Source organism: Primulina eburnea, chromosome 17 (assembly GCF_022965805.1).
Source record: "Primulina eburnea isolate SZY01 chromosome 17, ASM2296580v1, whole genome shotgun sequence".
Taxonomy (NCBI): Eukaryota; Viridiplantae; Streptophyta; class Magnoliopsida; order Lamiales; family Gesneriaceae; genus Primulina; species Primulina eburnea.
The window spans coordinates 12,930,749-13,074,927 of NC_133117.1; the positions used below are offsets into that span (position 1 = coordinate 12,930,749).

The window sequence follows — 144,179 nt, forward strand, 5'->3', positions numbered from 1 at the left end:
GTCCGTATCAAACATGTTATTTCAGATTTGTATTGAAGGTTTCGAAGATGAGATTGATTTCATCCAACCAAACATCGAGAAAAGATAGGTATAAACAAATGTTGAACCGGGAATAAGAACTCGAATTAGATCCGATTTGAGTTTCCCAAAACCACATGCTAGATTCTTTATGCTTTGATATGTTTATACATTACCTATTGAGTTATAGAAATGCACTTGAGATAGATGAATCCTTGGCAGAGGTGCCAAGTTACTGGATGTTCGGTGGTATCGATGTATGTAGGAGAAGATCGACTCCTATTGTAGATATTCGATACAGAGAGGACCGAAGTCTGGGAATAAAACATACCGCCACCCGATTGGGAGAGTAGGAAGATTTGTTACGTCTTATTCACACCAGGATCCCTAGACTTAGATGTGAATCTTGTCAAAGAGTTGTATCTGTATTCACTAATGTGTCATAAATTATGAGTCATGTTCTTTGATACATGGTATATGCTTTTATATATGATTTTATGCATTGCATGTATACATGTTTTATACTGGGATTTATTCTCACCGGATTTTCTGGTTGTTGTCGTGTTTGTATTTGTGCATGACAACAGATGGGACAAGATCAGTACCGAGAAGATCTTGAACGAGTGATGATTAGCGTGGTGATCCGGGCTTAGATATGGAACTAATGGTTTATTCCTAGACTTATAGTGATAGAAAACAAACACTAGTTATGTGATTTGTAATTGGAATAAATTTGTACGTTGATCATGTGTTGTAGATTGTACATTTGATCTTGTATAATAAAGAAGCTTATCTTTTTGTATGCTTGTATACATTTTTGGTTACTAATGCTTTGATATTATAAATTTTTTTTTATCAAAGTAGTATTACTTAATTGATCCAATTAGTCCCAATGATTGAAGAAGCTGAGTTAGCACCCGGGTCCCCACAAAAGGGTATCAAGGCTGTAGGTTCCTTAGCCTGAAATAGAAGTGAGTGAGGGGGGTAGATAGAGTCTTTTTCCTTGCTTTCTTATTGATACTAGCATGGGAATATTGTATGTCATTATACTTATGTTCTATGCTATCATGGAAGCATGTTTTATTGTTTGGAAAGTACATGTTTGTTTGATTTATTTAGTTGATTGAAATGTGTACTGGTAAAGAATGAATAAGAACCGATTCTAGGATCAGAGATAAGATGATCAGAGAAGGATTGAGACAGATTTTATGTATTGGAAAACTAATCCTTTTGATAATCAGATGCTTCCTTGAAGAGTAGCAGTAAGGGCGCCAAAACAGGGCAGTACATCCAATGATCCTATGGATGTGACAGCTATACCGATGGAAATATTGCTGAAACGGTTTCAATCATTCAGACCACCGACACTGAAAGGCACCGAGAATTCTGTTGACTGTGAGAGCTGGTTAGATGATATTGAGATGTTGTTTGATTCCCTCGACTACACAGATGAACGAAAAGTGAAAATGATTGGGCATCAATTACAAGAAGTTGCAAAGAATTGGTGGATTACAACCAAGAGAGCGTTGGAACAGAGAGGTACAGAAATTACTTGGAAAGTTTTTAAAACTGAGTTTTATCAACATTTCTTTCCAGTGTCACCCCGGAAGGACAAGGGGGCAGAATTTGCAAACATGAGGCAAGGGCAGTTGAACATTAAAGAGTATGTTGCCAAATTCTCTACATTGCTACGTTTTGCTCTACACGTGGCAGAGAATGACGAAGCTGTTGCTGATCAGTTTATCAACGGCTTAAATCTTGACATTTTTACATTGGTGAATATGGGACGACCAAACAACTTTTCCGATGCTTTGAACAGGGCGAAAGGTACTGAAGATGGCTTGAATAAGCAGCGACGAGCATCGTATATTTCTCAGACCCTGAGACCTCCACAGCCTACCGCACAGTTTTCACAACCTCCTCCTAGTTTCGAGAGTAGTGGTAGCAGCAGTGGTAAGAAAGATTTGTTGAAAGCCAGAGGGAAACAGTTCAAGATATATTGCAGCAGTTCATCCAACTCCAGTGGCTCGAGACAGAGTGGTCCTAGCCAGAGTTACACAGGTGTGTATTGCACTACTTGCGGTGGAAGTCATCCCACAGAGCAGTGCCAAGAAGTGGCTGGTAGCTGCAACGTCTGAAGACAACAGGGACATTTCGCTAGAGTCTGCCCATAGAGAGGTGCACAACGATCTCAGAGTGTGGGATCGACTGGTTCAGTAGCTCAGGCGGAGAGACAGGAATCGTCTGTACACTCCTTTTCATCCAGCACCTGCACAGTCCCAGTCGAGGCCAAGAGGAAGCAATACGGTGAGCCTACCTCCGAGACAGCAGGCCCGTGTGTTTGCATTGACTGAAGAACAGGCCTAGGACGCACCTAATGTTGTTATTGCCGGTAACTTTTTACTCTATGGTTACCCTGCTTATGTATTGATAGATACTGGTGCATCACATACATTTATATCTGAGCGATTTGAATTGATTCATGCCTTGCATTTCGAGTCATTATCTGCTGTAATATCTGTCTCTTCAACTTTTGGGAGTGGTTTGATATCAGTGAAATCTGTTAAAAATTGTATGCTACAGTTTGAGGATAACGAGATTGAGTTAGATTGCATTGTGCTTGGGTTATCTGATTTTGATTGCATTATGGGTATTGATATGCTGAACAAGTACAGAGCTACAGTTGATTGTTTCCACAAGATTGTACGATTCAGACCTGACATGGCTGATGAATGGAAATTCTATGGTAAGGGTTCCAGAGCTCGGATTCCTTTAATATCTTTATTATCTATGACTCGATTATTGTAGAAAGGAGCATAAGGATTCCTTATATATTCAGTAGATGTACTGAAATCGAGCCCTTCATTAGCAGATTTGCCAGTGGTGTGTGAGTTTGCTGACGTTTTCCCGGATGAGATTCCAGAATTACCTCCAGTCCAAGAGATAGATTTCAGCATTGATCTCGTAGAGGTACTGATCCTATATCCAGAGCTCCGTACAGAATGACACCCATTGAACTGAAAGAATTGAAAAATCAGCTAGAAGACTTACTAGCTAAGGGGTACATCAGACCGAGTGTTTCTCCTTGGGGTGCTCCAATGTTATTTGTTAGAAAGAAAGACGGTTCTATGAGACTCTGTATAGACTACCGGCTACGGTAAAGAATAAATATCCTTTGCCTCGTATCGATGATTTATTTGATCAGGTGCAGGGGTCTTCTCTTTATTCCAAGATCGATCTGAGATCTGGATATCATCAGTTGAGAGTCAGAGATTCTGACATATTGAATACAGAGTTTAGAACCAGGTATAGACATTATGAGTTTATTGTCATGCCATTCGATTTGAAAATTGCTCCAGCTGTATTTATGGGTCTGATGAACCATGTGTTTAAGAGGTATCTCGATAATTTCGTGATTATTTTTATTGATGATATTTTGATATATTCAAAGAGTATGATTGATCATGCTGAGCATTTGAGAATTGTGTTGCGAATTTTGAGGGCCGATAAATTGTATGCAAAACTGTCGAAATGTGAATTCTGGTTGAGACATGTTGTATTTCTGGGTCATATCATATCCGGAGATGATATATCAGTTGATCCCAGCAAGTTTGAGGCCGTAATTTTTTGGCCGAGACCGACATCAGTGCCAGAGATTCGCAGTTTTATGGGTTTGGCAGGATATTATCGACGATTTATCAAAGATTTCTCCAGTATTGCCAAACCGATTACACAGCTGGCTCAGAAGAATGCTCCGTTTGTTTGGTATGAAGAATGTGAGTCTAGTTTCCTTGAATTGAAGAAGAGATTGACCAGTGCTCCGGTGTTGACTATCGCGTCAGGTACTGGTGATTTTTTTGTTTATTGCGATGCTTCTCACAGAGGATTGGGTTGTGTTTTGATGTAGCGGGACATGTGATTGCCTATACTTCGAGACAATTGAAGCCATATGAGACTCGTTACCCAATTCATGATCTTGAATTGGCGGCCATTGTTTTTGCATTGAAGATATGGCGACACTATTTATACGGTGAGAAGTTCGAGATTTATTCTGATCACAAAAGTTTGAAATATTTGTTTTCACAGTCAAAATTGAATATGAGGCAGCGTAGATGGCTTGATTTATTGAAAGACTTCGATTGTGAAATCAAGTACTATCCAGGAAAGTCGAATGCAGCAGCTTCTTTATTGTATGCTTGTATACATTATCCTTATCGACGATTGGTGTTTCGAATTTGTACGTTGATCATATGTTGTAGATTGTACATTTGATCTTGTATAATAAAGAAGCTTATCTTGTTGTATGCTTGTATACATTTTTGGTTAGTAATTTTTTGATATTATAATTTTTTTTTATCAAAGTAGTATACTTACTTGATACAATTAGTCCCAATGATTGAAGAAGATGAGTTAGCACCCGGGTCCCCACATATGCATTACAAATCATACTTTTATTTCAAATAAGCTAGCATAAATTTATAAGTATAGTTTAATCATAAATCGTCAAATCTTAAAGCTTTCCGTCATTTATTGTTTTGAGTGAAGTTTGATCCTTTAAAGTGACTAGATGTAACCTCTGGTCGACTAATCAGTCTTAGCTCACCATTGTGCATGGGGACGGATAGTAGGAACTGACGTAAATGGAAATATGATCGTTCGGCTCCCTCTGGGCCTTCTCTCGTAAACGGGCTCCCTCTGAGGACTTCTCCCTCGCGATATTCCTAAAAATCATATATCATATCTTTTTTTTTGTTATAGTCAATTCACATCCTTTGAAATATTTTTTTTATCATAAAATATCGCGCCCTTTCCAAATTCGTAAAATAACATTTTAATAGTAAAAATTGCACAGCTTTATCATAAATCATAAAATCACATATTTTCACTATAAACATTTTAAACGATCATTTAGCATGTATTATGATTCTCCGAAACACTGCCAGACCTTTCGAACTACCCGGGACACAAAATGACCATTTTACCCTTGGACTCAAAAATTCTTGATTTTGTTTTTTCTTACTTATTGACTCGAGCATGTCCCAAATCATCTTATAAGCTTAAATTTTTCCTCTACTATTTTTCTTAGACGTAAACCCGAGCTTTTGATTTAATAACTTAATGATTAACCAAAAAGCGTTTTTAACCTGAATAAATTCAAAACTTAATATTTTCTTCCCAAATTTTAAACAAAAACTTGTCATCCCTAACATAACATGACACCTTAAAATACACCCATAAAAATTTCTTAGACGTAAAATTAAGCTCTCAACTAATTTCGCAATTCGTTTTAAAACTTAACAATACGCCCCGATTTTAACTCGAATCGACTCAAAACTTAACCCAACTTTACCAAACTTGAACCATAGATTATTAACACCTAACCATTCCTATGCAACCCAAATCAAACAATTTAATACCCTCGGAATAGCTTAGAATGTCTACTGAATTTTCTACACATTGATCAAACCCTAGCCAAGACAATTTTCAATCCATCGAGCCAAGCCCTTGACCATCATATCCAGACACTAACTACCCATCCTAGGACCTAGAGTGAACCATTAGAACTCTAATAGACCAGCATCTATAGCCCTAGCACTTGCAACCTTAAACCCACGACCATACAATCCTTAAGCGACCCATTGCGTCCTTTATCCTCCCTTTAAAGCCCTTGCACGGCCAATCTAGGACCATGACTAGACCCTATTAGGACCCCATGAACATGTGCTTACAGCAACTAACAGCCCGCTTCTTCCTAGGACCAAAAACGCAAACCCTAGTTCTTAAAACAAAATTTTCGTTCAGCTCTTGCATCCATATTGTCCAGCCCTTAAACATGCATCTATGGACCCTTAAACATGTTGAAAATCGTCCCTTCCCATAGCCCTATCATGGCAGCCCCTTTGTGCATCATAAGCATGTGTTTCAATGCATGAAAAACAATGTTTTAAGATTTAAAAGCCATAAATAAGAAAATAAAAGGATGGTTCATATTTTTCATGCAAACATGATTAAACAAACATAATATGATTTGAATGGTGCAAAATGAAGGTTTAGAAACGTGCTTTTGCGTTTAAAACGTTCAAAATAAGAATACTGAAGCGGTGGAAGTTGGTGACGACTAGGAGGACGATTTTTATTTTGTCTATCCTTTTTTTCTTGTCAAAACCCCACAAAAAACCCACATTTGGATGCAAGAGAGTTGAATGATCATTGTTGGAAGGAAGAACGAAGAAGAAAATCGAAGAACGATGGAGAAAAAAATTGAAATCTTCCCCCTTGACAATCCTCATAGTTTCGGCCGTTTGTTTTTCACTTTGAGTTTATGTGAATTTGTGTGTATGTGTTTCAGTGTGTGTGTAGGTGTTTAGGGGTGCGTGTGTAGGACTAGGACTCTTATTTTTTTGTTATCTTCTTTTTAATAAATAATAAAAGGCTTCTTTAGGAACTTAATTAATTGGCTTAATAAATCCTAATTTTTAGTTATTAAATTAGGCTCATTAAGATTTATAAAATCATTATCTTTAAATTAAAAAGGTTTAAAAATACATATTACAAAAAAATCATCTTTTAAAAAACATTAAATTCCTTGATCCCTCTAATTAATTTAAATTTTACCTTAAAATGCCATAATTCTTAAAATATTTAAAATAAATATTTTTTCGACTAAAAATAAAAATTTAGCTTTTAAATATTTAACAACTTAATCGTCTTCGGTCCTCTGTTCCGACCTACCACCGAATTTCGTCTGAAAATAGTAAAATCATGAAATCAAACAAAATTACACAATTAATCATTTATTCATTCAAAATATTTCATGCATCCAAAATCATTAATTAAAATATTTTAGCAACTTATAATTTTTATGCATGCAGTCTTAATTTTCAGGCGTTACAAATTTTCCCCCCTTAAATAAAATTTTGGCATCGAAATTTGTATAGTCTTGATTATTGAAAAGCTTATGCTCCCTCATTTACTTGATACTTAATCTGATTTGCTTAAATTTTGCATTCTATCATGCTTTCATTGCGTACTCTGATTTGACATCTTCTTTTTTTTGTACCTTATACCAAATTTCTTGATCTCAATTAGGAAATCAAAGATTGACTAACTTTAAATCCTCTATCAATTATAAGTCCTAAGTTACCTTAAGTTATTTTATATTCCCAAGTATTAATTAATTGATTGACTTTACCTTAAGTAATTATGATTGTATAATTTAATTTCCCCAAAATATATTCCTATTGTCAAACACAGTTTCAATTCATAGTCATCATATAATATTTATGATTATAAAACACCTTAATGACTGATACTTACTAAATCCTTATTCATGTATATGACAAGCATATTGTCTTTAACATTATCATAAACTTTCTTAAATCCAAAGCACTAAAGGTACTTTAATGATTCAATTCTAACGGGTAACCATTTCGCATTATGATATCGTTCTTACTCCCGCTATAAATCAAACAATTATATGAACCTCAGAATTCAAAATAATGTCCTATGACCTTACACTTACAAAAATAGTAATACCCTATGGAAGAAAACATGTACTCACCTTCCAATATAATTTACTCTTAGTATCGAATAAATGCAAACTTATTATGCTACTCCTTCTTTGATGCCCATCTATGTTTTGCAAATTATTTTACGTAAGATAGTTATCTAATTGTTAACCTAGAAAAATAGAGTAATTTCATTATCTTGGAAATGTCATTCTTTAATTTATTGTAGTCAATGTAATTCAAGGTCCTACGTATCTCAATTTAAGTTTTTAGCATTCTTAAAATCCAAACTTAATATTCAGAAGGTTAATCATTGACCCAAAAATAATTTTTATATTGGAACTCGACAATTGATTCATGAAGCTTCATTCCATCTATTCCCATAAATCTCATACTCGACAGAACCTAACATCCATAAGAACATAAATTATTTACCTAATAAAACTTACTACATAGTCCCAACACATATTTCCAATTGGTCCTAAAATCAATGTCTCATAGTAACAACTATGCTCTTAATCATCAATTAGAACTTAGATTCCCAATTTCATAATCTCTAAAGAAATTACTATTTCACGACACTACAAGTTTTTTCTTAATAACTTTAAACATTTCCCCCAAATGAATTCATCCTTACAAGGTTTAGCGACAAAGTTCAAAATAGAGGTTTCCGGGCCTTTGAAATCATAGCAATTGTAGTGTCAACCAAAAATGAAATTCTTTCTTTAATTTAATTACTTCTCATATTTCGCAATTACCTCGTATAGTCCCCAAATAATATTTTTCTCAAATCTTATAAACTGATGCTTACAAAAATTATACAAACTTTGATATTCTTTTTTTATATTGCTCGACTCCTTCGTAACATTACTTTAATAGTTTTTCCTAATATCCCAATATACACGAATTCCTTTTGCTGATTTTGTCCCTTCGTCATTCCCCTCATAAATTTTGTAATATACAGTACAAAACTCCCAAACTTTCCGATACCATAGCAATCGTACCAAAGGTATTTTATATCTTACGATAAAACCAAAAATAATAATATCGTCGATTAAATCTTATTTCCAATATTTATATCATTTGTTTTTCACGTCATAAACTTATAACACATACAATACAATCGTTATTCTCTATAATCCATTATGTACCCAAAAACTATTAATTCGACGAATCTTACTTTCTCATCAAAATTGCTCATATCCATTTTCTCGTTCCTTCTAGGACATCCTCATACTTACATATCTGTCTAATTTCCTCAATCGAATCCTTATGTAGCCTTTAATTTGTAATTTACTTGCTGACTACATTCAAATAGAACCTTTTATTTTTCAATAAATTGCAACTTAAATCCCAAAGTTCTCGGATTATTCGATTAAGCCTAATTTATCACAATCTTAGCTCCTCAAACTATCGAATTTAATGCAAAATGGATCCCATAGATTTTGAAATTTCCTAAAATGACCCCATAATTCTCCTGAAATTTACAATCAAGACCCAAAAATTCTCAAATTCTCCAATTTAGCCCCAAAATTTTCGTATTTTAGCCCTCCAAGTTTTCGGAATCATGCACTGAAACCCTCTAGATTTTTGAATTATAGCATAATCTCCCTCATTATTTCCGAAAACTTGCAATAATTCCCTCAAATTATTCTAATTCAGTCCCTAAGTTCACGATTCCTACAAATACAACCCATAACTATCAAGTTCGAAATTCCCTTCCTACACAATATAAATTTTGAAACATGCAGTCCTAATCACCAAGTTCAATGCCTCAACTTAGTCTTAGGTATTGCAAAACTCGAGATACGCAAAACCAAATTCTTTTCACGTCTCGGAGGCATAACTGTACATACCGTCCAATCCATGCAACAAACATGCGTTTAGTTTTACCTAGTGAGTCTAATGACTCAGCAAGTTCCAAACATGAGTAGCAAATAATACATGTACAAGTACATGCATAAAAATCATACTCTTATTCAAAATAATCTAGCATAAATTTGTAAGCATAGTTTAATCATAAATCGTCGAATAATAAAGCTTTTCACCATTTATCATTTTGGGTGAAATTTGATCTTTGAAAGTGACTAGCTGTGTCATATGGTCGACTGATCAGTCTTAGCTCACTATTGCGCATGGGGACGGGCACTGGGCACCGACGTAAATAGAAATACGATCGTTCGGCGCTTTCTAGGCCTTCTCCCGTAAACGGGCTCCCCTTGAGGCCTTCTCCCTCACGATATTCTCAATAACCATATATCATATCCTTTTTTTGTCAGAGATAATTCACATCTTTCAAATTTTTTTTCTTTTTAATCATAAAATATCGCACCTCTTCCAAATTCGTAAAATAACATTTTAAAGTAAAAAATGCACATCTTTATCATAAATCATAAAATCATATATTTTCATCATAAACATTTTAAAGTATCATTTAGCATGTATTATGATTCTGCGAAATACTGCCAGACCTTTCGTACTGCTCGGGACACAAAATGACCATTTTAACCTTGGACTCAAAAATTCTCGATTTTGGTTTTTTTTTTTAAATTTTATTGACTTAAGCCTATCCCAAATCATCGTATAAGCTTAAATTTTTCCTCTAATATTTTTATTAGACGTAAACCCGAGCCTTTCAATTTAATAACTTAATGACTAAACCATGAAGCGTTTTTAACCCGGATAAATTCAAAACTTAATACTTTCTTCCCAAATTTTAAACACTGTACGCGCCGGTTTTAAACTGAATCGACTCAAAACTTAACCAAACTTGTACCATAGCTTATTATCACCTAACCATACCTTATAAAACCCAAATCAAACCATTTAAGACCTTTGGAATAGCTTAGAATGCCTACTGAATTTTCTGCACAATTGGTCAAACCCTAGCCCAAGTCAACTTTAAATCCATCGAGCATAGCGCTTAACCATTATAGCTAGACCCTATGTACCCATCCTAGGACCTAGAGTGAACCTGAAACGTCTCCTACTCGTTTTCTTAAAACTTGCTAGAAAATTTTTTTCTCCTTAATCTCCATAATTAAAAATATACATATATATAAATACTTTAAAATATCTTGTCACCATTTTAAAAATAAACGTCCAACTACCATTTAAAAATCCAAAAGAAAAAATTTTAAAGCATAAATTCGTCAAATGTATTACTAACCTAAAAACATTATTTGAAAAGTATAACTCATACTATAACCTCTCAAAAATTTCTCATAAACATAAATAAAAAGTCGTAAAAATATCTTTAACATAACTTAAATCATAAATCATAATGAGTGCGGAAAACTAGCGTCGGTCCTCGGGTATGTGTACTTTCTGAAACGTCTACCCTTTTTATTGTTTTAAAAGTACTAGAAATTTTTTATTTTTTTTAAAACCTATCACTAGGCCGAACCATCAACATCCATGAAAATATTTTTATAAAATATTTTGCACCACTAAAAAAAATAAACGTCAACCAACTAGAATTTGAAATACCAAAGGGGAACGTCAATACATGAAATCGTCGATTGTTTTACCAACCTAAAAAAGTAATAAATTTGAAAAGTATAGCTCATACTAAACCTTTCAAAAATATCTCAAAAGCATAAATAAATAGTCTTAAAATCTTTAATGTAAATCATTAATCATAAATGCGGAAAAGTAGAAGCGCTAGTCCTCGGGTTGTGTGCACCTTCAGTCCTGTCAGATCATCTATCAAGACCTCTCTCAAACTCACCTGCATCCATCACACCTAGAGAGTCTAAAGACTCAACACACTATAATCTTTATAACAAATAATACGTATAAAACCACATGCAACAGTGAAAATACTTTTACTTAAAAAATAACATTTCATGACATGCATACATAAACTTTAAATTTTCCCTTTTTCATCAATATGACATAATATAAAACCTTTTAACATGATCATAAACATTTTCCTTTTTTTTATTGAATTCAGATCGTTAATTGTAATTTTCCTCAAACCTCAAAAAATCGATGGATCCATCTACATGAAAGCGCAGTACTGGGCGGGGGGGGGAGGGGGGGGGACACCAACAAAACTCTCACCGGCCAACTGGGCCCTGGCCTATCCTCTTTCGAATAGAATACGATCGTCGGGGCTCCCTCTAGGGCATTTTCCCATAAGTAGGCTCCCTCTGGGGCCTTTTCCCCTCACGATATTCCCATTCTTACCTCAAACCTCATACCTCAATAGTCACAATTACTTCACTTCCTTCAATGATTACATTCTCATTACTTTATAAAAATCATGCATGACATTTTGTTTTTGAAACCAAGCGTGCAACGTGTCTTTTAAATGTCTTCCTTAAATCATAAAAATCAAATAGACATTTAAAAAAATCATAATTTCATCATGTAAAATTTCATAAACATTTACAAATATTCATAATATCATAAAAACAACATTTTGAGCACTGCCATGAGTTTACTAATTTTTAGGTGTAAAAAGACTGTTTTACCCCTAGACGTAAAATTCCTCGATTTTGAATTTTCTTGAATTCATTGACTCTAACATGTCCCAAGTAATTATTTAATCCTAAATTAATTTTCTCATAATTTCATTTAGCTTAAATATTAAACTTTTTCATTTATCTTAAAGTGATTGTTTTGACGGTGTTTTAATCCCGAAAAATCCCAAACTTTAATATAAAATTCATAAATTCAAAATTTAGTCTTTTATATTATTTTATCCCCCATGAACCACGACTCGACCCCCGTGAGTCATTTTTCAATTTATTTTAGTCTAGAAACCCTATTATGACACATAAACTTCGACCCCGAGCCATCTTTCGATTTTCTCGAATCACCCCCAAACCATGTTGATCCAAACCCTAACCAACACACTATAGTACCCTACTGGACCTTAGATCCCTTAGAAACTTTCCCAAACCCAGAAACCGAAGCCCCCACTCTCCACCTATGCTGGCCGAGAGTTGCAAATTGCATGGACTCTAGTTTCATGCTCCTAGGGACCTAGCCGACGCCCCAGCACCCGAACCAACCTCTAGCGCACCTTATTAGGACCCTAATGAGACACCCTAGCCTAGCCCACGAGCCTTGTACGGAGCCCACGATCCTGCACCAGCAGCGCAAGTCTGTGCGCTACCCTCTTCTCTTGGGTAGGAGTCCTAGTTGAGTAGGACTCCTCCCAACCCTCACGACTCGAGCCCCAACCTGTTTAAGGCTCACCCCTCAACTGAACCATGTCCTTGTCTAGCCCTGACCAAAAGCCAAGACCAAGCCAGCCCCTTGTACACAAAACCCGAACCCCATGACCTTATGGCAGCAAACACGATTCTCGCATGTGTTGTGCATCATGTTTGTGAGTTTAGGACCCTTTTAAAATCATATATAAACATCTATTGATCATATCCTAACATCATGGCAGCCCATTACATGCATAAAACAGTTTATTGGATCCAATGTCATGAGTTTAACACCTATAAGTGCAATAATCCGAAAATATAGAAAAATAACTTCATGTTCTCTATGCACACAAAATTTAAAACGATATTATGACATGATGGATGAGAAAAGGAGATGTATGGTGTGCCTTTTGCGTTTTAAACGCATGACTAAACGTTGACGACGAAGAACGGAGCAAAACCTTGGCTTGATTCTACCTTGAACCCTTCGAAAATTCCTTGAATATGCTAAGTGTGTTGTCGTGTGTGCTATGAGATATGGGGAGAGAGTTTCTGAATTTTTTAATGAGTGGGAGGCGTGAACAATGGTAGGGTTTTGGGGTGTTTTATATATTATATACTAAACAATTCTCTAATAAAGGCTTTAGGCCCATTAGGTAGGTAAATAGGTCCATTAGTGCTTAATTAAACTTTAATTTAAATATAAAAACAGTTTTGTTTAAATAACTTTGCGAATTTATTAGCCGGGTTGCCAAAAAATTCGTATTTTTGTGGAAAAACCAACATTGATAAAATTTACGTCCCGGCGTATAAAATCACCTCAAAACCTCTGTTTTTAAAAAAAATTGAAAAACCAACCACCATCTTTTAAATAATCAAAAACATTTGTTTAATAAAAACATTTTACGTTTTTCCAGCCCTCTGTCCCCGTTCTCTGATCGCAACTTGAATAATCCTTAAAAATACAGTTTTATGCATAATGACAATAAAATCCTATTTAACATATAAGCATTCATGTCCCATAATCAATTAGCAATTAAAATAAATTAATTAGTCATTTTTCATATTTCCTAGATTCACATGCAGTTGAATTACGTCTTCTTAATTTTGAACCTTACACCTTCAGTCCAGCAAAGTCAACCATCAAGACCTCCATAACAATTTTATCATAATCACCTGCATCAATCACACTTATTGAGTCTAAAGACTCAACACACCATAGTCTTGATAACAAGTAATACATATACAGATCACATGCAACAGTGAAAAATACACGTACTTAAAATATCGTTTTCATAAAGATGCATAAACTTTATACCATAACATTTTCGTAAACATTTTCAGGATGCATGAACTTTAAACAAAGACATTTTCATAATGATGCATCAACTTTAAACATAGACATTTTCATGAACTTTTCATAAACATTTTCATAAGCTTTTCATATTATCTTTAACTTATTCATATGAACATGCATAACATAAACCTCAACATTTTTCCTTTTCCTCATTTCATAACATATAACATTTCATCATGATCATAAACATTTTTCCTTTTAATTTAATTCAGATCGTTAATTGTAACTTTCCTCAAACCTCTAAAAGTTGATGGATCCATCTACATGAAACCGCAGTACTGAGCGGCGGGGGACACCATCAACACCCTCACTGGTCAACTGGGCCCTGGCCTATCCTCATCGAATGAAAATACGATCGTCGGGGTTCTCTCGGGGGACTTCTCCCATAGACGGGCTCCCTCTGGGGCCTTTTCCCACGCATGGGTTCCCTCTGGGGTCTTCTCTCGAAAATGGACTCACTCTGGGGCTTTTTCCCCTCATGACATCCTCATTCTTACCTCAAACCTCATAACCTCAATAGTCACAATTACTTCACTTCCTTCAATGTTTTACATTCTCATCACTTTATAAAAATCATGCATTTAATATCATTTTCGTTTTAAAAACAAGCATGCAAGATATCTTTTAACGTTATCATTTTATCATAAAAATCCATAATCATTTAAAATAAGAATTTGAACATGTTAGAAATTCATAAACATTTAAAATGACATTTTAACCTCAAAAAATTTAAAAATAACATTTTGACATATTAAATCATAAACATATGAAATTCCCTAAACATTTAAAATATTATTTTTACATATAAAATCCCATAAACATCCATAACTATAGAAAATAATCATATTAGCACATAAAACAACATTTAGAGCAATGCCATGACGTTTACTAATTTTTAGGTGTAAAAACGTCGTTTTACCCCTGGACGTAAATTCTCTCGTTTTTGACTTTTTCTTAATTCCATTGACTCTAACATATCCCAAATATTTATTTAAGCTTACATGAATTTTCTCATATACTTTTTTGCTTAAATCGAGTACTTTCAATTTAATCTTTAAATATAACATATTAACACGTTTTAATCACATATAAACCAAACCTTAATATAAAATTCCCAAATTCAAACTTAGACTTTTAATAATTTATAAGCTTAAATATAATTTTTCATAATTTTATAAAGCTTAAAACTAGGTGTTTCAATTAATCCTTTAATTAACGTTTCATGCGGCGATTAAATCCCGAATAAATCCAAAACTCTTATTTTGATCACAAACATTAAACATAACATTTTTAGTATTTATTATACCCTTCAAGTCATGAGCCACACTCATGGACCCTTGGATTCAATTTTAGCCTTATAATTTTCGTTTTTGACACACAATGAACAAACCGAGCCATCTCCCGATTTACTCGAGCCACGCCTGAGCCACCTCGAGACAAACCCGAGCTAACCCATCTAGGCACCCTAATGACCAAGCCCAGCTTGTAAAACCAGCCCTGGCCCGCTCAATTTCCTACAAAAACTTAGACCCATATCTGCACACTCCTCAAACTCACGCTAGAAGATTCCTAGCCAATTAGGACACCTCCAGCCCTTAGCCACTTGACCCCTTATGACCCTAACCATCCCTGGAACATGCCCAGACCCAGCCCAGACCAACCCAGCCACTAGAACCCCAAGCACGAAGCTTTGAACCAAGCACCACCACCCTGCACGCTACTCGCCCTCTCATGGTTCCCTATTTTTCCTCACGCCAGCACCGACCAAGCCGCACCAACCCCTAGCCCAGACCTTACCCATCTACCTTAGACTCTATAGGACGCACATGTCTCGCACCCAGGCCAGCCGCGAGCCCCTTATATCAGCTCCTCCGGAAACCTGCTCGCGCAAGGAGTCCCTGCTGCATGGGACTCCTCCACAGCTGCGCGCCAGGGGTCCTAGTCACGCTAGGACCCTTCCTGACCCTGACCCTGACCCTGAACCTGAACCTGACCCTGACCCACTTCTAGAACGAGCTCTCCTCAATACCTAGTCGTACCCCTACGCCCCATGCATAAGAACGAGTCCCTTGAACCCAACAAGCATACAAACCTCGAAGAAAAACTCACGACTCTCTCTACACACATCCTACGGTTTACAATTTGTTTGTTTTCATGTTGCAATGTTTTTTGTGAATGTGTAGGACCATAATCTTGTGTAAAAACATGCTTGATCATATCCTAACTCATGGCAGTTCCTTTTTTGCATCATACAAACATGATTTTGAAACAATACCCAAGCTTTAAAAATCCATGATCATGTAAAAACAAAAATAAATAAAAAGTCACTTGTTTTTCATGCAAAATTCAATTAAATAAAATACTATGATGTGATGGATTATTAAAGGAAAGAATATGGTGTGCCTTTGCAGTTTTAAACGCACGATTATACGTTGACTGCGAGGAGACGACGGCTAGAAAACCTTAGCAAAACTTGAAGCTATTCCCCTTGGATATTTGGTGTGTGTGCCATATAAAACTTGGGAAGAAAAGTGTTTGATGTTTTTAGGAAAAGTGGGGCGTGTGATATTGTTAATTGGGTGGGTAAATTTCATATTATATAGTAAATTACACCTTAAAAAGCTTAGACCCATTAGGTAGTTAATTAGGCATATTAGCGTTTAATTAAAATATTAAAAATAATTTTGTTTAAATAAGTTTGTGAATTTATTAGACGAGTTGCCAAAACATTCGTACTTTTGTTGAAAATCCAACACCGATAAAAATTACGCCCCAGCATATAAAATCACCTCAATACCCCATATTTTCAAAAATAAGAAAAAGAACCCCCTTAATTTAAATAATTAAAAACAATTAACCAATAAAAAAAATTCTATTTTTTTTCAGCCATCGTTCTCCGTTCTCGATTGCAACTCGAATAACCTTTAAAAATACATTTTAATGCAATCATGTAGAATAGTATTTTTTAAACATGTCAATATGCACAACATAATTAATGCATGCAAATAAAACAATTAATTGAAATACACAAGGAATTTAATAACTCGTATGCATGTTGTTCGCGTGGATCTCTAAATTTTTGGGGAGTTACAGAACCCTTAGAACTCTACTCCTACAAGGCTTAAGCGACCCAAAGCGATGAGAAACCTTTATCCTCCCTTTAAAAGCCTTTCACAACCCATCTAGGACCATGACTAGTCCCTATTAGGACCCATGAACATGTCTCTACAGCAGCGAAAAATCTGCTACTTCCTAGGACTAAAAACGCAAACCCTTGTTCCTAAAAACCATATTTCCGTTCAGCTCTTGCATCCATTGTTAAAGTAGATACCCGTCGAGCCAAGTGTTGGCCGAGGGTTAATGTTCAAACTCTATGTACGAACGATCTTTATTTTAATAATATTTGAAATTATTGTTTTGGCACATCTTTATCTGTATACTTATGCTAGTTGCATAGATAAAGTTCTTGAATATACAAATAGTACAAAGAATATGGGATGCTCATATGATGAGTATCATGAAACTCATAATTTGAATACTGTATATTCTAAACAGTTCTTAGTCGATTCAGCCGCCGCTAAAAAGTATAAAGGCCGCTTGAGTTTGAGACTAGTATCTGCGATGTGAGCACCATGTTTCATTGGTAGGGGACATTGTGATGTCCGAGCATGCAGATAGGTTCTCCTTGTAGAGTGTACTGAACAACCATCCATAAAGGACTTTTCAAGTGGTTCTCATTTATCGAGTGGAAATGTCCTAGTTTATAGTTGTACACCATTAGTCCTTATGACCCGGGACAACATTGAGACTCTATATGCTAGCATTGCACTTTGACTTGTTTACCGACTCATATGCGGTCATTAGGTGGCAAGGTTGGGTGTTTTGTCGAAACATATAGGAGTCGACGCATTGTAGTCGGGGATTCACCGCTTACCTTTGGGTATGGATATCCTATGTGTATGTAGTTTGAAATCTCTTATCAAGGTGTTGGTGGTAATTATGAAAGGAGTTTCATAGATTACACCATCGATGCAACTACGACATGACACATAGTATCGATTCTTTGACAGCTCTCGATATACTAATAATTGTCGAATCGGTCGGGATATATGAGATGAAGGGACCGTACTTTGCTCTAACCATATTTGAATGGTTCTTGCAGGAACTATCATTTGATACCTATGGAATCATGTAAGCGATGCTGCTAGGTGCTTAACATGATTGGTTGGGTACTATCAGATTTGAGTTCTGACATTCTTATTATAAAAGAGTTGATAATTAAGAATGGAGCAATTGGGGTATGCTCATTTAAGGACATGTTTAGTCACGAATCACATTAATATGTGAACCCACGGCTAGCTGTATCAATGAACCATTGAGGACGACACAAGTGATAAATTTTTAGATCCCGTTGAGAAGTAAATTTGTTCAATGTGTTGAACGGCTTATAAAAGAGTTTATAAGCACTAACAACAATAGAAGTATGACTTCTATAAGAGGATTATGGGAAATGTACCTTTAATTTGTGGAAGCGTTCCTAAATTAAAAGTTGGCAAAATAAATAATGTATTTGAAAAGTTGTGATTTTCATAAACATTATTATGGACTAAATTAAATTAATTCAAGTGTTGAATTAATTAAACACTAGTAGACCTAGTACAGTCCAAATAATTAAATTAATTCAAGTGTTGAATTAATTAAACAATATTAGACCTTGTAGAGCCCAATTAGAAATAATTATTCTACTAGTGGGCTTGAGTAAAATCAAGTAAAGTTTAAATGGTCTCAAATGTGTATGAGATATTTAAATAAAAGTTCATGGGCCTTATAATTGTTACAAGCCCAAACAAAATTGCATGCTTGGAAGGTGAAGGGTTGGAGGTAACTTTTGAGTTAATGGCATGTCATGCACATGAAACTTTACACTTTAAATTTTTTTACAACCAAGAAAAAATCCTCCTCTTCTCTCCTCAAGCACCATGGCCAAAATTTTGAAGCATTTCGTTTCCCATTTTTTTTAATTGTTGAGGATAGCACAACCTTCTCTAAAAAAAAATCATCTAATTTTTCTAGTGCAAAATTAGTGAGGATCTTCCTAGTTGGTGGTGGGCTTAATTTTGAGCGAGTAGTGCTCAAAGGAGCCTTGTAGATTTGTCTTCCTTTCAAGAGCCAAAGTTGTTTACAACTTGGTTGGAGTCATCATCAATCATTTGTGATTGATAGATAAATATTTCTAAAAACACTATGAATGTCATTTTTGTGTTTTATGTTATTTGCTACACATCATAGTGAGGTGCTCGATGTTTGCTTGTAAAATTTGATTTTTGAAACTTCCAATGCGCATCCGAGCACCTTAAGTGATCCCCTTTCAAGTGGTATCATGAGCTATGGTTACTATTTTGTGTAGCAAATACTTGATATTATATTGAGGTCAATTTATAACTGCATGAGATAATTTTTTGCAACAAACCGAGGCCAAATTTTTGGGGCATTTGCTGCCCTCAGACTGCCCATTTCGGGCAGCAAGGGCAACCCACCTTTCAAATAAAAAAAAAAATTGTTGGCCGGAATTCGGCGACGGAGCTCCGGCAACGGCTATGACGTCTTGGGTTTCCAAAAATGTTTTGGAATATTAAAATGTCATGAGACTTGAGTTGTTATGCCATTAGATTGCTAACATAATTTGTGAAATTTAAATGTACCAAAATATTTTTTGGTGAAAAATGTCTTATTGAGCCCTTTAGTTTAATTCTACAAAATTTGTACATATTTTCTCAAAAATAAATATTTTAAGTTGGACTTTAATTATTTATAGTAAATGGTGATTTACAAGAAATTCGGTTATAAACTAATTAATTAAAAAGTAGACAAATGAGTTTGTTTACTTTGTTGATTTAGTTTCTAATCGTGGCAGTTAGTGATTAGATCAAGATATATAGTATTGCATCAATTGATTATTGTGATAATTAATTGATGGTGTATGATATGTGATATTGTGCATGAAAGATGATCGAAAGCTCAAACCCAATTTGCTAGTAGGATATTTTGTGTTGAATGATTGTAATGATTATAAATTTATAAGTGGGCTTGATTTATGGCTCGTTCCCACCCCATGAGATGTATCCCTTTTTGCCATGGATATTTATTTGTAAATATTAGTATAGTGGAAGATCAAGATTGGAAGATGGTGGCCTTGATGATTATGAAGATCAAAGACATGTAAATATTGGAGGCTTATGTAAAAGTTGTATTTGCATCTCATGCATTTCCCTAGGATTGGACCTAGGTCCGTGCTTAGCTCACACGGGCCATTAGTATTGGGGAAATTGATCATCCTTGTTTAGTTTACTGTTTATAATATATGCATGATATATTATAAATAATGATTATGTGCGTTATTATTATTATAATAACAAAGTTGCATGAATCCGACAAACATACGATCAAACATGACGAGCTTTTAAACAAAATTAATGATGAGAACTTTCAAAATTAAAAACCCACATTTTGAATTAGATTCAAAATTAATATCAAGCCCGAAAAAGGGAATTATAAAGGTGTTTATAATTTCCATGTCTTCCATCGACAATGGGTGCATGATGAATGCTACTCGTGCTCAGGGCTCGGCTCATATTATTGGGGGAGCCCTGGACACCGGAAAGCTGCGACACCATTGACATGGTGATGTGAACTACGTATAAATCCCATGATTTCGGCTCATATTATTGTGGGAAGTCATGGCAGTCGTCCATTAAGGTTCAACATCGATGGGTAAGGCTTGACACGTAAAGATGAACGACGTCATATTATTGGGTCCTAATCAAATATGAGACAAAATTTTACGTAAATGGTGGCATGGAGATGCAATTGGAAACTATCTTTTAGGAATTATGATTGACTGATATTATTCGGGATCATAATTATCTAATTGGACCTTACGTACCTACTGAAGAAAAGAGTTTCCCGTTTTCACTAGAGGGTAGTGAAAGATTTCAAAAACTGTGGGAGCGAAAAAAATTTGAAGTAAAAGTCCATACTTTATATCTTACTAAATATTTTAAAATAGTCATCAACACTTATGTGTTTTACTTTTTAGTACAAATTTTGACAATGTCTTTGATTCGCAATCGTTATCTACAATACTCGACAAACACTTTTTAACAGGACCTAATTACCTCAATTGGCTAAGAAATCTGAAAATCGTCTTGAATTCGGAAAGGATAGTGTATACACTTATTGAATCACCCCCTGTTGAGGCTCCGACTAGCTGCACTCCTGAGGAATTGCAGAGTTACAAGGATTGGTGTGACCATGACTTGCGAGCTAAGTGTTATATGCAGGCTTCTATGAATGATGAAATGCATAGGAGTTTTGAGGATGCAAAGAGTGCTGCTGACATTAATTTGCAGCTCAAGGAGCTCTTTGGTGATCAGACTCGACCTCTTAGGCATGCTACTGTCAAGGAGCTGATCACTTTATGCATGCCAGATGGGGCCTCGGTACATGAGCATGGCCTAAAGATGATTGGGCTTGTGGACAAGCTCGTTGGCATGGATCTTAAGTTGCCTTCGGAGTTTACCACCGACGTGTTGCTCTTGTCACTGTATAGCTCATTTGATCCTTTGGGGGTGAATTTAAAGATGAACAAGCTAGATCCTACATTTGACAAGTTGGTGAATATGCTTGTTACATTTGAAGCCACCATCAAGAAAGAGAAGTCAGTTCTTTATGTGGGTTTTTCATCTGGTACGAAGACTGGTCCACATGGGAAGGAAAAGAAGCGTTCTTTCCAACGTCCCAAGAATAATGTGTCCTTGAAGAGGCAAGCTCTGACTCCCGTTGTGGCAGCCACACCAGTTAAGGCTGATAAAACTGCATATATCTTTAATCACTGCAAGAAGCCTGAACATTAAACGGTATGTTCTATATTGAAATAAACATTTCAATTAACTCTACTTCTTGAGTATTGGATACCGGCTGTGGCTCACAGCTCTGTAATGATTTGCAGGTGATGGGAAGAAGTAGGAGACTAAGGGAAGGTGAGACCTTCTTGAGGATGGGCAATGGGGCAAGAATTGCTGCCAAGGCTATTGGAGATGTTTACTTGATTTTGAACAATGATTTTAAGTTGATTTGAAGAGATGTTTTGTTCGTACCTGATTTGGTGAAAAACATTATTTCCATTTCTATGCTTTATAAATATGTATATTCTTGTTTATTTAGCAAATGTGTTTGCAACATTTACAAGAATAAATGTTTAATTGGTACTGGAGAACTTGAAAACAATCTCTATAACTTAAAATTGAAAGATATTCGACTAAACAATGTCCAAGCAATAACAACAACAAACAAGCGAAAACAAGATACTCTAAATTCGGCACAATTATGGCATGCTCGATTAAGACATATTTCCCTAAGAAGGATGAACAAGCTAGTGGGAGTGGGCATGCTTGATATGTCTGATAGTAATTCTCTCCCAACTTGTGAATCCTATCTAAAAGGAAAGATGACCAAAATTCCCTTTAAGGGCCATGTGGAGCGAGCCAAAGGGTTATTGGATTTGATCTATACCGATGTGTGCGATTCGCTTAGCATCACCATTAAGCATGGACATGCCTTCTTCATCACCTTTACTGATAATCTTTCGAGGTATGGTGTGTGTATTTGATGAAATACAAATATGAAGCCTTTGAAAGGTTCAAAGAATTAAGAAATGAAATAGAGAAATAATTCAGAAGAATCATCAAGTCACTTTGATCGGATCGAGGTGGTGAGTACTTGAATGCCGAGTTCCAAGAGTATCTTAGGGAGAATGGGATTCTCTCGCAGTGGACTTCGCCTGCTATACCACAGTTGAATGGTGTTTCGGAGCGTCGTAACCGGACTTTGATGGACATGGTTTGGTCTATGATGGGGTTCACGGAGTTGCTGCCATCCTTTTGGGGATATGCGCTTGAGACAGCGGCATTGTTGTTGAACAATGTCCCTTCAAAGGCAGTTGATAAGACACAATATGAGATATGGATAAGTAAGCCTCCCAAATATTCTTATCTTAGAATAAGGGGATGCCCTGCTTATGTGAAGGAGGTAGTGGGAGATAAATTGGATAGTCGATCCATTTTATGTTGTTTTGTGGGATATCTAAGAAATTCAGTTGGATATTATTTCTATCATCCTCAAGAAACAAAGGAGTTCGTTTCTAGCAATGCAACATTTTTGGAAAAAGAATTTCTATTGGATAGAAAATGGGAGATAATAGAAATCGAAGAGGTTTGAGAGACACCCACAATTGAAGAACCTACACCCGAAGAGCCAAGAGAGGAGATACAAACTCCTAGAAGATCCGAGAGAGTCTCGAGACCACCTATGTGGTATGGTCTACTTCTTGAAGAGGGCCATGATGAGCCTAACCATGGATGTGATCCATTAACCTTCAAGAAAGCGTTATCTGATGCCGATTCATCCAAGTGGCTTGAAGCAATGGAATCTGAGATGAATTCCATGCCTTCGAACCAAGTGTGGAATCTTGCGGATCCACCTGAGGGAACTGTTCCATAGGGTGTAAATGGATTTACAAAAAGAAACTTGGGGCGAATGGGAAGGTATTGACCTTCAAGGCGCTATTGGTAGCAAAAGAATATACTCAAACACAAGGAGTTGACGCTGAGTAAACCTTTTCTCCAGTTACAATGATCAAGTCTATAAGGATATTGCTAGCCATTGTTGCATAGTATGACTATGAGATATGACAAATGGATGTCAAGACAGTCTTTTTTAATGGGGATATTAAGGAAGAGATTTACATGTCTCAATCTGAAGTGTTTACATCTGTCGGAAGTGAGTATATGGTATGCAAACTTCATAGATCTATTTATGGTTTAAAGCAGGCATCTAGGAGTTGGAACCTCTGATTCGATAGTACAATCAAAGAGTTTGGTTTTACTAAGAATCCTGAGGAACCCTATGTGTATAAGAAGGTCAGTGGGAGTGCTGCGACATTCCTGGTGTATTATGTTGATGACATTATACTCATTAAAAATGATGTAGGGATGTTGCAATCAACTAAAATATGGTTAGCGAGTAAGTTCTCGATGCAGGACTTGGGTGAAGCATCTTTTGTATTAGGATTACAGATCTATGGAGATAGATCAAGAAGATTGATTGGTCTCACCCAGTACACATACATTAATACTATCATGAAGCGCTTCTCGATGGATGAGTCCAAGAGAGGACATCTACCAATGTGTCATGACGTGTCCCTATCCAAGTCTATGTTTCTCAAGACTGATGCAGAGATAGCGGCGATGAAAAGCATTTCGTAATCATATGAAATTGGTAGCATCAGGTATGAGATGATATCTACACGTCTTGACATGGCTTTTGCACTAATATAGTGAGTAGATATCAATCAAACCCTGGTCTTCTACAATGGAAAACTGTGAAAGACATTCTCAAGTATTTAAGAAGGACCAATAAACTGTTCTTGGTCTATGAGGGTGGAGAACTGAAATTGGAAGGCTATACCGACTCTAGCTTCCAAAGCGATATCGATGACTCGAAGTCAACCTCTTGGTTCTTCATATTCATGCTCAATGGTGCTGTTGTCTCTTGGAAGAGTTCCAAGCAAGACAGTACTGCGGGATGACTCGAAGTCAACCTCTGGGTTCATATTCATGCTCAATGGTGTTGTTGTCTCTTGGAAGAGTTCCAAGCAAGGCAGTACTGCGGATTCCACCACTGAAGCCGAATACATTGCTGCATCGGCTGCAGCAAATGAGACTGTTTGGATAATGAATTTCGTCCAAGAGTTGGGCGTAATTCCTAATGGAGTTGTTCCAGTCCCGGAGTTTTGTGACAACACGGGAGCCATTGTCAGGCGAAGAAGCCAATGTCTCATCAGAAATCCAGACATATATTGAGAACTCCGAGAGATTGTGGAAAGAAGAGAAGTTTTGATTGACAAAGTCGGCTCCGCAGATAATGCTGCTGATCCACTAACTAACCCTTTACCTCGACCATTATTTGAGAAACATCGTGAATCGATGGGTTTGAAGCATATGGGTAGTTGGCTCTAGTGCAAGTGGGAGATTGTTAGAGTAGGTGTCCGTCAAACCATGTGTTGGCCGAGGGTTCATGTTGAAACTCTATGTACAAACGATTTTTATTTTAATAATATTTGAAATTATTGTTTTGGCACATCTTTATCTGTAAACTCATGCTAGTTGCATAGATAAAGTCCTTTAATATATAAATAGTAGAAAGAATATGAGATGCTCATATGATGAGTATCATGAAACACATATTTGGATACTGTATATTCTAAATAGTTCCTAGTCGATTCAGCCGCCGCTAAGAAGGATAAAGGTCGCTCGAGTTTGAGACTAGTATATGCGATGTTAATACCATGTTTCATTAGTAGGGGACATTGTGATGTCCGAGCATGTAGATAGGTTCTCCTTGTAGAGTACACTGAACAACTCTCCATAAAGGACTTTACAAGTGGTTCTCATTTATCGAGTGGAAACGTCCTAGTTTATAGTTATACACCATTAATCCTTATGACCCGGGACAACATTGAGACTCTATATGCTAGCATTGCACTTTGACTTTTTTACCGACTCATATGGGGTCATCAGGTGGCAAGGTTGAGTGTTTTGTCGAAAAATATAGGAGTCGATTCATTGTAGTCTAGGATTCACCGCTTACCTTCGGGTATGGATAGCATATGTGTATATAGTTTGAAATCTCTTATCAGAGTGTTTGTGGTAATTATGAAAGGAATTTCATAGATTACACAATCGATGCAACTACGACATGACACATAGTATCTATTATTGACAACTCTCGATATACCAATAATTGTCGAAATGGTATGTGAGATGAAGGGACCGTACTGTACTCTAACCCCTATTGAATGGTTTTTACAGGCACTATTATTTGATACCTCGGGAATCATGTTAGCGATGCTGCTAGGCGTTTAATATGATTGGTTAGGTACTATCGGATTTGAGTTCTGACGTTCTTATTATTAAGGAGTTTATAATTAAGAATAGATCAATTGAGGTATGCTCATATAAGGACATGTTTAGTCCCGAATCACATTAATATGTGAACCCACGGCTAGTTGAATCAATAACTATTGAGTAAAATCAAGTAAAGTTTAAATGGTCTCAAATGTGTTTGAGATATTTAAATAAAAGTTCATGGACCTTGTAATTGTTACAAGCCCAAACTTCCATGCTTGGAAGGTAAAGGGTTGGAGGCAAATTTTGAGTTAATGGCATGTCATGCACATGAAACTTTACACTTTAGCCTTTCCACAACCAAGAAAGTTGCTCCCCTTCTCTCCTCAAGCACCATGGCCGAAATTTTGTGGCCGAAATTTTGAAGCATTTCCTTTTCCATTTTTTCTTCTTCAATTGTTGAGGATAACACAACCTTCTCAAAAGAAAAATCCTCTAATTTTTCTAGTGCAAAATTAGTGGGGATCTTCCTAGTTGGTGGTGAGCTTAATTTTGATCAAGTAGTGCTCAAAGGAGGCTTGTAATTTGTCTTCTTTTCAAAAGCCAAAGTTGTTTACAACTTGGTTGGAGCCATCATCAATCCTTTGTGATTGATAGGTAAATATTTCTAAACACACTATGAATATCATTTTTTGTGTTTTATGTTATTTGCTACACATCATAGTGATGTGCTCGATTTTTGCTTGTAAAATTTGATTTTTGAAACTTCCATTTTGCATCCGAACACCTTAACTGACCCCCTTTCATCCATATTGTCCCGCCCTTAAACATGGATCTATGGACCCTTAAAAATGTTGAAAATTGTCCTTCCCATAGCCCTATCATGTCAGCCCTTTCGTGCATCATAAGCATGTGTTTCAATGCATGAAAATCAAAGTTTTAAGATCTAAAAGCAATAAATACGAAAATAAAAGAAAGGTTTCATATTTTTCATGCAAACAAGATTAAACACACATAATATTATTTGAATGGTTCTGTAAGGGCCAAGATCTTGATTCTGTTAATCTGAGATTTAGATTATATTAATATAAGATTATTAATTATGATTTAATATAAGTATAGCCGGGCCATTCCGAGACCAGACTGGACAAAGTGTATGAATTGCACAGATTTTGGGCCGAGAGTTGGGCGCCCGGGCGGAAGTGTTTGACCGCCCGAGCGCCAATGTTAAAAGCCAGAAACCCGAGCACCTCGCGCCCGAGCGGAAGTTTATAACCGCCCGAGCACGATGGAATAAATTGCGAGGGCCGAGAATTCCGTGCCCGGGCGGAACTTTATTTCCGCCCGAGCGCGAGACGTGCTGCGGAAAGAATCATGCCACGTTTTTTGAAAGCATGCAATGTATATATATATATATATATATATATATATATATATATATATATATATATATATATATATATATATATACAAACGTAAATCTTAAGAGAAAAGAAAGGAAAAATCGAGTCAGAGGAAAGAATTGCTTCTTGATTTTAGAAATTGATTTACGATCAATCCGTCCGTTAGATTTTAATTCCGACTTCGGTACTATGTTCCTATCAACGCAGGCTACTACGGGACGTAAGTTTTACTACGTTTTGACATGTTTGGAAATTATGATGTTGTTAGAATTGAATACACATCATATATGATGTTCTTGACATGTTAGACAGCGTAGAATCGAAGTTAGATTAAGAAACAGACTGAATATGGAATTGTTCTGATTTTCAGAATGAGATTGACTAGAATTGATATCAGATTTGTACTGTGGTTGATTGTAAACGTTTGGAATTGATATAGACTGATATAGTATTATCGGTATCGCAAGATTGTAATGTTGTACTGTCAGAATTTGATAACACAGAGATATCGTGATTTGATTTGAATATTGATACAGAATATTGATATTGTCATTGCCAGATTGAACAGTGACAGACTTTGAATCAAGACTTCGATTGTATCAGAGCGACGACAAGAAAGGTATAAATAAATGTTGATTCGGGATTGCACAACACGAGTTAGGTTTGACTTGAGTTTCCCTAAATCACATACTTTATTTATTGCATTGATATTTGCAGATTATCAGATTGATATGTTAATGTATTGACTTAGAACAGAGTCAGAGTCCGAGTCTAGGGCAGATCAGCCTAGCTAGGGCAGAACCGCCGAATCTTTCTCAGAACCGATAAGACTCTAGACTTACGGTGTATCGAAGAGCCTTAGATGTAGATCGACGTCTATCTCAGACACTCGATACAGAATACCAAAGTCTAAATTAGATTGGGATCCCTAGATTTGAGATAAGATAAGATTAGATCACGAGTCATTGATTCATGTAGTCAGACTAGATACATGTTTTGATGTTTGTTTATGCTTTTACATATGGTTTATATGATTGCATTTAATACATTGTTTATACTGGGATATTTATATCTCACCGGAGTTATCGGGCTGTTGTCTTGTTTGTATGTGTGCATGACAACAGGTGGGACAGGTACAGGGTCACAGAGGTGAAGACAGATCGAGATTAGAGTGGTGATACCGGACTTGGACTAGAGCTAGGGTTTAACAACAAAATCATCAGTACCTGAGTATGTATGATTGTATATTTTATCAGATTGATACTTTTATACTGATATGTATAGGAGTTTGATTCCATTACCTTCCGCATTTAAAAAAAAAATTAGACCCTGTTTATTTTAATTAATTAGTCCCAATGATGATTAAGAACATGATTAGCGTCCGGGTCCCCACAACAGGTGGTATCAGAGCCATAGATCCTTTAGATTGAGATAGAAGTGGCTAGTGAGCGGGGTAGACTGAGGTTTTCTTTCCTGCTTTTGAATGCTAGCATGTCTTACTGCTTTATTACATGTTACTTGTTTATCTTATTTGATATAGTAATAAGTTTTATTGAGATTGGATCAGTACTGATTCTAGATCAGCAGTAAGATGATCAGAGGAGGATTGAAACAGAATTGTGGTATCTGTTACTAATCTATTTGATTATTAGATATGCCTCCGAGACGAGTACCAGAACAGGGAAGTACATCCAATCCTACAATGAATGTCACACCGACTCCAATGAAACGTTACTGAAACGATTTCAGTCATTTCATCTGCCGACCCTGAAAGGCACAGAGAACGCTGTGGAATGCGAGAGTTGGCTTGATGATATAGAGATGTTGTTCGAATCCTTGGAGTATACAGATGAGAAGAGAGTGAAATTGATTGGACATCAGCTGCACGATGTTGCAAAAGACTGGTGGATTACTAGGAAAAGAGCCATGGAGCATAGAGGTACGATTATTACCTGGAATATATTTAGAACTGAATTTTATCAACGATTCTTTCCAGTGTCGTACCGGAAGGATAAGGGGGCGGAGTTTGCCAATCTAAAGCAAGGACAGATGAACATAGAAGAGTACGTGTCAAAGTTCTCCTCCTTGCTGAGATTCGCTCCACATGTAGCTGACAGCGAAGAAGCTACAGCTGACCAGTTCATCAATGGCATGAACCCCGATATTTTCACATTGGTGAACACAGTGCGACCGAATAATTTTACTGACGCCCTGAACAGAGCTAAGGGAGCAGAAGCCGGTCTGATGAGACAAAAAGGGGCTTCATTTGTACCTCCAGCACCGAGACCACAACAACCACCTCCCAGATTTGAGGGTGGAAGCAGTAGTGGAGGAAAGAGAGAATTTTTGAAAGCCCGGGGAAAGCAGTCAAGAAATCTGGCAGTAGTTCTTCCAGCTCCGGTGGTTCCAGACAGAGCCAGAGTTACACTGGAGTTTATTGCAAGACTTGCGGAGGAAGACATGCAACCGAGCAATGCCAGGTAGTCACTGGTAGTTGCAATTTCTGTAAACAGCCGGGACACTTTGCTAAAGTGTGTCCACAAAGAGGTTCGCCGAGAACTCAGGGGGCCGAGTCATCAGGATCAGCAGCACAGACTGAGAGACGATCAGCTGCTGTTCACACATTCCAGCCAGTGCCAGCTCAGTCACAGCAGAGGCCAGGAGGAAGCCAGACAGTTGGTCAGCCTCCTAGACAGCAGGCCAGAGTCTTCGCTTTGATAGAGGAGCAGGCCCAGGAAGCACCAGATGACGTGGTGGCAGGTAACTGTTCTTTATGTGGTTACTCTGCTTACGTACTGATTGATACCGGTGCTTCACACACATTTATTTCTGAACGATTTGCATTGAGTCATGCATTGCCTGTAGAGTCTTTAGCTACTGTAAGTGTCTGTATCTTCGTCTTTGGGGATATGTTTGATATCTATAAATTCTGTTAAGCGTTGTGTGCTACAGTATGACGGGCATGAGCTTGAGTTAGATTGCATCGTACTTGGCTTGTCTGACTTTGACTGTATTATCGGTATTGATTTGCTGACCAAGTACAGAGCGACAGTTGATTGTTTCCACAAGATAGTGAGATTCAGACCAGATATGGCTGAAGAGTGGAAATTTTACGGTAAGGGTTCTAGATCGAGAATTCCTTTAGTATCTGTACTATCTATGACTCGATTGTTACAGAAAGGAGCAGAAGGGTTCCTTGTATATTCAGTAGATGTACTGAAGTCGAGTCCAGCATTGGCAGACCTGCCAGTGGTACGTGAGTTTGCTGACGTCTTCCCAGATGAGATCCCGGGATTACCTCCAGTTAGAGAGATAGACTTCAGCATTGAACTGATGCCAGGTACAGTACCGATTTCTAGAGCTCCGTACAGAATGGCACCAGTTGAACTGAAAGAATTGAAAGACCAACTTGAAGATTTACTGGCCAAGGGGTACATCAGACCGAGTGTTTCTCCTTGGGTTGCTCCAGTACTATTCGTAAGAAAGAAAGACGGTTCGATGAGACTCTGCATCGACTATAGGCAACGATAAAGAATAAATATCCTTTGCCTCGTATTGATGATTTATTCGATCAGTTGCAGGGTTCGTCAGTATATTCCAAGATCGATTTGAGATCAGGATATCATCAGCTGAGAGTCAGAGATTCTGATATCTCAAAGACGACATTCAGAACCAGGTATGGACACTATGAATTTATTGTCATGCCGTTTGGTTTGACGAATGCTCCAGCTGTATTTATGGGATTGATGAACCGTATCTTCCAGAAATATCTCGATGATTTTGTGATTATTTTCATCGATGATATTTCTATTTATTCAAAGAATACGATTGAGCATGATGAGCATTTAAGAACGGTGTTGCGAATTCTAAGGGCTGAGAAGTTATATGCTAAACTGTCGAAATGTGAGTTTTGGCTAAGACAGGTAGTATTTCTGGGTCATATTATATCTGGAGATGGTATATCAGTTGATCCCAGTAAAGTGGAAGCCGTGATTTCTTGGCCAAGACCGACGTCCGTGCCCGAAATTCGCAGTTTTATGGGTTTAGCGGGATATTACCGTCGTTTCATTAAAGATTTCTCAAGTATAGCTAAACCAATTACTCAGCTGACTCAGAATAATGCTCCATTTGTTTGGTCTGAAGAATGTGAGACCAGTTTTCTAGAGTTGAAGAAAAGACTGACCAGTGCCCCGGTGTTGACTATTCCCTCAGGTACTGGTGATTTTGTGGTTTATTGCGAAGCTTCTCACAGAGGATTGGGATGTGTGCTGATGCAACGAGGGCATGTTATCGCTTATGCCTCAAGACAACTTAAACCACATGAGACTCGTTATCCAATTCATGATCTAGAATTGGCAGCCATTGTCTTTGCATTAAAGATATGGCGACATTACCTTTACGGGAGAAGTTTGAGATATATTCTGATCATAAGAGTTTAAAATATCTGTTTTCACAATCTGAATTGAATATGAGACAGCGAAGATGGCTTGATTTGCTTAAAGACTTTGATTGTGAAATCAAATACTATCCAGGAAAGTCTAATGCAGCAGCAGATGCACTAAGTCGAAAGGTATGCTCTTTATCCTTATCGACGATTGGTGTTGCAAATTTGATAGAAGACTGCTGTTTGTCTGGATTAGCATTTCAAACAGATTATAGACCGTTGAGACTCTATACGGTGCAAGTAGAACAAGAGCTGATTATGACAATCAAAGTAGCTCAGAAAATTGATCAGAATGTACAGAAATCAGTATCGATGGTGAGAACAGGACATCGATCAAAATATCAAGTACGTGATAACGTATTGTATGTGAATAATCGTCTGGTTGTGCCGAATTTTTCAGATTTGAGACGACAGATATTGTCAGAAGCGCACAACAGTCGATTCAGTATTCATCCTGGTGGCAGAAAGATGTATAATGATTTGAAAAGACAGTTCTGGTGGAAACAAATGAAGACTGATATTGCCGAATTTGTTTCCAAATATCTCAATTGCCAGCAGGTGAAAGTCGAAAGAAAGAAAACAGGAGGATTATTACAGAGTTTGTCCATTCCTGAATGGAAATAGGATCACATTTCCATGGATTTTGTGACACAGTTGCCGCGTTCCTCCCGAGGTTGTGATGCGATTTGGGTCGTGATTGACAGATTGACCAAATCCACATGTTTTATACCGTACAAGATGACGTACAGATTTGACTAGATGGCATAGATCTATGTCAGAGAAGTGGTCAGATTGCATGGAGTGCCAAAATCGATTGTATCAGATCGAGATCCTCGATTTACTTCGCACTTCTGGCAGAGTTTGCAGCAGGCTCTCGGTACGAAGTTACATCTGAGTACCGCATATCATCCACAGACCGACGGACTGTCAGAGCGGACTCTCTAGACACTGGAGGATATGCTGAGAGCAGTAGTGCTAGATCTTAGCACTAATTGACAAGATGCATTGCCTATTTGTGAATTTTCGTACAACAGCTATCAAACGAGTATCGAGATGGCACCTTTTGAAGCGTTGTACGGAAAGAAGTGTCGATCCCCGTTATATTGGGATTATATCTCTGAAGTCCCTGAAATTGGACCAGATATGATCAGAGATATGACAGAAAAAGTGAAGCTAATTAGAAAGAAAATGAAGGCAGCACAAGACAGACATGCCAAATATGCCAATGTTCGACGTAGACCGTTGGTATTTGAAGTAGGAGACCGAGTATTCTTGAAGATTTCACCTTTCAGAGGAGTTGTCAGAGTTGGCAAGAAAGGGAAACTGTCTCCACGATACATTAGGCCTTATGAGATCCTCGAGAAGATAGGAGATCGTGCCTATCGACTTTGCTTTACCGCCTTCATTATCTGAGATACATGATGTCTTTCATGTATCATTATTAAGGAAGTACCTTCCTGATGCTTCACATACTATTCAACCAGACGAGGCCGAACTGGATGAGACGTTGAGCTATGTTGAAAAACCTATTCAGATTATGATCGTAAAGAAAAACAGCTCAGAACGAAGACTATTCCACTTGTAAAAGTTCAATAGACTCGTCATGGTACTGAAGAAGCAACCTGGGAAACTGAATCAGATATGAGACAAGAAGTCCCAGAGTTGTTTCGATAATGTAAATTTCTTATACAGTTTTGTATATATATACTCCTTATTGATACGAAGGAGATGCCTGAGATTTCGAGGACGAAATCGTATCTTAGGGGGGAGAAATGTAAGGGCCAAGATCTTGATTAATCTGAGATTTAGATTATATTAATATAAGATTATTAATTATGATTTAATATAAGTATAGCCGGGCCATTCCGAGACCAGACTGGACAAAGTGTATGAATTGCACAGATTTTGGGCCGAGAGTTTGGCGCCCGGGCGGAAGTGTTTGACCGCCCGAGCGCCAATGTTAAAAGCCAGAAACCCGAGCACCTCGCGCCCGGGCGGAAGTTTATAACCGCCCGAGCGCGATGGAATAAATTGCGAGGGCCGAGAATTCCGCGCCCGGGCGGAACTTTATGTCCGCCTGAGCGCGAGACGTGCTGCGAAAAGAATCATGCCACGTTTTGGAAATCATGCAATGTATATATATATATATATATATATATATATACAAACGTAAATCTTCAGAGAAAAGAAAGGAAAAATCGAGTCAGAGGAAAGAATTGCTTCTTGATTTTAGAAATTGATTTACGATCAATCCGTCCGTTAGATTTTAATTCCGACTTCGGTACTGTGTTTCTATCAACGCAGGCTACTACGGGACGTAAGTTTTACTACTTTTTGACATGTTTGGAAATTATGATGTTGTTAGAATTGAATACACATCATATATGCTGTTCTTGACATGTTAGACAGCGTAGAATCGAAGTCAGATTAAGAAACATACTGAATATGGAATTGTTATGATTTTCAGAATGAGATTGACTAGAATTGATATCAGATTTGTACTGTGGTTGATTGTAAACGTTTGGAATTGATATAGACTGATATAGTATTATCAGTATCGCAAGATTGTACTGTTGTACTGTCAGAATTTGATAACACAGAGATATCGTGATTTGATTTGAATATTGATACAGAATATTGATATTGTCATTGCCAGATTGAACAGTGACAGACTTTGAATCAAGACTTCGATTGTATCAGAGCGACAACAAGAAAGGTATAAATAAATGTTGATTCGGGATTGCACAACTCGAGTTATGTTTGACTTGAGTTTCCCTAAATCACATACTTTATTTATTGCATTGATATTTGCAGATTATAAGATTGATATATTAATGTATTGACTTAGAACAGAGTCAGAGTCCGAGTCTAGGGCAGATCAGCCTAGCTAGGGCAGAACCGCCGAGTCTTTCTCAGAACCGATAAGACTCTAGACTTACGGTGTATCGAAGAGCCTTAGATGTAGATCGACGTCTATCTCAGACACTCGATACAGAATACCAAAGTCTAAATTAGATTGGGATCCCTAGATTTGAGATAAGATAAGATTAGATCACGAGTCATTGATGCATGTAGTCAGACTAGATACATGTTTTGATGTTTGTTTATGCTTTTACATATGATTTATATGATTGCATTTAATACATTGTTTATACTGGGATATTTATATCTCACCGGAGTTATCCGGCTGTTGTCTTGTTTGTATGTGTGCATGACAACAGGTGGGACAGGTACAGGGTCACAGAGGTGAAGACAGATCGAGATTAGAGTGGTGATACCGGACTTGGACTAGAGCTAGGGTTTAAACACTTGATAGTAGTTGTTGAACCTGAGTATGTATGATTGTATATTTTATCAGATTGATACTTTTATACTGATATGTATAGGAGTTTGATTCCATTACCTTCCGCATTTAAAAAAAAAATTTAGACCCTGTTTATTTTAATTAATTAGTCCCAATGATGATTAAAAACATGATTAGCGTCCTGTGTCCCCACAGGTTCAAAAAGAGGGTTTATAAACGTGCCTTTGCGTTTAAAACGCTCAAAATACGAATACCAAAGCGGTGGAAGTCGGTGACGAATGGATGACGATTTCTATTTTTTCTATTCTTTTTTTTCTTGTCAAAACCCACCAAAAACCACATTGGGATGCAAGGGAGTCGAATGATCGTTTTTTGAAGGAAGAACGAAGAAGAAAATCGAAGAACGATGGAGAAAAAAAAAATCGAAATATTCTCCCTTGACAATCTCATAGTTTCGGCTATTTGTTTTTCACTTTGAGTTTATGTGAATTTGTGTTTGTGCGTTCGGTGTCTGTGTAGGTGTTTCGGGTTGTGTGTGTAGGACTAGGACTCTTATTTATTTATAATCTTATTTTTAAAAAATAAATAGGAAAAGACTTCTTTATTCACTTATTTAATGAGTTTAAACAACCATAATTTTTAATTAATAAATTATGCCCATTAAAATTAATAAAATTAGGAGGTTTAAATTAAAAAGGTTTAAAAATACATATTTCCAAAAATCATTTTATAAAATACATAAAATTCTTTGCTCTCTCTAATTAATTTAAATTCAATATTAAAAATGAAATAATTCTTAAAATATGTAAAATAAATATTTTCTCATCAAAAAAAATATTTAGCTTTTAAATCTTTAACATCTAAATCGTCTTCGGTCCTCCGTTCCGACCAACCACTGGATTTCGTTTGAAAATCTTTAATTCATGAAATCAAACAAAATTACACAATTAATCATTTATTCACTCAAAATATATCATTCATGCATCCAAAATCATTAAATTAAAATATTTTAGCAATTTAATAATTTTCATGCACGCAGTCTACGTGGACTGATTTTCAGGCGTTACAACAACAGTGAAAAATAATGTAATAAACATACATTTCATGATCTTAAAAATATCGACGTAAACATATCGTGTCAAAGCATAATGTGTCCAAACATGTCAATCATATCATCATATACGTGTTCATTTTCTTTATTTGAATTCAGATCATTAGTTATGACTTTCGTATCAGCTCTATTCGATGGATCCATCTACGTATAACCGTGGTACACGATGGCAGAGATATCAGGGACAATTTTACCCATCCACTGAGCCTTGACCTTACATGTTTGTATTCGTATTAGTCACTACCAACTCTCTTCCTTCAAAACATGTCAACATCACTACAAGAAAAATGATTCTCCGCAGCACGTCATCAACAACATGCATTAAAAGCATGCTGCAAATATTAATTTTAACGGCGTGCACCCATATGTGGGCTGTTAATATTGTTTCACTTGACAGAAATAACGTCGTGCATTAAAAGAACGCTGCGGATAGTAATATCCGTAGCATGCATTTATGTGTGCTGTTAATAAGTTATATAAACGACCATGTGCAGTTATGTGTGTGCTGTTAATAACCTATGCAATTTTCACATCGCACAATAAAGGCACGTCGTTAATAGTATTATCAACAGTGTGCATGTTTATATGTGCTGTTAATAATAAATCATTTTTTTTAAAAAAATTGTTTAGACATTAACGGCGTACATAAATCGCACGTTGTCAATATTTTTATTTACGGCATGCATATAAGCAACGCTGCGAAAAATGGGTGTCCAAAATTTTTAAATTAGCGACGGTTTTACTTAAACCGTCGCTAAGTTTAGATTTTTTTAAATCGTCGCTAATTTTAAATCAACGACAGTTTTTTTTAAAACTCATCGCTATTAGCAACGGTTTTAACTCAACCGTCGCTAATAGCCGAATTACCAATGTCGCTAATAGCGAAGCGACGGTTATACCAAAAACTGTCACAAAATGTCAATAAATATCCGTATTTTCGATCTAATTTCCTCCACACCACTTCACCACACTTAAATTTTTTCTCTCTTAGCATAGTGAGATTATAAGTTTTTTTATAAAAAATTATTAAATTATAAAAGATAATTTTTTTATTTTAACAAAAAAAATAGCGACGATTTTTGAACCATCGCTAATTTTTGATGTTGCGCTTATTATGAACGGCGTACATTGCACGCTGTGGATAATTGTATATGAACGCCGCGGATAATAGTATTAACAGCGTGCACATGTACGCCACAGATAATTTTGAACTTTCAACAGCTCAGTTGTGCAGCGTGCAATGTGTGCCGTTAGAAAGAGAATTTGCGCGCTGCGAAATGCTATTTTTGTTGTAGTGCATATTCATCACTTATAAAAAATCATGCATATACGTAAATTTCCTTAAAATCAAGCATGCACCGTATTTTTCATATTTCCATAAAAAATCATGTTCGTGATAACATATACATTTAAATCATGTAATTTTGTGATTAGGGCCCTACCAGTACTACTAACTCGACCCGGGTGCAAAATGATCATTTTGCCTCTGGAAACCCTATTTGACCATTATACCCTGGACCTCAAAATTTTTCGAGCCGAAACCAACTAAACTCCTTAAAACACCTCAAAACATAATTGTAATCGTTTCCTAGACGTACATCAAGCCAGTTTCATTACTTATATGATTCGTTTTAAAACTTGGACAGTTGTCTCAGTTTTAACCCGAAATTCAACAAAAATTTTCCCACTTAAACCATGAATCGAACCTACATGATCAGCACTTAAACAACTTATTTCAGACTATCTAGGACACTTGGAAAAGATCAAACAAGTGCTGGAATGTTTTCAGCACACAAGCACAGAAAACCCTAACGTGCTAAGCCTTCAAATTATCGATCCTAGACCTAACCAACCCGAACCAGCCTTGAACCAATGCTACCTAGGACCAAGATCAAGCCCAGGGCGCCCTACTGGACCAACCCTAGCCACGCATACTGTCCATGCAAACCGACCCACGCGATTCACCTGAAAACAAGCCAATCTCGACCCTACACGGTACAAGCGCATCGACCGAACCCTAAAACATGACCTGCCGCGCTTGAGTCCTCCCTAGACCATGTCTCAACCCCCTTAGGTACTGCACCATGGCTTGTTTCGACTTCCCAAAAGTCGGTCCTCTTCCCCAAGCCCGATATAGCCGCAAACCCACATAAATCCCTAGGTTCGATCGGCCTTCACCATGGTTAAACCGACCCTCGACTCCAGCACTTGGATACCATAACCTTTGCATGTTCAACGCCCTAGAATCACAAATCGGCAGCCCCTTACACAACAACAACAAAAATCGTGAGTTACATGTCAACAAATGCATATTTCGTGCCAAACAATGCATAAACTATTCAACATAAAAAATTTATGCATTCCTTATGCATCACACATCATCATATATTAGCGTGAAACGAGAAAAGAGAGATTTAGGGTGAGCTTTTGCATTATTACGCTCAAAAACCTTGAGATATACGCGTAGAACTTGCCCCAGAGAGGCGGGGAGGGATTTATTTGAAAAACTATAGAGAAACTTGAAGGGCTGCTTAATTTTTTTCGAGAAGGTGCTACAGCTGAATGGTAGAGGGGCGGCCAACAAGTATAAATTAGGTTTAGGGTATAATTATGGAGTTTAAGTTATAATATTAAACTTAAACTCCATATTTATATCTTTTAAGCAGTAAAATAATCTCATCAAGCCCAATAACACTCTTGAAAAGTATTTTGATTCGGTACGTTTTCGAAAATATTGCCCGAACTATGAAATGGTCCTCCAACTCACTAAAATTGGCGTACCGGTTTAAAATATGACCCGACGAGTAAAAATACTCCACCAAGGCCCATTTTCGAAATTCTCCCTTAATTACATCATAAATTAAATAATTAAAATAATTATTTTAATAAAAATATTTTTCCTGATTATCTCCGATCTCCGTTTCTCGTTCGAGCGCGAAAACTACTAAAAGCCCTTGTGCACGAAACTTTTGGACATTTCAAGTTTAATGAGAGCTAACCCCTATGTGTGAGGATACATTTGAAAAGCATATATTATAATGGACTAAATCATCACACATATAAATTGGACTAAATCCTCACACATACAATTACTAACACATAATTTGAAAAGTTTATGTTGTAACTTTAATTCTATCGCAACACAACCAATCATATGTTAATCATTCTCCACATGATATTATCCTTACTAATTCACGGGATTTCAACTGGAAAGTAGTATATCACTTATAAGGACACTAAGTTAAACGATATCACCACATGCTAAAAATACAGCAGAAATAATACTTCTGCGTATTTCTTCGAATAATTCAAACCCTTTCTTGAATTTCAGTCCACAATTCTCCCATACACATCTCCCACATAGTACCTAAGGCAAGTGTCGCTTATTCCATTGCCAGTATTATTTGCCGCTACGGGCAAATTATTGTTCCGATTAAGTTCAGTATTATAAGAATATGATCCTCCTCCTTGATTGCACATGGACTCATAATTTTGATAAAAACTACAGATTCTTGAGTTCTCCTTTCTTTTCTTCTTAAATTTCAGTACATTATTGTTGATGCTTTCCCATTTTTCTCTGCAGCATAGACCACTCTTGTCATATCCAGAAAAAGCCATTTTTGTGGTTATTTCGTCCCATAGAACCTCTTCAGAGATCCCACTTTGCTGAAACTTTGATTCCATCCCATTTCTTAGTTGAATCAATCTTGAAATTTCACATTCTGGCCAGAAATCGTTGCATTTCAGCGAATTGGTTATTGTTTCACTACCATTATCGTTATGGTAATTTTCCTTTAGGCTTCGAATATCCGTCAACATCACCTCCTCTTGCAGCGAAGCCCTCGGTTCTTTTCGAGCCATTTTGTGCAAAGTATCCATTAAAGAAACATCCCTAGCTTCAATCCAAGCTCTTTCGCTAACCCATAAATTGCGCTCTCTTTCCATTCTTTCTGCATCTTGTTTTCTCCATTCTTCCTCTCTTTGAATTCTTTCTTTCTCCTTATCTTCAATAGTTTTCATCATTTTCTCCATCCAGGCTTCTTGTTTATCCATCAGTTTCTTCATCTGCGTATCGATAAAATCTTTAATCTTAACTTTCCAACCCCTTTTCCCCCTTCTTTTTCTCATGTTTTGATTATTGTCATCTGTCCCAGGATCGTTTTCATTATCATCTGATGAAGTAGGATCAAAATCCCAAGAATTTGAGAGACTAAGGCTAGTATCAGAGAACTTAAAACCTGGATACGATTCTTGATTATTAGCTGATGAAGTACTTAATTTCGAAGCATTGGGATTAAAACTTCCACTATTGAAATGGGTTTCGGAAACGGCAGCTGAATTATTAGTTTCACCATAAAGAGCTTCGAGTTGTCTGAAAAACCTGTAATGCTTCCCATCTTGCCTTCCTGCTTTCCCTTCTTTCGTCTTTTTGTAATATTTGTACAAATTCTCGAATTTCTCTCGGCATTTCTTGCTACTTCTCTTATATGCATGTTCCTCAGACATTATCCTAAAATTAAACAAAAATAAACCTCAAAAGTTTATCCATAAGAAAAATTTCAATACCAGAAAAGGAACACGAGGGTTCTAGGAAATGTATAGCCTGAAATTTTCATATGATGAAGATTTTGCTGAGAATATGTAATCGAATATAATCATTCAATTTAGTATCAGACGAAATAAATTTGGAAAATTTATGACTATTCAAATTAAAAGTTGTAAAAATCCATGAAAACTTTTTATGTTTACTCCAAAGAATCCACAAGATTACAGATTGTCTTTTGTTGCACGCGAAAAGTAATGAAAAATAATGCCTAAAATTAACTGAAGAGGTTTCGCTGTTGACAGATGGGACTGTAAGGTGGACTCAGAGGAAAGAGGCTTATAATAAAAACCAACTGACGTTTGAACTGAAGTTGGAATTAATTGTTCTGTGTCATTTTCTGAAACGAGAAAAGAGATTGTTTAATCAAGAAATATACTGATAAAACGGGATTTTAAGTTGATTTAATATCCGATAACAGCGAGAATTTAAGCATAAAAAGATTCTTCCAAGTACTGTAGATTGTTGCACAGATGATTAAAGTTGAAGAATTCAAGAAAATTTGTGAAATAATTAGGCATGACTGGAAGCTGGGAACTTCATTTATGTTGTTGTAGGCTTTGTTTCTTGAGAAAAATGATTTTCCAAAAACCTAGAAATTAGGTTAACTGGAAAAAGAAAATTGTAGTATATAAATATGATCATCGCGAGTACATACAAACCTCGAGACCTCGTCCCATAAGGGACCCTTTTGATTGGCCTCCTTAAACCTGGAATCAAGCCTCGATCTGATCTCTAGAAGAGTAAGCGTCTCCTGCCTCGGCCACCTCCCCGCCACACGACCTCCACCACCATCTATCCGACTTAAACCGTCACCCGCAGCGGCGCCGCTGGCGGAAGCTGCAGTACCGCCTGCACAAGTCGTGTTATCACCTGTAGGAACAGAAGCAGTCGCAGTATTATCCGACCGAAACATGATCATCTCATACGGGTACTGTGGGGTCGAACCCCTGTGGCCCGAAAGCGAGTCTTGACGCGGCGGGATGGGCGGAAATAAAGCCCTCCCACTCATGTACTGCCCTAGATCCGCCATCCCGTATTGATCTTCCATGTAGAGGAAGGCAAAAAGAAGTTTAAACAACACACGCAGCGCTCGTTTCTTGAAATAGAGAGAGAGAGAGAGAAGAGGGTTTAAGGGATCAGAGAGAAAATATGGAATGGTAAGAAAAGAAAGTGGTGGGGGACAACGGTGGATGAAGCGGCAGACCCGGATCGTGTCCTTACTGAGAAAAGGTTTTGAATTCTTGTAGAGTACAATGGACCCATCTCTCTGTTTCATCTGCTTCACCCATCAATGTAATTCTAATATAAAGCTCCTTTTTCATCAGTGTATATATATATATATATATATATATTTATCTCCATATTTTTATATAGGGTTTGTATATATATATATATATACACACATATACACGACGTTCTTGATACATGCATGTACATCAACTAAAAGATAAAAAATATTAATAAATTACAGCTAAGAAGGTGATTATAGTGATTGTGGTACCTCCTTTTCACTGTTCTGTATTTTATTTTTTCCTTCTACAGTAGCCATTTTCACACACTACGACACGCAAAGAAGAAAAATCCAAAAAAGACTCCACTTTTTCGCCACTACCAATAACAAATAAATAGAAATTCAGTCGAAATATTTAGTTGTTCACAATTTGAGAGATTTAAACATGAAAAATGAAACTGGGTAACCCGAATCTTCTCTGTAAGAAGAATCTGGTAGTGATACGTGTATATACTGTCTGGCTTTTGCATCATCACCTGGAAATATTGATTTTCACTTAATTAACCAGGTATCATATGTGTTCGAAAGTTTTAAGATTGATCTGTTCAGAACAAATGGAATTTCGATCCGGCCTTGAGGATACGAATAACTAGAAATGGAATCAATTCTTTCTTTGTTTTCTTCTCTCTTTTTTTCCATTGTTATTCTTCACTGTTGGTTGTTGGAATGAAAGGGGTTTCGAATATTTGGAAATGGATAATGTAATTTATCATTTCCTTGGCGGATAATGTGGTGCCGTCAAGAAATTTATAGCTAAATCAAGGGTTTAGTTTATTTTTCGTGGCCGGGAATCAAGATTCCTTACAAATTCAATTTCTTGTAGGTGTGGATAGAGTTTTTTTCAACAGTCAGTCAAAAATTAGTATTAGCACGATAATTTGCTACTTATGGGCTTGTAATACTTTTTCCTGAATTAATGTTATTCATTGACATGCTGCCGAATATATATACCAACGCATCAGTTTTCTATTGAAAAAAATATACTAAAGGTGTAAAAGAACCTATTTATGGTACTAAGAATAAAATTTTACAAATTAAAAAACCAAAAGCCTATATAGAGCAACTTATAGAATGAAATTTGTTTTGTTTTTCTATTATAATGTAATTTTTGTATATTGTTAGGATCAAATATTTATCATAAGATCAAAAATTATATATGTTAGCTGGTATTTATGATTTTTGTATATTTCCATGTACTTGTGACAGCTTAAAGCCCTACACTAAACGACATGTGGACATTAGAGATTGTGCCTACTTAAGTTCCAATAAGCTGGGGTGCTAAACCCATGAATTTGGGGAGGGACATGCCTTATTGCTGGTGATGTATTGTATCAACTTATAGACCAATTTGAGTATTTACTTGTATCAAAAGTTGTCCCAGAAAATATCCTCATACCATTTAAGATCTAAAATCCTTTTGTATGGTATCCATCCAACCAGATCATATAACATAGCGTTAGCATTGTGATGTACGAGAGTTTTCCAAAAAGTCAATTATCTCAGTATTTCTCTCGCACATACATTCTTGCCCAAAATAAATTTTTTAAAATATTAATAAAAAAGCATTGAAAATGAAATCCATCTCTATTAACTCTCGCTAGATTCGCTCTAGAGTGGAAGGAATGTGAAGGGAAAGCACCGTAAGTACCAATACGAGAGATCATTAGCTGCCGACAAACAATTATCCTGCCCTAGATAGTTGGCCTTCAACTTTAAAGAAATATATAATATATAATTTAGAGTTCTTCTTTTCGCATGACTCCTTCATTAGTTTGACCCTTGTGTAGGTAAATTTTGGGAAATAAAATGAAATTTTGACAGTATTTGATTTTAGTTTTAAAATAATGGTCTTTATGATATCAAAGGTTATTTTTTCCTATATAATTGTAACAAAAAAAAAATCAAATCATAATAATACATATTTTTTGAAATATTTTATCAAGTGGGATATATTTTTGAAATATAATAATACTTATAAGGATATTAATTTTGGTATTTTAAATTTTTAAAGCAAGATCCTAAAAATCAGTTTGTGCGACCCATATTTTTAAAGAACGTTATCATACACTACAAGAAAAACGCCATACAACAACACACATACGACAACGGTTTTTGTGCAAAACCGTTGTCGTAGAGTTTTTAACAACGGTTTTAGCCAAAACCGTTGTCTTTTGGGGATCAAAGACAACGGTTTTTTAAAACCGTTGTCTTTGAGGGGTCAAAGACAACGGTTTTAAACAACTGTTGTCTTTGGGGGGTCAAAGACAACGGTTTTAGGGTCAATGACAACGGTTATGATTAAAACCGTCGCGAATGGATTTAGCGACGGTTTTATATACCGTCGCAAATGCTACCTACCACAACGGGTAAACACCGTTGTCGTTGAACGCACTTTCAACAACACCCTCAGTTACAACAGTTTTTAAAAGGTTACGACAACGGATAAAATCCGTTGTCGTAGCCCGTTTTTCTTGTAGTGATATTATAAGAACTTTTTTTAAAAAATTATCATACAAATTTTCAGAACTTTTATCCGCTGTTTTAAGAAACTTAGTCAATTAAAAAGAAACACGACATTAGTTGCAATAATTTTGTCCCAAAAAGTCAAAAATGAAAATAAAAACAAGAAGTGTTGTGAAAAAGTAAAAATTTATGGTAAAAAGTAAAAATCTCAAACTCTCAAAATTTACCAAACTACACACTTTATAATATTTTTCTCTCTACTCATTTGTGAATTTCTTCACAAATGGTGAGCCTATATATAGAATTTCTTTACAAATAATCCAAAAATAAAATACATCATTACCTACATCATCACACACTAATTTTCAATATTTACAACTCTTATTTTCAACATTCAAATATTCAATACATACATTTTAAATATTATTTTTCAACACTCCCCCTTCTGATGATGATCATAATGATTGTCTTCATTACATGTTTTTATACTGCCTCGTTAAAAACCTTACTAAGAAAAACCTATTGGGATAAAAACGATAGTAAGGGAAAAAGAGTGCAGTCACGTAAACTCCCCCTCATGTTGACACGAACAATTCTTCAAAAATTTCGTAGATTTCGCATCCCAATAATATATATGTGTTTTCTGAATATTGACGTAGGAAGTGCCTTTGTGAAGAGATCTGATGAGTTTTCACTTGATTGAATGTGACGAACATCAATACATTTATTCTTCTCTAGCTCCTTGGTGAATACGAAGAACTTAGGAGGAATATGCTTAGTTCTGTCACTTTTTATGTATCCCTCTTTTATTTAAGCAACACATGCAACATTATCTTCATATAGTATCACATGCTTCTCGTCGAATGATAATCCGCATGAGATTAGGATATGCTGGGTCATTGATTTTAACCACACACATTCACGGCTTGCTTCATGTAGTGCAATAATCTCGGCATGATTTGATGAAGTTGTTACGAGCGTTTGTTTCTGTGAACGCCAAGAAATTGCAGTGTCTGCACGAGTAAATACATATCCAGTTTGGGAACATGCCTTGTGTGGATCAGATAATTATCCAGCATCGGCATAACCAATTATACTTGGATTAGCATCTTTTGAATACAAAAGTCTCAAGTCTGTCGTTCCTCGTAGATAACGGAATATATGTTTAATTCCGTTCCAGTGTCTCTTTGTTGGATATGTGCTAAATCTTGCCAACAAATTTACGGCAAAAGATATATCAGGCCTTGTACAATTTGTAAGATACATAAGAGCACCGATAGCACTTAGATATGGTACTTCTGGACCAAGAATAGCTTCATGATCTTCACATGGACGGAATGGATCATTTTCTATGTTTAATGATCTAACAACCATTGGAGTACTTAAAAGATTTGATTTATCCATATTAAAATGTTTAAGGATCTTTTCTGTATAATTTGTCTGGTGAACAAACATTCCACATTCTTTTTGTTCAATTTGTAAACACAGACAATACTTGGTTTTTCCAAGATCCTTCATTTCAAATTATTCCTTCAAGTATGACAAAACTTCTTGAATTTCCTTATTCGTTCCAATGATTTTTAAATCATCAACATATACAGCAATAATTACGCATCCGAATGTTGTTTTCTTAATGAAAATACAAGGACATATTGAATTATTTACGTATCCCTTTTTCATCAAGTGATCACTTAGTCGATTGTACCACATTCGACCGGATTGCTTTAACCCATATAATGATCTTTGTAATTTCACAGAATAACATTCTCTGAGTTTTGAACTTTGTGCTTCAAGCATATTAAATCCTTCAGGGATTTTCATATATATATATTACTAACAAGTGGTCCATATAAGTAAGCTGTAACAACATCCATAAGACGCATTTCTAAATTTTCAGATACCGTCAAGCTAATCAAATACCGAAACGTAATTGCATCCATCACGGGAGAATACGTTTGTTCATAATCAATTCCAGGCCTTTGAGAAAAACCTTGTACAACAAGTCTAGCTTTATATCTTACTATTTCATTTTTCTCATTTCTCTTTCGAATAAAAACTCATTTGTATCCAACAGGTTTTACACCTTCAGGTGTAAGGACTATAGGTCCAAAAACATTACGTTTATTTAGCGAATCCAATTCAACCTGGATGGTTTCTTTTCATTTTATCCAATCCTGCCGATTTTTACATTCAGCAAAAGATTTTGGTTTATGATCTTCATTATCATTTATGATGTCGATTGCCACATTATAAGAAAATATATCATCAATTTCTTCTATATCTTTTCGGTTCCATATTTTCCAGTATTAATATAACTGATAGAGATTTCATGATTCTCTTCAATTTGTGGTTCTGACAGAACATTTTCATCATCATGTGTTTCTTCAGGAACATCATTCTCTATTTTGTGATCATCGTATTTCTCTTTGAATTTTCTTTTTCGAGGATTTTTATCATTGGAACCGACTGGCCTTCCACGCTTCAGGCGTTTAATGACATCATGAGTATTTTCAATTTGTTTCTTCGGAATTTCAATTCGAGCAGGGGCATTTGCAGCATGTATATATGATTTAGTTACCCTTTTTGTGTCTGCAAATGCATCTGGTATTTGATTTGCTATTCTTTGCAAGTGCACAATACCCCTATCATAACCGATATAGATTACAACCTTTCTTTGAGGTCCCATTTTCTTTAGTTGCGGTGGTGCAATAGGCACATACACCATACATCCAAAAATTCTCAGATGAGAAATGTCTGGTTCTTTACCAAATGCAAGCTGCAATGGGAAGTATTTATGATATGCACTTGGTCTGATGTGAATTAATGAAGCAGCATGTAAAATTGCATGTCCCCATATAGAAATAGGGAGCTTTGTTTTCATAATCACTGGTCTAGCAATCATTTGCAGACATTTAATCAATGATTCAGCCAATCCATTCTGTGTATGTATGTAACGAACCGTACTCTTTACTACTTAAAATTTGCGGAAGAATTTAAAATTTTCTTTTAAACTAAAAGGAATGCGGAAATGAAATCAAATACGGTCGTCACTACATCCTTCGTCAGTAAATATGTTTTAAATCGACATCACCAATAAAATTTGCTAAAAAGAAACACTTGCTCCAAAAGTCTTGAAATGAAACATAACATCAGAGTATTTTGAACTTGCATAAAAAATCGTAAAATAACATGGGCGGTCCTCGGGTTTAGCCTGCCGCTCAGTCCAAGCCTGCCCTTTGGTCACCACCTCCTGTCTCCTCAACATAGTCACCTGCATCGATCAAGTCTAGTGAGTCTAAAGACTCAACACGTATAAACTGGAATAACGAGTACTATATAATAAAATCACATGCAACTTTAAAATAGGACATACATAACTTGAAACTTGAACTTGCGTATTAAAACTGGAACATATGTACATACATACTTCGACGTGCCATAACTTAAACTTTTCTTAAACATGCTGCATACTTGAACATACATACTTCATCATTTTGCGTAGAGGATGTTTCAAAGCAGGTGACCCATACATAATAAACGCCTGATCAGACAAACCACAGTACTGGGCTGACAGGGACGTATCCATTGCCACATACATGAGATCCCCGTTCATAATTTAACGGGCTGGTTGGTCCCCGTTCATAATTTAACGCTTTCCAACCACGATCTAACCCGTTCATAATTTAACGGGGTGGAGAGATCCTCGGCCACGTTCACCGACTTCCAAACCCATTCAATTTGGTCACAAGACATTTAGCATACCTCAAAACTTAAAATATTTTCTTGCACGTCAACATACTTACTTGGGGTTGAAGGGTTCGTTGGACTTCGATCGGGGCCGTTGCTGCAACATACTAACATGAACTTGCATACTTAACTGGCATAACTTAGACGTAGAAATAGTACTTACTCCTAAGCTCAATCAATACTTAGGACGTTCTAAGTTTTCCCATGACTCGACCTTGAAAACATCATATTAAACCTTAGCATACAACCTCAAACCGAATCCTAAGTGATGAAAGAATGTATCCCAAAAAAAATAGGAGGACACGGACCCCGTGCCTAGGTCCGGGCTTGGGTCCGTGTAGATACTGCATGGTGTGTGTGTCGAAAAATAAAGGCACGGACCCCGTCTATAGGTCCGGGTCAGGGTCCGTGTAGATATTATGAAGGGAACACTCGGAAAGGAGAGGGGCACGGACCCCGTGCATGGGTCCGTCAAGGGGTCCGTGTAGACTTGGGTTTTGGACACTACTGAGGAACAAAGGCACGGACCCCGTGTGGGGGTCCGGGTAAGGGTCCGTGTACTCGCGGGACAAGAAAACTCACGAAAATTCTGTACATGTTTTGCTTAACATCCTAGACTCGATTACACGGACTATGAAACGACACCCCGAGACCCACCTTAGCATGCCATAACATCAACCAAATTCGTACAAACACCCAAAGCAATAAGTTCACCTTACAACACATACAATTCAAAGCATAGCAATTGACACCAATTCGTTTCCCACGACTCCTAACGCATTCGAGTGCCTATCGACACTATACGACGTATCAAATAACATCCCAACATCATACTAATGATACCTAGACGCAGCATTGATCACCCGTCGATCCCCAACGAAGCCTGCAACAAAAACTTCAAGAACACAATTTTCGTAATAGTCGCAGTTTGAGCAGTCCCACGAAAAATATCATAACTCACTCAATGTTCATCCAAAAATCTCGTATTTTATATCAAATCGAAGGTATCGAAAAGTTCTACAATTGTCTAGTTGAAATTTTTCTCAAAATCCCGACAGAAAAATCGCAGTTTTTATCAGAACAGTAAGTTACGAGATTTCAGATCTAAGAAGTATTTCAAACGCCTTCAAACTATTTTCCGCTCAAACGATGAACGTCACACATGGATTTTCACGCATAAAATAACACGACGCATACTATGACAAGATCGATGCAGAAAGAACAGATTATACGTGCCTTTTGATATTAAAAATACCGTGACGACGATACCGAAGCGGAGACGGTGTGAGGCTCGATCCGAGACGAAAGTGGCGCTAAAATCCTTGAAGAGAACACACGAAAATATGCTGGAATAATTCAGAGGAGGGGGCGGCCGTTTCTTTCAAAAGAACCCTAGGTTTTCTTTTTTTTTTAAAATCTGAAAATAAACTTGTAGATGTGTGTTGTGTGTTTTAGTGTGTGTAAAAACATGTTTAGTGTGTGTGAGTGTAGAAAACGTGTGTGTGATTTAATTAGGAGAAATTTAGTGCTAAATTAACTAATTAAATACTAATTAAAAGTTAACACTCACTAATTTAATCAAACTCTACAATTAAAATGATTACACACCAATTTTAAAAATTTTAAACTCTTAAATCACTAAATACATAATAATGCTTTAAATATTAAAACTTAATAACTTATTAAAAATGCCCCATCCTCAACTTAAAATAAAATACCATATTTTAAATCACCAACATCGTCACCGGTCTTTTCCTCGATCCCGCTTCGAATAGTCGCCTGAACATGAAACTCGAAAACATTTTAACGTGCATCACAATGAATATGATTAATTTAAAATAATGCATTTTTCATAAATTATGCATGGCAAAAACTCATTTAAAATTAATCAAATGATTTAATAATAAAATGAATGCACATGTTATACGTGTACTGGATTTGGGCACTACAGTTCCTCCCCCACTTATAAAAATTTCGTCCTCGAAATTAAATCTTACCGAACAACTCCGGGTAACGAAGTCTCATATCTGCCTCAGACTCTCATGTGGCCTCTTCCACTGATTGGTTGAGCCACCGGACTTTGACTAGCTTAGTCACTTTGTTCCGAAGCCTACGCTCTTGCCTGTCTAGGATTTGGACCGGTCTCTCCTCAAAGGACAGGTCTGGAGCCAACTGCAACGGCTCATAACTCAGGATATGCGAAGGATTGGCTAGGTACTTCCTTAGCATCGAGACGTGGAACACATTGTGTACCCCGGCCAGATTTGGCGGAAGGGCAACACGATAGGCTAGTGTCCCAACTCTGTCCAAAATTTCAAACGGCCCAATAAACCTCGGACTCAACTTGCCTCTCTTTCCAAATCTCATAACACCCTTCATGGGTGCTATTTTGACGAATACGTGGTCACCAACGGCAAATTCGAGATCTCTCCTCCTCTTATCAGCATAACTTTTCTGACGACTTTGGACAGTCTTCATTCTGTCACGAATCTTGGCCACTACGTCTGCAGTCTGCTGAACTATTTCTGGACCAAGTTCTGCCCTCTCACCAACTTCATCCCAATGAACTGGTGATCTGCACTTCCTTCCATACAACGCCTCATAGGGGGCCATACCAATTGATGATTGGAAGCTATTGTTGTATGTGAACTCCACTAGAGGTAGTCTAGACTCCCAAGCTCCTTGAAAATCAATCATACACGCTCGCAACAAGTCCTCTAAAATCTGAATCACTCGCTCGGACTGGCCATCTGTCTGCGGGTGAAAAGCTGTACTGAAAAGCAACTTCGTCCCCATGGCTGCGTATAAGCTCTTCCAGAAGGACGATGTGAATCTCGGGTCCCTGTCGGACACAATTGAAACTGGGAACCCATGCAAACGGACTATCTCCCGAATATATAGCTCCGCGTACTGCGTCATGGAGAAAGTCGTCTTCACTGGCAAAAAGTTTGCTGTCTTAGTGAGTCGGTCAACTATAACCCAAATAGAATTCGATCCTCGGACTGACCTCGGCAACCCAACCACAAAATCCATAGTAATGTTCTCCCACTTCCACTCAGGGATGGGGAGTGGCTTAACCAATCCTGCTGGCCTCTGATGTTCAGCTTTTACTTGCTGGCAAGTGAGACATTCGGACACGAACCTGCGGATGTCTCGCTTCATCCCTGGCCACCAATACAAAAGCTGGAGATCCTTATACATCTTGGTACCTCCTGGATGGATAGAATACGGAGATGCGTGTGCCTCTGTCAAAATATCTTGTCTAATCGAGTCACCCCTAGGCACCCACATTCTACCTCTGTACCTCACTATCCCATCTGACACTGTATAAAGAACACTGCCTTTGGCCTCATCTCTCAATCTCCATTTCTGTAGCTGCTTGTCTGAATATTGTCCTGCCCGGATACGGTCTAGCATATCAGATTTGACTGTCAGATTAGACAGCTTAGGATCTCTGCCCTCACGATAAATCTCTAGACCAAACTTCTGAATCTCAGATTGAAGAGGTTTCTGCACTGACAACTGAGCTACAACTGCCACTTTCCTGCTCAATGCATCCGCGACAACATTAGCCTTTCCCGGATGATAGCTAATTTCGCAGTCGTAATCCTTCACAAGTTCCAACCATCGTCTTTGTCTCATATTCAACTCCTTCTGCGTGAAGAAATATTTGAGACTCTTATGATCGGTGAAAATCTGATATTTCTCGCCGTATAGGTAGTGTCTCCAAATTTTCAGTCCGAAGACAACGGCGGCTAACTCTAGGTCGTGAGTCGGATAGTTCTTCTCGTGCACTTTCAGTTGCCTGGAAGCATAGGCTATGACCCGACCCCGCTGCATCAATACTGCGCCTAACCCGAGCTTAGATGCATCGGTATATAACACAAAGTCTCCTTGCCCGGATGGCATGGCTAGCACTGGCGCTGAAAGAAGAGCTTGCTTCAACGTATCGAAGCTCTTCTGGCATTCTTCGCTCCACACGAATTTGGCATGCTTCTTGGTGAGTGACGTGAGTGGCACTGCTATGGATGAAAATCCTCGAATGAACTTACGGTAGTAACCGGCTAGACCCAAAAAGCTGCGGATTTCAGATGCATTCTTTGGCTCAACCCATTCCTTGACAGCTGCTACTTTAGATGGATCCACTTCAATTCCACTGCTAGATACAATATGCCCCAAAAATGCTACCTTCTCCAACCAAAATTCACACTTACTGAATTTCGCAAATAACTTGCGACTCTGCAAAGTCTGTAATACTGTCCTCAAGTGCTGGTTGTGCTCCTCATGGCTCTTCGAGTATATTAGAATGTCGTCAATAAATACTATGACGAATTGGTCGAGGAACGGCTGAAATACCCGATTCATGAGGTCCATGAAAATTGCTGGAGCATTGGTCAATCCAAATGGCATCACCAAGAACTCGTAATGCCCATATCTGGTCTTGAAAGCTGTCTTGTGGACATCTGCATCCTTCACTTTCAGCTGATGGTACCCTGATCGAAGATCTATCTTAGAGAACACTGTAGCTCCCTGTAATTGATCAAACAAGTCTTCGATTCTAGGCAACGGGTACTTATTCTTGATCGTTACCTTGTTCAGTTCGCGGTAATCGATGCACAGTCTCATGCTTCCGTCTTTCTTTTTCACAAAAAGTACTGGTGCGCCCCACGGTGAGAAACTCGAGCGGATAAACTCCTTGTCTAAGAGCTCCTGAATCTGCTACTTGAGTTCTAACATTTCTGCTGGAGCTAATCTGTACGGTGCCTTAGAGATTGGCACTGTGCCTGGCATGAGATCAATAGCAAACTCCACCTCTCTATCTGGTGGAAGACCTGAAACATCGTCTGGGAATTCACTGACTACTGGCACTTCAGTTAGAGATGGAGTAGGCGCATCAGGTGCTGAAATAATACTAGCCAAGAAGGCCTGGCACCCCTTGGAAATCAGTCTCCTCGCCTGCATGCACAAAATCATGCGAGGGAAACTTCTCCATCTGACTGGCTCAAAAAGAAACTGCTCCATACCCAACGGTCTGACTAGTACTGATCTCTTCTGAAAGTCAATAAGAACTCTGTTCTTAGTCAGCCAGTCCATTCCCAATATGATGTCGAATTCTGGCATCGGCAATAGGATTAAATCTGCATACACTAAGTGGCCATGCAGTTCTAGATCGATGTCTCTGACCACACTGGTAGCTATCAGCTCTTCCCCTGATGGGACTGTCACTGAAAAGTTCACGTCTAGGCCAATGGACTTGAGGTCCAAATGGTTGGCAAAAGTCTCCGATATGAAGGAGTGAGTGGCTCCTGAGTCTATCAGTGCGGTTGTGGATAGTCTCTTAATAAAAATGCTTCCTGAGACGCGTTAGCACAACACAAACTAACTTATATCCCAAAAATCTTACCAACACTCTCGAGCATAAAAGAACCCAATACTCAAGGTACACAAAATATTACTAGCATACTAATAATTCCAAACAAAATCCACATGCACGACAAAGTAATATTGAGCTTAGGTAGAAAAGTTTACCGGCTAGTAATGTCGTTTCTGGGTTAACCTCTTGTGCATGCATGGCGAACACTCTTCCTTGGGTCGGCTGCTTCCACTGTGGGCACTCTTTCAACATGTGGTCCGTAGCTCCACATTTAAAACATTTCCCGGATCCCCATAAGCACTGTCCGGGATGCTGGCGATTGCACTTCTGGCACACTGGGAAGATAGCGGGCTTCTGAGGCGCCCCTTGCTGCTGAATTGGACCCTTGCCTTTTGGCGGTCCTGGATAAGGCTTTTTCCCAGGCGGCCCCTGAAACGGCCTCTTAAACTGGGATCTCTGCTGTTGTTGGTGTTGCGGCGGTGCCTGATAGGGCCTCTTGCCCTGTCGGTCCGCCTCTATATCCCTCAGATCCTGTTCTGCCGCCAAAGCCCTAGAAACTGCAACTGCGTAAGTAGTGGGGCCAGCTAGTCTCACATCGCGGCGTAGGATCGGCTGTAACCCATTCAGAAAATGCCTTAACTTTGCTTGGGCATCGTTTGCAATGAGGGGTACAAAGTAACACCCCCTCTCGAACTTCCTAACAAACTCTGCCACGCTACTACCTCCCTGACGCAGCGTCATAAACTCACTGGTGAGTCTGGATCTTTCCTCCTCAGTGAAATATTTGGCGTAGAACGCCTCTTTGAATCCATTCCACGACAGAGTCTGCAAGTTTACTGCCACCGATGCACTCTCCCACCAAAGTCTAGCATCCCCTGACAGCAAGAATATAGCACATCTGACCCTGTCAGCGTCCATCAGCTCCATGAAATCGAATATTACTTCGATGGACTTGATCCATCCCTCAGCTACCATCGGGTCAGTGGTACCCGAAAACTCCTTCGGACTCATCCTCCGGAATCGCTCATATACCGCCTCTGTCCTAGGCCTCTCCTCGGGGCCTGCAGTAGTCTGGTTCCTCGCAAACTGTGCGAAGAACTGCGTCATACCAGCAAGCATCTAAGCTTGCGTATCTGGTGGTGGAGGTGGAGGTGGAGGATTGGCTCTTTCCTCCTCTCGGTGCTCCCTGTCCTCAGTCCTAGCTTCCTGGTTAACCATACGTCTAGGAGGCATACTGTTCCAATGAATTACCCAACACGTAAACCCAACATGCATGAATATAATACCAATATTTTAAGATGCACGTAAATTAGGCTTAAAACATAGACATGCTGAAATCATGACTTAATGCATAGTACACGGCATAACTCAACTTTAAAACTTACAGACTTAGGTGTGACTTCGAGAGCTTCTTGCGACTGGCAGTAGGTGTAACCCTTTACAAGAACCTGGCTCTGATACCAACTGTAACGAACCGTACTCTTTACTACTTAAAATTTGCGGAAGAATTTAAAATTTTCTTTTAAACTAAAAGGAATGCGGAAATGAAATCAAATACGGTCGTCACTACATCCTTCGTCAGTAAAAATGTTTGAAATCGACATCACTAATAAAATTTGCTAAAAAGAAACACTTGCTCCAAAAGTCTTGAAATGAAACATAACATCAAGAGTATTTTGAACTTGCATAAAAAATCGTAAAATAACATGGGCGGTCCTCGGGTTTAGCCTGCCGCTCAGTCCAAGCCTGCTCCTTGGTCACCACCTCCTGTCTCCTCAACATAGTCACCTGCATCGATCAAGTCTAGTGAGTCTAAAGACTCAACACGTATAAACTGGAATAACGAGTACTACATAATAAAATCACATGCAACTTTAAAATAGGACATACATAACTTGAAACTTGAACTTGCGTATTAAAACTGGAACATATGTACATACATACTTCGACGTGCCATAACTTAAACTTTTCTTAAACATGCTGCATACTTGAACATACTTGAACATACATACTTCATCATTTTGCATAGAGGATGTTTCAAAGCAGGTGACCCATACATAATAAACGCCTGATCAGACAAACCACAGTACTGGGCTGACAGGGACGTATCCACTGCCACATACATGAGATCCCCGTTCATAATTTAACGGGCTGGTTGGTCCCCGTTCATAATTTAACGCTTTCCAACCACGATCTAACCCGTTCATAATTTAACGGGGTGGAGAGGTCCTCGGCCACGTTCACCGACTTCCAAACCCATTCAATTTGGTCACAAGACATTTAGCATACCTCAAAACTTAAAATATTTTCTTGCACGTCAACATACTTACTTGGTGTTGAAGGGTTCGTTGGACTTCGATCGGGGCCGTTGCTGCAACATACTAACATGAACTTGCATACTTAACTGGCAAAACTTAGACGTAGAAATCATACTTGCTCCTAAGCTCAATCAATACTTAGGACGTTCTAAGTTTTCCCATGACTCGACCTTGAAAACATCATATTAAACCTTAGCATACAACCTCAAACCGAATCCTAAGTGATGAAAGAATGTATCCCAAAAAAAATAGGAGGACACGGACCCCGTGCCTAGGTTCGGGCTTGGGTCCGTGTAGATACTGCATGGTGTGTGTGTCGAAAAGTAAAGGCACGGACCCCGTCTATAGGTCCGGGTCAGGGTCCGTGTAGATACTGTGAAGGGAACACTCGGAAAGGAGAGGGGCACGGACCCCGTGCATGGGTCCGTCAAGGGGTCCGTGTAGACTCGGGTTTTGGACACTACTGAGGAACAAAGGCACGGACCCCGTGTGGGGGTCAATATGGGTCCGTGTACTCGCGGGACAAGAAAACTCACGAAAATTCTGTACATGTTTTGCTTAACATCCTAGACTCGATTACACGGACTATGAAACGACACCCCGAGACCCACCTTAGCATGTCATAACATCAACCAAATTCGTACAAACACCCAAAGCAATAAGTTCACCTTACAACACATACAATTCAAAGCATAGCAATTGACACCAATTCGTTTCCCACGACTCCTAACGCATTCGAGTGCCTATCGACACTATACGACGTATCAAATAACATCCCAACATCATACTAATCATACCTAGACGCAGCAACGATCACCCGTCGATCCCAACGAAGCCTGCAACAAAAACTTCAAGAACACAATTTTCGTAAAAGTCGCAGTTTGAGCAGTCCCATGAAAAATATCATAATTCACTCAATTTTCATCCACAAATTTCGTATTTTATATCAAATCGAAGGTATCGAAAATTTCTACAATTGTCTAGTTGAAAGTTTTCTCAAAATCCCGACAGAAAAATCGCAGTTTTTATCAGAACAGTAAGTTACGAGATTTCAGATCTAAGAAGTATTTCAAACGCCTTCAAACCATTTTCCGCTCAAACGACGAACGTCACACATGGATTTTCACGCATAAAATAACACGACGCATACTATGACAAGATCGATGCAGAAAGAACAGATTATACGTGCCTTTTGATATTAAAAATACCGTGACGACGATACCAAAGCGGAGACGGTGTGAGGCTCGATCCGGGACGAAAGTGGAGCTAAAATCCTTAAAGAGAACAAACGAAAATATGCTGGAATAATTCAGAGGAGGGGGCGGCCGTTTCTTTCACAAGAACCCTAGGTTTTCTTTTTTTTTAAAATCTGAAAATAAACTTGTAGGTGTGTGTTGTGTGTTTTAGTGTGTGTAAAAATGTGTTTAGTGTGTGTGAGTGTAGAAAACGTGTGTGTGATTTAATTAGGAGAAATTTAGTGCTAAATTAACTAATTAAAATACTAATTAAAAGTTAACACTCACTAATTTAATCAAACTCTACAATTAAAATGATTACACACCAATTTTAAAAATTTTAAACTCTTAAATCACTAAATACATAATAATGCTTTAAAATATTAAAACTTAATAACTTATTAAAAATGCCACATCCTCAACTTAAAATAAAATACCATATTTTAAATCACCAACATCGTCACCGGTCTTTTCCTCGATCCCGTTTCGAAAGTCGCCTGAAACATGAAACTCGAAAATATTTTAACGTGCATCACAATGAACATGATTAATTTAAAATAATGCATTTTTCATAAATTATGCATGGCAAAAACTCATTTAAAATTAATCAAATGATTTAATAATAAAATGAATGTACAGGTTATACGTGTACTGGATTTGGGCACTACAATGTACATGAGCAACAGGATGCTCAACAATGATTTCGATAGACATACAATAATCATTGAAATTCTGGGAAGTAAATTCACCAGCATTATCAAGTCTAATTTTCTTGATTTTATAATCAGGAAATTGATTCCTCAATTTTATTATTTGAGCAGGTAATCTTGCAAATACAACATTTCGAGTTGACAATAAACATACATGTGACCATCTGCTGGAGGCATCAATCAATACCATAAAATATCTGAATGATCCATATGGTGGATGGATTGGTCCACAAATATCACCCTGAATACATTCAAGAAACATTGGTGATTCAGTTTGGATTTTGGCTGGTGATGGTCTTATAATAAGTTTTCCAAGAGAACATGCTTTACATTGAAACTTATTATTTTGAAATATCTTCTGGTCTTTCAATTGATGACCATGTGTATTTTCTATAATTCTTCGCATCATTGTTGAACCAGGATATCCTAATCGATCATGCCAATTGATCAGTATTGAAGAATTATCAACTACCATGTTTGATTCAATAGGACTTATATGTGTATAATGCAATCCAGTAGGGAGCATTGGTAGTTTTTCAATCACATATTTCTTTCCTGATTTATATGTGATAAGACACATATACTTCTCATTCTCTTCATTCATTGTTTGAGTATCATAACCATGGGAATATATATCATTAAAACTCAACAAATTTTTTTTCGATTGTGGTGAATATAAAGCATCATTGATCAAAAATTTTGTACCATTAGGTAACAAAAATTGTGCTTTACCACATCATTTAATCAAGTCTACAGGACCTGATCGTATTCACCGTTGTTTTTGTTGGTTTTAGTTCCAAGAAATATCATTTATCTCGGAGAATAGTGTACGTTGTACCACTATCGGGTATGCAAACTTCAGCTTTGCTCATAGCATTTTCCATATTTGAACTTCAAAAAAATATGCAATGAAATAAAATTACTGACAATACATATGTAAATATAACACATATCATAATTGTACAATAAAACATCATTATATGAATACATAAAAAATAAATTATGATACATTTATATTCTACCATTATATTGTTCATTTTCAGAGAAATCATTGAGAAAATCTGTAGCATCAAAATTGTTCATTTCTATCCCACCAACATGTTGATCATTTCCAGAGAAATCATTCATAAAATCAGCAGCATCAAAATGAGTTGAATCACTCAAACGGTCATTGCATTCAATGAAGTTGGTCTCTTTTTCTTTCCCCTTTATCGATTCTTTATAGAGCTTGCAAAGGTGCTCAGGGGCTCGACAAATACGAGACCAATGTCCTGGAGTGCCGCATCTGAAACAAGAACTTTCAAATCTTTTCGAGTGATTTTCATTAACACTCATGTTCTCATGATGCCTTTTCTGTGGATGGTTCGTGACGCACTTTTGAGATAAGTTATAAAAAAAAATATCTCTATTGTTTTCAAAACCACGGCCTCAGCCTCGACCACGACCACGACCACGACCAATTCCACGTCCACGACCACGACCTCGACCTCGACCAAAACCTTGTCTTTGAATTTGATTTTGGTTTCCAGGTTTAAATTCATTTTTACTTACAGCATTTACTGGAAATGATGTTGATCTAATGGGTCGGGACAAATGATTTCTCGTTAGCAGCTCGTTGTTTTTTTCCGCCACAAGAAGACAGGCGATGAGTTTAGAATATCTCGCAAATCCACGCACTCTATATTGTTGCTGTAAAGTTATATTTGATGCGTGAAACGTGGAAAATGTTTTTTCAAGCATTTCCGATTCTGTAACCTCACAAAATTTTAGCTGTGAGATTATTCGATACATCGCTGAATTATAATCACTGACTTTCTTAAAATCTTGGAATCTTAACATATTCCATTCATCACGGGCGGTCGGAAGTATAACTTCCCTTATATGTTCAAATCTTTCTTTCAATCCTTTCCACAGAGCCATGGGATCTTTTTCGACGAGATATTCTCATTTTAAACCTTCATCGAGATGTCGATGCAAAAATATTATAGCTTTTGCTTTTTCTTGTGATGAAGATATACCATTTTCTTTAATGGTCTCGCTTAGACCCAATGACTCAAGATGCATTTCTAGATCGAGAGTCTATGGCATATAATTTTTTCCCGTGATGTCGAGCGCAACAAATTCGAGCTTTGTCAAATTTGACATGGTGGTACTAAAAAATTACGATGCATTTTATTAGTTAATGAATATTGCAATACAAAGTAATGGATAAACAACAATTACTAGCATTTGTAAAAATAAAGAAACACACGAGGAGGATATTCTCTGATAAATAAAAGACTCGTGAGTATGATTACCAAAATAATTAAAAATAACTTTGAGAAAGCCATCTTCTTTTTTTCTTCGAAAATTTGATGAAAAATAATTTTTAGAGAAGAAGAGAAAATTGGAGTGATTGAATGTAATTGTGAGATCATATTTATAGGGCAAAAACTAGCCGTTTTGTTACCGTTTATGACCGTTGGTATACAAAAAATAAATGTATGTATTTGTATAATTTCAGAGTAATAATATGATGTATATAATATTAGATATATTTAAATAATTATGTATATCATATCATATTATTATAATAATGTGTCATAAGTTATTTTATTAAAAATCTTATAGACTTTTATACTTGTTGTATCCCTTACCGAGAGTCTGGGATGTCGTCTTAACATCCTCCCAGGATTTATAACAAGTTTTTGAAAAAATTATTTTTATTATTTCTAATAATAACATTATATTGTATATTAAATATATACAGAATAAATAAATAACAGTAAAATAAATATTATTACTTTTGTTACCTTTTTCTTCTGCTTGGAGTTTGGAAAAGTATGGAGGACTTTTAGAGCTTCGTGCTGATAACGTGTTGTGAAAAAGTAAAAATTTACGGTAAAAAGTAAAAATCTCCAACTCTCAAAATTACCAAACTACACACTTTATAATATTTTTCTCTCTACTCAATTGTGAATTTCTTCACAAATGGTGAGCCTATTTATAGAATTTCTTTACAGATAATCCAAAAATAAAATACATCATTACCTACATCACAACACACTAATTTTCAATATTTACAACTCTTATTTTCAACATTCAAATATTCAACATTCAAATATTCAATACATACATTTTAAATATTATTTTTCAACAAGAAGCAAATACTACGTGCGCTTGTCAAACTAAAACTTCTTGATGGGGGAATGAGGAAAACGGGAGTCACGGAAGAATTTATTAAGAAAAAGGGAGTGAATATAATTTACTTTTTTATCCTTTGTTTAAAATTTGTTTAAAAACTAATTTTTTCATTAGTTTATTTTAATTTTATATATAATAAAATTTATAATTTAATTAAATAAAAAAACTTACTCGACTAAATTTTTCTCGACTCTTCACAAAATTTTTTTTCCCTCCCAACCTTCCATCCTCTCATTTTTTGGCTAACAATTATGTAGAATCCGAAAATCAGATTCCGTATAAGCCATGCATAATTGCTACTATTTAAATTAAAAATGAATATTTTATATAAATATGAAGTGTTTGAATTATTTTAATAATTTTAAGTCATGATTATTTATTTTAAAAGTAGATGTTTAGTTTTATCTTTTCATGATAAATACGCGAGGCCGGACCGGAGTTTGGAGATTAGAGATAAGGTTAATAATAAGAAAAATATTCCTAAATTTAATTTAAGTCAAAGAATGATTTAATTTAAAGAAATATAATGTTTTAGGATTCATTTAAATTAATTAGAGCTAAGTTATTAAATAAAATTCTTTAGGTTAATATTTAATTAAAGCTTAAATTAAAATATGTAAACATATGTGGGCGAATTAATCTAGATATAAAATATTCAAGAAATTAAATATAATATTTAAATACTTAAATTGTTAACCATGCAATGCCATACAAGAGTTCCTTTCAAATTAAGGTGTAAATCCACTAAATTATATAATAGATGTATTAAACCTCAAGCATTTAGAATACAAGATTTAAACAATAAAATACCATGCAAATTAGTAATAATAATTTTGGGTCCAACATTTAAAATATTTCAAAGGTTGGTAACTCTCAAGTCAAACCATCTCTAATTGCACTTCATGTATTCATTTCCCATATTATTAATTCACTAAATAGTAGTAAATTAAGTACTAGAACCCACATCATTTTCCTCAAACCATTATCTAAACAAAGTATCGAGCACATGCAGTAGGAATAAGAAACAAGAAAACTAAGGCAACAAGGAATGAGAAGACATTCAAAAACCATTCACCTCCTTTACTTGTAACTCCCATTTTAATGTATGTTATGACCCATTTAACACCCCTTATAACATTCATCTTCATTACTTACATATCCTACACTAATATGCTCGAAAAATCAGAAGGAAACAACTGACAAAAATCGTGAAAGGCATCGGCTAGCAAGGGAAGGAGAATCATTTCAAAAATTCTTCAACTTCTTGACTTGTAACTCCCACCTTAATGTATATAATGGCACCTTTAAGACCTCTTGTAACCACCAACTCCATTACATAACACTTCTCCATCCCTGTGACCGAAATTATCAGAAGAAACAACAGCTTAAATCGAGCAATAACAGCAGAAACAAAGAAGGGAAAACCAACTCCGACTCCGCCGCTCGTTTTCGTCGTATTGATTTGTTTTTGTGTCAAAACAAATTCCAGGCATGTATATATCATTCCTTTGCTCTACAATCAAGTTATATTAGATATTTTAAATCAGTATATGATCACAAATCTAGTGACAAACGCATTTTGACAGCAAAATAACTTTCGAAAAATCTGTACAGCACCTTGGCCTTTGATGGTGCTTCACGGTTGCTGTGTTTTTGTTGGTTTCAGGAATTGTTTCGATTCCAGGCTTTCATGACTGCTTCTAGGCATAATTTAGAATGTGTTAGGGTGTTTTTGGTTCATTTGTTTCAGTCCATACCCTCACAAAATGAAAGAATGACAGCAGAATTTCCCTTATGTGCAGAATGGGTCTCGGTTTGGCCATTGAGTGGGTAAGGTGAGTGTGTTCGAATCATGGCTGTCCTGGGGACTGTAGCCATGGTTAGCAACCTACCTTATCATGTCTAGGATGTGACCAAATCAGTTCCTCCAAGCCTAGTTCATGGATCATTCAGTTTTTTTACAGCAACATGTCAAGTGTCCCACGGTTCTAAAATTCTGTTTTTTTATGAAGGTGGTTTCGGTTTTTGGATGTTGTATGGATTGTGGTTGGCTTGTAGCCCATAGCCATGGTTCATACAACACTCCATCATGTCTAGATCGAGCCATGGTCAATTAAATGGCCACTGTAACGACACAAGACAATAGAAGAATTCGATACATCTCATTGCACAAGATTGAGTTCTCGGTTGGTATGTTTCGGTGTCCTAGGTATTTTCTTGGGTTGTGTTTGGCCTTTAGCCCTTAGCCATGGTCCATGCAAATAATTTTCTTGGGTTGTGTTTACCCCACAAACGCACAACCCATGGTCCTTAGCCATGGTCCATGGATCGTGAAGACTTGGGTCGTGAAAGCCGTGCTTCACGACCCTTGGTTTCACGACCCAGGTAAGACTTGTGCTTCACGACCAAACTTTGGGTGGTGAAGCACTTGCACCAAGTGCTTCACGACGCAACTTTGGGTCGTGAAGCACCCAAGACCCAGGGTCGTGGGCTTCATGACCCACTCGGGGTCGTGATGTAAAGACTTCACGACCCATTAATTTTAATTTTTTACAATTAATAACATTTATTTTATTTTAAATGTATACAACTAATAATCTTTTTTTTTTACATGTTTACTTTTCTGCTAAACTAGGAAGGAATCAATTTTTTGAATGCAAGTTACTTTTAGGAGCAAGATACGTTAAATCTGTAAGAAGATTGTATCATTTTTAAATGAGAAAGAGATAGAATATTTGGTGCAGTACAGTCAATTTGGTAATTTAATTTTATAAGCTAAGCATTATAACAATACCAATCAAAACTGGGTCGAGGGTTATGACTTGTCACAATTTGGATCGAGATTATACTCGACCCAGTTTTGGTGGGTCGCGTGGGTCGAGATGGGTCGAGAAGCATAATTTTGGCTTCTCGACCCATAATATATATATATATATATATATATATATATATATATATATATATATATATATTAATATATTGCAAAATCTATATAGATTTTAATATATTGTAATAAATGAGTCGAGAAGCATATTATTATAAAATTTGTTAAAAATTTTATTATAATTTATAAAAAAATTTATTGTTTATATACAATAAACATTAATTTCATATGCTTTGATATACATTCATTACATTAAAGTGAATATATAATGAAACTTTTTATGAATTTTTTTAGTTCTATTATTATAAAATTTGTTAAGAATTTTAGTAGAATTATAAAATTTGTTAATGTTTATATATGATAAACATTAATTTCATATGCTTCGATAGGCATTCATTAAAGTGAATATATAATGAAATTTGTTATGAATTTTTTTAGTTCTATTATTACAAAATTTGTTATGAATTTTAGTGGAATTATAAAATTTGTTAAGATTTTTAGTCGAGTATAAATTCAACCCATATTGTAAGAATAAGAGATATATTCTTCTACTTGTTATGAATTTTTTAACTTCGTAGATCATTTTTTAAGCAAACGACAACGGTTTTTATACAACCGTTGTCTTTTGGGGGTCAAAGACAACAATTTTTAGGGTCAATGACAACGGTTCTGTAAAACTGTTGTCTTTGAACGTTTATAAACGTTTATGACAACGGTTTCATAAACCGTTGTCTATTAGCGTGTTTTTTGGACAATCGACAACGGTTTTAGAAAAACGTTGTCGATTAGCGTGAGTTAAGAATAGAACACAACGGTATTTAGCGATGGTTACCTTAAAACCGTCGCTAATATTGGCGACGGATATAGAAAATCGTCGCTACTTTCAAATTTGCGACAGTTTATTTCAAACCGTTGGTACAGTTAGCAACAAAATCAAGTACACCCGTCGCTAATTTGAAATTAGCGACGAAATATTGAAATCTGTCGCTAATATTAGCGACAGTTATTGAAACACCGTCGCTAATTTCAAAAATTCGATCCCGCCTAATTTTCCCTCCATTTTCTTCCACCACTCTCTATAAATACCTGCAAATTCGCTCCATTTCATTCCACTTCACTTCACAACACTTCAAATTTTTCTCAATTACACGATTTTACAACTTCACAAGACTTAAATTTTTTATCTCTTACACGATTTTACCACTTTACAACACTTAAAAATTTTATCTCTTAAATGATTTTACCACTTCAAAACAATTAAAAATTTTATCTCTTACACGGTTGTACCAATTAACAACAGATTTATTAAATTATTAATTTTTTTTATTTTACCTAAATATTAGCGACGGAATTCATGTATAAATCTTCGCTAGGTAGCAACGGTTTATACATGAATTCCGTCGCTATATTTAGGGACAGCTTATGAAAAACTGTCGCTACATGTAGCGACGGTTATTGTTAAACTGTCGCTACGTTTAGCGATAAAAAACCGTCGCTATTAGCGACACGTTTTTGTATGAAGTCCGTCGCAAATGATATTTGCGACGGTTCTAAATACCGTCGCAAATTGTAGCTACAACAACAGAAAAAAAAACCGTTGTCTTTGAGCGAACCATTTAACAATAGTGGCTTTTACAACAGTTTTAAAAGGGCTACGACAACGGTTAAAAATCGTTGTCGTATTGCTTTTTTCTTGTAGTGTATATTTACATTCTAATCATATATAAAGTGAATTATATATTATAAAATGATCAAAACTCAAAAATATAAAAAAATTCCGACCCATCTCGACCCAAACGCTAAACACTAAACAAAATCCTAAACCAAACCTCTAACATTATAACTCGACCCACTCGTCACAAAATTGAAACAATTTACCACCCGCGCGACCCAAATTTAAAAATCTACTACACACATTACAATCTTGTCCATTCGACCCACACCAAAATTAAAAATTCACCACAAACACATTACATATTAATAAAATCAAATCGATTGTCTTTAAATTCAAACAAATTACATATCATTCAATCTTATCTTCAACCAAATTCTCTTACAGATGGAAATCTGTTTTGTTTTTTCCTTCCACGTCTTCTCTTGATCACATGTGGTATAACCTACAAAACACAGATAAGATTATTATATTATAGACAATAGTATGAATTTAAAAAAAAATATGCTATATTATAAATATGCTATTATATAGACGTATTATGTGGGTCGAGGTGAATGTGATCACCTCGACCCACAGCTGCATCTCGACCCACAGTGGGTCGAGGTGCTCGAGACAATAGACAGAACTACCACTTTCTACCCGCACTCCACTATCCAGAACTAACACATACGATCATACTCGAATCATGCTCCATCCACCTTCTCGACCCACACAATAAACACGTTCCTCGTTTGTAAATATTCACACTAACTCCACTCACAAAAATTCTAAAAAAAACAATCAGAACTAAATTGAAACAAATCTTGCAATACAGAGCATTCAAGTATATACTCACTTCTTTTTTACAAATCTTTAAATTTTCAAATGATTTTTGATTATTTTGTCGTGAACAACACAAAAATAACAGGAATAAATGAAAACTCAAATCGAGGAAAGATATATCAATTAAAAAAATATTTTTTTAAAAAATAAAATCTAACCAACTAATTAATGACAGAATAAATGAACTCACCTAATTAACATCATTCAACTCTTTTTTTCGATTTAAAAAAGTCAAAATCCCTTTTATTTAATTAAATTTAAAATAAGTTGTATATTTTTTATTGTCCCCTTCTTGATGTGTATAAAGCTCATTTTAGAGATAAGTCTAGTAAATAATAAATTAAAAATTAAGGGATAAAATTACGAGATAATTTATTCATATTATATTTTAAAATTTTAAAAATAATTTGTTTTGGTCAATTAACTTGTTTTGAAACGTCCACTACTAATTTTTTTTTCTTTCTAAATCATAAACTCGAAAATACTAAATAAAACCACTTAACATATTTATAAATCAAACTTAATTTAACAATTTAAATCTCAAATGTATAAAAAAATATCTAAATCGTCAACTAAGCAAAACTCCTAAATCGACCTTTATAAATATCAACTAACAATACAATAAAGTATAAAACCTCTAATAAAAATCATCAACATAATCTTTTAAATCTTTTTATCTAACAAGCTAATGCGGAAAATAAATGTCCCTCGTGAATGTACTGCCTCATTCGATCAACTCAATCGTCAGCGACTCCCATAATATCACCAAATCATGAATCATACAAACCTAGTGAGTGTAATGACTCAGCACGTTCTAAACATGAATAACAAATAATACATATACATTCACATGCATTTAAAAATCATATTTTTATTTAAAATAACTTTTAAACATAAATAAACCATTTAAAATAATTTTAAGCATAAATAAATCATAAATCATAAATATAATTTATCGTAAAACTTTTCATTCTTTATCATTTTGGGTCTTGAAAGTGATTATCCTTTATCCTCTGGTAGATTGATCAGTCTTCAGCTCCACATGGCCCAAGGGGGCGGGCACTAAGCTCCGCAATGAAAATACGATCGTCGGGCTCCTTAGCGGGTCTTCTCCCATAGACAGGCTCGCTATGGAGCCTTTTCCTATAAATGGACTCCCTCTAGGGCCTTCTCCTGTAATTGATCTCAATCTGAGGCCTTTTCCCTCACGACATCTGCACAAAATTGTAAGTTCACTGTTCCTTCTTAAAACGGATCCCCCATATATCATATATCATTTTTCACAGTCAATTCACATCCTCAAAATAATTTTTTTCCTTTTCTTTTAAAAACATAAAATATTATAACTTTCAAAAAATAACATTTTAACAGTAAAAATTGCACAACTTTACCATAAATCATAAAATATCATATTTTCATCAAAATCATCATTTTAAATCGTAAAATATCATTTAACATGCGTTATGATCCTTCGAGACGCTGCCAAGCTTTTACAAAATTCCCAAGTGTATAATGACCGTTTTGCCCCTAGACGTAAAAATTATCGATTTCAACTTTTTATTACTTTTAATGATATGGGCTTATCCCAAATAATTATTCATGCTTAAATCTAAATTTTTATATTTTTATTCAGCTAAATTCGAGACTTTTTAATTAATTCACTAATTAACAATTATTGAGGAGATTAAATCACGAATAAATTCAAAACTTAATATTTTGATCCCAAATTTTTAACAAACAATTTTTATTACCTAAAATACCTTTGTGAGCCATGAACCACCCCCGTGGTCCCATGGTTCCAATTTTGTTCATTTAAATTCATTTTTGACCCTTGAACAAGACCACCTAACCATCTCTCGATTCCACCGGGCCACGGCCAAGCCACCTTGGGCCAGACCCTAGCTAACCCATCTAGGTACCCTCTTGACCAACCCTAGACCTTAGAACCTGACCCTAGCTCGCGCACAAGCCCTGCACAGAAGATGCAAAGTTGCGCGTGAATCTTACCTTTATTAGGACTCATAGCCAACCTAGGACTCTTTTACTCGAGCCACCACCAAGCTCACCTGACCCTTACCGACCCTGGACCACGCCCACACCCAACCAAGACTAGCCCAAGCCATTTAACAGCGCTGCGAGCCACTTGAACCATAAGCAGCAGCCACACGCTTGAAGTTGCTGCCCGCACTGCGATCGAGCCAGCAGAGAACCTAGCCGCACCATCCCATGAACAAGCCCTTGATCAACCTCCCTAGATCCTAATGGACCAACCCTGAACCTCCCTGCCCTATCCGCAAGCCCCCTTGGCTGCTCTCCCATCCCCCACAGCTTGCGCGAGGAGTCCTCACCCTAAGGGAATCCTCCTAGGCTGCAACCAATGAGTCCTAGCGATGCAAGAACTCTTCCAAGTCCTGACCCGCGTCCAAAACAGGCCCCAACCCAAGCCCTAGCCGATCCATGAGCCTCCTTGCACAATCTGAGCCACTTGAAACAAGCCAACATGTAGGAAACCCTAGTTTCTTCTAGCAACTCATGTGTAGCCTCTTGCTTATTGTCCAGCCCTCGTTTATTCACTTTAAAGTTTCTTTTCCGTCCCTTAAACACGTAATATTGAAAAAGTGTCCGTTGGATTCATAACGTTTTTCATATAAGCGTAAAATCATCGTATTTTTGAAAATAATCATTCTACCGAAAAAATAATCAAGCACCAATATTTTTCATGCATTAAAAATTAAAACATGTATAATATGATTTGAATGATGCGTAAAAAAGTTTATAAAACGTGCCTTTGCGTTTAAAACGCTCAAATACGTGATCGTCGGCGAGGAAAGACGAACAGGCGACAAAGAATCCTAGCTTTTCTCTTCTACTTATTTTTGAAAATTCTAGAGTGCAAGTGTGTGTTTTGGCTGGTTTAAGGTGTGAATTATGGGGTGAAAAACAATTGGTTTACTTATTTATAATTTTAATTAACATGTTAATGGACTTGAGTTTTGGGCTTGCAAACTTAGGAGCAATTGAGCCTACTTAATTTAGTTAAATTAAGACCAATAACACTTATTTAATTAAATAATAAAATTTTATAAAAATTACTTTTAAAAAATAATGCATTTGATATTTTAAAAGTCTTTTATTTTTGCCCAAAACCGGCTTCCCGGGTAAAATCGAGCTTGTTTCGTAAAATAATTTGAAATCTACTATTTTAAGAAAAATTAAATAATTTTTGATCATATTAGGAAGCCTTGAAATTATTTAATGAAAAATATTCATTCTTGTTTAGGTCGTATGTAATGCCCCGAAAAATTAAAGTCCACGCAAACCACATGCATGCAATTATTAAATTCTTTGTGTATTTTAATTAAATGTTTTAATTACATAAATTATTTTATGTGGTGCATATTTCCATGTTTAAACTATATTTTCTAGATGGTTGCATTAAAATGTATTTTTAAAGGTTATTCGAGTTGCGATCGAGGAACGAAGACCAAGGATTGAAAAACATTTTATGTTTTTTATTAAACAATTGCTTTTAATTATTTAAATTATGAGTGATGTTTTTCTTATTTTTGAAAATATGGGGTTTTGATGTGATTTTATACGCCAAGACGTAGTTTTTATCGGTGTTTGATTTTTAACAAAAATACGAACGTTTTGGCAACCCGCCTAATAATTTCACAAACTTATTTAAGCAAAACTATTTTATTATTATAATTAAGCATTAATGGGCCTAATTAAAATGGTTAATGGGCCAAGGCTTTGATTAATATCTAATTATCTATTTAATATGTAAAGTAGACCCCATAACCTACCATATATGCACGCCACTTTTTCTTGGGCAATTCAAATTATTCCTTGTAACAATTTACAAAGCCACGGCACACACCTATTTCATCAAGGGAAAGTTTCAAAAATATCTAGAAAAAACATCAAGTTTGCAAGGACTCAAGCCACAGTCGTTAGTCGCCGTTCTTTGCAATCGTCAACGTTTTCGTGCGTTTAAAACGCAAAGGCACGCCATATTTCTTTGTTTCAAACATTTATCACACCATATATTTACTTGATCATGATTTGAAAGAAAACATGACACACAATTTTATTTTCGTAACTATGTGCGTATAGGTTTTAAACTTGTGTTATTTGATTCCAAAATCATGTTTTTATGTTGTAAAATGGGCTGCCATGAATTAAGATTATATAGGGCATGTTTTATACGAATTTAAGGGCCTATAATCATGCACAATATGCTGCACACACACAAGAACAGAAGCTGAAACCGTAGGAAACTTTCAGAACAAAAACCGTAAGTTGTGTGAATGGTTGTGGTTCATGTGGCTCGATCACTAAGCATGGGGCTTAGGGGTTCAACCAGGTCTCTAGGAGTGCTCGTGCTGGATGTGGGTCAGGGTCAGGAAGGGTCCTAGCACGGATAGGACCCCGGGTGCGCAGCTTTGGAGGAGTCCCATGCAGCAGGGACTCCTCGCGCGAGCAGGATCTGGAGTTGCTGATAAAAAAGGGCTCGCGGCTGGCCTGGGGGAGAGCCAGGTGGGCCCTTTAGGGTCTAAGGGAGTTGGGTAAGGTATGTTATAGGTGCTGGTGCGGCTGGGTCGCTGCTGGCTTGAGGAGAAAGAGGGAACCGTGAGTGAAATCCGTCAAGAGCGCATGTTGCTGTCATCTGGTTCAGAGCTTCGTGCTTGGGGTTCTGGAGGTTGGGCTGGTTTGGGCATGGTCCAGGGAAGGTTAGGGTCACGAGTGGTCAAGTGATTAAGGGCTAGAAGTGTCCTAGTTGGGTTAGGAGTCTTACTTAGGCTAGGAGACTCACGCACACACAAGGGCAGAACTTGGGTCAAGTTTCAGCAGGGATTAATTGAGCTAGGGGCTGGTTCTTAGGGCTGGGCTTGGCCAGTAGGATCCCTAGATGGGTTGGCTAGGTTTTGGCTCGAGGTGGCTCGACCATGGCTCGAGTAAATTGGGAGATGGCTCGGGTGGTTCGATAAAGTGTCTAATTCGAAAATTAAAAGCTAAAAATGAATCCATGGGTCCACGGGCGTGACTAATAACTTTAAAAGGTAGAATAAATAATAAAAATGTTATGTTTAAAGTTTGGGATCTAAATAATGAGTTTTGGATTTATCTGGGATTTAATCGCCGCAAAAAACGCTAATTAATGGATTAACAGAAACGCCTATATTTTAGCTTTACAAAACTATGGAAAATTATATTTAAGCTCAAATAATTATTAAAAGTCTAAGCTTTTAATTTGGGAATTTATATTAAGGTTTGGTTTAATTCGGGGTTAAAACGATGTAATATGCTATATTTAAAAATAAATTAAAAGTCATCGAATTAAGATAAATAAAAATATGAGAAAATTTATGTAGGTTTAAATAATTATTTGGAACATATTAGAGTCAACGAAATTAAGAAAAGTCAAAACGTGAAATTTTACGTCTAGAGGTAAAACGGTAATTTTACAAACAAAAATTAGTAAACGTCATAGCAATGTCCTGAATATTTTTTTACATGCTAATATGATTATTTAAAATGTTTATGAATTTTTATGATGTTAATATGTGTAATTTAAATGTTTATGGTTTAAGTTGTCAAAACGTTTATTTTAAATAAATGTTTATGTTTTATTTTAAAAATGTTTATGGATCGTTATATGTTAAAATGGTTTTTTTAAAACGTTATGGGTCTTTATATGTTAAAATGTTTATAGATTTTACGATTTAATATGTTATGATTTATTATTTTAAACGTTTATGGGTTTTATGAAGGAGTACTCAACCTTCAAAATCCAATGAAAATATACCGTTGATCCAAAATCTTTGCGACAAAAGATGTCAAATAAGTTGCTAAAGAAAATACTTGTTTCATAAAAATCATAAATCATAACATGAAATAAAATTATTTTGCACATTGCATAAAAACTTCAAAACATGGCGGTCCTCGGGCTTAGCCTCCTGCTCAGTCCAAGCCAGCTCCTTGGTCTCCACCCCTAGCCTCCTCATAAACATCCTCACCTGCATCGATCAAGTCTAGTGAGTCTAAAGACTCGACACATATAAACTGGGAGTAACGAATAAAACGTAATAAAACCACATGCAACTTTAAAATAGGACATACATACTTGAAACTTGAACTTGCACTAAACTTGAACATACGTACATAACTTAGACGTGTCATAACGTAAAACTTTCATAAACATGCTTGCATGCTTGTACATACATGAACTTCATTAATTTGCGTAGAGGCATGTTTCAAAGCAAGTGACCCATAACATAAATCGCCTTATCCGACTAAACCACAGTACTGGCCTGACAGGGAAGAATCCACTGCCACATACATGAGATCCCGATTCATGCTTTAACGGGTTGATTGGTCACCGTTCATGCTTTAATGCTTTCCAATCCTGATCTAAACACGTTCATGATTTAATGGGGTGGATTGGTCCACGTTCATGCTTTAACGTTTTCCAATCCCATACATAAATTTGGTCACAAGACATTTATCATACCTCAAAAACTTGAAATATTTTCTTTGCACGTCAACATACTTACTTAGTGTTGAGGGATTCATTGGATCTCACTTGGGGCCGCTACTGGACATACTAACATGAATTTAAATACTTAACTTGCATGTTTTAGACATAGGTACTCGAGCTCACCACCAAAGTGAATAAATAGCTTATGACATTCTAGTTCGCTCCGGACTTGATCTCGTTTAATCATCGTACTAAACCATGACATAAAACCCCAAAACAAATCCTATATTATTACATAAATAAATTTTAACCATCGTACTAAACCATGATATAGAACCCCGAAAAAAATCCTAAATCTTTTTTTTTTTAAAGAGGGGGGTACATGGACCCCGTGTAGGGGTCCGGGTAGGCACTGGAATTTCGTATTTTTGAAGGAAAACGGACACGGACTCCGTGCTGGGGTCCGGGAAGGGGTCCGGGTACCTTCTATATTTGGAAATTCACGAAAATTCACGAACTTAATCATCCACCCTTTCAATCCAAGCCTAAGGACTATAAACCAACACCTCGAGACTCATCCTAAGATGCTATTACATTGATTCAAACTCGTACAAACACCCAAAACGTCCCCAAGCATCAACAAGTAACTTCAATACAACAATAACTCGTAATTCGGCATCGTTTCGCTTCTTACGACTTCTATTACATCCCAAGCCAATCTCGACCCATACAAACCACTAAATAACACCTAAATACATATCATAACATATATAAATGCAGTAGCACAAGCCCGGAGATGCCCAACGAAGCCTGCAACAAATAACTTCAAGAACACCTCAATACATAATTTTCTGAAAAAAGCAGTTTGAGCAGTCCCACGAAAAACACCATAATTCACTCAATTGTTTTCCAAATAATTCGAGTTTACTGTCAATTCGAAGGTATCAAAAATTTATACAATTTTCATGTTGAAATTTTTCTCAGAATCACCACAAAAAAATCGCAGTTTTAAAAATGACAGCAAAAACGAGTTTTCAGATCTAAAAAACGTTTCAAAAGTGATCCAACCATATTTACTCAAACCCTTACATAACATACACATGATTTCTATACGATAAACATCAAGATATTTACTATGACAAGATCGATGCAGAAACGAAAGAATATACATGCCTTTTGATGGTTAGAAATACCAATATGACGATACCGATGCGAGAAAAGATGCGAGGTTGATGAGGGACGAACGTGGCACCGTTTTCTTCCAATAAAAATCACCGAAAGATTGCTGGAAATTCAAAAGGGAGGGCGGCTGCTCAGGAGTGGAAGGACCCTAGGTTTTCTCTTTTAAAAATATGAAAATAAAATGTGTAGGTGTGTGTTGTGTGTTTTGGTGTGTGTAAAAACAGGTAAGTGTGTGTGAGTGTGTGTAACGTGTGTGTGTTTTAATTAGGAGTAATTGGTGCTAATTTAACTAATTAAAAATGCTAACAAAAGCTAACTCACATTAATTTAATCAAACTCCTCAATTAAAAATAAGTACACACTAATTTTAACTTTTAAAAGCTTAAAATCACCTAATAATTAAATTAGGCTATAAAATGTTAAACTTAATAAATCATTTAGAATTCTCCAACCTCAACTCAAAATAAAAATACCGCATTTAAAAATTGCCAAACTCGTCACCGGTCTCTATTCCTCGATCCCACCTCGAATGATCGCCTGAAAAATTACACTTGAAAAACATTTTAACGTGCATCACATAAACATAAACAATTTAAAATAATGCATTTAAATAAATAATGCCCCACTAAGACTCATTTTAAAATTAAATAAATGCTTTAATAATTAAATAAATGCATGAGTTATATGTGTACTAAATTTGGGCACTACAGTTCCTCCCCCACTTATATAAATTTTGTCCTCGAAATTGGATCTTACAGAACAACTCCGGGTAGCGAATTCTCATATCTGCTTCGGTCTCCCAAGTGGCCTCCTGCACTGATTGATTCAGCCACTGGACTTTGACCAGCTTGGTCACCTTGTTTCGAAGTTTGCTCTCCTGTCTGTCTAGGATTTGGACAGGTCTCTCCTCATAAGACAGGTCTGGAGCCAACTGTAACGGTTCATAGCTCATTATGTGCGAAGGATTAGCTAGGTATTTCCCCAGCATTGAGACGTGGAACACATTGTGTACCCTGGCCAGATTCGGCGGAAGGGCAACACGATAAGCTAGTGTCCCAACTTTGTCAAGAATCTCAAAAGGTCCAATAAACCTCGGACTCAGCTTGCCTCTTTTCTCAAATCTCATAACAGTCTTCATGGGCGCTATCTTTATAAAAACGTGATCACCTACGGCAAACTAGAGATCTCTTCTCCTCTTATCGGCATAGCTATTTTGGCGACTCTGGCGGTCTTCATTCTTTCTCGAATCTTGCCCACCACATCTGCAGTCTGCTGAACTATCTCGAGACGAAGTTCCGCTCTTTCACCGACTTCATCCCAATGAACCAGCGATCTGCAAATGTTAAACGTAATAAATCATTTATATTTCTCCAACCTCAACTCAAAATAAAAATACCGCATTTAAAAATTGTCAAACTCGTCACCGGTCTCAATTCCTCAATCCCACCTCGAATGATCGCCTGAAACATGACACTTGAAAAACATTTTAACGTGCAACACATAAACATAAACAATTTAAAATAATGCATTTAAATAAATAATGCCCCACTAAGACTCATTTTAAAATTAAATAATGCTTTAATAATTAAATAAATACATGAGTTATACGTGTACTGAATTTGGGCACTACAGTTCCTCCCCCACTTATATAAATTTTGTCCTCGAAATTGGATCTTACCGAACAACTCCGGGTAGCGAATTCTCATATCTGCTTCGGTCTCCCAAGTGGCCTCATCCACTGATTGATTCATCCATTGGACTTTGACCAGCTTGGTCACCTTGTTTCAAAGTCTGCTCTCTTGTCTGTCTAGGATTTGGACAGGTCTCTCCTCATAAGACAGGTCTGGAGCCAACTGTGATGGTTCATATCTCAATACGTGTGAAGGATTAGCTAGGTATTTCCTCAGCATTGAGATGTGGAACACATTGTGTACCCCGGCCAGATTCGGCGGAAGGGCAACACGATAAGCTAGTGTCCCAACTCTGTCAAGAATCTCAAACAGTCCAATAAACCTCGGACTCAGCTTGCCTCTTTTCCCAAATCTCATAACACCCTTCATGGGCGCTATCTTTATAAAAACGTGATCACATACGGCAAACTCGAGATCTCTTCTCCTCTTATCGGCATAGCTATTTTGGCGACTCTGGGCGGTCTTCATTCTGTTCCGAATCTTGACCACCACATCTGCAGTCTGCTGAACTATCTCGGGACCAAGTTCCGCTCTTTCACTGATTTCATCTCAATGAATCGGCGATCTGCACTTCCTTCCATACAGTGCCTCGTAGGGAGCCATACCTATAGATGCTTGGAAACTGTTGTTGTATGTAAACTCCACTAGAGTTAGGTTAGATTCCCAAGTCCCCTGAAAATCGATCATAGAGACTCGCAATAGATCCTCCAAAATCTGAATCACTCGCTCAGATTGACCATCTTTCTGCGAGTGAAAAGCTGTACTGAATAGCAACTTCGTCCCCATGGTTGCATGCAAACTCTTCCAAAAGGACGATGTAAACCTCGGGTCCCTGTCGGATACAATTGAAACTGGGGTCCCATGCAATCGAACTATCTCCTTGATATAGAGCTCCGCATACTGCATCATGGAGAAAGTCGTCTTCACTGGCAAGAAGTGTGACGACTTAGTTAGTCGATCCACTCTAATCCAAATAGAATTAAATCCTCTGACTGAACTTGATAAACCAACTACCAAGTCCATGGCGATATTCTCTCATTTCAACTCTGGGATGGGGAGTGGCTTAAGTATTCCTGCTGGCCTCTGGTGCACTGCCTTCACCTGTTGACAAGTGAGGCATTCAGACACAAATCTGCGGATGTCTCATTTCATGCCTGGACACCAATACAAAAGCTGCAAGTCTTTGTACATTTTGGTCCCTCCTGGTGAATGGAATACGGAGATGCATGTGCCTCTGCCAGAATATCCTCTTTGATCGAATCAACACTAGGCACCCACATTCTACCTCTGTATCTCACCAAACCATCTGACACTGTGTAGAGTACACTGCCCTTGGCTCCTTCAGCCTGCATTTCTGCAACTGCTCGTCAGAAGGCTGGCCCGCACGATTATGATCTAGAAAGGAAGATTGGACTGTCAGATTAGACAGCCTTGGAGCTCTGCCCTTCCGATAAACTTCTAAATCAAACCTCTGAATATCATACTGAAGAGGTCTCAGCACTGACAATTGTGCTACAACAACGACTTTTCTACTCAAAGCGTCTGCGACAACATCGGCTTTCCCCGGATGGTAGCTAATTTCGCAGTCGTAGTCTTTCACTAACTCCAACCACTGTCTCTGTCTCATATTCAGTTCTTTCTCCATGAAGAAATACTTGAGAATCTTGTGATCAATGAATATCTGAAACTTCTCGCCTAGTGTCTCCAAATCTTCAACGCAAAGACAACAACGGCTAATTCCAGGTCGTGAGTTGGGTAATTCTTCTCATGCACCTTCAACTGCCTAGAAGCATAACCTATAACCCAACCATGCTACATCAACACTGCCCAACCCGAGCTTAGATGCATCGGTGTATAATACAAAATCTCCTTGCCCTAATGATATGGCTAATAAAATAAGAGCTTGCTTCAAAGTATCGAAGCTCTTCTGGAAATCGCCACTCCACACGAACTTAGCATTCTTCTTGGTCAGTGAAGTGAGTGGCATTGCTATTGACGGAAACCCCTGAATAAAATTACGGTAATAACCGGCCAAACCCAGAAAGCTGCGGATCTCTGATGCATTTTCGGCTCAACCCATTCCTTAACGGCTTCTACCTTCGCTGGATCCACCTCAATGCCGCTGTTAGAAATTATATGACCCAAAAATGCTATCTTCTCCAACCAAAATTCACACTTACTGAACTTTGCAAATGACTTGCGACTTTGCAAGGTCTGTAGAACTGTCCTCAAATGCTGGTTGTGCTCCTCATGGCTCTTCGAGTAAATGAGAATGTCGTCAATAAACAAACTGATCGAGATAAGGTTGAAATACTCGTTTCATGAGGTTCATGAAAATTGCTGGAGCATTCGTCAGTCCAAATGGCATCACTAAAAACTCGTAATGACCATATCTAGTCCTGAAGGCTGTCTTGTGCACATCCGCGTCTTTTGCCTTCAGCTGGTGATACCCTGATGGAAGAGCTATCTTAGAGAACACTATATCTCCCTGCAACTGATCAAACAAGTCTTCGATTCTAGGAAGTGGGTATTTATTCTTGATCGTTACCTTGTTCAACTCTCGGTAATCGATGCACAGTATCATGCTCCCATTTTGTTTTTCAGAAAAAGCACTGGTGCGCCCCACGGTGAGAAACTAGGGCGAATGAATTCTTTGTCTAGAAGCTCCTACTGTTTGAGTTCTAGCATCTCAGCTGCATCTAATCGGTACGGTGGCTTAGAGATTGGCACAGTGCCTAGCATAAGATCGATTGCAAACTCCACCTCTCTCTCTGGTGGAAGACCTGTGACGTCGTCAGGAAAGACGTCTGGAAAGTCTCTGACTACTGGCACATTTGATAATGACGGAGTGGTTATGTCAGGTGTTGAAATGATGTTGGACAAGAAAGCTTGACACCCCTTGGAAATGAGTCTCCACGCCTGCATGCAAGAAATCATGCGAGGAAAACTCCTCCATCTAGCTGGCTCGAAGAGAAACTGCTCCATACCCAAAGGTCCATTCCTAAAATAATGTCAAACTCTAGCATTGGCAACAGAATCAAATCTGCATACACTAGGTGGCCCTACAGCTCGAGATCGATATCTTTGACCACGCTAGTAGCCGATAATTCTTCCCCTGATGGGACTGTCACTGAATAGCTCACGTTGAGTCCAATAGACTTGACGTCTAGGTGACTAGCGAATGTCTCTGAAATGAACGAGTGGGTGGCTCTTGATTCTATCAGGGCCTTCGTGTCTAATATCTTGATGAAAATATTCCCTGAGAGACGTTAGCACCATGCAAATTATATCCCAAAGTTCTACTAGTACTCTTACGCAACAAAAGGCACCAAAAAAAAATTATCATCTAGCATCCTAATAATCCCAATTTGAATTAACATGCAAGGCGAAAATAATACTGAGCTTAAGTAGAAAAGTTTCGATCAGTAAAGTCGTGTCTGGGTTCGCCTCCTGCGCATGCATAGCGAAAACTCTACCTTGAGTCGGCTGCCTCCACTGCGGACACTCCTTTAACATGTGGTCACTAGCTCCGCATTTGAAACACTTGCCTGACCCGTATAAACATGGCCCCGGGTGTTGGCGGTTGCACTTCGGGCACACCTGGTGTTCTCCCGGCCTCTGTGGCGCCTTCTGCTGTGGCATAGGACCTTTGCTCTTTGACGGTCCTTGATATGGCCTCTTCCCTGATTGCCCCTGGAAAGGCCTCTTAAACTGTGGTCGTTGTTGCTGCTACTGCTGTGGAGCCTGATAGGGCTTCTTGCCCAGCCTGTCAGCTTCAATATCCCTCTGATCTTGCTCTGCCGCAAAAGCTCTTGACACGGCAATTGTGTAGGTAGTAGGACCAGCAACTCGGACGTCACGACGCAAGACTGGCCGCAACCCATCCATAAAATGCCTCAACTTACTCTAGGCATCATTAGCTATCAGGGGCACAAAGTGACACCCCTTTTCGAACTTCCTGACAAAGTTTGCCACGCTACTGTACCCCTGTCGCAGTGATCGAGCAAAACTTGCACAGTAAATAGTCCCAAAATTTATTTTATAATTGAAAGCTCGATTTAAATATCGCAAGTGCACGATAGTCAAGTTATAATAAACGTAAGTGAATACGAATATCGATCCCCAAGGACTGCGTTACACTAATTTTATTTTCAAGTAAAATTCCTTTAGCAACGATAAATTGAGTTGATTATTAAACTAATGTAAATTAAACAATTAAAATAATTAAAATGCAAAGAAGATGTGTTCAAGAGAGCAATGATTAAATTGGATTAAATCAAATGAGAAATGAATTTGTTGGGAAATTATCAGTTCACCTACCACTCGTGTTTAACTAACTACACTCGACTTTTACTTGGGCATTCGACGGAATTCCCTAGACTAATTAATATACTCTGTCGAGCTATATTAATACTAATCTTAAACATGCAGTACTCAAGTGTCCTCAAATATTTAACAGTTCAAGATTGCATTACATTCTATGGAATCCACTAGCTTTCATCCGGGTGAACTATCACTATCGACACGTACCCAATTCCGTATATCTACTGAAATTGTAAATCCGTGGTTTATACTGTTTGGTCGTATTGTTAATTATTCTATCGAAATCATTAACAACATGAAATAATCAAAGGAAGTTAGCTAGACTTCGATTGAAACAAGAAAGAACAATAGCATAAACAAATCACTAATAAAAACGTCGAGAAATAATGTTAAACAACGAGTACGGGGTAGGATCCCCTCAATTCCCAACAAATCTAGAGTTTTAGCTACTGAAATTCATAACAAAAACCACAATCAATGTACGAAATAAAATACTGAATAATAAAAATACTAAAGATGACGACGGGTGACGGCCACGACGCGTGGAAATCTCGAGGTCTTTGAAATCTCCTTTGCTCCTCGCCTTCCTCCCCAGAAAAGTGATGAAAATAATGGTCCCAGACTGAAAAACGGCGCCCCGATCTCGTGTATTAGGTCTAGGTATCTGATAGAGTCCACAAACTTGGAAACAAATCTTTCCAAATCTCGCGTCTCGCTAGGGCGGTCAAAAGTGTCCGCCCTAGCGAGATACTTCGAATAAGTTTCTCGACCATGTCCTTGGTTTCGCTGGGGCGGTCAAAGCGAGAGACTTCGAATAAAACTCCTCGGCAAGACTAAAATGCTCGCTGGGGCGGTCACTTTTGGCCGCCCTAGCGAGGTACTTCGAATAAGCTGCTCAATTCCAATCCACTTTTTTGGCTCAATTCCTACAAAATAACCACAAAATACACGAGATCAGTCATATGCTACATAATGCTAGAAAAATGCACAATTAAACTAAAATAAACTAATATGATGCATGAATGCGACTCAAAACCAATACTAAAAATACGTAAAATCGAGTCCTATCACGCAGCGTCATAAACTCTCTTTTCAATCTTGATCGTACTTCTTCAGTGAAGTACTTGGAGTAGAATATCTCTTTAAAACCATCCCAAGAGAGGGTCTGTAAGTTCGCTGCCACTGACGCGCTCTCCCACCACAGTCTGGCATCCCCGGTCAGTAGGAAAGTGGCACACCTGACCCTATCTGCATCTTGCAACTCCATAAAGGCAAAAAACACCTCGATGAATTTAATCCATCCCTCAGCTAAAATCGGGTCAGTTGTCCCTTAGAACTCCTTTGGGCTCATCCGTCTGAACCTCTCGTATACTGCTTCTGGTCTGGGCCTCTCTTCTGTATTTGCACCAGCCTGATTCCCCGCAAACTATGCGAAGAACTGAGTCATGCCTGCAAGCATCTGTGCCTGCATATCTGGCGGTGGAGGTGGGGGATTGGCCCTCTCCTCATCTCGAGGCTCTTGGCCCTCTTCCTTAGCTTCGCGATTAATTAGACGTCTAGGAGGCATACTGTTCCTACAATTTACCCAAAACGTAAACCCCAGATGCATGAACATTATATTAATAACATAAGATGCACGTAAATTGAACTTAAAACATAGACATGCTGAAATTATGGCTTAATGCTTAGTACATAACATAACTCAAAATTTTAAAACTTACAGACTTGAGGTGTGATTTCGTGAGCTTCTTGCGACTGGAAGTAGGCATAACACTTTACAAGAACACCGCTCTGATACCAATTGTAACGTACCGTACTTTTTACTACTAAAAATTTACGGAAAAATTAAAAATTTCTTAAAGGAGTACTCAACTTTCAAAATCCAATGAAAATATACCGTTCATCCAAAATCTTTGCGACAAAAGATGTCAAATAAGTTGCAAAAGAAAGTACTCGTTTCAAAAACATCATAAATCGTAACGTGAAATAAAAGTGTTTTGCGCATTGCATAAAAAACTTCAAAACATGGCAGTCCTCGGGCTTAGCCTCCTGCTCAGTCCAAGCCAGCTCCTTGGTCTCCACCCCTAGCCTCCTCATAAACATCCTCACCTGCATCGATCAAGTCTAGTGAGTCTAAAGACTCGACACGTATAAACTGGGAGTAACGAATGAAACGTAAAAAAACCACATGCAACTTTAAAATTGGATATACATACTTGAAACTTGAACTTGCATTAAACTTGAACATACGACATAACTTAGACGTGCCATAATGTAAAACTTTGATAAACATGATTGCATGCTTGTACATACATGAACTTCATTATTTTGCGTAGAGGCATGTTTCAAAGCAAGTGACCCATAACATAAATCGCCTGATCAGACTAAACCACAGTACTGGGTTGACAGGAAGAATCCATTGCCACATACATGAGATCCCCGTTCATGCTTTAACGGGTGGATTGGTCCCTGTTCATGCTTTAACTCTTTCCAATCCTGATCTAAACCCCTTCATGTTTAACGGGGTGGATTTGTCCACGTTCATGCTTTAACGCTTTCCAATCCCATACATAAATTTGGTCACAAGTCATTTAGCATACCTCAAAAACTTGAATTTTTTTCTTTGCACGTACACAGACTTACTTGGTGTTAAGGGATTAATTGGATCTCACTTAGAGCTCACCACCAAAGTGAATAAGTAGCTTATGACATTCTAGTTCGCTCCGGACTTGACCTCGTTTAATCATCGTACTAAACCATGACATAAAACCCCAAAAAAAATCCTATATTATTACATAAATAAATTTTAACCATCGTACTAAACCATAATATAGAACCCCGAAACAAATCCTAAATTTTTTTTTTAAAGAGGGGGGTACACGGAACCCGTGTAGGGGTCTGTGTACGGGTCCGGGTAGGCACTGGAATTTCGTATTTTTGAAGTAAAACGGATACACATTCCGTGCCGGGGTCCGGGTACCATCTGTATTTGGAAATTCACGAAAATTCACGAACTTAATCATCCACCCTTTCAATCCAAGTCTAAGGACCATGAACCAACACCTCGAGACTCATCCTAGGATGCTATTACATTGATTCAAACCCGTACAAACACCCCAAACATCCCCAAGCATCAACAAGTAACTTCAATGCAACAATAACTTGTAATTTGGCATCGTTTCGCTTCCTAAGACTTCTATTACATCCCAAGCCAATCCTGACCCAAACTAACCACCAAATAACACCTAAATATATCCCATAACATATCTAAATGTAGTAGCACAAGCTCGGTGATGTATTTCCTGAAAAAAGCAGTTTGAGCAGTCCCATGAAAAACACCATAACTCACTCAATTTTTATCCAAATATTTCGAATTTACTCTCAAACCAAAGGTATCGAAAAGTTATACAATTTTCATGTTGAAATTTTTTCAGAATCCCGACAAAAAAATCACAGTTTTAATAATGAAAGCAAAAACGAGTTTTCAGATCCAAAAATCGTTTCAAAAGTGATCCAACCATATTTGCTCAAATCCTTACATAACATACACATGATTTCTATTCGATAAACATCAAGATATTTACTATGACAAGATCGATGCAGAAACGAAATAATATACATGCCTTTTGATGGTTAGAAATACCAATATGACGATAACGACGCGAGGAAAGATGCGAGGTTGATCTAGGACAAACGTGGCACCTTTTTCTTGCAATAAAATTCACCGAAAGCTTGCTGGAAATTCAAAAGGGACGGAGGCTGCTCAAGAGTGGAAGAACCCTAGGTTTTTTCTTTTAAAAATCTGAAAATAAAATGTGTAGGTGTGTGTTGTGTGTTTTGTTGTGTGTAAAAATGTGTAAGTGTGTGTGAGTGTGTGTAACATGTGTGTTTTAATTAGGAGTAACTGGTGCTAATTTAACTAATTAAAAATGCTGAGAAAAGCTAATTCACACTAATTTAATCAAACTCCTCAATTAAAAATAAGTACACACTAATTTTAACTTTTAAAATCTTAAAATCACTTGATAATTAAATTAGGCTATAAAATGCTAAACTTAATAAATCGTTTAAAATTTCCCAACCTCAACTCAAAATAAAAATACCGCATTTAAAAATTGTCAAACTTGTCACCGGTCTCTATTCCTCGATCCCACCTCGAATGATCGCCTGAAACATGACACTTGAAAAATATTTTAACGTGCATCACATAAACATAAACAATTTAAAATAATGTATTTAAATAAATCATGCCCCACTAAGACTCATTTTAAATTAAATAAATGCTTTAATAATTAATAAAACATCAGTTATACGTGTACTGAATTTGGGCACTATAAAAGGATTGTGACTAAATTCGATAATATGTTGGAAATATCGTGAGGGTTATGATCTCAGTGAGAGCTCAACGATCGTGTTTCTTTGGATACGGATACGAATACGAATATGTTAATACATTGGCCAAAGCCCAGTTGACCGGTGAGAGTGTTTCTGGTGTCCCCGCCGCCCAGTACAGTTGTTTTCTCTAGATGGATCCATCCCCCAATACGTTTAAGAATACGAGTCACAATCACGATATGAATTCAACAAAAAAAATATGAATATGTTGATATGAATATGAATATGTTTATATGAAAATGTTTATGCAAAAGTTTATGCATTATGAAAATGTTTTTATTTAAAGTATATACATCATGAAAATGTTTACGAAAATGTTTATGTTTAAAGTTTATGCATCTTCATGAACACGATATTTTAAGTACAAGTTTTTTTCACTGTTGTATGTGATCTGTATATGTAGTACCCGTTATCAAGAATATGATAACATCGGTTATCATAAACATAAACAATTTAAAATAATGTATTTAAATAAATGATGCCCCACTAAGACTCATTTTAAAATTAAATAAATGCTTTAATAATTAAATAAAACATCGGTTATACGTGTACTGAATTTGGGCACTACAAAAGGATTGTGACTAAAATCGATAATATGTTGGAAATATCGTGAGGGTTATGATCCCAGTGAGAGCTCGACGATCGTGTTTCCTTGGATACGGATACGAATACGAATACGAATATGTTAATACATTGGCCAAAGCCCAGTTGACCGGTGAGAGTGTTTCTGGTGTCCCTGCCGCCCAGTACTGTTGTTTTCTCTAGATGGATCCATCCCCCAATACGTTTAAGAATACGAGTCACAATCACGATATGAATTCAACAAAAAAAAATGAATATGTTTATATGAATATGAATATGTTTATATGAAAATGTTTATGCAAAAGTTTATGCATTATGAAAATGTTTTTATTTAAAGTATATACATCATGAAAATGTTTATGAAAATGTTTATGTTTAAAGTTTATGCATCTTCATGAACACGATATTTTAAGTACAAGTATTTTTCACTGTTGTATGTGATCTGTATATGTAGTACTCGTTATCAAGAATATGATAACATTGGTTATCATAAACAATTTAAAATAATGTATTTAAATAAATGATGCCCCACTAAGACTCATTTTAAAATTAAATAAATGCTTTAATAATTAAATAAAACATCGGTTATACGTGTACTGAATTTGGGCACTGCAAAAGGATTGTGACTAAAATCGATAATATGTTGGAAATATCGTGAGGGTTATGATCCCAGTGAGAGCTCGACGATCGTGTTTCCTTGGATACGGATACGAATACGAATATGTTAATACATTGGCCAAAGCCCAGTTGACCGGTGAGAGTGTTTCTGGTGTCCCTGCCGCCCAGTACTGTTGTTTTCTCTAGATGGATCCATCCCCCAATACGTTTAAGAATACGAGTCACAATCAAGATATGAATTCAACAAAAAAAAATGAATATGTTGATATGAATATGAATATGTTTATATGAAAATGTTTATGCAAAAGTTTATGCATTATGAAAATGTTTTTATTTAATATATATACATCATGAAAATGTTTATGAAAATGTTTATGTTTAAAGTTTATGCATCTTCATGAACACGATATTTTAAGTACAAGTATTTTTCACTGTTGTACGTGATCTGTATATGTAGTACTCGTTATCAAGAATATGATGTGTTGATTATTTAGATTCACTAGGTGTGATTGATGCAGGTGATATTGATTATGAATATGATAATGGAGGTCTTGATGGATAACTTTGTTGGACTGAAGGTGCACATAACCCGAGGACCGACACTAGTTTTTCGCACTAGTTTATGATTTATGTCAAGATATTTTTACGACGATCTATTTTTTAGTGGTTTTGAGAGGTTATAATATGAGCTATATTTTACAAATAATGTTTTTAGGTTTGGTAAAATGTTAGGCGATTTTATACTTTAAATTATTTCCTTTGGATTTTTAAATGATTAGTTGGTTGTTTTAAAAATGGGGTTGTATATATATATATATATACACACACACACACACACATATATATATATGTATGTATATTTTCCAATCGGCTGAATTGTGAGATGTTTGGGAAAAAAAAATTCTAGTACTTTTTGAGCAATAAGATTAGTAGACGTTTCAGTTGATATCAGAGCAATGGTTCTATAAAAGGTTGTGCCACTATCAGCGCCAGAAAGATCAGTCGTCAAGCCTCAATTTGTAAGTTTAAATGTTTTATATTATTATATGATGTTACCTGCATCATTATATGAATTATATTTATCACGCTCCGTGTCCAAAGCGTCGGTGACATTCGACATTGTTTAACAATTTCTTGAAAACAATTAAGCCTCGTATCGAAATGCCAAATAAAGAGTCATTTTCATAAATAAAACATTATCTTTACATTGACAATAGAATAAATCATATCAGAGTTGCAAATGTGGAAACTAGACAATGGAAAAGAATAAAAATCTCAATTCTTGATCTCGTCTTTCGATCACCATCCCCAGAACGCTTCCTGCTCCTCCTGATTCAGTTGTTCTTCATTTTTATCTGAAATTTGTAAGGGGTAAGTGTTTTGGGAAACACTGATAAACATAAAATTGTACATTAATTAAATGTTTTATAATATAAATATATAGTTTTTTTTTTATTAAATTTTTAAATATTATATGTTTTATAATAAATTGTACAAAATATAAATTGTTGTGTAATTATAAGTTTTTACTATTTTTTACAGGTTTGATAAAACAAGAATAAACTTTGCGTTACAAATGGGATTAAGTTGATTCTTGGACATGTAGAAAGTTGATGTTAATATCTCCAATATTGGTGGCAAACATGAGATAAAAATCCTCTCACAATTGGGATCAAATTAAGCAACAAATAAATTTACCAAAAGAGTGGAAGTTTTACCATGCTCTAGTATTTTGACCATATCTCTCAAATTACTTGGTCAAATGGTCTGAAAAAAATACCACAACTAGACAACTCAATTATCCACATGTTTCTTTTTATGTGAAGAAGCAAATTCGGAGAAGAAGATTTTCAAAAGTGATGTGTAATATAATATAATATCTGGGACACCAATGAAGACTTATGTGTAAAAAAATAATATTTTATTTTGTGGTTGTCTCCCCAAATTTGGCTATAAATAGGGGTGCATTGTAATGTATTGAGATATCCCTCATTCTATGAACAAACCTTTGAGTTCATAATATTTCTCTCTATATTTTTCCTTTATTTCTTCATTTAAATATAATTAGCATGTTAATTTCATATTCAAAGTTTTACACTTTGAATAATGAATAGCAAACTTCCTAAAGTTGAGATGAAAAGGTGAAACTCTTGGCATGATAATAAGGTTACTAAAAGGTAAGAATCTATGTTTTATATTATTTAATCATTATTTATTTTTTATGTTATATTTATTTCTTTAAGCATTTTTATACCCTACTTATAAGTGGGAGTTGTGATTTATTGTTGCTATAAGTTACACTAAATTCTTGGAACCATTTAAATGTTAGTTTGGTATTACCAACCATTTGAAGTTGATACCTTGATTTATTATATATGAATATATTATAATATTAAATTACTTGGAACCATTTAAATGTTTGTTTGGTTTTACCAACCATTTAAAGTGGGAACCTTGATTACTATATATAAATATATCATAATATTAATTTCTTGGTACCATTTAAATGTTAGTTTGGTTTTACCAACTATTTAAAGTGGGAACCTTGATTTAGTGTTTATATATATATATATATATATATATATATATATATATATATATATATATATATATATATATATATATATATATATATATATATATATCACAATAAATACTTGACAACATTTATAAGTTTTGGTATATATTATATACTTATAAGATAATAATATATAACATAATATAAATATGATTATTTAATATATTGGAACCATTTTTTTAAGTGGATTTCAATAATGTTCGTTAATATTAACTTTATTAAAATATCAGGAGTGAATCCTTTAATCTCAACTACTTAAATTAAAATTTGAACAATTAAAAATTACCAATTAAAGATTCAAACAACTAAAAGAAAAAATAAATAAAAAGACATTGTAGTGGACTTGTAATTACCTTAGCTTCCTCGTAGATACGATATTCGAACTCATCGAATTATACTACTTGTGGACAACCTGCTCTTGGGAGTGCAACAATCAAAGTCGCAACAAGTTTTTTGCGCTGTTGCCGGGGAAGTATAATTTAATTTCAATTCTATTTAATTTTGTTTATAGTTTATTTTTCTTTATTTGAATTTTTATTGCTTTTGTGTGTTTTTATTCTTTCGCATTTGCATTTGCATTTGCATGAGCATTTGGTCACGTACACTTAGTGGTCGACTCATTCGAAATAACCTTTTATTTTTACAAAACATGGCGGAAGAACCCATCCAAGAAAATGAAGATGAAATTCAATCTCAACATGATCATGAAAGACGAAGAACACTTAGAGATCACATGAATCCTGCACGTACTAGTGCACCTTCATGTCTAGTTTTTCCTCTTGATGCATCTCATTTCAATTTTAAGCCTGGTATTATCCAACTTTTACCCAATTTTCATGGCTTAGATCTGAAAATCCATACATGCATTTACGAGAGTTTGAAGAAGTGTGCAACACATATAATGATCTAAATTGTAGCATGAACACCATTCGACTTAAGCTTTTTCCTTTTTCTTTAAAAGATAAAGCTTAAACTTGGCTACAAAATCTTAGATCAAGATCCATTCGAACTTGGGATGAATTGCAACAACAATTTTTGAAAAAAAAATTTCCATCTCATAGAACAAATTCTTTCAAAAGGCAAATCATCAATTTCACTCAAAAAACAAGGAGAAACCTTTTATTAGTGTTGGGATAGATACAAAGAATTGCTTAATCTTTGTCCACATCATGGTTTTGAAATTTGGAGAGTTGTTTCTCAATTTTATGAAGGCTTAGCACCTAAAGATAGGCAAATGGTTGAATTTATGTGTAATGGAACATTTGAAGATAAAGATCCAAACGAGGCAATTGAGTATCTCGATTCATTAGCTGAAAATGCTCAAAATTGGGACACTATAGGTACAATCGAACAATCAAACAAGATTCAATCTCCTACATCTGGTGGAGGTATGTACACTCTCAAAGATGAACATGATCTTCAAGCTAGATTTACCTTTTTGGCAAGAAAAGTTGAGGCACTTGAATTGAAAAAGAATAGTCAATTAAAATATGTTCAAGAAATTGCGTGTCACATCTGTGATACAAGTGACCATTTTACAAAAGATTGTTCCACTTTGACCTCTTTTAAAGAATGTCTCCATGAACAAGCCAATGTTTTGAACAATTTCAAAAGGTCAAATTTTGAACCATTTTCTCAAAATTACAATCCAGGTTGGCGTAATCATCCAAATTTTAGTTGGAGGAATGATAATGCTGCACAATTTTCACAACCACATTTCCATAATCAACAAAATTTTCAAAATTATGCACCTTATGTTCCTCCACCTAAAAGGAATTTGGAAGATACATTGAATTCTTTCATTGCAAAGCAAGAGTCTATCAATACTCAAACTGCTCAAACCATAACAGATTTGAAAGATACTCTTGCTAAATTTGCATCTGCACTTAATGTTCATGAAAAAAGTAAATTTCCTTCACAACCTCTGCCTAATCCCAAGGATCATCATTCTCAAACTGGAACTTCTGGAACTCAACCGATGGATCAGGTAAAATCTGTTATTACCCTTCGAAGTGGTAAGGTTGTGGAAAAATCCATTTTTGAACCTTGTGAAGATAATGATAAATCAACTCCAAAGGATAAGGAAGTGGAAACCATAACTTGCGAAGAGGAGGTTCAACAGACAGTGTCACCACCATTCCCTCATGCATTGAAAAATACAAAAAAATCAAATTTGAATTCTGATATATATGATATTTTTAAACAAGTAAAAGTTAATATTCTTTTATTAGATGCAATAAAACAAGTACCATCATATGCCAAATTTTTGAAAGACTTGTGCACTGTGAAAAGAAAATTGAATGTGAAAAAGAAAGCATTTTTAGCCGAACAAGTAAGTGCAATCATTCAAAATAATAATACTTTGAAATACAAAGACCCTGGTTGTCCTACTATTTCATGTATTATTGGAGAAAGAAAGATTAAAAAAGCCTTGCTTGATCTTGGAGCTAGTGTGAATTTACTTCCATATTCAGTTTATCAAGAACTCAATCTAGGCGAGTTAAAATCTCGGTAATACTTTTACTTGCCGATAGATCTGTTAAGGTGCCAAGAGGTATGGTAGAAGGCGTGTTGGTCCAAGTTGATAACTTTGTATATCCTGTCGATTTCATAGTTTTAGATACACAACCTATCGAAGCTTGTCATGAAATTCCTGTAATTCTGGGTCGTCCATTTTTAGCAACTTCTAATGCCCTTATAAATTGCAGGAATGGAATAATGAAGTTTTCATTAGGTAACATGACCTTGGAGCTCAATGTTTTTAATCTTTGTAAGCAACCACATGACAAAGGATATGAAAGTGAAGATGAAAATCTTATTGAAACTCTTGTGGAAGAAAAAATTCAAAAAAGAAGTACTCGTGATCAGTTAGATATTTGTTCAATTGAAACTGTTAAAGAAAATATTGAAATTGATCTTGATGAATTTATCAGGTATCACTCGTTACCAGGATCAGAGAAATATTTGATGCAAAATATGAGAACAAAGACGAACCACCCATATTGGAGTTAAAACCCTTGCCAGAAATTGAAATATGCATTTCTTGGAGAAGATGAAACATATCCGGTGGTAATTTCTTCCAAACTAGAAAGTGATCAAGAAGATTATTATCAAATTCCCATTGCACTCGAAGATCAAGAAAAAACTACATTCACATGTCCTTTTCGAACATTTGTATTCAGAAGGATGTCATTTGGTTTATGCAATGTCCCAGCAACATTTCAAAGATGTATGCTAAGTATTTTTTGCGACATGGTTGAAAATTGTTTGGAAATTTTCATGGATGATTTAACTGTCTTTGGGAATACATTTGATAATTGTCTTGAAAATTTGGAAAAAGTTTTAAAAAGATGCGAGGAAAAAGGTCTTATTTTAAATTGGGAAAAATGTCATTACATGATTACTTCTGGAATTGTTTTGGGACATGTCGTGTCATTTCATGAAATTGAAGTTGATAAAGCAAAAGTTGATGTAATTGCCAATTTACCCTCTCCAAAAACCATTAAAGAAATTCGTTCATTTTTGGGGTATGCTAGATTTTATAGGAGGTTTATAAAGGACTTTAGTTTAATCTCTAAACCCATTTGTAACCTCTTAACAAAAGACACTGGAGTGGACTCAAGAATGTCAAAATGCTTTTGATAAAAGTATTCGACATTTAACATCATCTCCTATCATGCAACCTCCTGATTGGTCTTTACCATTTGAAATCATGTGCGATGCGAGTGATTATGCAGTTGGTGCAGTACTAGGTCAAAGAAGAAACGGTAAGCCTTATGTGATATATTATGCAAGTAGAACTTTAAACAATGCTCAAATGAATTACTCCACAACTGAAAAAGAACTACTTGCTGTAATATTTGCATTAGATAAATTTCGTTCTTATTTGATTGGATCAACGACTATTGTGTTTACTGATCATTCTGCTATTAGATATTTGTTGACCAAACAAGATGCAAAGCCACGACTGATACGATGGATTTTGTTTCTCTAAGAATTTGACATTGTGATCAAAGATAAAAAAGGAACCGAGAATGTTGTAGCCGATTATTTATCGAGACTAGTAACAGGATCATCTTGTGAAATGACACCAATTAACGATAATTTTCCTGATGAACATCTATTTTCAGTTACTACTACACCTTGGTTTGCTAACATAGTAAATTTTCTTGTGACATGAAAAATGCCACCGTAATGGAGTTCCCAAGATAAAAGAAAATTTTTGAATGAGGTAAAAAACTTTTATTTGGATGATCCGTATTTGTTCAAGTATTGTCCAGATCAAATTTTTCGACGTTGCATACCCGACAATGAGGTAAGTAGTGTCATTAAATTTTGTCATTCAGAAGCATGCGGAGGACATTTTTCTTCAAAGAAAACGGCTGCAAAAATCTTCCAGTGTAGATTTTATTGGCCCACTTTGTTTAAAGACACCCACAAAATCTGCAAGATCTGTGAAAATTGTCAAAAATTGGTGCGATTTTAAAAAGAAACATGATGCCTTTGAATCCCATCATTGAAATTGAAATCTTTGACTGTTGGGGAATTGATTTTATGGGACCTTTTCCACCGTCGTTTGGATACTTGTATATTTTAGTTGCAGTCGATTATGTTTCCAAATGGATAGAGGCAATTCCATGTCGAACAAATGATCATAAAATCGTCATCAAATTTTTAAAAGAAAATATTTTTAGTAGATTTTGAATTCCTCGAGCCATGATAAGTAATGAGAGAACTCACTTTGTTAATAAACCATTTGCTTCATAATGAAAAAATATTGTATTACTCATAAAGTAACTACTCCTTATCATCCTCAAACAAATGGACAAGTTGAATTAGCTAATAGGGAGATAAAGCAAATTTTGGAAAAAACTGTTAACTCAAATAGAAAAGATTGGTCTCTGAGACTTAATGATGCACTTTGGGCATATCGAACAACTTTTAAAACATCATTGAATATGTCTCCCTATAGGTTGGTTTATGTAAAACATTGTCATTTGCCTGTGGAATTGGAACATAAAGCTTATTGGGCGATCAAAACTTTAAATTCAAGCATGGATGATGCCAACAAATTGCGTAAATTGCAACTTAATGAATTTGATGAACTCAGAAATGACGCGTATAAGAATTCAAGGATTTATAAAGCAAAAATAAAATCATTTCATGATAAAACAATTCTTAGAAAATTTATTGAGATTGGTAAAAAAGTTTTGCTTTATAATTCTTGACTTCACATATTACCAGATGGACATGCCCATATGTTGTAAAGCATGTGTATACTTATGGAGCTGTGGATATTGAAAATCCTAAAAATGGTGATATTTTTAAAGTAAATGGACAAAGGCTTAAACCATTTTCAGAAAATGAAATCTTTCAAGAAGAGTTTATTTCCCTTTCTGACCCTTGATTTTTTTAATTAATTTTTTGGTGTTGCATTTAAGTTTGTTTGTTTTTATTTCAGGATTTCTTCATCTTTTTAATTTCCCGATTACATGGCGGATAACGGTACTCCGTGACTCTCATCGTCGGTTAAATCAGTTTCCCACAATTGCTGATATAAAAATAAAAAAAAGTCATTTCTTTTATTTTCAAAATGGATGAAATTCTCTCAAAAATTTATAAATATTTTCCCTCTGTTTCTGAAAATATTCTAAGAAAAATTTATGCAGGAATGTGTGAAAGATTGAGATTGCTAATGCAAAAAGAAATTCCAGAAGATATTTGTCTTGTAATAGAAGCTAAGTTCCGATTAGGAGGAGAAGTTCCACAATCATTGCTCATTCGGTATTTGCCTGGATTAGAAAAAAGCACTTATGCGAAAAAACGAAGGGCCAAAAGTTTAAGGGTTTGTCATAAGTGTGCAAGATGGACTTGTGACAAACGATGCAGATCTTTGGGATGTGTTTCCAATAACAGAGAAGATAAAATTGGTTTCATTAAGAATGGGCTGAGTAAGGAGTCTTTAGATAACATCTTATTGACTCTTGAGACGCATTCTAGTGGACATGTGCATATTGAACTTCTCCGTTTATGGAAAAAATTCCAAGATGAGAGTCATAGTCTTGGGAATCCGACTAAAAAAGACCCTGTTTGCCAATTTATAAGAAAATTGGATGGGAAGCATATCCTCGACTCATAGAAGGCGTTTAAGCCGTTTCTGGACATAAAACCAGAGGAAAATTGTGAGCCACAATCACAGTACTGTTTATATGCTGTGACCCATAGTTTTGTCATGATAACATATTACCCCTATAAAATCTCTCATCTTTCTCTCTATTTGCAGACAAAAAAAGAAAGTAAAAACATGGCTGGATCCTCTACACAAAAATTGAAAAATATTTGTGTATTTTGTGGGTCGAGTCCTGGAAAAAATGAAGTGTTTGTAGAAGCAACGAATAATTTTGGAAAGATATTGGTTGATAGAAAAATTCACTTGGTATATGGGGGAGGTAATATTGGGTTAATGAGATCTGTTTCAACATCTGCTCATCTTGGAGGTAGTCAGGTTTTGGGTATTATTCCAACAGCTTTAGCTGAAGGAAATATTACAAGTGTTACGATTTGGGAGGAATTAAAAGTTTTTTCTATCTATGAAAGAACCACTCAAATGATTGAAAATTCTGATGCTTTTATCGCACTACCAGGTGGTTTTGGTACATTAGAAGAAATTTTTCACACTGTTTCTTGGCACAACTTAATATCCATAATAACCTGTGGGATTGTTGAATATCAATAATTATTATGACATTTTGTTGACATTTCTTGATAAAGCTGTGGAACAGAATTTCATTTCAGAAAATTCACGACAGATGCTCATCTGTGCTTCGACTGCCGACCAACTAATTGATGATTTAGAAGCTTTTGTTCATAAGCCTGATCCGATGATAACAAAGATCAATTGGTCGCAATCAAGCAGTAAGATTAGGAAGTTGGATCATTGATTCAAAAGTCGTGGATTGGTTTGCGTTTGTTTCAGTTTGTTATCTTCAATAAAATTCTAGGTGATATCTCTTTCATTATATACTCTTTATTAATAGTTATTTTGATATTAGGGATAATGTCATATTCTGCTTGGGGGGAGAACAAACTTATAAAAAAAAATTAAAAATTTTTTATAAAAAATATATATTATTTTAAAATAAGATCATGTTTATTGTTTGTATCTTAGTAATTTTTGCAAAAATTTATACATTACATGTTTGAAAGATTTAAATTAGAACATGCATTAATCTACTTAAGAATGTTTAAATTTTTATTTGAAAAAAAAAGTCAATTTTAATATTCTGATCAATATAAAAATATGATTTATGAAATCTTTTTGAGTGATTAACAATTGTGATAAAATCAGGTATTAAAGTATATGGCCCAAGATATACCTTATAAGAGTGCCTAAAATTTTAAACTCACACATATTTTTTGAGTGAGTGGAGAGGACTGAGAAAACAGCTTTCGAGCCTTTATTGATCATGAGAGAGACTATATATTGTTTAGATCTTGATTTCTTATTTTGAAAAAAAAATGATATTTTCTGAAAAAAAAGAAAAAAAAGAGAAAAATACAAAAAGAAAGATATTGAAGATCTATGTAATTTTTAAGTTATATGCTATGACCCATATATCTCTCATAAAAAAAAAAGAGAGAGAGAAATTTATTGTACAAATTAAATAAATATGTGGTCAAGAAGCATAAACTTAGTCTCATTCTATGATGTTATGAAAAAATAATATATATATCAGGAAAAAATATATAATAAGAACAACTAGATTTTGAATCAATGGATTTTCTATCTTTTGATTAGTTTGGCTCGTTTGTCTCTCTGCATTCTGTAAACCATTTTTCTGAGCATTTATCTGTATTTCAACTCCATGAGAGAAATCGTTGTCATAAATTGAAACATTTATTAACCTGTGAGGATATAGAGTTGAGACTCTTACTAGGAATTTCTGTAGGCCGTGTACATTTAACTACCTGAAATAAGCTTTTAAATTAATAATCTCAAATTATTTCATAAATTATAATTATGATGATCTTGATATAACTTTGACAGTTTTCAAATTTAATTTAAACATTTAGATAGTTTTGATTACATTTCTATTTAAATTAATCAATATGTTTTGTATTGCTATTACCGCTTAAATTGCTAGGGACTAGTAATAAGCTGGTTGAGAGGTGTGATAAACATAAAAAATTTACATTAATTAAATGTTTTATAATATAAATCTATAGTTTCTGTTTTATTAAATGTTTAAATATTATATGTTTTATAATAAATTGTATAAAATATAAGTTGTTGTGTAATTATAAGTTTTTACTATTTTTTACAGGTTCGATAAAACAAGAATAAACTTGGCGTTGCAAATGAGATTAAGATGATTCTTGAACCTGTAGAAAGTTGATGTTAATATCTACAATATTAGTGGCAAGCATGAGATAAAAATTCTCTCACAATTGGGATCAAATTAAGCAACAAATAAAGTTATCAAAGGAGTGACAGTTTTACCATGCTCTAGTATTTTGACCATATCTCTCAAATTACTTGGTCAAATGGTCTGAAAAAAATACCACAACTAGACAACTCAATTATCCACATGTTTTTTTTATGTGAAAAAGCAAATTCGGAGAAGAAGATTTTAAAAAGTGATGTGTAATATAATATAATATCTGGGACACCAATGAAGACTTATGTGTAAAAAAAATAATATTTTATTTGTGGTTGTCTCCCCAAAATTGGTTATAAATAGGGGTGCATTGTAATGTATTGAGATATCCCTCATTCTATGAACAAACCTTTGAGTTCATAATATTTCTCTCTATATTTTTCTTTTATTTCTTCATTTAAATATAATTAGCATGTTAATTTCATATCAAAGTTTTACACTTTGAATTATGAATAGCTAACTTCCTAAAGTTGAGATGAAAATGTGAAACTCTTGGCATGGTAATAAGGTTACTGAAAGGTAAGAATTTATGTTTATATTATTTAATCATTATTTATTGTTTATGTTATATTTATTTCTTTAAGCATTTTTATATCCTACTTAAAAGTGGGAGTTTTGATTTATTGTTGCTATATGTTACACTAAATTCTTGGAACCATTTAAATGTTAGTTTGGTATTATCAACCATTTAAAGTGGATGCCTTGATTTAATATATATGAATATATTATAATATTAAATTACTTGGAACAATTTAAATGTTTGTTTGGTTTTACCAACCATTTAAAGTGGGAACCTTGATTTACTATATATAAATATATCACAATATTAATTTCATTGTACCATTTAAATGTTAGTTTGGTTTTACCAACCATTTAAAGTGGGAACCTTGATTTAGTGTTTACAAATATATATATAGCACAATAAAGTGGGAACCGTAAAGCGGACCGGTTACGGAGGCCGGAAACGCAACGGAAGTCAAAAATTAAATTTTATAGCTCAAAAATTTTCGGCCCCCTCAAATGTTTTGTGTAATATTTGCAAAAAACTAAAACATACGTAGGGTGTTAGAAATTTCATTACCTATCAACTTCAAGAAGTTGATGATGGCACCAACTTTGTTGTGAACAACAAAGCTCTTCAAATGGAAGACAAGTCTACAAGCTCACCTTTTCCTCTTCAAGAATTAGGCCCACCACTTAGCTATGTAAATCCCCTCAAGTTTTGCACTAGAAAAACTCAAGGATTTTTCAAAGAGAAATTTTGTTCTCAACAAATTGAAGAACACAATGAAGAAAAATTTGAGAGAGAAGAGGGAAGAAGTTTCGGCCAAGAGGAGGAGGGAATGAGGGAGTGAAGTCTAGACTTGGGTGTGGGAAAAGTTGGGAGACAAAAGTTGCATGCTTTTGAATTTTTTAATAAAAAAGTATTCCACACCTCTTCACCTCCCAAGCATGCAAACCCTAGCATGTCATGCATATATAATATGGTTTTTAACACATTAAAAATCATGGACTAAATTTTAATTATCTCAAACACATTTGAGATTAATTAAATACTACTTGAATTTATTCAAGTCCCACTAGTTAAATAATTATTTTAATTGAGCTCTACTAGACTCAATATTATTAATTCAACACTTGAATTATATTTAATTATTTGGACTCTACTAGGTCCACTAGTGTTTAATTAATTCAACACTTGAATTAATTTAATTTAGTCCCCAATAATGTTTATGAAAATCACAATTTTCAACTACATTATTTACTTGGCCAAATTTTAATCTTAGGAACACTTCCATAAATTAAAATTTATATTTCTCTCTTAGAAGTCAAACTTCTATTTTTCTTAACGCTTATAAACAAATTTATAAGCCGTTCAACACATTGAACTATTTTACTTCTCATCGGGATTTACTAAGCAAGTACTTGTGTGGCCCTCAATGGTTCATTGATACAACTAGCCGTGGGTTCACATCTCTATGTGATTCGGACTAAACATGTCCTTATTCGAGCATACCCCAATTGCTCCATTCTTACTTATCAACTCCTTGATAGTAAGAACGTCAGAACTCAAGTCTGATAGTACCCAACCAATCACGTTAAACGCCTAGCAGCATCGCTTACGTGATTCCCTAGGTATCACATGATAGTGCCTGCAAGAACCATTCAATTATGGTTAGCGTACAGTACGGTCCCTTCAACTCATATATCCCGACCGATTCGACAACTATTGGTTTATCGAGAGTTGTCAATGAATCGATACTATGTGTCATGTCGTAGTTGCATCGATGGTGTAATCTATGAAACCCTTTCATAATTACCACCATACTCTGATCAGAGATTTCAACCTACATACACATGATAACACATAGGATATCCATACCCGAAGGTAAGCGGTGAATCCCCGACTACAATGCATCGACTCCTATGTGTTTCGACAGAACACCCAACCTTGCCACCTGATGACCCCATGAGAGTCGGTAAACAAGTCAAAGTGTAATTCTTGCACATAGAGTCTCAATGTTGTCCCGGGTCATAAGGACTAATTCTGTACAACCATAAACCAGGACTTTTCCACTCGATAAGTGAGAACCACTTGGAAAGTCCTTTTATGGAGGGTTGTTCAGTGCACTCTACAAGGAGCACCTATCTGCATGTTCGGACATCACAATGTCCCCTACCAATGAAACATGGTACTCACATCGCAGATACTAGTCTCTAACTCGAGCGGCCTTTATCCTTCTTAGTGGCGGCTGAATCGACTAGGAACGGTTTAGAATATACAGTATTCCAAATATGAGTTTCATGATACTCATCATATGAGCATCTCATATTCTTTCTACTATTTGTATATTCAAGGGCTTTATCTATGCAACTAGCATGGGTATACAGATAAAGATGTGCCATAATAATAATTTCAAATATTATTAAAATAAAGATTGCTTATACATAGAGTTTCATTGCGAACACTCGGCCAACACTTGGCTCGACGGGCACCTACTCTAACAATCTCCCACTTGCACTAGAGCCAACTACCCATATGCTTTAATCCCATTGATTCGCGATGCTTGTCGAATAATGGTCCAGGTAAAGGCTTAGCTAGTGGATCAACAACATTATCGACGGAGCCGACTTTGTCAAAGACATTTCTCCTCTTTCCACAATCTCTCCGAGGATGTGGTACTTTCTCAATACTAGTTTGGATTTCTGATGAGACCTTGGCTCCTTTGCTTGAGTTAAAGCTCCCGTGTTGTCACACAACACCGGGACAGGAGCAACTCCATTAGGAATGACGCCCAACTCTTGGACGAAATTCCTTATCCAAACAGCCTCCCTTGCTGCATCTGATGCAGCAATGTATTCGGCCTCTGTGCTGGAATCCGTAATATTGTCTCGCTTGGAACTCTTCCAAGAGACAGCAGCACCATAGAGCATGAATACAAAACCAGAGGTTGACTTCGAGTCATCGATATCGCTTTGGAAGCTAGAGTCGGTATAGCCTTCCAATTTTAGTTCTCCACCCCATAGACCAAGAACAATTTATTGGTCCTTCTCAACTACTTGAGGATGTCTTTCACAGCTTTCCAGTGTGAAAGACCAGGGTTCGATTGATATCTACTCACTACACTTAGTGCGAAAGCCACGTCAAGACGTGTAGATATCATCCCATACATGATGCTACCAATTGCCGAAGCATACGGAATGCGTGTCATCGCCACTATCTCTGCATCAGTCTTGGGAGACAGACTTGGATAGGGACACGCCATGACACATTGGTAGATGTCTTCTCATGGACTCATCCATCGAGAACCGCTTCACGATGGTATCAATGTATGTGGACTGGGTGAGACGAAGCAATCTTCTTGATCTATCTCTATAGATCTGTATTCCCAATACAAAAGATGCTTCACCCAAGTCCTGCATTGAGAACTTACTTGCTAACCATATCTTTGTTGATTGCAACATTCCTACATCATTCCCAATGAGTAGAATGTCATCAACATAAAGAACAAGGAATGTCACAGCACTCCCACTGACCTTCTTATACACACAGGGTTCCTCAGGATTCTTAGTAAAACCAAACTCTTTGATTGTACTATCGAATCTGAGGTTCCAACTCCTCGATGCCTGCTTAAGACCATAAATAGATCTTTGAAGTTTGCATACCATATGCTCACTTCCGATAGATGTGAAACCCTCAGGTTGAGACATGTAAATTTCTTCCTTAATATCCCCATTAAGGAAGGCTGTCTTAACATCCATCTGCCATATCTCATAGTCATACCATGCAGCTATGGCTAGCAAAATCCTTATGGACTTGAACATTGCGACTGGGGAAAAGGTTTCCTCAAAGTCAACTCCTTGTCTTTGAGTATATCTTTTTGCCACCAATCGCGTCTTGAAGGTCAACACCTTCCCATCCTCCCCAAGTCCCTGTGGGAACAGTTCCCACAGGTGGATCCACAAGATCCTACACTTGGTTCGAATGCATGGAATTCAACTCAGATTCCATTGCTTCAAGTCACTTGGATGAATTGGCATCAGATAACGCTTCTTTGAAGGTCCTTGGATCACATCCAAGATTAGGCTCATCATGGCCCTCTTCAAGAAGCAGACCATACCTCATAGGTGGTCTCGAGACTCTCTCGGTTCTTCTAGGAGCTTGTATCTCCTCTCTTGGCTCTTCGGGTGTGGGTTCTTCAATTGTGGGTGTCTCTCGAACCTCTTCGAGTTCTATCATCTCCCATTTTCTATCCAATAGAAATTCCCTTTCCAAAAAGGTCGCATTCCCAGAAACAAACACCTTTGTTTCTTGGGGATGATAGAAATAATATCCAACTTAATTCCTTGGATATCCCACAAAGTAACATAAAATGGATCAACAATCCAATTTATCTCCCACTACCTGCTTCACATAAGCAGGGCTCCCCATATTCTAAGATGAGAATATTTGGGAGGCTTACCCATCCATATCTCATATGGTGTCTGCCTTTGAATGGACATTTAATGGAATATCTTTTAACTTTAAGTTATAGAGATCGTTTTCAAGTTCTCAAGTACCAATTAAACATTCATTCTTGTAAATGTTGCAAAAACCTTTGCTAAATAAACAAGAATATCCATTTTTATCACAATAGAAATGGAAACAATGTTTTACACCAAACAGGTACAAACAAAACATCTCTTAAAATTAACTTAAAGTCATTGTTCAACAATAAGTAAACATCCTTAATAGCCTTGGTAGCAACTCTTGCTCCATTGCCCATCCTCAAGAAGGTCACACCTTCCTTAAGCTTCCTACTTCTTCCCATCACCTGTAACCCATTACAGAGATGTGAGTCACAACCGGTATCTAATACCCAAGAAGTAGAGTTAATTGAAATGTTTACTTAAATTTAGAACATACCGTTTCCAGAACACTTCTGGGCCAGATATTCCTTGCAATTTCGCTTCCAATTTCCAGGCTTCTTGCAGTGATGACAAACATCACCAGTCTTGTCAGCCTTAACTGGTCTGGCTGTCTCAACAAGATTCGGAGATTGCCTCAACAAGGGCACGTTCCTTTTGGGACGTTGGAAAGAACTCTTCTTTCCCTTCCCATGTGGATCAATCTTCGTACCAGATGAAGAACCCACATAAAGAACCAACTTCTCTTTCTTGATGGTGGATTCAAACGTAACAAGCATGTTCACCAACTCCTCAAGGGTCGGTTCCATCTTGTTCATGTTGAAATTCACCACAAAAGGATCAAATGAGCTAGGCAGCGATAACAGCAACACGTCGGTGGTCAACTCCGAAGGTAAGATCAGATCCATGCCAACGAGCTTGTCCACGAGCCCGATCACCTTTAGGCCATGCTCATGGACCGAGGTCCCATCTCGCATACGCAAAGTGATCAGCTCCTTGACGGTAGCATGCCTAAGAGGACGCGTTTGCTCTCCAAAGAGCTCTTTGAGGTGCAAATGTATGTCAGCAGCATTCTTTGCACCCTCAAAACGCCTCTGCAGCTCATCATTCATAGAAGTCAGCATATAACACCTGGTTATCAAGTCATGGTCACACCATTCCTTGTAAGCCTGCAATTCCTCAGGAGTGCAGTCAGTCGGAGCCTCAACAGGGGGCGACTGAGTCAGTGTATATGTTACCCTTTCCGAATTCAAGACTATTTTCAAATTTCTTAGCCAAGTGAGGTAATTAGGTCCAGTTAATATGTGTTTGTCGAGTATTACAGATATCGAATTGCGCATCGAAGACATTGTCGATTTGTACTAAAAAGTAAAAACAGATAAATGTTGATGACTATTTTAAATATTTAGTAAGATATGAAGTTTGGACTTTTACTTCATAAATATTTGCTCCCACTGTTTTGACATCTTTCACTACCCTCTAGTGAAAACGGGAAACTCCTTTCCTCAGTAGGTACGTAAGGTCCAATTAGCGAATTGTGATCCCGAATAATATCAGCCAATCACAATTCCTAAAAGGTAGTTTCCAATTGCATCACAATGCAACCCTCTACGTAAACTTTTGTCTCACGTTTGATTAGGACCCAGTCATATGACGTCGTTCATCTTTACGTGTCAAGCCTAACCCATCGATGTTGAACCTTAACGGACGGTCGCCATGAGTTCCCTCAATAATATGAGCCGAAATCATGGGAGTTCCACGTAGTTCACATCACAATGTCAATGGATGTCACAGCTTTCCGGCACCCAGGGCCCCCTCAATAATATGAGCCGAGCCCCGAGTACGGGTAGCGTTCATCATGCACCCATTGTCGATGGAAGACAAGGAAATTATAAACAAATTTATAATTCCCTTTTTCGGACTTGATATTAATTTTGAATCTTATTCAAAATGAGGGTTTTTAATTTTTGAAAGGTCTCATCATTAATTTTATTTTAAAAGCTCGCCATGTTTGATCGTATGTTTGCCGGATTCATGCAACTTTGTTATTATCATAATAATAACGCACATACTCATTATTTATAACATATCATGCATATATTATAATAGAAAACAGTACAAGGATGATCAATTGCCCCAATACTAATGGCCCGTGTGAGCCAAACACGGGCCTAGGTCTAATCCTAGGGTAAATGCAGGGATGCAATGCAACTAAATTATTACATTAGCATCCAATATTACATGTCTTCGATCTTCATAATCACCAAGGCCACCATCTTCCAATCTTGATCTTCCACTATTCTAATATTTACATTTAAATATCCATGGCACATAGGGATACATCTCATGGGGGTGGGAACGGACCATAAACCAAGCCCACTTTATAAATTGATAATTATTACAATCATACAACACAAATATCCTAGCATACACCTAGCAAATTGGGCTTGGGCTTTTGATCATCCTTCATGCATAATATCACATATTATACACCATCAATTAATTATCACTATAATTAATTGATCCAATATTATATATCTTGATCCAATCACTAACCGCCACAATTATAAATTAAATCAACAAAGTATACAAACTCCTTTGTCTACTTTCAAATTAATTTATTTATAATCGAATTTCTTGTAAATCACAATTTACTATAAATAATTAAAGTCCTACTTCAATTATTTATTTTATGAGAAAATATGTGCAACAATTGTAAATTTAAACTTAAGGGCCCAAAAACCATTTTTCACCAAAAATATTTTGGCCCATTTAAATTTCACAAATTATGTTGTCCATCCAATGGCCCAACATCTCAAGGTCCATGACACTAAGATTGTCCAAAACACTTTTGGAAACCCTAGCCGTCATCACCGTCGCCGGAGTTCCGTCGCCGGATTCCGGCAACACAAAATTTTTTTTTTATTTTAAAAATGAAGCATTTCGGGCAGCCCCTTGGGCTGCCCCTCGGCTGCCCGAAATTTTCGGGCAGCCCCTTCGGGCAGCCCCGAAAAACATTTTTTTTTTTTGTTTTTCAAAATATTTCGGTCCTTGCATTTTGTTGCACCAACAAATCTCAAACGGTTAGAAATTGATCTCAACATAATATTATGCAAATATTACACAAAAACCGTAACCATAGCTCTGATACCACTTGAAAGCGGACCGGTTACGGAGGCCGGAAACGCAACGGAAGTCAAAAATTAAATTTTATAGCTCAAAAATTTTCGGCCCCCTCAAATGTTTTGTGTAATATTTGCAAAAAACTAAAACATACATAGGGTGTTAGAAATTTCATTACCTATCAACTTCAAGAAGTTGATGATGGCACCAACTTTGTTGTGAACAACAAAGCTCTTCAAATGGAAGACAAGTCTACAAGCTCACCTTTTCCTCTTCAAGAATTAGGCCCACCACTTAGCTATGTAAATCCCCTCAAGTTTTGCACTAGAAAAACTCAAGGATTTTTCAAAGAGAAATTTTGTTCTCAACAAATTGAAGAACACAATGAAGAAAAATTTGAGAGAGAAGAGGGAAGAAGTTTTGGCCAAGAGGAGGAGGGAATGAGGGAGTGAAGTCTAGACTTGGGTGTGGGAAAAGTTGGGAGACAAAAGTTGCATGCTTTTGAATTTTTTAATAAAAAAGTATTCCACACCTCTTCACCTCCCAAGCATGCAAACCCTAGCATGTCATGCATATATAATATGGTTTTTAACACATTAAAAATCATGGACTAAATTTTAATTATCTCAAACACATTTGAGATTAATTAAATACTACTTGAATTTATTCAAGTCCCACTAGTTAAATAATTATTTTAATTGAGCTCTACTAGACTCAATATTATTAATTCAACACTTGAATTATATTTAATTATTTGGACTCTACTAGGTCCACTAGTGTTTAATTAATTCAACACTTGAATTAATTTAATTTAGTCCCCAATAATGTTTATGAAAATCACAATTTTCAACTACATTATTTACTTGGCCAAATTTTAATCTTAGGAACACTTCCATAAATTAAAATTTATATTTCTCTCTTAGAAGTCAAACTTCTATTTTTCTTAACGCTTATAAACAAATTTATAAGCCGTTCAACACATTGAACTATTTTACTTCTCATCGGGATTTACTAAGCAAGTACTTGTGTGGCCCTCAATGGTTCATTGATACAACTAGCCGTGGGTTCACATCTCTATGTGATTCGGACTAAACATGTCCTTATTCGAGCATACCCCAATTGCTCCATTCTTACTTATCAACTCCTTGATAGTAAGAACGTCAGAACTCAAGTCTGATAGTACCCAACCAATCACGTTAAACGCCTAGCAGCATCGCTTACGTGATTCCCTAGGTATCACATGATAGTGCCTGCAAGAACCATTCAATTATGGTTAGCGTACAGTACGGTCCCTTCAACTCATATATCCCGACCGATTCGACAACTATTGGTTTATCGAGAGTTGTCAATGAATCGATACTATGTGTCATGTCGTAGTTGCATCGATGGTGTAATCTATGAAACCCTTTCATAATTACCACCATACTCTGATCAGAGATTTCAACCTACATACACATGATAACACATAGGATATCCATACCCGAAGGTAAGCGGTGAATCCCCGACTACAATGCATCGACTCCTATGTGTTTCGACAGAACACCCAACCTTGCCACCTGATGACCCCATGAGAGTCGGTAAACAAGTCAAAGTGTAATTCTTGCACATAGAGTCTCAATGTTGTCCCGGGTCATAAGGACTAATTCTGTACAACCATAAACCAGGACTTTTCCACTCGATAAGTGAGAACCACTTGGAAAGTCCTTTTATGGAGGGTTGTTCAGTGCACTCTACAAGGAGCACCTATCTGCATGTTCGGACATCACAATGTCCCCTACCAATGAAACATGGTACTCACATCGCAGATACTAGTCTCTAACTCGAGCGGCCTTTATCCTTCTTAGTGGCGGCTGAATCGACTAGGAACGGTTTAGAATATACAGTATTCCAAATATGAGTTTCATGATACTCATCATATGAGCATCTCATATTCTTTCTACTATTTGTATATTCAAGGGCTTTATCTATGCAACTAGCATGGGTATACAGATAAAACGATACACATCTGATATCACAACTCAATCAAATCAACTTAGAAAATCATAAAAATTTTATACGGTATCCGTTCTTCAATCCGATTTCGATTGTACGATGTCTATTATGTCAAGAACACCATATATGAATAATATATGGATACGATACCCTCGATATTGTCATTGCCCGATTGAGTACTGACAGGCATTGAATCCAAGACTTCGACAAAATCAGATTTACAAAAGAAAGGTATAAGTCAATGTCGAACTGGGAGAATGACTCGAGTGTGATATACTTGAGTTTCCCTAAACCACATACTTATTGTTATTATGTGAATTGATTTGGATTGGTATGCTTGTTCTATTGATACATAGAAAGCATGTATTAGACGTTTTGTCTTGTGACAGAAGGGCCAGATGGTGATGGAATCGTCACTGGCCCATGGCACATTGTCACAGAATAGTGATTGGCTGAGGTGCCAAAGCCTTTGACGGATATGTCAAGACACTGGATGTTTAAAATCACCTTAAAACCCCTTATTTTCAAAAATATGAAAAACCATCAACCATATTTTAAATAATTAAAAATAATTATTTAATAAAAACATTTTACGTTTTCATCCCTCGGTCTCCGTTCCTCGATCGCAACTTGAATATTCCTTAAAAATACAATTTTATGCATGATGATAATAAAATCCTATTTAACATAAAAATATGTATGTCACATAATCAATTTGCAATTAAAATCAATTAATTGCTTATTTTTCATATTTCATAGATTTGCTTGCAGTTGGATTACGTCGTCATATTTTTGGACCTTACAATTCCTCCCCCCTTTAAATAAAATTTCGTCCTTGAAATTAGAACTTACCGAATAAATCTGGACAGCGACCCTTCAAGTCCCTCTTGGTTTCCCAAGTAGCTTTCTCTTCCGAGTGATTCATCCACTTGACCTTGACCATTGGAATGACTTTGTTTCGCAATCTTCTTTCTTGCCTTGCTAAGATCTGGACAGGTCGTTCTTCATATGTCATATTTAGAGTTAATTGAAGAGGTTCGTAATTAAGCACATATGACGGATTCGACATGTACTTCCGCAGCATTGAAATGTGGAACACATTGTGAACTCCTGCAAGCACTGGTGGCAATGCCACTCTATAAGCTAGTGTCCCAATCCTCTCCAAAATATCAAACGGACCTATAAATCTTGGACTAAGCTTGCCTTTCTTGCCAAAACGCATAACACCCTTCATAGGTGCTATTTTCACAAATACATGGTCGCTCACTGCAAACTTTAAGTCCCTTCGTCTTTTGTCCGCATAACTCTTTTGTCGGCTTTGTGCAGTCTTCATTCTCTCACGAATTTTGACTACAGGCGCGACAGTCTCTTCAATCACATCCGGACCAATATCTATTCTTTCCCCAACCTCGTCCCAATGAATAGGAGATCTACACTTCCTTCCATAAAGTGCCTCAAAAAGAGCCATTCCGATTTATGGTTGGAAACTGTTATTGTAAGTGAACTCCACTAGATGTAACTTTGGCTCCCAACTGCCTTGGAAATCAATAACACATGCTCGCAGTAGATCCTCCAAAATCTGTATAACACTTTCTGACTGACCATCGGTCTGAGGATGGAATGTTGTATTGAACAATACCTTGGTCCCCATCACTGGATGTAGACTTTTCCAAAAAGATGACGTGAACCTCGGATCTCTGTCAGAAACAATAGACACTGGTATCCCATGCAGACGAAATATTTCTCGAACATACAACTCTGCATACTGAATCATGGTGAATGTCGTCTTAATAGGTAGAAAATGCACTGATTTCGTAAGACGATCAACTATCACCCTAATGGCATTCAATCCCTTAACAGTCTTTGGCAATCCCACAACAAAGTCCATAATGATATTTTCCCATTTCCACTGGGGAATAGGTAGTGGCTTCAATTTCCCCGTTGGTCTTTGATGCTCAGCTTTAACCTGCTGGCAAGTCAAACACTCAGATACAAATCTCAAAATATCCCTCTTCATGCCTGGCCACCAATATAACAACTGCAAATTCTGGTACATCTTTGTACTCCCCGGATGGATGGAGTAAGGTGTGTCATAGGCCTCCTTCATAATAAGGATTCTCAAAGAATCGTCGCTAGGGACCCATAGACGGTCTCGATAACGAACTAAACCATCCACAACTGAATATAGATTCCGGCCCTTGGCTTCATCTCTAGCTCTCCACTTTTGTAACTGCTCATTAGTAGAGTGTCCATCACGAATTCTGTCTCTCAAAGTTGACTGTACTGATAATGTGGCAAGATTAAGGGCCTCACCCCTAGCATACACTGTAAGCTCAAACCGCTGTATCTCGGATTGCAAGGGTCTTTGAAGTGATAGATGAGTGATAACCGCGGCTTTTCTACTCAAAGCGTCTGCCACGACGTTAGCACTCCCCGGATGGTAGCTAATGTCACAGTCATAATCCTTCACTAACTCAAGCCATCTGCGATGTCTCATATTCAACTCCTTTGGGTGAAGAAGTATTTCAAACTTTTATGGTCGGTGAATATCTTGCACTTCTCCCCATAAAGGTAGTGTCTCCAAATTTTTAGTGCAAAGACTACTGCTGCAAGCTCAAGATCATGAGTAGGGTAGATATTTTCGTGAATTTTCAGCTGCCTCGACGCATAGGCAATACCTCGGACGTTTTGCATCAGAACTGCGCCCAAACCAAGTTTAGAAGCGTCGGTATAAAGAACATACTCCCCTTGCCCCGAGGGCATAGATACCACTGGTGCTGATATCAAGGCTTGCTTCAACTTGTCAAAACTGTCTTGACACTCAGGTCCCCAAATAAACTTAGCATTTTTCCTTGTCAAGGCGGTCATAGTTACCGCTATAGATGAGAACCCCTGTGTAAACTTACGATAATAACCAGCTAGTCCCAGGAAACTGCGAATCTCGGTGACACTCCCATTCTTTCACTGCTTCCACTTTACCTGGATCAACTTCAACACCATCACTAGAAATGATGCGGCCTAAAAATGCCACTCTATCAAGCCAAAACTCGCACTTGCTGAATTTTGCATAAAGCTTTCTATCTTGCAGTACTTGCAGTGCTGTCCTCAAGTGACGACTATGCTCTCTCTGCTCTTGGAATAGATCAATATGTCATCAATGAAGACTATAATGAACTGATCTAGATACGGCTGAAATACGCGATTCATGAGATCCATGAAGATCGCTGGCGCATTGGTCAACCGAAGGGCATGAACATAATCTCATAGTGCCCATATCTCGTGCGAAAAGCCGTCTTGTGCACATCTGACTCTTTTACTTTCAATTGATGGTATCCAGATCGCAGATCAATCTTAGAAAATACCGATGCTCCTTGCAACTAATCAAATAAATCTTCAATTCTTGGCACTGGATACGTATTTTTGATAGCGACTCTGTTAAGCTCTCGATAATCAATACAAAGACTCATACTGCTATCCTTCTTTTTCACCAATAACACCGGAGCACCCCTTGGAGAGTAACTAGGGCAAATGAAACCCTTATCTAGCAATTCTTGGATTTGATTTTTTAGCTCTTTCATTTCGGCAGGTGCTAGACGATAAGGTGCTTTTGATATAGGAACTGTACACGGCATTAGATCAATATAGAATTCTACTTCATGGTCAGGCGGAATGCCAGAAACGTCCTCGGGAAAGACGCTCTGAAAATCTCGCACAATATCAACATCTTCTAACTTCTGACTGATGGATTCATGTGTAGTAGTGACACATGCCAGAAAATATTGACATCCACGCTTAATAAGCTTCCTCGCACATAGACAAGAGATAATGTGTGCCATTTGCTTGTTTCTTGTCGCCTCGAAGACAAAAGATTTACCACTAGATGGCCTAATATATACCGATCGCTAACGAAAATCAATCAAAGCTCCATTAGTTGGTAGCCAATCCATCTGAAGTATAATATCGAATTCGGGCATCGGAAGCACGATAAGATCTGCCCGAACAACATCTTTGAATAACCGAAGCTCCAGATTCTTAACAATCTTAGACATGAGCATTTGATCACCGGATGGAATAGAAACTTTGAAACCCAAACTCATATCATGAAGAGTAATTCTCAGTCTTTTGATGAAGGTTTCTGATATGAAAGAATGTGTAGCTCCTGAATCTAGCAATGCATAGGTAGCTATACCTAGAATGATGATCCTCCCTGCAGCGAAAAATGTCTTTTAAATGTTTTCGTGTTGAACTTAAGGAGTTACTATCATTAATTTTCCCAAGTTGTATGAAGACTGAGTGTCGAACTGAAGCATTTCATGAAAATTGTATTTTAGCCCTTACATTTTCGAACTTTTTGCATTCTAGTCCCAAATTCGGATAATTGCAATTTGGCCCTTCTATTTTCGCAAATTTTCATTTTAGTCCCTGAAGTTTTCGAAAATTTCATTCATGGTCCTTAAGAGTTCGGTAATTGCTTTTGGTCCCTTAATTATCGAAAATTACATTTAGACCTCATATTTTCAAAATTGCACTTTTGGTCCTCAAAATTATCGAAAAGCCTAGAAATCCCTTAGTTATGATTTTCTTTAATTTTGGCTCTAAAATTTTTTATTTGGAATTATTTCATCCTTCACATAAAATAAGGCACAAAATTCATATCATTTTCTATGGTTTCTAAAATCATAACTTAAATCCAACTAAGTAGAGCATGTAACCTAATTTTTACTTGGTTAACTCCTTTTCCCAATTCAATTCTAATATCCAATTTAACATTTTATGCAATAATAAGCAATATAAAAATGTTAAATGACTAGGTTAACCGTGATAAGCGTAGTGTCTGCTTCCTCCTTCGCTTCTTCAGCATTCATTACATAAGCTCGTCCTACAGTAGGTGCTTTCCTCTTCGGGCAATCAGCAGCTTTGTGCCCATTCTCTTTTCAATAGAAACACTTGTATGTCCCCCATTCACACTTGCCAAGATGCGGGCGATTGCACTCCTGGCATAGTTTCCTCTCAGCAGGCTGTGGTGCTCCTAGATTTTGTGGCCTTTGCTGTCCTTGTTTCTTGTTTTGACCTTGGGGCTTTTGGGGCCCTTGAGGTCTAGAAGGACTTGTATATTGCTTCTTGTTTGGCTGATTGTTATTATGGTGTTGTTGCCTCTTGCGCTGAATCTCAAACTCAATATCCCTCATAGCTTGCTCAGACTTGAATGCACATGTAGTAGCAGTAGCATAATCCAATGGGTGCATCATCATAACATTGTTGCGCAGAGTAGGACGTAGACCATCCATGAAGTATCTGAGTTTCTCCGCAGGCTCTCTTGCAATAAGGGGTAAAAAGTTACAACCCCTATCAAATTTCTTTACATAGTCGGCAACAGACAAGTCTCCATGACGGAGGCTCATAAACTCCCTCTTTGGTCGACCTTTAACATCCGCAATGAAATATTTCTCATAGAAAATCTCTTTGAATTGAGGCCAAGTGATAGTAGCAAGGTTAACACCACGCTCGACTCCTTCCCACCACAATGAAGCATCATCCATAAGTAGATAAGTGGTACACCTCACACGGTCAGCATTCCTCATATTTAGATAACAGAAGTGTACCTCAAGTGAACGAATCCAGCTCTCAGCATCAAATGGATCGGTGGTGCCAGAAAATTCTTTTGGCCCTAGCCTCCGAAACTGATCATAGATATCTTGTGGTGGCCTAGGCGCCTGCTGTAACTGCTATAACTGTAACTGTTGCTGCTGCAACTGGTGTTGCTGTAACTGTTGCTCGAATAGACGAGACATCCCCTCAAGAGCACGAGTAGCAGCATCTGGCGGTGGTGGTGGTCCATTCCCTTGGTTATTCCCTTGACGATTCACGCTGTTCTCTTCCTGATTCTCAATAACGGGGACACGTCTAGGAGGCATTTTATCTGAACATTTTCCAAATTCTAACGTAACCAACATTCATTTAAATCTACGTTTTCTAATCATGTGACATTTCCTTAATCATTTTAGCAATTTAAGCATGCAAGGCACATATACTTAAAAAAGCTAGTAAACATGTAACGTCAACATATTATTTATGTCATCAAGCAGGTAATATCATAATGAATCATATAAAGCATGTTAAAACTTACAAATTTGATGCTTGACGACTGATCTTTCCGGCGCTGATGGTGGCACAATCCTTTACAGGACCCTTGGCTCTGATACCAACTAAAATGTCTGTCTTTTTTATTGCTTATTTATTTTTCTTAAACATCCCACTTTCGGCCATGCATAATCTCATGAAATATTTTCATAAAATATTTTACCCCTTTAAAATAAAAACATCAAACAACTAGCATTTTTAAAATCAAATAAAATATTCAAATGTTTTACCACGCCAATGAACGTGAAACATACCATCCTCTCAAAAATAAATCTAAAGCATAAATAAATGGTCTTAAAAATATTTTAACGTAAAATCGTAATCAAAATCATAAGTGCGGAAATAGTAGAAGCGCTGGTCCTCGGGTTGTGTGCACCGTCAGTCCAGCCAAATCAAGTCTCAAGTCCTTTTTCAACCTCACCTGCATCCATCACACCTATTGAGTCTAAAGACTCAACACACCATAATCTTCATAGCAAATATACATATAAAATCTCATGTGTAATGCCCTAGATTTTATATCATGTTAAGCGAAGATTATTGAAATTGAATTGATGTGATTATAATCGGGCTATTACGAAATCAAATTGGGCCAAACATATGAATTACACAATTTGGGGACAGAACTGTTGGCGCCCGAGCGGTAATTGTTGACCGCCCGAGCGTCAATGTGCATCAAATTTATGTTGCGGGCAGGAGAGGTGGCTCCCGGGCGGTAGTTTGTGACCGCCCGAGCGCCAATGTGGAATTCGAAAAAGCTGAGCAGAACATTCCACTCCCGGGCGGTGAATCTCGACCGCCCGAGCGCCGACCTAAATATGGAAAATTAGCCACTTTGCTTTACATGCAAAGTAGGATATATATATAAGTTAAATTCCTTCAGAATTCATTAAGAAAAAAAAAAAAGGAAGCACGAGAAAATCTCCAAAAAATCCTTACGCCTTTTGTGAGAAATTCGTCCTTCCGATTTTGAATCTGACTGCAGTACCGTGTTCCTAGCAACGACAGCTACTACAGGACGTAAGTTTTATTACGTTTTGTTAAGATTTGAAATTATGCTATGTCCAGAATCAGATACGATTCATATATAGTGTTCTTGACATAGTAGACATCATAGAATCAAAGTCAGATTAAGAAACAGATTGATTATGAATTGTTATGAATTTCAGAGTTAAATTGACTGAGATGTGATGTCAGATTTGTACGGTGGTTGATTATAAGTTAATGGAATTGGTATAGACTGATATGGTATCACCAGTATTGCAAGATTGTACTGTTGTATCGTCAGAATCTGATAAGACAGAGATGTCTTGATTTTAATAGAATATTGATACAGTATATTGATATTTTCATTGCCAGATTGAACAGTGACAGACTTTGAGTCAAGACTTCGATTGTATCAGAGCGACATCAAGAAAGGTATAAATAAATGTTGATTCGGGATTGCACAACTCGAGTTAGGTTTGACTTGAGTTTCCCAAAATCACATACTTTATTTTATTGCATTGATATTTGCAGATTTATCAGATTGATATGTTTAGTCTATTGAATTATAGCAGAGCCAGAGTTTGAGTCTCGGGAAGATCAGCCTAGCTAGGGCAGAACCGCCGAGTCTCTGACAGAACCGCGAAGACTCTAGACTTACGGTGTATCGATGAGCTTAGATGTAGATCGACGTCTATTCTAGACATTCGATACAGCATACCAAAGCCTAAATTAGATTGGGATCCCTAGATTAGAAATGAGTCCTAGATTTAGGTACAGATTTGTATTGACTCATATGGTCAGATTAGATACATGTTTCGATGTTTATTATGCTTTTATATATGTTTTATATGATTGCATTGATACATTGTTTATACTGGGATATGTATATCTCACCGGAGTTATCCGGCTGTTGTCGTGTTTGTATGTGTGCATGGCAACAGGTGGGACAGGTTCAGGGTCACAGAGGTGAAGAAAGATCGAGATTAGAGTGGTGATTCCGGACTTGGACTAGAGATAGGGTTTAAACATTTGTTATATAGTTGTTAAACCTTAGTCGAGACTGATTGTATATAGTACGAGATGTGTACTTTATTTTATACTGAGATGTATATACGTTTTATTTCACTACGTTCCGCATTTTAAAAAAAAATATTTTAGACCCTGTTTATTCTAATTGATTAAATTAGTCCCAATGAAGATTAAGAAGATGATTAGCGTCCGGGTCCCCACATCATGCAACAGTGAAAATATCTTTTACATAAAAATAACATTTTCATGAAATGCATAACGTAAACCTTAATATTTTTCCTCAATCATAACATGACATAATACCTTTTTTCATGATCATAAAACCTTATCCTTTGCTTTAGTGAATTCAGATCGTTAATTGTGACTTTCATCAATCCTCAAAAGTCGATGGCACCATCTACATGAAACCACAGTACTGGGCGGCGGGGACATCAACGACACAAGATCGTCAACTGAGCCTTTGCATATCCTCAATCATATCCTCATAGTCACAATTATTTCACTTTCATCAACGTTTTCATGTTTTCATCACTTTATAAAGTCTTGCATAAATATCACCTTTTTTTTTTTTAAAACCAAGCATGCATCATGTATTTTAAATGTCAACTTTTAATCATAAAATTCCATGGACATTTAAAATCATCATTCAACATGTAAAATATCATAAACTCTTAAAAATAATCATAATAGCATAAAAAATAAAAGCATTTAGAGCACTGACATGACTTTTACTAATTTTAGGTGTAAAAAGACCGTTTTACCCCTAGACGTAAAATTCCTGGACTTTGCCTTTTCTTTAATTCATTGACTCTAACATGTCCCAAATACATATATAAGCTTAAATTAAAATTTCCATAATTTTATTTAGCTTAGAAACTAGGCTTTTAAATAAATCTTTAATTAATCGTTTTGACGGTGCTTTAATCCCGTAACATCACAAACTTTAATATAAAATTAATAAATTCAAAACTTAGTCTTTTTATATTATTTTAGCCCTTATGAACCACGACTCGAACCCCGTGAGCCGTTTTAAATTTATTTCACTTTAGAAACCCTATTATGACACCCAAACTTCACCCCCGAGCCAACCTTTGATTTTCACGAGTCATCCCCGAACCATGTTGATCCAAAACCCGGCCAACATCCTAGAGTACCGTACTGAACCCTTAGATCACTTAGAAACCCTCCTAGAACCCAAAAACGCGAGCCCCTCACTTCACCCTATTCTGGCCGAGAGTTGCATTAGAGAAAGGACTCTCCCTTTTGCTTCCAAGACCTAGCCAGCGAGCCCAGGCCCCGAACCACTCGCCCTCACACCTTCCTAAGACTCTAAATACTCGTACTAGCCCAGACCTTGAGCCCTGGACCGAGGCCCTACTACCTTACCAGTCGCACAAAGTCTGCACAGAATTGTGCGACTTCTCAGGTAGGAGTTCTAGTGGGTTAGGACTCCTCCCAGCCCTCTCGACTCGAACCCTTACGTGGTTAGGACCCTTCCCTGGACTTAACCAACCTCTGACCGAGCCCTGGCCCCAAGTCGTGGCTCCCCTGCCCTAACACCAAGGAACCCGATCGCCCCAAGCTTTTGATAGCAGAATCGGCTTCCTTGGTGAGTTGCTTGTTCTTGCTTCGACTTTGGTGATTATGGTGTGTAATTTAGGGGTTTAATTCATGTATACATACAACTGGTTCCAACCTAAGTTCATGGCAGCCCCCCTTTTTCATAAAAAACCTTAAGAATTTGCATAAAAAAAAATCATGTTTTCTCAAGTATGCATGAAATATTCCAAAAATACTTTAAATAAATCATGTCCTTCATGCATAAAATATTTACAACAATAATATGATATGATGGATGAGAAAAGGAGATGTATGGAGTGACTTTGCGTTTTGTACGCTCGAATAAACGTTGACGACGAAGAACGGATCGAAACCTTGGCTTGTTCTTGCTTGAACCTTTCGAACAGCCCTTCCACTAGTGAAGTGTGTGTGCCGTGGGGTTTTATGATTGAGTGGGAGAGTTTTTCTTTTCTGAAATTGGGAGTGTGCGGCCGTGAATGGTCTTGCATGGGTAGGGTTTTAGGTTTTTAAATATATTAAATAAACTAATTAACTTACTAACTAGGCTTTAGGCCTATTAAGCCTTTAAATTAAGCCCATTAGTTTTAATTATGATTTAATAAATTTTAACCAAGTTTTTGTTTAAATAAGTTTGTGAATTTAAATAGCCGGGTTGCGAAAAAGCTTGCATTTTTGTTGAAAAACCAATCACCGATAAAGATTACGTCCTGGCGTATAAAATCACCTTAAAACCCCTTATTTTCAAAAATATGAAAAATCATCAACCATATTTTAAATAATTAAAAATAACTATTTAATAAAAACATTTTACGTTTTCAGCCCTCGGTCTCCGTTCCTCGATCGCAACTTGAATATTCCTTAAAAATACAATTTTATGCATGATGATAATAAAATCCTATTTAACATACAAACATGTATGTCACATAATTAATTTCAATTAAAATCAGTTAATTACTTATTTTTCATAGTTCCTAGATTTACATGCAGTTGGATTACGTCGTCATAGTTTTGGACCTTAAAGCTTTATATGATTTTATGATGTTACCTACATAATTATATGAATTATATGTTTACGTCACCTGTTTAATAGCTTTATGATAATATATGGTTTATATGTTTTAGAATTTTTATACGTGGTACGATATGAAATAAGAAATTATTTGAGTTCAAGCATGTTGAATTTGTAGTGGAATTGGACTATGTTGATTTTTGGTTTTTAGTCTTGACGTTCTACATTTAGGGCCATAAGTTAATCATGAATATTATGAATGCTTTGGGACACGTAGATTTTCTAAGAAAATATTTATGATTCGTGTTTACTAGTTGAATTTATTTTTGGGAGTTACTCATTAAATAATTATTTTCGGATTTGCAATGATTTGGGAGTAAGAAAATGTATAAATTTGGATTTTAAGTTTTGATGAAAGGTAAGATTGGTTATAGAAATTGATTTTTGGGAAAATAAGCTTAAAATTTATCGAAATTATGTTATGGGAAATCCGTAGAAAAGAATTAAGAATGCCAAGAACTTATGGGTTAATCGTAGGATTTTCGAAATTAAGGACCAATTAAGAAAATTAGGAAATTAAGAATTATTTTGCAATTTCTAAGGAATTTGGGGACTAGTTAGCAATAAGAACGAATTGAATGGGTTAAATGGTAAGAATTTTGAGGATTTAGACTTTTCAAGAATATTTGGAACCTTGAGATATTTTGGTTATAATGCGATAAGAAATGCTAATCAAGGATTTTTAAGATTGAATCAATATTAGGCTTGAAAATCTAAGCGTTAGCGGATGTGTTTGGGATTTTAAGATTGAAATTTGATAGGTTGATGAACATTTTGGGTATAAAATAAGGAAAGTAATATACGTAAACATGATTATCCATCTTTTAATATTGAGAATTGTAAGAAAATTTGAAATTCGATTTTATAATAGTAATAGCACTAAGTCATTTGGGTCTTTTAAGTTCCGATTTGAAAATAAGGATTTAGGAGGAAAAATTTAATCTGGATTGATGAGACGTAAGGACGTTCTAGAATTTAAAGTTTTATCAGAATAGCGCAGCGGAAGCGTGAATTTTTGGGATACTAGAACTAAGACTAAACTTTGGGTTATTAAGGATAAGCGAATTTCGAGGACGAAATTCAATTTAAGAGGGGAAGATTGTAACGCCCCGAAAATGTAAAGGTCCACGCAAGCCACATGAATGCAATTTTTAAATTATCTTGTATTTTAATTAAATTTTTTAATTACTTTAATTTATTATGTTGTGCATATTACATGTTTAAAATATATTTTCTACATTATTGCATTAAAATGTATTTTTTAAGGTTATTCGAGTTGCGATCGAGGAACGGAGACCGATGGCTGAAAAAAATAGAAAAAATTTTATTAAATAATTATTTTTAATATTTAAATTAAGGGTGATGTTTTTTCTTATTTTTGAAAATATGGGGTTTTGAGTTGATTTTATACGTCGGAAAGTAAATTTTATTGGTGTTGGTTTTTCAACAAAAATACATACGTTTTAGCAACCCGGCTAATAAATTCACAAATTTATTTAAACAAACTATGATAATATTTTAATTAAACTTTAATCAAGCACTAATTACACTCTTAATGGGCCTAAGCTTGTTAAGGGATTAATTAAGTATTTAAATTAAGTTAAACCCTCCCCAAACCATCACACCTACACGCCTCAATCTTTTACACAATTCAAACTCTCTCCAAAAACTTTATACACGACACACACACTAAATAATTTGAAAGAAAAAGTTTGAAGGCTTCAAGGAAATTTCTAGCCAAGGATCTTCGTCGCCGTTCTTCAATCGCCATCGGTTTTTCGTGCGTAAAATACACAAAGGTACGCCATATTCTTTTTTTACTCATCATCACACCATAATATGTATTTTCTCATGAAATTACATGAAAACAAGTTGCACCTTATTATTTTCGCACAAGCATCTCAAGTGGTTTCTAAAACATGTAATTTGATCCATAAATCATGAAATTCATGTACGAAAGTGGCTTCCATGATTAGGAAGTAATATGGGATTGTTTTACACAAGTTTAAGGGCCTAGAATCATACACAAAACGCTGCAACATGAATAGAAACAAGCTGGAACTGTGGGCAGCAACAGGAGAATGAAACGTAGGATTGCATGACTAATTCGATAATGTTGGAGATATCGTGAGGGTGATGGTCCCAGTGGGAGCTCGACGATCGTATTTTCATCATTTTGAATATGAGGTAACGGTATGTGGTAAAGGTTAGAATGGAAATATCGTGAGGGTAAAAGGCCCCAGAGGAACTCCGACGATCGTTTTACTATTTGAAAGAGGATAGGCCAGGGCCCAATTGACCGGTGAGAGTGTTGCTGGTGTCCCCCGCCGCCCAGTACTGTTGTTTCATATAGATGGATCCATTGACTTTTTGAGGTTTAAGGAAAGTCACAATTAACGATCTGAATTCAACAAAAGGAAAAGGAAAAGGAAAAGGAAAATATTTATGATCATGTTAAAGGTTTTATGTCATGTTGAGGAAAAATGAATAAGTTAAAGTTTATAGTCGCATGTCATGAAAAAAAATTATTTTTACGTAAAAGTATTTCACTGTTGCATGTGGTTTTATATGTATTATTTGTTATAAATATTATGGTGTGTTGAGTCTTTAGACTCACTAGGTGTGATGGATGCATGTGAGGTTGAGAGAGGTCTTGATGAATGATTTGCCTGGGCTGAAGGCGCAAACAACCCGAGGACCAGCGCTTCAAATTTTTCCGCATTTACGACTTATGACTCATGATTTATGTTAAAGATTTTAAGACTATTTATTCATGCTTTTTGAGAGATTTTTGAGAGGTTTAGTATGAGCTATATTTTTCAAAGCTATTGCTTTTTAGGTTGGGTAAAACAGTTGACGATTTCATTTTTATGACTATTTCACTTAATTTTTAAAATGCTAGTTGGATGATGTTTTATTTTAAAGGGTGTTGCATGTTTTCACAACCGCAAGTATACGGTGTCAAGTTTTAGTACTGGTTAGAGTACAGATATCGATCCCACGAAGAGTAAATATTTAAAACTGTATATTAATTACCACAATTGACATAGCTCAACTTTATTTAAACAAATCAAACATTTGGTTTAGAATCAATTCAAATAAAATAGTAATTCCTGTTATTCTCGCACGCAGCAGAAAATTCGCTGAGGAAATAAATCTAGAGATATGATTTCGCATGGCTTCCCCTATGCTAAATCGGAATTCACTAACATGTTATTAAATTGCATCGTATTTATAACCAAGAACTCGCAATGTTTCTACTTCCTCTGTCGAGTGATAAATAAAACTGTATTACCTATTACCGATTTTAATATGTCTATTCAAAATCAAGCAACACGTAATAAATGCAACCAAGGTCCTCTTATGGATTCGTCAGAGTTATACGTCTTTTGCACGTTATAATTATCTAACGATGTGATTTCTCCTATCCTAATTTCAATCCCCTCTTTCAAGTGTTAGATTTTAATTATTCAATCAATCGAATTATGGCCAGTAATCCAAAAGCATTAATCACAAGAAATCACAAATAAACGCGACGAATTAATTAGATGAAAAGTTAAAAAGTCAATAACATAGGTTCAACCAAGACTACATCAATATCTAGAAAATAGAATTAGTTCATACTCGTGATTAAATCAATACAATACCTGTTTGTAATCATTAAAAACGTAAAAGTAAGAAACCGAATTAAGAACGTGTTGGCGAGAGATGGAAGTGCGTCTCCGTGTCCGGATTCAACGTCTTCTATCTCCGTTCTTAGCGTTCCGTGCTCCGTGCGCTCTCACTTTTTCTCCCTTCTCTCGAGTGGTGTGACGGCTGTGCTAAAATATATCGGAATCCCCTTTAATTTCAACGCCAAAACCTATTTAGATTCGGGGACTCGCGTCGCGCGCATATGCGCGTTGCTCTCGGTATTTCTCATCTTGGGGCCTTTCTCGCTCATATGCGCAATCTTACTCGCGCATATGCGCGAGTCTCACTGTATGGGCCGCGCATGTGCGCGGCTTTGGGGGCGCATATGCGCCACTCTTTCTGCCAGTTGCGCGCATGTGCGCGGGAATACGTCGCGCATGTGCGTCGTTGCCTTGCCCTCGGCCCCTGTTTTTCTCACCTTTCTTCTCATGAGCACCATTTTAATGCATTTTCATGCCCATGTCGTAGTCTAACCTAAGTTCCTGCACTCACACCAAAAACAACACAGAACGCCTATTTCTGTATGAACTATAAAGATAATTTGAGTGCATAAAATGCACTTATCAAATCCCCCCAAACTTAAACTTTTGCTAGTCCCGAGCAAAATCGAAATAAAAATAAGAATGCAGACTCAAGCAAGAAAAAAACACTAACAACTATAGTCATAGATATGCAAAAAGTGACAGTGGCCTCAGATTCATTTATTTTTATGTGATTCGTATTTACTTGAGAGTCACGTGCGTGTATGGTACGTCAATGTTTATCTTCCTCATCGAATGCACAAATAGATTCACAGTGCCAAATCGCCTCATAAACTTAAGAAGTCCTCAGTTCGGTGCAACTTACACTTCATTAAAACACACATTTACTTACACAGATCACAAAGGACTTTATTGGTGATTGTTTGGCTCAAAAGATATTCATCACAAGTATATCAAAGCTGAAGTCACACAAGGAGATGCTTAAATGCAAATGATTAAAGTCTATACTCATTAACCATGTTTATCAGGTATCCATAGGCTTGATTTGAACAACTTTTCTCCACTAGTATATTGGATAAATGTGACAAGGTTAATAGGTCTTGTAGGCTTGTAATGTTAGGCTACGGCTCATGGCTACAATAAAGGCATGGAGATCAAAATTTGAGAGAAATATTTGAACTTCATCAATTTCACTCATTTTCGTTTTCTTTTCACTCACCACGTTTCATTCATATCCATCATTTCTCAAATGCTTTCTTTCTCACCACTTTTGATTCATTATTTTCATCGTTTTTCTTTTTTCTTTTTTGGAACTCCTTTCTGTACATTCAAATTTTCTCTTTTTCTTTTCAAGGAGTGTTTGAATCATTCCAACACCAATGAACTTATTTCTCTCAAAATTTAGGTAAGATAATAAGTGTATAAGCTTCATTAGGTAGTTGTTTTGGGATGTAGAATAAATACAAGTGAGGGCTAATTGTGTGTCATTGACACATACCACTTGATTTTTAGTAAGCTCAAAATGGGACACTAGGGATATTTCATGTTCGTTAGGTAGGCTCGAAGGCTTGAACGGTTCCAAAGATCGCCTAAATCATTCCTATGTCACATATTATCCGTATTTCGCCTCGAAAAGTGTCCAAACAAGTTCTAGATTCCGTCGATCCATTAGTCAACTCATACAAACCAGTCACATGCAATTTTCAATCAGAATGATATATGATATAGGTGCACAAAGAAAAGTTAAGCATCTCAATCAATTCGAAGCTCGATGGGCTAACAACTGATAATGAGCAAAGAAGATAGGCCCCAAGGATATTGCGAAAGAATGCCTAGATCATCTCTGTGTCTCAAAAGTGTCAGTTAATGTCATGTAAGGGTTACTAAAATCAGACTTCTCTTGTTTAATTGGCATCACAGACACGCAAATAGTCTCTGAGCACCAACAATATCAACAAATATGACAGTGCAATAAAATGTGACTCCCAAGTAATCACGAATACATTCATGCTTTAGACTCAAGATTTTATTTTCATCATCGGCCTCACAAGAGCTTATCCATGACTAGTCCTAACAATTCTAACATGTAATGAAAATAAATAAACGAATTTTTTTTTTAAATAAAATAAATAAGTGAACACCAAAATTAAAAACTAAAGCAAATAATCTACTCAGATCATCAGATAAAATCAACCCCCCCCCAAACTTAAAATATGCATTGTCCTCAATGTATAAACAAGAAATAAACGAGACAAGCATACCTCACACGACGAGCGTCAGTGCTCGCCGTCATCATCATCAACGTCCTCATCCATGTGCTGGGGTGGGTACTGTGGTGGAGGTCCTGGATACTGTGGTGGTGGTGGTGGATACTGTGGTGGCCAAGCAGGTGGCTGGGGAAACATGGGATCATCTGGACCTAAAGGTGGGAACAGCTGAGCAAGACCGGACGTGAAGTCTGTCATATACCCCATGGCATAGTCTGTGCGGTACTGAAGCGAATCCAGCAACTGGCGCTGCTCAACTAGTAATCTCCTCTGATCCTGCATCTCAATCTCTAATCGCCTCAATCTGTCTCCCCTGCGCTCTCTGGCTGCTGCCGGTGGTGGTAGTGGTTGAAGCGGTGCCTGTGGCATGTCCTCATCATCTGAATCAACGGGAGGCATATAGGGCGCAACGATGGGAGCCTTCGGCTTAAGTACTTGCTCATCAGGCGACCAAGAGACGCCGACCTGTCTGCAGAGTTTGGTAACAATGTGGGGGCATGGCAGGGCGACCGGGGTTAATCCAATTCCGGCTCTCATGATCGATCCATATATTATTTTTCCCAAGTTCACAGATTTGCCCATCAAAATCGCAAAGACAAGCGCAACTTTGTCTTTGGTTACATCGTGGTAATGTGAGGATGGGAGAACTTGAGCCAACACGAATGACATCCACACACTTGCATTAGGATTCATCTCGGATGTCTTCAGTGAGATTGGACCACTCGCGCTCATTTTCCATACGGCGCCTGCCTGACACACAGTCCAGATTACCTCTGAATAATCAACCCCATCGTCTAAGAATGCACTGTACTCGTCCTCTTCGAGGCTCGGCATCTGATATAACGTATTTATCGTCTGAGAATCAAATGATACCAATTTTCCTCGCACAAGTACCTTTGACTCATCATGCCGTATCCGCAGATTTGCATAGAACTCTCTCACGACAGAAATCACAGCGTCTGGAGGTGGTTGAGCAAATTCAACCCACTGTCTTCTTTGCAGTTCACGCTCAATAAAACCACGTAATGTCGATAAATTAAATCCCCTCTCTGGGATAATCGACCGAGTCATCGAGCTCTCATACACCTGTTGTGCTTCTTCATTCCAAAATCGGTGCGAATCAAAGCTCGCAGAAGAAGAGGCGTCTTTCTTTGATTTTTTCTTCGGTGCCATCTCAATTCAATAATCAAAATATCACAATCAACACCAAACTCAACCCGCAATAGACCAAAATCGAAGGCAATCAGACTTCCCAAACTTGAACAATATAATTTCACTAACCACTAATCCAACCAGCAATGAACGTACACCCCACTCACAAAATACTTCAATTTAGAGCATCCACTACACAATCTCACCAATTTCCCATATAGATTTACACCAATTTCAAGATTTGAGTCAAAAATCTGAAAAAACCCTTGAGTTCACAAAAAAATTACCAAAAGTTGGAGTGTGGTTGGAGTTCACAGCGGTGAGGTAGGGCGGCGGTTGGCTTTCCGTGGGAGACGTCGTTGGCGCGGTGTTTGTACGACGGTGAGGCGGCGTGAAGAGCTGCGGCGAGGGTGAGGAGCTGCGGCGAGGGTTTTTTGAGAGAGTTCTGAATTCTGAAATCGCGATCTGGTCTAATTTTTTTTTTTATGTACTGAGTCGCGCGCATATGCGCGCCTTGAAGTGGCGCATATGCGCGGAAGCTACTGGCTCGGCATGCGGCATGTGGCGCATATGCGCGCCCGGATTGGCGTATATGCGCCAAACTCTCTGTAAATTTTGCGCATGTGCTCGTCCAGTGTGGCGCATATGCGCGGACCTTTCTGGAAAATTCGCGCATGTGCGTGCTCGGATTGGCGCATATGCGCTGAGCTCTTTGCCAATGTTGCGCCTGTGCGCGAAAATTCGTCGCGCATGTGATCGTGGCACACTATCCTTTGCAATTTTTTTTTTAAATACCTGCAAAAAATAGCAACATGCAAATTAATACTTGAGAAAGTTAAAATTAATGAACTATAGAATCGAAATAAAATAAATAAAATGAATGCAAAAATAAATAAATGTGGGTTGCCTCCCACACAGCGCTTGGTTTAACGTCATCAGCCTTACTTTCTTCAGTCTACTTTGGTTCTCCCAGTGGAATGTTGTCCATGTGTCGCACTTCATTTCCAAAGTAATGCTTGACCCTCGGACCATTGACTTTGAACGTCTCACCGTTTTTGCATTTTAGCTCAATTGCCCCATGTGAGTACACTGTTTCCACTGTGAATGGTCCAGACCATCGTGATTTTAACTTACCAGGAAACAGCCTCAGTCGGGAATTGAATAATAACACCTGTTGCCCCGGTTCGAAAGTCGTCGAAGAATCTGCTTGTCATGCCATCTCTTGGTCTTTTCCTTGTATATCTTGGCATTTTTGTATGCATCATTCCTAAACTCCTCCATCTCATTCAGCTGCAGCAGTCGTTGTTCGCCCGATGCTCCCTTATCAAAATTTAGCTTTTTCACAGCCCAATATGCTTTGTGCTCCAGTTCCACAGGGAGATGACAAGCTTTTCCAAAGACCAACCTATAAGGAGACATCCCGATAGGTGTCTTGTATGCAGTCCTGTACGCCCATAACGCGTCATCTAGCTTGATCGCCCAATCCTTCCGGTTTGTCTTCACTGTCTTTTCTAATATTTGCTTGATCTCTCGGTTGGATATCTCCGCTTACCCATTAGCTTGCGGGTGGTATGCCAGTGTCACCCTGTGCTTCACATCATACTTGGCCAATAGTGAGTGAAAAATTTTGTTACAGAAATGCGTACCTTCATCACTGATAATGGCTCTAGGCGTTCCGAATCTTGTGAAGATGTTCCTGTGGACAAACTTAACAACAACTCGAGCATCATTAGTACTGGTGGCGATTGCTTCCACCCACTTTGACACATAATCAACAGCAAGTAAAATGTAAGATTGACCAAAAGAGGATGGGAATGGACCCATAAAATCAATACCCCAGACATCAAAAAGTTCCACCTCCAAAATATTTGTTAGTGGTAATTCATGTCGTCTAGAAATATTGCCAACTCTTTGGCATTTATCACATGACTTAACTAAAGTATAACTGTCTTTAAATAAATTAGGCCAATAGAAACCTGACTGTAATACCTTAGCTGCTGTTCTAGATGCTCCAAAGTGTCCATCGTAGGGTGAGGAATGACACTGCTCTAGAATCATACCCGCTTCTTCCTCTGCTACACATCGTCTGATTATCTGATCAGCGCATCTCTTGAACAAGAACGGATCGTCCCACAGATAAAACTTGGCATCATGAAGAAATTTCTTCTTTTGATGATACGTTAAATCTGAAGGTAATTCTCCTGCAGCAAGGAAATTAGCTATATCTGCAAACCACGAATGTGTAACACTTACCTCGAAAAGTTGTTCATCTGGGAACGACTCGTTGATAGCTCCACCTTCAGTTTTTTCTTCCAGCTCTAGTCGTGACAGGTGATCAGCCACCTGGTTCTCACAACCTTTGTTGTCTTTGACCTCAAAGTCAAATTCTTGAAGTAGGAGTATCCATCGTATCAACCTGGGCTTTGCATCCTTTTTGGCAAACAAGTAACGAAGAGCTGCATGGTCAGTGAAAACCGTTACCTTTATGCCAATGAGATATGTTCTAAATTTGTCGAATGCAAACACCACTGCTAGCATCTCTTTCTCAGTAGTGGTGTAATTCTGTTGGGCTGCGTCGAGTGTACGACTTGCATAGTAGATGGCTTTAAACATCTTGTCTCGCCTTTGTCCCAATGCTGCTCCCACAGCATAGTCGCTAGCATCACACATGAGCTCAAAGGGCTCCTTCCAATCAGGCACTATCATGATGGGTGCAGAGATCAGTGCTGCCTTGATCCTGTTAAACGCCTGCAAGCAATCATCGTCAAAAATAAATGTTGAATCCTTTTCTAACAAACTACATAAAGGTCTAGTAATTTTAGAGAAATCTTTAATATAACGACGATAGAAACCGGCATGTCCCAAGAAGCTTCTGATTCCTTTCACATTTTTCGGCGGTGGGAGCTTTTCGATTGCCACAACTTTGGCTCAGTCCACTTCTATCCCTCTAGCCGAAATTTTATGCCCAAGCACAATACCTTCGGAGACCATGAAATGGCATTTCTCCCAATTCAACACTAGATTCTTTGCTTGACATCTCTGCAAAACAAGTGTTAGATTCTGCAAACAATGATCAAAAGATGAACCAAATACAGAAATATCATCCATAAAAACTTCCATTATTTCCTCAACCATGTCAGAAAATATGGTCATCATACACCTCTGAAAAGTAGCAGGTGCATTGCAAAGACCAAATGACATTCTTTTGAAAGCAAATGGACAAGTGAAGGTAGTCTTCTCTTGATCCTCCGGTGCTATAACGATCTGATTGTAACCTGAATAACCATCTAGAAAGCAATAATAATGATAACCACCTACTCTATCAAGCATCTGGCCAATAAAGGGGAGGGGGAAATGATCTTTCCTAGTTGCATCATTCAACTTCCTGTAGTCTATACACACTCGCCAACCAGTCACTGGACGAGTTGAAATCAATTCGTTATTCTCATTTCTTACTACAGTTATTCCCACTTTCTTAGGCACTACCTGTACTGGTGACACCAATGAACTATCAGATATAGCATAAATAACACCATCATTTAACAACTTTAGTACCTCATCCCTCACAACTTCTTTCATGGCGGGATTAAGCCTCCTCTGATGATCAACGTAGGGTGAATAGGACTCCTGCATCAATATTTTATGCATACAAACAGTCGGGCTAATCCCCTTTATATCAGCAATTGTCCATCCCAAAGAAGATTTAAATTCTCTCAACACCCTCAACAACCTATCTTTCTCATCACTAGTAAGAGCAGAAGATATAATTACCGGATGTGACGAACCCTCGTCTAGGAAAGCATAGCACAAGTGACTCGGTAAATCCTTCAATACAGGGGATGCTCTTGGTACCTCTTTACTTGCATCCTCAAGTAACTCTTCAAGTTGGGCATCATTCTTTTCCTTAGGTAGTGTATTGAGAGCAACTAACTCCTCTTGCACATCCCAATCATCGTCATCCAGTGTAGAAGCTGATTCTAACAAGCATCTCTCCAAAGAGTCTTTTGTCAACTTACCTGCACCAACATGAGAAACACATGAATCAATTATATCAATACTCTTACAAGTACTTACCTCATTTGGTCCCTTGATGGTGTTGTAGATGTTGAACATGACTTCTTCTCCACCTACTCTCAATGTGAGCTCGCCTTTGTGCACATCAATCAATGCCTTCCCGGTAGCTAGGAATGGCCTTCCAAAGATAAGCGGAGTCTCCTGGTCTTCTTCCATATCTAATATGACAAAATCAGCAGGAAATATGAATTTGTCTACCTTTACCAGCACATCCTTTACTACCCCTCGTGGATAGGTAAGTGATCTGTCCGCCAACTGCAAAGTAATAGTGCTAGGTTTCACCTCGCCAAGCTCAAAAGTCCTGTAAATAGAAAAAGGCATTAAATTTATACTAGCACCTAAATCACATAAAGCTCTATTTACTCTAGAACCACCAATAACACAAGGAATAGTAAAACTCCCTGGATCTTTGAGTTTCTGGGGTAATTTCCTTTGGAGTATTGCACTACACTCTTCGGTCAGCTTTACAGTTTCAAATTCTTGAAGCTTCCTCTTTTTGGACATCACATCCTTGATGAACTTAGCATAATTGGGCATTTGCTCCAATGCATCGGCAAATGGGATGTTGATGTGTATTTTCTTGAAAATTTCCAGGAACTTCGCAAACTGATCATCTAGTCCTTTCTTCTGGAACCTCTGTGGATATGGAAGATTCAACTTCGGTAAGGGCTCTGGTTTAAGTACTTTCTCAAGTTCCTCTACTTTCTCTTCTCCAACACTTCCGCTATTTCCTTCATCTTCCTCAACTTTAACCTCTACACTTTCTTCAGTAGGCTCTGGAACCCCAATTTTTTTGCCACTCCTCAGTGTGACAGCCTTGCACTGTTCCCTAGGATTCACCTCGGTATTGCGGGGAAACTGTCCTCGATTCTGATCTTTCAAAGCATTGGCTAGTTGCCCAATCTGTGTTTCCAAGGACTTCATTGTGGCACCCATATTTCCCATGTGTGTCTCCATGTTATCAAGACGAGACTCAGTTCTCGCCATCCTCTTACCAGACTCAGTCACAAATGTGCCAACTAGATCTTCAAAAGATGGCTTTCCTTCCCCTTTCTGTGTATTGAACCCCGGTGGAGGATTCAACACGTTCTTGTTGTTCGCATAAGAGAAATTCTCGTGATTCCTCAAACCTGGATGATAAGTATTAGGGGGAGGATTACCTCGATAACCTCCAAAGCCACGATTGTTGATGTATTGAGCTTCCTCCATAACTGGCTCTTCCTCAGCAGTCACCAGTGCTACTTCAGACGTAGCTTGGCTTGCTTTGTTCATTGCTGCAATCTGTGTAGTCAATGCCGAAACCTGTGCAGTAAGTGATGTGATTGGGTCTACGGCATACACTCCAGCGGGTTTCCTTGATCCAGATCTCTCACTCGGCCACTGATAACTGTTAATGGTCATCTGTTCAAGCAAATCATAAGCCTCATCAGGTGTTTTAGAAAAAATAGTACCTCCGGCGGCTGCTTCCACATTCCCTCTGGTTGGCCCATCCAAACCATTGTAAAATAGCTCGATTTGTACCCAATCTGCATAACCATGATTCGGACACTTCCTGAGTAACTTTTTGTATCGCTCCCACGCCTCATATAATACTTCAAATTCTCTCTGCCTGAAGTTGGTGATATCTATTTTTAGCTGAGCAGATTTAGCAGGAGGGAAATATTTTGACAGGAATTTCGTAACCAAATCTGCCCAAGTAGTAACACTTCCCAGCGGTAGAGATTGGAGCCAACTCCTTGCGTGATCCCTAAGAGAAAACGGAAACAGGCGCAATCGAATAAGTTCGTCAGAAACACCGTTCATTTTTACCGTATCCGTGATCTCCAGAAAAGTCCTGAGGTGAAGATGGGGATCTGCGGTGGCTGCTCCTCCAAATTGGTTCTGTTGAACCATATTGATGAGTGCGGGCTTCAGCTCGAAATTATTAGCAGCAATAGTTCCACGAGCTATTCCAGAGTAGTGAGCGTTTATGACTGGGCGGAAATGTTCCCTGATTGGCACCTCTCTTGGGAGCTCATTCTGATTATCTCTGTTTTCATTCATTGCTTTAATTTCGTCTCTCCTTGCTTTCCTTAATCTCCTGGCAGTTCTTTCGATTTCCGGATCAAAAATCAGCAAGTCGGGATTTTGAAATCTTCGCATGCACTGCAAAACAAAAAGATTATAGATTAACAAAACAAAGAAAATAAAATAAAATAAAGTCTAAATTAAAGTAAAGACTGATTAGTAATGATATCAATATGCAATTAAATAGTTTACTCCCCGGCAACGGCGCCAAAAACTTGTTGCGTGTTTTCACTACCGCAAGTATACGGTGTCAAGTTTTAGTACTGGTTAGAGTACAGATATCGATCCCACGAAGAGTAAATATTTAAAACTGTATATTAATTACCACAATTGACATAGCTCAACTTTATTTAAACAAATCAAACAGTTGGTTTAGAATCAATTCAAATAAAATAGTAATTCCTGTTATTCTCGCACGCAGCAGAAAATTCGCTGAGGAAATAAATCTAGAGATATGATTTCGCATGGCTTCCCCTATGCTAAATCGGCATTAACTAACATGTTATTAAATTTCATCGTATTTATAACCAAGAACTCGCAATGTTTCTACTTCCTCTGTCGAGTGATAAATAGAACTGTATTACATATTACCGATTTTAATATGTCTATTCAAAATCAAGCAACACGTAATAAATGCAACCAAGGTCCTCTTATGGATTCGTCAGAGTTATACGTCTTTTGCACGTTATAAATATCTAACGATGTGATTTCTCCTATCCTAATTTCAATCCCCTCTTTCAAGTGTCAGATTTTAATTATTCAATCAATCGAATTATGGCCAGTAATCCAAAAGCATTAATCACAAGAAATCACAAATAAACGCGACGAATTAATTAGATGAAAAGTTAAAAAGTCAATAACATAGGTTCAACCAAGACTACATCAATCTCTAGAAAATAGAATTAGTTCATACTCGTGATTAAATCAATACAAAACCTATTTGTAATCATTAATAACGTAAAAGTAAGAAACCGAATTAAGAACGTGTTGGCGAGAGATGGAAGTGCGTCTCCGTGTCCGGATTCAACGTCTTCTATCTCCGTTCTTCGCGTTCCGTGCTCCGTGCTCTCACTTTTTCTCCCTTCTCTCGAGTGGTGTGACGGCTGTGCTAAAATATTTCGGAATTCCCTTTAATTTCAACGCCGAAACCTATTTAGATTCGGGGACTCGCGTCGCACGCATATGAGCGGCGCATAAGCCCGCTGCTCTCGGAATTTCTCATCTTGGGGCCTTTCTCGCGCATATGCGTGATCTTACTCGCACATATGCGCGAGTCTCACTGTATGGGCCGCGCATGTGCGCGGCTTTGGGGGTGCATATGCGCCACTTTTTCTGCCAGTTGCGCGCATGTGCGCGGGAATACGTCGCGCATGTGCGCCGTTCCCTTGCCCTCGACCCCTGTTTTTCTCACCTTTCTTCTCATGAGCACCATTTTAATGCATTTTCATGCCCACGTCGTAGTCGTACCTAAGTTCCTGCACTCACACCAAAAACAACACGGAACGCATAATTCTGCCCAAAAAGACTAACAATCTGTATGAATTATAAAGATAATTTAAGTGCATAAAATGCACTTATCAAAGGGTAAAATATTTTATAAAAATATTTTCATGATGTTTATGTATATGGCCGAAAATTGAGAGTTTAAAAAAAATTCTAGTACTTTTTAAGCAATAAAAAAGGCAGATGTTTCACTTTTTATAATATTTAGAAGGAACAATTCGTTTACTGATTCAATTTACATCAGCTCCAGTATCTAATAATGCTTCAATAGTAATTTTAAATTTTTTATTGATAATAGTGTTACTTTTGAGTACCATTTCTGAAAAATAATTTGATCAATTTTATTGATCCATACTATTTCATTTATTTCATGATCATTATCATCTTTAGGAAAAATATAGTCTCCTTCGTCTTCATTAGAAGGGGAATCTTTTTCCCAAATATGATCATTCTTAATACTAAGAGTATTTACTCTTTCTTTTAAATATTTTATCTCAAATTTTTTATGATCTTTTTCTCCTTTTAATTCGGAGATAGTAGGTTCTCTTTCTTTTTGTTTTGCTTTTTCTATTATTTTATTATTAGAATATAATTCATGTTCTTGTACAGTATTTTGTATATGTTTAGTATGCTTATGATTTGCTATATTCAGATAATGTTGTATGGCTTTTATTTTTTCTATAGGGTCTTTTATATGATATATAAGATCTAAAATGAAAGTTTCTTCATTTGATATAACATTTATTTCTAATCCCATAAAATTTATGATACATGTATCACAATCACAATCTAGGTCTCAGATTTTATTTTCTGATATTTAAGAATCATTATCTGAACTACTATTAGAATATTCAGATAATTCATTATCAATAATATTGATATAAAAATCTTTTAGTTTTAAATTTTCTTCTTTATTAAGAAGAATATTTATCAATGATTCTTTTAAATCATTGTTTATGTTAATATTATTAATATTTTTCTTGACATAACACTAATTAGCCTTATGTCTAATTTATCCACATTTTCAGCATACTGGAACTTTATTTGAATCATTTTTATAGGTTTTTTAAACCTTTTCTTAGAATATTTTTTAGAATTTTCCTTATCTTTTAGATAATGTTTCTTTATTTTAAAAGGAAATATTTTTTTTTCTCATCTCTTTAGGATATTGTATTGTTTGAAAGCATATTTGCTCACAAAAGTCACCGATAATATTTCGGTTTTCTTCTTTTTGCATATCAAGTTGTCTTTTTAACTTGATATCATCGCAAAGAGTTATACCTTCGGCAGTTATTTGTGCAGATATATCTCCACTAGTAAGAATACTCCAATCTATAGAGTTTGTTGAGGATTTAGATTTTAATGTATTTTTAACTCTTTAAGCAAAAAGAACTGGAAGTCCAGAAATAAAATTTTCTTTCCAGAAATTTGCATTGCAATCATTTCTGGTGAAGACTTTTGTCATAAATACATCTTTATACCATCTGAATTCAGATAGTGTTGAACATCTCAAATTCATTAATTGTTCTTGAGATCTATCAAATTGAAGCTCATTAGCTCCAACAAAATTAGATAGAATTGTATAAATCGGTGTATTAGCTACATCTGACTCTTCTCTACCATTAGTTAAGTATTTTATTCTTTGCATCTTTTGAAAGATAGAAATCCCACCAACCTTGCAGTTGGCCTGTAAAACTAGTAATAATTGCTTGAGCAATATTCCTATCATTATTACCTTTTATTTTTGCGACAGAAGAAATTAAAATTTGTTTAATAACAGTTTTAATCTTATATTCAGACTTTGCATCTATATTCCATTTAGTAATAGCTTCGCCATTAAACTGAACATAATCTTTCTTTTCTTCAATTTGAAGATCTATAGGTGTTGCCTTTTTATAAAAAGGTTTTACAATTGATATTTTATGCATTTTATTAATCTGAATTTCATCTTCAGAAGAACATGAACAATTTTGTTCGTCTTTGGTAATTACAAAATATAAAATTTTTCTTTTAAATTTATTTTTTGTAATCTGTATATTAGACCTTCCATAAAATCTCCATCTTTTTTAGAACTTAAAAGAAATTTTTCTTGCTTAAGATTAGGGCGAAGTTTTATCATTATAGATCTTGAACATTCTCCCTTAGAAATTTCTTTTTTAGATTTTGATAAAATTTCTTCAATTCTAGTAGTTTGATTTCTTAAAGAATGTAAAGTAAGATTGGTAAAATTATTTTGCTGATTAATATGGTCGAAATTACCTTGTCCTAACTCAGATTTTATAGGAGAAGCATATATTTCTTTATTTACTTTTTAAATCTGTAAATTTGTAAAAGGGAGATGAATCTCAAAAGATTCTTCACCTGTTTCATGAACATATAATTTATATGTAGATTCAAGAGTATTTATAAAAGACTCATCTGTAAAATAGGAAATATTTTATTTCTTGCTGGAAAATATAAAGTTCCTAGCCATTTGAAAAAATCTAAATTTAATTTAGTTTTCTCGAACCCATACTTTATATTTTAAAGAATATAAAGCTTGTTGCTTTGTGTTTAAACAACTTAAAAACCATTTTTTCTTATCTAAATTTTTAACTTTTTCTAAATTTTTTTGAATAGGATTATTATGATTAATAACCATAACATTATAACCCATATCAGAAAAAGTGGGAGAGTTAGAATTTCTATTATTAACAGAATAACTTCTTTGAAATCGAGAAGTACTAAATTCAGGAAGATCAACCTTATATTCTGGTTGAGATATATTATCATTAGTCGTTTGAAGACCAGATATTCTTATTTTTTCAAAATCAGATATAGAAGAAGTAGAATTTCTACTTTCTTCAGGAAGTTTAATTCGTAAATGTCTTTGAGATGAGAATTTTATTTCAACATCACCATCTACGTATTGAATTATACTTTCTAGTTTTCTAGATTTCTCTTTAATAGTAAGAGCAATATTCTCCATTTTTCAGATTTTTGGTAAAGTAACTTGATTCCAATTTATTGTTTTGGGAATCATAATATTACTTTTATTAATATCGGTTATAAAGAGTGTAGTTTCACCTCTTTTTGAACTAATTTGATTAGTATTAATTCTAAAATTAGAAATTGTAGAATTCATAACTTTATAACAAATTCTATGTAATAGAACAACATTTTCTGTACCATCTATCATATCAAAGCCTTCAGTTTTTATATTTAAAGTGAGGGCTTTCAAGACATTTGGATCAGAAAGAGATATCGAAAAATTAGGAAAACAACTAAAATGTATTGGTCATTCTCATAATGAGGACTCTATTATTCCTAATAAGGAATCTTCAAATTTGTTATGCCTTTGATCCCGTACAATAATCAAGGCAGAAGTAGTTTTGATGCATATTTAGATATGATGATATAATCAGATTTAAAATTAAATCAATTAGATCTGTAAATCTTCATATTAGAAGATACTGGTAATTTCAAGCTTTGAATATGTTTCTCGAAATTTTCAGAAATAATTAGTTCTTTATTCTTAGTATTACTATTTGAAGATTTATTCTTGGTAAAAGATCTTATTATTTTATTCATTCAAGAATTAAGTAGATACTGTCAAGGCTATACTCCTTACCTTACCCTTTGGCTTTACAGGATTTAAGGAACCCGACTTAAGGATTTCTCCTGGGTAGAGCTACTATCTTCTTTAATAAGATAAAAGAATATGATATATTACAAAAATAAAACTTTATTGAAGTATTTTTTTCAAGATTAGTGGCTCTGATACCACTAATACAAACACGCCTATAAGGCTTTTAAAATAATCAACACCTTAATAAAGGTTCAAAGAGTCTTCAAATCTTCAGCTTTAAGCAGCAAGTTGAGAACCCTGCTTCTCGTATGCCTTTAAGGTAAGTTTAGATCTTTCTAAATGTGGATATATAAACCATTGTTTGTAAATATGATTGATTTCTGGATCTTTTAATCGATTTTCAAGACTGTCAATTTGAGTTTTTATTCATTTAATTTTTTTTTAATATTAAATATAATTTGCAGATGGCATGATATAATCGAAAGGTAGATCATAAATATAATCATAAGACATATACTTACATGATCTTGCAGAAATATGAGAATGGAAAGCTTGAGAGAATATTAGACTTTGTATTCAGAAAGAGAAAGTAGTATTTTCGGTGTGTGGATCACAAAGGGAATCCACTCCTTAAATAAACTAAAAACTTAAACAGTAGTTCAACTTACTACCTATAAAAACATGACACGTAAAATATAAAATATAATATAGACACATACAACTTAAAGGATAAGCATACAAACCCAATAATTCACAACAATAATACAGAATTTTACAATAGACTTTTAGTCGTGATAACCAGTTCATACATCCACTGGCTTATGCATTTAATAATGCGAAAATATCATCCCCTCATAAGGGTCCTGTGCATCCAGATCTTGATTATCTTGTTCCGTCATAGGAGTCCCTTTTGAGGAGGTCGATGCTTGAGTTGATAAATTTGATTTTTCACCAAATACTTCAGAAAATATAGAAGTAATGGTATCTTTATCCAAAAGTTTGAAAAGCTCTTTATGTAATGTAGTCTGATTTGGGATGTCATGATTTAAATTTTTCATGGTCTCACTGGTTGGTCGAAGAGCAATTACCCCATATCGATCATAGGTTTTTCCTTCTGCAAAAAAGTCTTCTTTTCCCCACCATTTTATTAAAAAAAATTAAGATGGTAGGAGCAAATTTGATTTCAAACTTTTCTTTAACCATTTCTTGGAGTCCATATTCCCATCGTATAATCCAGGGAACATTATAATTTATGGCAAATTGGATCATGGCTATCAATCCGTCAAATTGTATATTTTCTCGTTGAAATTTAATCCATATGTTTTGAACATTTCTTGGAAGAATAGAGGGCACTACCACCCATAAAAAGAAGAAAATTTTAAACCAAGTAGGTATAAACTGATGAATATCATCTAATCGGAATTTTATCCACGAAGAATGTTTACGTTGAGAATTCTCATAGATAAGAGTTGTATCTCAAGCCATGATATAATCATGATAATTGAACATATTTGGCATTGCCTGAAAAGTGTTCAATTGCCTGGCTTGACCAAGAGGTAAACCCCAATTAGCAGCTGGGATAATTTTCTTTATAATCATTTTAGAAAATGTGAAATCACGATTGCGATCCATATGTTGTATTTCAACTGAACCAGTTTCCACTAAGATTGTCTCAAAGTAATCTCTAGTTTTTCTTCCTAATATAAGTTGTAAATATTTAATTAAATAGCTTTGAGCTATATGGATTGATGATAGATCTTTTAGGTCTTTGTCAACAGGAGAACAATTAAGACATTCTTAAATTAGGTAAGAATATTTTAATTCTTCCTTTGATCCTTTTAATGCAAATACTGCATTATGATAATAATGAATTTCATAAGCAGTATCTTCATCTGCAAATTCTTTAATCGGGTCAAATTTCTATTCTTCTGTAGTAGCCATATTAGGCTGAGAAACAGTTGCACCTCTTTTAAAAGGTGGCTTATTTATGTGCTTTTTTCCCATTGCTGGCCGTTTTAGGACTGTCTTCCAAGGTTGATCCTTGTAAAAATTCTCTGGTTAGGAAATCTGGTAAAGAATTAGATTTTCCAGATATATGTTCAATTTCAAAATCAAAACATCCTAATATAGCTTGCCATATAGCAAATATTTTTTTTGATGCTATCACTTTAACATTTTAAAAGAATATCTTTGGCAGATTTGTAATAAATTCTTAATAAAAAAAATTTATTTAAATGATCACTTTCGAATTTCGTAATACATTTGACAATTGAATGAATTTCTTTCTTTATTGTTGAATAATTTTTTTGTGTAGTATTCCAAGTTCCAGAAGTATATCTGACAAGAATTTCTTTAGATGTATTATCTATTTTTGGTTTAAGTATTCCTCCATATCCAATATCAGAGGCGTCTGTTTCGACTATTTTGAATGGTTAAGTATTAGCAATGGATAAGCAAGGGAGTTCTTTAACTCTTTCTTTTATCTTTTGTATTGCCAAAGTATGACTATTAGTCCATGGTTGATGGTTTTTCTTTAACTTTTGAAATAATAATTTACAATCTTGTGCGAAATCATTATAAAAATCTCCTATATAATTAAAACTTCCAAGAAATCTTTGTAATTGATTTATATCAGTTATTTTATCAGAAATTTATCAGAAAAATGTCCTAAAATTTTTATCTTAGTTTGAAAAAGCTTTACATTTTTCTGATTTACTGCTAATCCAGCTTTTTTAGTAGCTTGAGTAAATATATTTAGATGTTTAAAATGCTGATCTATATTATCAGAATAAAATCAATGTAAACTATGATAAAATCTATATATGAATTATAAATTTCATTCATTATATTTTGAAATTCCATTGGAGCATTGTTTAATCCAAATGACATTACATTCCATTCGTAATGTGCAAATAGTACAGTAAAAGAAGTTTTATATTTATCTTCTCTTTTAGAAAAATTTGATAAAATCTTGATTTTAAATCGAATAAAGAAAATATTTTTCCTTTAAATAATCTATTTAATAGATCTCTTTTATTTGGTAATGGATGATTTATCCATTTTAATACTTTATTAAGCGGTTTAAAATCAATAACAAGTCTAGGAGCTTCTCTTTCTAATTTGCATGCATGCGGTTTACATAGGTTGATTTTTCGTACGTTACAATATTCCCCCCCTTAAATTGAATTTCGTCCTCGAAATTTTCCTTCATTTGACGATTGCAAAGCTTAGATTCTCTTATCCACTTAAAATTTAACATCTAACTTAAATCATATTCTTCGATTCCGTTCTCAAAATCTTGAAAATTTCAATTCTAACCCAAAAATTTCCCAAAGTCAGCTCCTAAATTCAGCTCAAGTAGTGAATGCAGCCTACTTTTCTAAGTTTCACTACCCAACATTCATTTAATCATTTTCCATGTAGCATGCAACTAACATTTATATCATGCAACGTATAAGCATTTAAAATAATTTTAAGCATATAAAATATAAAGCAGTAAAAACTCATATAATTGAGGCATGACTTCTTGAGCTTCTCGAAGTGACAGTACACAACCCTTTGGAGAAAACCTTGGCTCTGATACCAACTGAAACGACCTCGATTTTTTTCCTAATTTTAAATCATAAATTTTAAATTACTAAATAAAATAATTTAACATAATCATGAATCATAATAATTTAACAATATAAATCTCAAGTTCATAAAATAAAATCCTAAATTATCGATTAACCGAAATTCCTAAATCAACCCTTAAGAAGATTGGCTAACAATAAAATTAAGCATAAAAATGTCTCTAATAAAAATTATTAACATAATCTTTAAATCCTTAACCTATCTAGCTAGTGCGGAGAGATAAAGGCCTTTGGGTGTGTATTGCTCTACTCGATCCACTCAATCGTCACCGACTATCATAAATCATCAAATCCTGCATCATACAAACCTAGTGAGTCTAAGGACTCAACACGTTCTAAACGGATAACAAATAATACATATACATCCACATGCATTTAAAAATCATATTTTTATTTAAAATAATCTTTTGAACATAAATAAACCATTAAAAATCATTTGAGCATAAATAAATCATAAATAGTAAAATCATTTTAAAAATAGCTTTAATCATCATCATAAATCATATATCATAAAAATTATTTTTATCATAAGCTTTCAATCATATATCATTTTGGGTGGAGTTTGATCCTTGAAAGTGACTAGCTTTTATCCTTTGGTCGAATGATCAATCTTCAGCTCCACATGGCCCATGGTGGTGTGCACTAGGCTCCACCATGGAAATACGAATGTCGGGGTTCCCTCGGGGGCTTTTCCCAAAGGCAGGTTCCCTCTGAGGCATTTTCCCATAAATGGGTTCCCTCGGGGGTCTTTTCTCATAAATGGGTTCTCTCTGGGCCTTTTCCCCTTACGACATCCCCATACATATATCATAAATCATATCTTTTGTCATAGTCAATTCACATCTCTCAAAATATTTTTCCTTTTCTTTAAAAATCATAAAATAAGACAGCTTTCCAAAAATAGCATTTTAAACAGTATATATTGCACAGATTTACCATAAATCATAAAAATATATATTATCATCAAAATCATAATTTTAAATAATAAAATATCATTTTTACAAGCATTATGATCCTTCGGGACGCTATCAAGCATTTTCGTATTTTCCTCTGTGTAAAAAGATCGTTTTGCCCCTGGACGTAAAATTCTCGAATTTATCTTTTTCTCACTTTTAATGACATGTGATTATTCTAAATAATTATTTAAGCGTAAATATAATTTTCCATAATTTTATAAAGCTTAAAACTAGGCTTTCAATAAATTCTTTAATTAACGTTTCGTATATTTATTCTACCCTTCCAAGTCATCAGCCACACCCATGGACCCATGGATCCAATTTTCTATTTATTCTAGACTTTTGACACCTATTCGAAACCACTGAGCCATCTCCCGATTTGCTCGAGCCGCGCCCGAGCCACCTTGAGCCAAACCCTAGCTAACCCACCAAGGCACCCTCCTGACCAAGTCCAAGCCCTTGACCAGCCCCTTAAACCCTCGAGAAGCCTGCTGGACCCTGAACATGATTGCATGTGTGAGTGAGTTTTTGTGCACTAGGACTCCTAATCTTTCTAGGATCCCTACAGCCCCTAACCATCTACCAGAACTAACCCTCACTGAGCCTAGACCACACCCAGACTCGACCCAGACCGGCCCAGCCCATGGAACCCTGCGCGCGAGCCACCTGAATCAGCAACCAGCAGCTGCGCGAATATGCTCCCCTCACGTTTACATGCTTTGCTCGTGCCCTCCCTGAACCAAACCACACTAGCCCCTATCCCAAACCTTATCCATCTTCCTTAGACCCTATATGACCCGCCAGGCTCACCCCCAGGCCAGCCGCGAGCCCCTATTATCAGCCACTCCAGAAACTAACCTGTTCGCGCACATGCTTTGGGGGAGAGTGCCTCATCACGTGGACTCTTCCCCATCCCATGGCTCGAGCTACCCTCGAGTTCCAACCTTCCTGACCCTCTGTGGAACACCCTGAACCATAGCCTAGACTACCTAGCCCAACCCTCACTCGAGTCTCCCTCAGAACATTCTCGGCCACCTTCAAGCACGCATGGAAGAGTCCCTTATCATGTAAGGACTCTTCCCCAGCAACCTAGCACGAGCCCGCCCTGCTAGGACCATTCCTAGGACCTAACCACGTCCGAAACGAGCTCTCCTCAAGCCCTGGTCGAATCCCTTGACCAGGGGCGGATCTAGGATTTCGACACTGGGGGGGCCGCTTACAAAAGACAAACAAAAATTTAAAAGGGAAAAGACAAAAATTCTACGGGTTACATTGAACAAAACATCAACCGTACGTTTCTTAACAACGTACGGTTTTGACAATAACCGTCGCAATATAGCGACGGTTTTGACAATAATCGTCGTCGATCTAGATCGGCGACGGTTTTGTTAAACCCGTCGCTATATACTAAAATTTTTTTTTAAATTTTTTGGGGGGGCCGTGGCCCCCGTTCGCCCTACACTAAATCCGCCCCTGCCCTTGACCCCATGCACAGTAATCGAGCTCTTGCATCTTGAACAAACAACCAAAACTCACGGCCCTTTTTGTTTTTTCTTTGCCCAGGGTTCCAGCTTAGTTTTCCTTGTATTTTATAATGTTTTGTCCCTAATTCATTCATATTTGATCATGTTTTGACAACGTGTCCTTTGGTTTCAAAAATAATTTCAAAACAAGCGTAAAATCGTTAAAAAACTTTAAAAATACGTAACGTACCGTAAAATAATCGAACCCATGTATTTTTCATGCATAATCAAATAAAACACACATATTATGATTTGTATGAGTTTAAAAGAGTCTAGAAAACGTGCCTTTGCATTTATCACGCTCGAATATACGATCTTCGGCGAGGGTGCGACGTTAGACGACCGGATGACGAATAACACAAGCTTTTCTTTCCCAACCTTATTTTTTATTTTTTAGGTGTGTGTTGTGTGTTTTTCGGCTGGTGTAGGTGAATTATGAGGTTTCAAGGACCTAGGTAGCATATTTATAATTTAATTTGCAGGTTAAATGGGCTTTGGTTTTGGGCTTGCAACTTAATGGTAATTGGGACAACTTAAATTGATTAAATTGGGCCCAATAGAACTTACTTAATTAAATAATAAAAGTTTATAAAATTAGTTTCCATAAAATAATATTTCGATCTTTTAAAACTCTTTCTTTGCCCAAAACCGATTCCCGGGAAAAATCAAGCTCGACTCGTAAAATAATTCGAACTCCAACATTTTTAGAAAAAATTAAATCATTTTTAATCATATTAGGAAGCCTTTCCATTATTTAACGAAATAATAAATATTATTGTCTTGGTCGTCTCCGGTCTCCTTTCCTCTGCCTATTATCGAATATTCGGATAAAATCCTTAATTTCATGAAATCAAGTCACATTATCATTTAATCATGCAACCATATATTTAATCATATAAGAAATATCATGCTAGAATTTAAAACAAATTAAATAAAACAATTAAGCAATTACAATAATTTGCATGAATGCGGTTTATGTAGGTTGATTTTTCGGACGTTACAGTTTGCTTCTTGCTGAACCAATATATCAGTCTGTCTCCTAAAACTGACATGATACAATGGTTATTTTACGATCAAGCTTACATCCTGTATAATCTGCATCTGAATAGCCCACTAAATTGAAAGATGAGTCCTTAATTAGCATACCATAAGCCCACATTTTTTGTGCCTTTAAGATATTTCAATATGCGTTTGGCAGCTGAAAAATGTGATTGCTTAGGATCTGCCTGAAATCTAGCACACATACAAACAACAAATACTATATCAGGATGACTAGCAGTTAGGTATAAAAAAGAACCTATTAAACCTCTGTAGAGTGCCGTCTCAACTGATATTCCCCCTTCATCTTTATCTATTTTAATTGATGAGCTCATGGGAGTAATTGAAACTGAGAATAATCTCCATACCAAATTTCTTAATCAATTCCTTCGTGTATGCCTAACTGATAAAAGTATCAGTTTCTAGTTGCTTCACTTGTAGACCGAGAAAGAACGTCAGTTCACTCATCTTACTCATCTCAATTTTTTCCTGCCTTAACTGGTGGTTGTTCAACATATATTTCTTCCTGTAACTGACCATTTAGAAATGCACTCTTAACATCCATTTGGTAGACTTTAAAGTTTTTGAATGAGGTATAAGCAATGAATATTTTGATTGCTTCCAGTCGTGCAACTGGTGCACATGTCTCGCCGTAATCTATCCCTTTTTCTTGCCTATATCCTTGTGCTACAACACTTGCTTTGTTGCACACAACCGAACCTTCTTCATGCAGTTTGTTTCTATAGACCCACTTTGTACCTATAATTGATTTAAAAGTTAGTTTTGGAACTAAGTTCTAGAAATTGTTATGGGTAAACTGATTTAGCTTTTCTTGCATAGCATTTATTTAGTTTGGTTCACAAGAGCTTCATCAGTTTTCATTGGTTCCACTTGGGAAACAAAAGCTGAATAAATAAATAAATTAACCATTTGATTCCGAGTTCTTACCAGATCAGATGGATTACCTATCACCAATTCTAGTGGGTGTGATTTCTTCCATCTGTATTCAGCATTGGTTGGATC

General features: G+C 36.4%; 3 protein-coding genes across 3 annotated transcripts; all 3 read right to left on the bottom strand.

The window, feature by feature from the left end:
* Positions 1 to 39,408: 39,408 nt before the first annotated feature.
* On the bottom strand, positions 39,409 to 42,170 carry LOC140818785 (trihelix transcription factor PTL-like). The gene is made up of 2 exons (XM_073178830.1): positions 41,539 to 42,170; positions 39,409 to 40,783 (listed from the first exon to the last, which is right to left on the bottom strand). The coding sequence occupies exons 1-2, from the start codon at positions 42,153 to 42,155 to the stop codon at positions 39,601 to 39,603; spliced, it is 1,800 nt and encodes a 599-aa protein (XP_073034931.1). The 5' UTR covers positions 42,156 to 42,170; the 3' UTR covers positions 39,409 to 39,600.
* Positions 42,171 to 42,533: 363 nt separating this feature from the next.
* LOC140817884 (uncharacterized) lies at positions 42,534 to 54,681 on the bottom strand. The gene is made up of 2 exons (XM_073177679.1): positions 54,144 to 54,681; positions 42,534 to 42,646 (listed from the first exon to the last, which is right to left on the bottom strand). The coding sequence occupies exons 1-2, from the start codon at positions 54,679 to 54,681 to the stop codon at positions 42,534 to 42,536; spliced, it is 651 nt and encodes a 216-aa protein (XP_073033780.1).
* A 192-nt stretch (positions 54,682 to 54,873) lies between these two features.
* LOC140817885 (uncharacterized) lies at positions 54,874 to 112,477 on the bottom strand. Its single transcript, XM_073177680.1, has 10 exons — positions 111,868 to 112,477; positions 111,713 to 111,825; positions 109,875 to 110,022; positions 109,060 to 109,307; positions 108,730 to 108,861; positions 108,535 to 108,592; positions 78,253 to 78,389; positions 78,036 to 78,092; positions 77,747 to 77,943; positions 54,874 to 54,988 (listed from the first exon to the last, which is right to left on the bottom strand). Exons 1-10 carry the CDS (start codon positions 112,475 to 112,477, stop codon positions 54,874 to 54,876), a joined length of 1,815 nt encoding a protein of 604 aa, XP_073033781.1.
* Positions 112,478 to 144,179: the final 31,702 nt, after the last annotated feature.

Coding starts and splice junctions, on each gene's coding strand:
- LOC140817884 (XM_073177679.1), bottom strand. CDS start 54,681: ATGGAGCTGATGGACGCTGACAGGGTCAGATGTGCTATATTCTTGCTG. Junction 42,647..54,143: donor TTATCCAGGACCGCCAAAAG/GCAAGGGTCCAA, acceptor CAATATTTCCAG/GTGATGATGCAAAAGCCAGA.
- LOC140817885 (XM_073177680.1), bottom strand. CDS start 112,477: ATGAGGAATGCTGACCGTGTGAGGTGTACCACTTATCTACTTATGGAT. Junction 78,390..108,534: donor ATCCAGTGATGGGGACCAAG/GTATTGTTCAAT, acceptor CTCTTCCATCAG/GGTATCACCAGCTGAAGGCA. Junction 78,093..78,252: donor TCATGAACCTCATGAAACGA/GTATTTCAACCT, acceptor TGGTTGGAGAAG/ATAGCATTTTTGGGTCATAT.
- LOC140818785 (XM_073178830.1), bottom strand. CDS start 42,155: ATGAAACAGAGAGATGGGTCCATTGTACTCTACAAGAATTCAAAACCT. Junction 40,784..41,538: donor TTATGGGACGAGGTCTCGAG/GTTTGTATGTAC, acceptor GTTTAATTTTAG/GATAATGTCTGAGGAACATG.